Here is a 144,179-nt window from a genome sequence, read left to right as displayed (position 1 = left end):
AAGGCAATTTTTACCCTACTGCAAGCCAAGTCTTTGATCCCCAAACTCACCGCGGTGACTCGGAAGAATTGAAGCATCTCTAGAAATAATTTGAAGACGAGCCATGCATACATTATTTGGAGAAAAAAATGAAATGGGAGATAAAGCAAAGAATTCAAGATGACATTCAGAATTGTTACTTTTCTCTCCATGTTTCAGTGTGTGTTTTTGGTAGGAAGTACAATCAAACACATCCATGAACCAATGCAATCTCATAGATTGCTTTAAGTAGCATGTGACGTGTTTTCATGATTCTGAATCCATTCAAAGCATTCGTTTTGCATAAAAAACACTCTTTGGGCTAAATACCATTAGCCATCATCACAAATTTGGGCAAGTGCGCCACAGGTTGATAACCAATGTCTTAGAACAAGTGTTTGTGGTGTTTGATGCTTTGATGGAAAAACAAGAGATTCTACGTCAGACACTCACTGGAACCACTTGAATCTAGGGCACATATGGCAGCACTACTCAGCGGTTGGTGTAGGTTCATTAGCACTGGTCATTCTCACGACCCTTCCCCACCGAGAACCATTACAGGTGACACAGGACACCCTGATGCCTCAGATAGCCAGATAGCCACAGAACAGCAGACCGCAGTGTGCAAAAGGTGTCAGGTTGCAAAGAAGAGCCAGATGACTTCACACAAAGACCTGTCAGACAGCACCCACTGCTCTACACACACACACACACACACACACACACACACACACACACACACACACACACACACACACACACACACACACACACACACACACACACACACACACACACACACACACACACACAAACAGAGCTGGGGTGTGTGTGCGTGCGTGCGTGCGTGCGTGCGTGCGTGCGTGTGTGTGGACTGCGACCAGATTACGGTTGTGGTTGTGGTGTGGTTAACCACTTAGCATCCCTGTTCTGGGGCTATTATTCTGCAAAAATAGCTGATCTACAAGCTCACAACGCGGGTTGAACGTGCTGCAAGCTTGTCTTTTCAGCAAAGATATTTTAGTGTACAGCAAAAACAGGATGGGCCCAATATGGAGCTCTTGGGAATCCAGTCAATTAAGTTGGGTTTAAGTGGTTGAGGTTAGGGTCAGCCTGCTGTGACAAACAGCAAACAGACTTTAGTATCCCTCCTGTATTTGCCCCATCCTCCTATCTGCTTAGGAGCGGTGAACAGCCACCATACAGCTCAGGGACCGGTGGCAGCAGTGTTACCTTCGCACTTGTGGATCTGCTACTTTTGATACTTTTGTGCTGTAGTCGTGACTCGTGTACAGACTAGCAGGATGTTAAATTACGTCAAAAGTACAGGACAGCGATGATATGGAAGGTGTAAGACTTTGCAGGTGATACTGTAACTAGATTAATATAGCCAGAGTCGGGTTATGAGTTGCTGACAACTATACTGCACATCTCACAGAACAAAGCCATGGAGGCACGACTTGCATTATAAAATATACACTTTCTTTGTTGCATCTCCAATTGCTTTGAATAATTGAATTACTCGATTCAAAGCATGTGTGTGTGTGTGTGTGTGTGTGTGTGTGTGTGTGCGTGCGTGCGTGCGTGCGTGCGTGCGTGCGTGCGTGCGTGCGTGCGTGCGTGCGTGCGTGCGTGCGTGTGTGAGTAAATAAATATGTATGCATGAGTTTACTGGGACTTAGAATTCCTATAGCAACGCCTCCTCCTCCCCTGTTAGCAAGCAAATCAATTGTGTGTTATTATAGGCTTTTAGGAGACTGTCAGCATATCAGTAGAGTCAGACTGCAAATATCTTCCATACTGTTATGTCTGGAAGTTTAGGTGGAATTAAATCAAAAGCATCTATCACATTTCAGGGAGTATACTTAAGTATCATGATGTTTGCACTTACCATAAAATGTGTATCTTTTTAGGTTTATGCATTTCTGGATTGATTGATTGATTGATTGATTGATTGATTCGTTCATTCATTCATTCATTCATTCATTCATTCATTCATTCATTCATTCATTCATTCATTCATGTTTTTATTGACCAAAATACATACATGGCCATATATTTGTACATTGGATAGAACACAAAAGAGCTTGAGAGCTTATTTCTACTGTTGTCCTGAGTGCACATGTGTGTGTAAACTGAGTGGCAGGTGTTGGGGGGGAGTCCTTTTTTAGTGTACATATGAAAGGAATACAGCATACATGGTATTGTATTAACTGCTTATGGATTCCCCATCTAATGAAGGACCAGGTGCATGGGGAGTTCAGCCACATGGCTCTCACAGGAATGTTGCTGTGTCCCAGAGCAGCCCTGGTCTGCATGCATGCTCACCATCGTGCATGCATGCTCACCATGCATGCTCACCATCGCTGCCATAGTGGCAGCGGTGGCCGAACGGATAGCGGCGCGGTCTAGATACCGGAAGGTTCCCAGTTCGAATCAGCCGTCCGACACGTTAAAATTACCACCGCTGAAATGCCCTTGAACAAGGCATCAACCACTACGATGAAATGTGTTCTATGAGCAGGGCCTGGCTGGAAACAAGTTCTTGAGCTTAGCCCAGATACCCTGGGTAAATATAGATTTCATTTCATTTCATTTCATTTCATCCCACAATGACCCAGTGATATCCCTGATTGCAGGGAGGCAGTCTGGGCTGTCTCCTGTTACTGCTCCCTCCGCTCCGGCTTAAAACCTTCCTCCTCTATCCTCTCTAGAGGTTAGCCTACATTATGTTGAACAACAGAAAATGAGTCTGATCTGATCACAATTATGAAGTCGTGTCCTCTGGCAAATTAGATTAGTGTCATGATAACTTTTGACTGAAAGTATAAACACCTTGATCTAACACAAATATGGGAAAGTCACTTGAAGTTATTAGACTACACTACACTGAAAGGCATACTAGAGAGCCTTGATAAAGGCCACTGTATCCCTATTTTGGGCTCATGTGAAAAACAAAATGTTAAACAATGTTAAAAGAAATCCCACCTATCTGTGTGAAGTGAGGGGAGTTCTTATCATCGTACATTATGAATGATAAATCATCATCATCTCTTCAATGTTTGTGTTTACACAAACACTCAAAAAGACATGCACTTCAAGATCGAAAAGTACACTCTCTGTCTTTGACAAAATGACGATGACTTCATTTCAAGTATTGCACTAAAACTAGTACTGCTAAATGTTTTATTTGTTTGTTGCTGTTGTAAAATTCACTCATGGCCATCATTGGCCACGCGGTACTCCTCAGGCTCAGGAAGGAAACCAGGTGACCACATTGATTTAATTCCATCCCGTCCTGCAGCATGTGGGGCTGACCCTTGACCCCTGACTGGCCACGGCCCAAAGGCAACGAGCGTCCACAACATACAAGCTGCCGTGACCTTATGGCACGATCAATACGATTCGAACGATGTGACACAACAGCAATGTGATGCTTTTCTTACTTAAAGCTGCAAAATATTATTTAGACCAATCTGTATTATAGATTACACTTAACACTTAACTTGACACTTAAACCAGGATCTTGCCGCAAAGTGGGTGCCTATGGGCGATAGTTCCAAACATTGCTCCTATGGCTGGAACTATTCCATTGAGATAGAATGAGCACTTCCGCATTCCATTGTTACAATGAGAGTCAACGGGAGTGTCATTACTCTCTTATTAGATTACTCTGGTGCTGTGCAACCGGTTGTGTTGTGTGGCTCCGATTGTTGTTATTGTCCGCGCGACCTCGAATTAATGTTTTATAAAGCTCCGAATCACTGAATGCTCCTTTAAATAAAATTCGGCTAAACGTCTGTGGTGTCCAACCTGAATAAATAATAACAACTTTGGATCCTGCAGTGGAAAGCGGGTTCTTTTTTTCCAATTTCCTGAAAAGGTTTTGGACATGCATCAAGTAGATGCACTGTAGCATCCTGCGGTGTTGAACGTTTGCAAAGTACCTGAGCAGCAGATTGTACAGCATGGAGACTCAGCAGTGGTTGGAGTTCATCCTAAAGGTCCTGACGACAAGACTTTAACAGATAGCAATCACCTCTGTCAGTCACTGGGTAGGATGCCAGTAATGAGAGTGTTTATCTTTAGAGTTTTGGTCTCTTTAAGCTGAGCCGGCTCGTTAAAAGGCAATTATCTGTTAGCGTCGCTGCATAATTTACAACAATTACACATGCATGTGTGTCAGAAATGGTTGACCACAGTGTACACGCTTCCCGCTCTGTGGTGATTCTCCACAAACCGAGTCGCTGTTACTGTAAACTACAAAGACCTTTCTGGTGTGTGGTGTCAAGTCATCTTTATTTATAGCACATTTAAAAACAACAGGACTTGACCCAAAGTGCTTTCCCAACCGAGGATGATCAAACAAACACATGATAACCATAATAAGTCATAATCCACAAAGGAACTAATGTGTAAAATACACTAATCGCAATACAACGATAACTATATATACTTTTCTGTTGTTAATCCTTTAAGACCTGAAGCCGATTCTACAAATGTTTTCTACATCAGTAGTTCTCTTTTTAGTGCCAAGGACCCCCCCCCCCTCCCCAATTGATCAATGATATATACTTGGCCACGGACTCGATCCCCCATCTGAATCAACATTTTCAAGATTTTTCAAAAATGTTAAAAATAGCACACAGCTTGTATATCTGCTATTTTTGAGAACCACTGTTCTTCTAAACTAAACCAATGTTGCTCTAATTTGGGGGTCAAGGACCCCCAAATTGATACTAATTCGCCCGCCGACCCCCATTTGAAGAGATATGCCAGGACCCCCATAAGAGAAGATTGTTACGGCTCTAGCAGTGATTCTCAACTATTTTAATTTCAAGGGCCGCCAGTGTGACATGCATTAGGCTACGGATCCCCATTTAATGGCATTTTTATATCTGGGACCCCGATTTATAAAAATCAATGTTAAGTTAACTCTGTATGTATACACTCTCAGAGTTACAGACCAATAAGGGTCCATTTGGTTCCTAACTATCATTTAGCTGGGGACCCCCTGGAACTCCCTCAAGGACCCCTGGGGGTCCCCGGACCCCACTTTGGGAACCACTGCTCTAATGGGTGAAAATTGAACATTCTCATACCTACCACTGTACAGAATCTTTGGGATCATGTGGCTAATGAGCAACACAGCTCACAACATCGTGTTGATTGTGTGAAATTCACATCCAGCTGAAAAAGCGAGCCTGGGAGACGTTGGCGTTGATATGCATATTCAATCACACACGGTTTGACAGGCATCAAGGCCGACTGGTCGAGGGGAGGCCGACACATTAACATGTCCGCTGGAACACTCACCGTCACCCATGGCAACGGGAAGTCAAACATAAATCAAGCTGTCAAGTCATAATTAAGGCATGCATGCGGCCGTCAACTGGGACCTCACGCACATGGAATAACATATGACCTCAACTCTGCCAACGTCCACCACCCTCGCGACTCCAGCCCCCCTGCGTGCGTATGATTGATAGCTCCCCCCCACTCAGTGTATCCATACAGGGGCCACGGAGTGAAGAATCACGTTTGTCCTCTGACCTGGTGTGGAAAGCAGGGTATGTTTGGTTGAGGTTGGCGGAGACAGGAAGAGATGAAGATGTAAATCAGGGGCAGGCAACCATGACACCACGGCGCGTAAACAGCGCCTCAAACTGTGACTCCGCCGACAAACGGGGGAAGTTGTGATTTTCGCTCGTTCACTGCAATGCAATTTGCGGCATTTTCAAAACAATATTGAGCAGAGTAGTGATTATCAAACGTATTTGCAATGCCATACGTTGAAAGATCTGTTGCCCGTGGACAAGGCACGCTACCTCCGCAAGTTAGATAGCATCGGCATAGATGTTTGTCCGTATGTGATTAATATAAGGATTGGACCAAGTTGCATTGGCAGCCATAGAAAATTCCGGGGTAAATTCTTACCCCGGATGTGACGTTTTTGGGCGTTCCTGTCTAGCGTGGTGTCAGTGTATAGGCACGGGCACAGGCGAGGGTGTTTTTTTTATCTTCATATTTTCACCTACATTTTCATGCCAAACGTAAAGTGCAATCGCCATCGTATACCTTTATTAAATTGTTGTCTAATGGAGTTGAGGTGATGTCAACGGGTCAAATAGGCCTAGGCTTGAATTGCCAGAGGAGACGAGCAGCAAATCTCATTCTAAATTTAGGCTAATTCAACAAGGACATTTATTTTAAATGTATCCCTCCGGGGATGGCCATCAATGTCCACTAGCACTCAACCGGATTACCATAGAAGATCGTTACCCAATCTCTTGCATTCAGAGATAAGACAGCAGCAGTAGCCTCAAGGCAAAAAAGGCAAGTGATCGCCTTTTGATAAGAGAAACCTGGAATGTGGCTGCTGTTCAAAGCTCACAACTAATCAAGCGCAGAATGTGACCTGTGAGCTTCCACACACTGACAGCGACCCAGAAAGTCCCTTAAGACAGAACCCCCTACGAATGAATCTATTTTTAACCCAAAATCTCAATTTAACGACGGCACATCAGCAATGAGACAACAAGGTTTCGGCAGGTACTGTATAATGCCCTCAGCTGAAGGTACTGTATACAGGTACTGTATAATGCCCTCAGCTGAAGCAGGTACTGTATAATGCCCTCAGCTGAAGGTACTGTATACAGGTACTGTATACAGGTACTGTATAATGCCCTCAGCTGAAGGTACAGGTACTGTATAATGCCCTCAGCTGAAGGTACTGTATACAGGTACTGTATACAGGTACTGTATAATGCCCTCAGCTGAAGGTACTGTATACAGGTACTGTATACAGGTACTGTATACAGGTACTGTATAATGCCCTCAGCTGAAGCAGGTACTGTATAATGCCCTCAGCTGAAGGTACAGGTACTGTATACAGGTACTGTATAATGCCCTCAGCTGAAGGTACAGGTACTGTATACAGGTACTGTATAATGCCCTCAGCTGAAGGTACAGGTACTGTATACAGGTACTGTATAATGCCCTCAGCTGAAGCAGGTACTGTATAATGCCCTCAGCTGAAGGTACAGGTACTGTATACAGGTACTGTATAATGCCCTCAGCTGAAGGTACAGGTACTGTATACAGGTACTGTATAATGCCCTCAGCTGAAGGTACAGGTACTGTATAATGCCCTCAGCTGAAGGTACAGGTACTGTATAATGCCCTCAGCTGAAGGTACAGGTACTGTATAATGCCCTCAGCTGAAGCAGGTACTGTATAATGCCCTCAGCTGAAGGTACTGTATACAGGTACTGTATAATGCCCTCAGCTGAAGGTACTGTATACGAATACTGGACAACTCACCCCGGTGCTTGCCCGTTTTTCCTCCCGGAATTTTCCCCAGTGAGGGGGATAACTTTGTAATATGCTATTGGCTGTTTGTATTCTTTTTGGAAAAATATAAAAAGATACTCCTATGGAAAGGCTATATTATTTTACTTATATTGACCCTATAAACAATTTAGTATAATTTAGATTATGTAAGGTTTTTCCCACTCAAATGGTACCTCGTCAGATAATCCCCACATAGCCTACAACAACTTCTACTTCTACTACTTCACTGTTGTAGCCTTTTCATAAATATATTTGTACTTAGGCTGTCTGCTGTCGTGAAAGTTTATAGTTAGAGAAATTCAAAGTCCAGCCGTCTACTGTCCAGCCTCTCCCACCCCTCACTGGGGAAAATTCTGGGAGGAAAACAGAAAAGGGGTGAGTTGTCTTGTTACCCTGTATACAGGTACTGTATAATGCCCTCAGCTGAAGGTACTGTATACAGGTACTGTATAATGCCCTCAGCTGAAGGTACTGTATACAGGTACTGTATACAGGTACTGTATAATGCCCTCAGCTGAAGGTACTGTATACAGGTACTGTATAATGCCCTCAGCTGAAGGTACTGTATACAGGTACTGTATACAGGTACTGTATAATGCCCTCAGCTGAAGGTACCTCAGCTGAAGGTACAGGTACTGTATAATGCCCTCAGCTGAAGGTACTGTACAGTACAGGTACTGTACAGTACAGGTACTATATAATGCCCTCAGCTGAAGCTTGAATCCCTCGTGCCCTGCTGAAACCACCTTGTGACGAGTGATGTGAATCTTAAATAGCGCGCAAAACATCAACCCGCTTTAAAGATTGATGAAGCCGATATCATATGTATAGGTTGTGACACATGCATGTTGACCATGCCGCTACGGGGTGGATTTGAAGTTGAGTAATGAGTATGATATGGTATGTGCGTAGTGTTCTCGTCCATATCATAAATCATAGAACAAAGGTATGCTTGTTAGATGTCTATATGGCCAGTAACATGGGCTGTAATGAGAACCAACTGTGTTATTTATGTAAGCCCCTTTTGCTTCAGTCACACATGCAGACTATAACAGAAACATGGAACTTAAGCTCACCTGACCCTTGTTATTCTAGTGCAGGACAGCTGATTCAACAGCTAGTCAAGAAACACATATCATCCAGGATTTTCGTGGACTGAAGGCAAAGCCATTTATTAATACTTTTGACAAAGAAAACAAAAGAAAAACTAAACAAGCCACAAACGAGTCACAGTTAAATATCGTCTCTGACTGTCAGATGGAAAGGAAACCTCATTATGTCCAAAACTGTTACTTTTCAGGATTCAAATTCAAAAACATCAAAAGTAGAAGATCTACAATGTCAAAACTTGTAGATCTGCTACTTGTGATGCTTTTGTGTGAAGCTGCATGTACTATGATCAAGTAGGGCGGGAAAAATACATCTGACGGATTCTCCGGACAGACACTTCCGGCTATGCAATGTCTGCCTTATATTGTGACCAGGCTTTTCTCTTCGATGAGTAAAGCTGGGACCAAGGCTACCACAATGCCAACTCGCTGCCCCCCACACCTTGAGTTCTGCAGCAGCAGCTCTGTTAGCACCGCAAACACAAAATCTAAAAAGGCAGTCATTAACGGAGAAGAATTATTGTTTATGTACGATTGTACGAGTACGACATAGTCAAAGCTAACAATGACATGTCTATGTGACCCCCTTTATAGTCCTGGCAATTGTTTTCCACTATATCGTACGAGAAGTGATGTAGGGCTTAAGCGGTTAAATCAGCCCAGTGTGTTGCTTTGTAACTCCAAAGTGCACCGGGGTGTGACGAAATGAAGCTCCTCTCCAAAAAACAGGATATTGCTTCATGCAGTTTGAGCTCTTTTCCAGAAAACCCTGGCTTTGGCATCGATTCCCTCAAAGCTACTACAATCAACAAGACAACGTTCTGGCTGCAGCCCAGATGTCCTCTGCTCTTCTTTACCCATGCGGGGAAGAGTGCTGACGTGTTTGCTCAAGGTCACCCTTTCAGATTACTAATTTGTTTGCACCTAGAACGGCTAGAAATGTAGTTTTTACATCATAGAGAGAGAGAGAGTAAATTATCGAATCATCTTGGAGATAACGGTCATTGAATTAATCGTTATGTCTGTGCCAATAAACAGTTACCCTCGCTATAAATGATGATGTGTAGTGAGGAAAAACTGTGAGTGTGAGAAATGTACTGTTTTTCGGAGTCTTGGGAAATTCCACTTGCTGGCAGTGAATACGCTGAATGTATTCCAAGTAACAGTAACTAACTGCTACCAGATGATCAGCTTGTTCCAAGCTACACAGGTCCTGTCTGACTTGAGTCTGTGGTATGTGTGTGTGTGTGTGTGTGTGTGTGTGTGTGTGTGTGTGTGTGTGTGTGTGTGTGTGTGTGTGTGTGTGTGTGTGTGTGCGTGCGTGCGTGCGTGCGTGCGTGCGTGCGTGCGTGCGTGCGTGCGTGCGTGCGTGCGTGCGTGCGAGTGTACTCGTGCGAGTGTACTCGTGCATGTGTGTGTGTCTATGTGTGAGATACTATTGTGTATAATGTACTGTATCCGTATACAGTATACTGTATATACATGCGCCTATGCCTTTATTATGTGCATTTGTGTCTGTTTTCCTACTATGTGTACCAATTTGCCTCTGTATACTGTGTGTGTGTGTGTGTGTGTGTGTGTGTGTGTGTGTGTGTGTGTGTGTGTGTGTGTGTGTGTGTGTGTGTGTGTGCGTGCGTGTGCGTGTGTGTGTGCGACTGTGCGTGTGTGTAGAAGGCCTTATTGTCCTTGTTCTAACCAGTGGAGCAGATGATAACATCAATGCACCAGATGTGGTCATATAGCAAACAAGCTGAATGGGTGAATGGAGGAACTAGCCCAGCACATGGCCTATAGGAGTCATGGCTGTTCATTTCTGAGGGGAATACAATGGCATGCCGGTGGCAAGGTTTTACTGTGGCCTGGATGAGTTAGTTCTTTCTTATTTTTTTAGTGCTTATTTACCCAGGGTAGGTATATGCTGAGCAGTGCACGAGTGCTCTTTTTCAGCAACGGCCCCTGCTTCACATTGTCGAGCACGCACACACACACGCACGCACGCACGCACGCACGTACGCACGCACGCACGCACGCACGCACGTACGCACGCACGCACGCACGCACGCACGCACACAGATTAAAACCTGGGAGCTGACCAGTACAACCACAGTCATGTATACTGTTGTTAATGTTGGCCACTGAGCAGCTCCACTGTAGTATGGGGTTCAGTGATTTCACTTAAAGGGGCATTCCACTCATTTTCAACATTTTACTATGTCATTAATGTACCTTAGAGCTGTTGTGTGGAAATAATAAAAAAGTTCCCCCATTATGTGTTTCCTAGAACTAGAGGTCTGAAAAAAATCATTAACATGGTGAAACACATCTTGATGATGTCATCAAGATGCGTTTCACCATGTTAATGATTTTTTTCATAATTACAGTTCTAGGAAACACAAAATGGGGGGACTTTTTTTTATTATTTCCACACAACAGCTCTAAGGTATATTAATGACATAGTAAAATGTTGAAAATGGGTGGTTTTCCCCTTTAATTCAAATATCACTTATTTTTTTGTTTTGTTGTTATAATCCTCCCTACTATAGAGTGTGCTGACCATATAAGGTCCCCCAGTTAACCCCTGGGGGTAAAAAAAAAACCTAGGTTTCGTTTTTGTCTAGGTGGCCCAGCCTTCATCCAATCACGATAGAGAGGGGCCTTCCACCAATCATGATCGAGCGGGGGTGGGCCTTGTGTGCTGTTGGCCTGTCGTGTATCCCACCGCTGTAGTGCGTGCATGTGCACATCTTGTTACCGGGCGCATCGGGGGGTTTTCCAAATCACCCAAATCACTGAATGCTCCTTTAATTAGAAACAAGGAGCACCTGGCTGATACTGCCTTATAGTTCACCTCGTTACTTAAAGGGGAATTCCACTCATTTTCAACATTTTACTATGTCATTAATATAACTTAAAAAAAAGTCCCCCCATTCTGTGTTTCCTAGAACTGGAGGTCATTAACATTGTGAAGTACATCTTGATGATGTCATCAAGATGGTAAGGTATTCCCCTTTATCATAGCTGCTTTAAAAATATACAATACACTTGACATGACTTCATCAATCAATTTGTATATAGCGTGGTTTGTTTGATTGTCATGTAAGCCAGGGGTTCTCAACCTTTTTGGCCGGGGACCCCCGGAAATGCTTTGGCAATGTCTCGGGACCCCCGCCCCGCCCCCTCCCGACCCCCAATATAAATTGACTGCTACAATAACCTTAACCCATTTTGGGCGGGAACCCCTTTTGGTGTTTTAAGCATTATGTTATAATTTAGCTATTGAAAAATAGCAGCTCTACAAGCTCATCACGCTACGAGCTTGTAGGTCTGCTATTTTTGAAAAAACGTGGGAAAAAAAAAAAAAAAGATTTTTTTTTTTTTTTTTTAATAATTTGGGGACCCCCTAAAATAATTTGGCGACCCCCCGAGGGGTCGCGACCCACGGGTTGAGAACCCCTGATGTAAGCGACTGGAGTCCATAAATTGCATTACAGTATGAAAATCAACTTGCAGAGACTTCAAACTTGCTTACCCAGACAGTTATTAAGTTGTTTGATTCAATATTTATAATATAAAGATTCAGACATCCCCCGGTACTCCTATATGAATTCCATTGAACTTCCAACTCCATTTTAACTATGTTAGACTCATTGAAAACAACTCCAATTTAACAACTCCATTTTAACTATGTTAGACTCATTGAAAACATGCATCCCTGGTTCGGTGACTGAAATGGTCCTTTTAATGTGCCATGTTATTTTTTTTTATTACTTTTTTATTTTTAATGAAAAATGAAAAAGCCTGATTGTGCAGGAAGGTTTGAGTTTCATGCAATGGCTCTTGTCAATCAGTAGGACAGGTGCTAGGGTCTGACCTTTTCGATAGAAGATCAGGGAGACCAACTATAACCATTGCAGTTGTGTTAGTTAGTGTTGTGGCTCTTTTGTTGGTTCCAAACATTTCCACATTGCCAACAAACCCACTGATGCACCCAGAGACTTTGGATGTACGCAGATCAAAGAAACAGAATGTCCACAGGTTCAATGTCATTTTGGTTGCATTTACTTCCATTAAAGTGCAGTGATAGTACATTACAAATAGCTCATTCTGGCATTGTCTCTTCTGTGTTGTCTATCTGGTAAAAAAACATTTGTCCACCAGGTGCATGCCGCTCCCCAATCACCCAGGCCTACTTATACCCTCTGTCAAGCAATTAGGCCTGGGGAGGCGTGCCTCTGTTGTCCATACAATAATTCAATTATAACCCATCAAACCAATGCAGTAGCTACAATAATTGTGATAATAATAATAATAATAATAATAATAAATAGACATACAAAACAGTGAGGATGGCTTCTACACTCCCCCCTAATTGTGCACAGTATGGACACAATTACTAAATACATTTCAAAGAAGCCAAACACAAAAAACATTATTCAAGGTATGTGGTATGTGTGTTGTATTTAAGCTTGACTGAATCTTCTTTTTTGTTGAAACTGCAAAAAAAAGAAAGAAAGGGAAATATGGAGAAAAGAAAGGTCAAAGCTCTCAATGGTCTGGAGAAGTCTTGATGTAGCCCTCAAGCCACCACAGGAAGCAAAGGAGGTCGTAGTCCCTTTCCTTTGACACATCATCCTCCTCTTTCTCCTTCTGCTCTCGCTTCTCCTGGGCAGGCCTTTTGTTCCTTTTCTTTCGGTTCCTATGCCATCTTCCTTTCTTCTTCAGAGGCGGTGCTTTCTTGTCACCTTGTTCATGGTCAGATGTACCTGTAGTTTCCTTTATGGTGCCATTTGTCTTTCCACCACTGGTTTTCTGTGATGGAGAAGGACACCTTTCTCCACTGAGTGGCTTTCTCACCCCTCTACTCAGCCTCCTCACGACAGCTGGTTCAGCCAAACTCCTAATCATGGCACCCTGCTTGCAGCTTTCTTCTCCCTCAGACATCTGTCCATAGACGTCTTCTGCTTCAGATATGACGCTGAAAGATGAGGAGCCGCCCATCTCCACAGCCATCTCATTCTCACCGTCCTCCCAGTCCTCTTCTGCAGGGTCGGTCAGCTGTTCCTGTTGTATCTCTTTCAGCTGCAGAATGTTCTCCAGAGCCTGAGGGGTCTTCGGCTCAGAGACACTCGCCTCCTCTGCCATGTCCCTCTTCCATCCTCTCCTGGGGGTGTCTCTTCTTCCACCACAACATCCTATGTGGCCAAAATGCTTTCTCTGTGCTCCCTCTCCATCTCTCGTGCCATCCACTTTTGCACAATATTTTCAATTTCCTTTCGACTGAGCTCTGGAGGATCTTCCCACGGTTCCCACCAGTCTTCTACGGGTTGTAGCCATAGAGGTTGTAGCGCACCATCGCTCACTGCTCTCGTGACATCTGACATTTCAATTCCCCTTTTTCCACACGTAAAGTGCAGTGCAGAGTAAACTTCAGTTCAGTGTCCAGTTCAGTGCAAAATAGCGAAAGATCAAATAAATAAGGCAGTGCAAAACAGGCGTGTCACTAATAAAAGTCCAGCAGTGACGAAAACAAAAATAATGGACATCAGTGCAGCAAATGGCCAGCAAACAAGTCACCAATAAAAGTTAAGCAGTGGAAAAACTCCAATAGTTATTGCCGTTTTCCTATATACAGCTTTTAAATTTGGTGTCCACTGTCCACTACATACCAGGCTACTAAAAAGTCTTTGTTGCTGTTGCGTCCACTTGTGTTCCCTTGTTGTCCCAGAATGTCCAATATTCCAACATCTAAATCCAATAGGACTGATTTTTACTATGTTGTGGCTCTTTTGTTGGTTCCAAACATTTCCACATTGCCAACAAACCCACTGATGCACCCAGAGACTTTGGATGTACACAGATCAAAGAAACAGAATGTCCACAGGTTCAATGTCATTTTGGTTGCATTTACTTCCATTAAAGTGCAGTGATAGTACATTACAAATAGCTCATTCTGGCATTGTCTCTTCTGTGTTGAAAAAAAATCAAACCAATGCAGTAGCTACAATAATTGTGATAATAATAATAATAATAATAAATAGACATACAAAACAGTGAGGATGGCTTCTACAGTTAGTTTAACATCTACCATGCAGATTGTAATCTGCGTATAATCAGGCATGCCTTATTCACAACAAAATATGGATTGCAGTTAATAGACGTGATTGGTGACGCTGGAATGGCCCTTAACCCTGTAGCGTCCCTATTATGGGGGCAAACATTGGTGAAAAGGTTTGGTTTATAGGGGGAAAGGAGCGGGCCAAGTGTAGAGCCCTGTGGGACCCGGTCAACTAAGTTGAAGTGGTTTTAAGATGGTCGAGGCCAGGGTACGAATAGTACTGTTCTTGGCGTATATAGGTTTGTTTTTGTAGTCTCAACAGCTGTGCAGAGCTTACAGGGTGTTTGGGTCAGGGTGGAGGGTGGAAGGAGGTGGGGTACTGGGGTGGGGTGGTGGAGCGTGTTGGTTTAGAAGGGACGTATGAGAGAGCAAAAGCATCTCCACGCCTGTCCTCTCTCAGCTCTCTGCACACACGGCCTCTCATAAAGAGGAGCTGTGATGGCTGCGGTGCAGATGCTGACGTGCTACATTTGTAATAACCTGGGGAATGTCTTTGATCCCACACTTGTTAACGGAAAGGTACAGACGAAGTGAGACTTTAGTGCTGACGTTTTACCAAAGCCACACAAACACAATGGATTTGCCAACATCCGTGAGAGCCGACAGCTGCAGGCTGCTGGGCCCTAGGTGTCACAGTCCACCTCTGGTGTCTATAAACTTAACGGTAGGGTAAGTGATTTTCTTTGGTTACAATAACTTGTGATAGTACTCGTACTCGTTGCGATAGAGTGTTTGTTCAGTAACAGGAGTCTCCATGTCTCTCCACCTCTTTATTAAACAGAAATTGCATTTTCAGGTCAGGATACCATCCAATTCGCTATTTTCAGCGAAGATATTTATTAATGTGGCGCGAAAACAGAAAGGGCCCTGAATCCGCTCAACAACAAATAAAAATCACACCCGTGTGAACTGAGTGGTGCAACTCCCCTCTCCCCCTGCCCCCCCCCCCCCCCTCTCTCTGTCTCTCATTAGCAGGCAACAGTGCAGCAGCAGCACTATCTCTCTCTCGCTGTTTCTGGCACAACAGCGCCACTTTTGCCCCTACTGCTAGTCACATAGGTATAGTCACATCGGTTAACACAGACATTGCTGTTCCTTGGAGTGGTTGCACCACTAAAAAACAGTCATCACATTAATTAAGTGTGAGTTACGTACTGAAAATAGCTGAAGCTCACAATGTTGTGACCTTGTTGATCTGTTATTTGTCCTGCCTGTAAACATGCCAACTGATGTGAATAGTGTACTGTACACTGTACAGCAACTTTCAAAGTATCAAGGGCAAAGAACGGGTTGCCTAAAAGGTTCCTGTCCCAGGCCAGGAACAGTCCATTCTGTTATGCTTTCCTATTTTTTACCTAAACTTTATATCGTCTCTGTCGGGGGAAACCTCATATATTCGAAACCGTTACTTTTCAGGATTCTAATAAAAAGCCTGTGTGAAGTTGAGGGGTGCTCTTATCATCGCACATCATAATGACGCAAAATAGACACTATTTGCTCAGACACTATGACGTAAAATGTACCATTGATTGTCAATGGGAAGTTAATGTTTGTGTAGGACAAAGTTTGTGAACATACACTAAAAGCTGGATAAACCCTGTAGGAGGGGCTAGCGCCCCTAAAAATAGCATAAACAGGTAAACAGCAGATCCTATACTTTTGTGTATCGCTGTAGTATGATCAAGTGTAGAGTATTATGGAAAAATCACACTCATGTGAAGTGAGGGGCGCTCTTATAATCATTCATCATCATACATCACATTCCGTGCTCAACCAATCAAATTATCACATTCCGTGCTATAGGGCTAGCGCCCCTCAAAAACACAAAAAGTTTAAATATGGAGATCAGAGGTTTCTGCCTGACAGCAACGATATCTAAGATTACAGGGGTTTATCGTCATGACCCTCAGACACAGGTACCTTAAAACCTTAAAAAAAATCACACATTGCATCGCTTCCGAAAGCCCCTACTTTTCCATAATTTGTGCCTGACAAGAGGGATAAAGGCCATAATAGCTCCTGCTGCGTCATGCGGCTGAACCTGCCTATCCGTTGTACTTTCCCTTCTTACAACTATATCTGTGAGAGATTAATGTCAGCAGATACGTCCTGGAACCCAGTGGTAATAACCTGCCTGTCAGCCACGATGACTCAGCACATGTTCACAACACACGGTCGGTCAAGGTTAGACTAGCACCACGCTGGCGTGTGTGTGTGTGTGTGTGTGTGTGTGTGTATGTGTGTGTGTGTGTGTGTGTGTGTGTGTGTGTGTGTGTGTGTGTGTGTGTGTGTGTGTGGGGGGGGGGGGGGGTCAGTACCACTAAAAAGCACACACAGGAATCCGGGCACAGCTGGAGATCATTCCCACTTCAGTATAGGATGACTCATAAACAAAGGCACGTGTGTGTGTGTGTGTGTGTGTGTGTGTGTGTGTGTGTGTGTGTGTGTGTGTGTGTGTGTGTGTGTGTGTGTGTGTGTGTGTGTGTGTGTGTGTGTGTAGAGGGGGTAGAGTCACCTCCCGGTTTGAACCCGGGCTCCCCCAGAGTTAGTGTCGAAGTGTCCTTGAGCAAGACACTGAACTGAACCCCTAATTGCTCGATGGTTTACATGGTTTCCTCTGTGTGAATGGGTGAATGGTGTATACACAATCTCTGTAAAGCTCCTTGGATACAGGCGCTATATAAATGCACCATTTACCATTTTACAATAGTGTGATAGCTGCTACGAGGACAAGCTGAACCATAACCATAACAGACCATAGATATATACTACCTGCTACAGTTTGTACAATGTGTAGAATGGGCCTCAGGTCTTGCTGGGTCAAGCCTCAGCATTGTGCTGTGGTGCATCATCATTCCTGACAGCCACCGAGACAACCTTGGAGGTTACAGTGGGGAGCCAGACATCGTGCTGTTGTTCCAATGCACTTATCTAAAGTTTCTTGACTTTTAGCCAACTGTGCATTGACCGAGCGCGCGCGTGTGTGTGTGTGTGTGTGCGTGCGTGCGTGCGTCATATTGACCAATTAGAAGAGGGGGAGGGGCTAAGTTCACCAATGAATGACCATGACTCTGGACCAAGTCCAATGACACCACCCACGAGTCTGTATGACAATCTGTAGGAAAGTTATAGCAAAAGATAGAAACTATGACACCACCCACAAGCCTGTACGACACACCGTTCAATACTTACATATGAAAGGAAAATTTGACCGTGTAGATCTGCTATTCACCTGTTTGGCGTTGAAGTTTGACGCTTCACCATGGTCATGCCATTTTATGAAAACTCACGATTTTGATAACTTTTCATTGTTAAGGTATTTTGTGTACGCTGAGCGAGTTTTATTTGGAACTGACCATCCTGCTAGGAGGAGACTGTTTGGTTAGGTCATGGCGCCAAGATACTTTTTTGTTAAGTCATAGGGTGTGTACCAATTTGCATACATGTAGGTGAAACCGAGTTGTGGGGCTTCAAGCACAAACTTTTGTAGGGTGGGCGCTATTGAGCCATTAGTCCACACCCTTTTTTGAGATGATTGAAATACGTAATTTTTCGCCACTTGTGATGTGTGTGTAAAGTTTCACAACTTTTCGAGCATGGTTAGGGTCTGAAAAAATCGGGGGAATAATCATCATCATTGCTATTTCAATAGGGCTTAGTTCGCACTACAGTCAGTGCTCGGGCAGTCAGTGCTCGGGCCCTAGTTAACCACTTAATACCTACCGTATACATATTTGGGATATTGCCCAAAGTACTTTTGGTATTTTAAGTATATTTCGATGCCGGTATACTGTGTGCGTGCGTGCGTGCGTGCGTGCGTGCGTTTATAACTCCACCAACTGAGGTGCCCTCTGCCAACAGCCTCTGGCCTGGATCTTATCAGACGTAGAGGTGATCAAGCTTTACTCAAATGGACGAGACCTGGCTGTGCTGCACATTCTCTGCTCTGCTGGGAGGGAAACACGGCTCGTTTAATCAGTCAGGAGGCATTCATTACACCATGTAGAGCTGGAAAATGTCCTGTGTTCACCAAAGCAACCATCAACGCAGCAGCCTTCTCTGTGTGAATGGCATGCCTCTGCATTTGCCTGAGTGTGCGTGCGTGCGTGCGTGCGTGCGTGCGTGCGTGCGTGCGTGCGTGCGTGCGTGCGTGCGTGCGTGCGTGTGTGTATGTGTCTCTGTCTTGTGTATATGGACAGTATCCATAGCAATAATGGCTTTCTCAGGGATTTTAGACCTGATGAGTGACTTTTTACCGGCAAGCTTTGCTCGGTGTGCCGTGGCAGAGCGCAGCTCCGCAGCCAGAGAAGCCAGACTTGACGTGAGTGCTTATTATTAAGGCCGATCACTAGCACGCTGCGCCTGCTCTAATGTGGCGCAGAGAGAGTCCCTCTTCTTTCCACAATAAATCCCTGAGAAGTAACCTAACCACTAGCATGGGCCAGCGGGCCCCAGGCTCAGGCAGACACTCCACAGGCCAGGCGGTGTCCCGGGGGAAATATGCCGGAATGTGGAAGAGACAGGTTTGTAGTTAAGGGGGGAACCTCCAACCACCACCCCCCACCCCCCGCCCTGGCTGTGTTGTTTCTGTTGGCTGGGAGCTCAGCTGAAGTACAACATTGCGTCAAGGGGATTTCTGCTAAACCTTCGGCCCGTTGGAATCTCCAACGGCATACTTGTTTTTCCAAGTCTCCCTTTACAGCTCATTTTTAGGGATTAGTCACTTAACTTTGTGGAGCCGTGCTGTAAAATGCTGGGGCATTAATTTAACTCAGAGAGGGCACAAAATGGAACCAAAACGGACCCCGTAAAACTGTATACACTCATGCAGAACTAGTATAGAGGCAGATAATTTGCTGTAATAAAGTGAGAAACGGCACAAATGGAGCCTCATACCATTTGTCAGGTTATAGGCCTAAAGGTTATTAAGATATATTCACCAGACCTCCCTCGCTCACAGTGTGTACACACACACACACACACACACACACACACACACACACACACACACACACACACACACACACACACACACACACACACACACACACACACACACACACACACACACACACACACACACACACACACACACACACACACACACACACAAGCACATCACCCCCTTCAAAACAAACCTTGCCGTGTGCTGTGTGTGCCTGTGGGGCAGAGCAGAAGGCGTCTTCATGCACATGGGCCCCCCTCATCACCCCGTCCGTCATGGGCCATTTTCCTCAGCCCAACTGTTTACAGCTCAGGCGCAACTATTTTAGCACGCTGCCATTCATCAAACTGGAATTCATCTCCAGAGACTGTCAGGAGTTACTATTTATAGCTGTTCTGCCACGATCCCCAAGATGTTCAGCCGTGCTCCCTAAATTTCACGCCCAGATGAGGGACAGGGTTCTGGAGGTGTTGTTTTCTTTAGCCAGGCACCATATGTTCACAGACTTATTGCACACTTCTAACTTTGTGTTGTCTCTCATGAAATGTTTCTATTTACATTGTGTTACATTTACCTCGTTTTTGTGTTCCCCTCCTTCTAACAGGTGTCGTTCAATGCAAGTCATCAGCAAATTTGAAGTGATTGAAATTAAGAAGAAGAAAAGGTAACAATTATGTTAATAATAATAATAATATCTGGGATTTATATAGCGCTTTTCATGACACTCAAAGACGCTTTACATGTGTTGGGGCCAGGGGGGAACAAGAAAAGGACAACTTTATTAGAAAAAACAATTATAAGAATAAAACCAATAAAACAGTGCATTAAAAACACATCAGCTTGGAAATGCGATGGTGAACAGGTGGGTTTTTAGTGCATATTTGAAGGTGGGAAGTGAGGGGGCATCTCTGATGTGTTCCAGAGGGTAGGGGCGGCCACAGAGAAGGCCCTGTCGCCCCAGGTTTTCCGTTTGATCCTTTTAGGGACCTCAAGGAGGCCGGCGTCGCTGGACCTGAGGGAGCGGGATGGGGCGTGTGGCTTGAGGAGATCAGAGAGGTAGGGGGGAGTAATTTGAAGTCGATTCGTTGTTTGACGGGGAGCCAGTGGAGATCATGAAGGACTGGTGTGATGTGGTCTCTGGATCGGGTGGAGGTGAGTAGGCGGGCGGCTGAGTTTTGAACATATTGGAGTTTATTGAGGGTTTTTGTGGTGGTGCCGTAGAGGATGCTGTTGCAGTAGTCCAGTCGGGATGAGATGAAGGCGTGGATGAGGGTTTCAGCTGCTGAGGGTGTCAGGGAGGGGCGGAGACGGGCAATGTTTCTGAGGTGAAAGAAGGCGGTTTTTGTGATGTGGTTGATGTGGGGGAGGAATGAGAGAGTTGGGTCAAAGATGACACCTAAGTTGCGGATGCGTGGGGAGGGTTTGACAAGGGAGCCGTCGATGTTATCACAATATTACAATATCCAAAATATCCCAGACGATATTCAGACTCATATCACAGTATCGATATAATATTGATATATTGCCCAGCCCTACATTGTGTGAATGTTTGACAAGTCACATAACATCCTGATTGGACAATAAAGCAACACAAGTTATTAATTCACAGCAGATGTTTCACTTGTTGTTCATTTTGTTTCTAGTATTAGAATGTGTCAAAGTTAATTCCACAGTTATCTCATGGCACAAATTTATTTTTGTGTGTACAGATTTAACTCTTGAGGATGGGAGGTCTCACTTGACTTGTCAAATGGTGCACTATAGCCGACTCGGATCCCTCCAAAAAGTGCTGCAATAGCATTCGGTGTAGAAATGAAACTATGGTTAAACTGTGCGGTTATGTAAAATACATTTTAGAGGGAGACAGTGGGAGAGCTGTCCGATGTTATGGTTGTAAAGGCCATGGAAATGGATGTGAAGAATTCCTGTTCCTTCAGAACATCCAGTACAAATATGACCGAGGAACCACACCAAACTACATCAAGTATAGAAACACAGAGCAAATACTGTCCACTGGCATTACTATGTTGTATCTCTGTCTGGTAAACTCGTCTTTAGCCGAGTCCTTCTCTGAAGTATTGTTGTGCAGACAAACAAGGCCTCTGTCAATATGGAAATCATTACAAAACAACAATGAGGTTATTAGGAAGGAATGTGGAGCTCAAGTTGCAAGGAAAAGAAAAACAAAAAGTCATTTTTGTGAGCCTGGCAGCACGACTCGCCGCGGTGGATGAGTGATAACTATCTGCACATCCTGGGGACCAACAGGAGGATGACGCCATTGATTACACACACACACACACACACACACACACACACACACACACACACACACACACACACACACACACACACACACACACACACACACACACACACACACACACACACACACACACACACACACACACACACACACACACACACACACACACACACACACACACACACACACCCCAGCCAACCGAGGTTGATGACCTTACCTGGAGACTCATCTGCAACCAATCTGAACACCTCGCCCGTTTTTTTGAGTGGTGTAAACCACTCCTACAACTGGCTTTTGTGTGCAGAAAAAAATGAGCATGGTTGCTATGTTCAAAATAATTTCTGACGTAATTAAATCACACCCGGGTGAACTGGATGACCGTAGCAACCATGGTCATTTTCTCTGCACAGAAAAAGCCAGTTGTGAAATCACATCCGGGTGTGATTTCATTACGTCAGATCAGCGCTGATCAGGCTACATAATACCTTACCTTATTTCATTACGTCAGACCACAGCTGATCATGCTATATAAAACCTTACACCACTCAGTTCACACGGGTGTGATTTTTCCATAAAAGGTCACTCCCTTAGTTAGAGAGGAAATGGGTTCTGAAGAAATCACAAAGCCCCCCCCCCCCCCACTCCTGCCATTGCTATTTCAGATATGAGGAGGGGATGTCAGGGCCTTGCTGATAACATCAGAGACATTTCTCTGCACATACATATCATATTGGCCCAATACTCTCCAGTGACCATATCATGGCAGGTTTGGGAAATTTGTCCCTGTACTATCTAGCTCACAACAAACACAAACAAAGCAGATATAATACATTACAGTTCAGTGTAATATGTTTCTATAAAAGCACGTCAGACAGTGATAATACATCCTGTCTATTCTATAGAGCACCTTGTCGGAAAACTGCAGTGCTAAGCTGGCTAGCTACATTTCTAGGGAATGCAGCCTGATATTTCTGCTGCTTGTAAAGTCCAGGGTTTTTGGATTTACAGTGCAGAGGTCCTGCTTAAATGGACCCCGAATTATGTCTCCCTCTGCTCCGCCACTGAAGGAAAGTCTAAACAGATGCTTGAACTCTGCCCACTATTCTTTCTTCCTGCTACTCTCTCTCTCTCTCTCTCTCTCTCCCCCTCTCTCTACCTCTCTCTCTCTGCCCCCCCCCCGTCTAGGCTGAGTTTAAAAATGGAACGTGAAAGATTAGGTCTGCCAAATAGCAATAGACATCAGTTACTCAGGGACCTGTATACAGTATACAGTGACCATAAGCCTTGCCTCCTCGAGGAAGTATCCATTTCACTTGACAAGCTGTATTCGCTAGATGTCAGACAGCCATAGCTGGACAGCTATAAGCAGGCTTATTGGAACGACAGCTTGTTGTATCTGTTCCCATAAGAACGAGGCATATATAGTAATTGGTTTTGAACTTGGCCTGACTTTAGAAATGAGAAACCTATGGAGCTTTATTCTTCCTGCTTGTACAATTCCTCTGAGTGAATGCAAACAGATGGAGGGCTAAAGGTGCACATTATGCTGAAATTAAAGCCCTAGATTGGGTTTGATGAGTGAGATACAGTGTACTGTATACATTTTCCCCTCCTCCACCCGCCCACAAAGTCATGCTCTCTCCATGAGTGTTTAACATGCAAACTGCTGCATAATATTCAAGGTACTTATGTACTTGATGCTATAGAGCAAGAGCTGCATGCCGTAATTCATTGCAGTAAAGGAGAATAGCTGGCTAATGAGACAGTTCAATTTATGCAGTTTTATACAGCTTTCCATGTATTAGATTAGTGTTTGTTTTTGGTTTGATCATAATGTGAATCATGGCCTTGTGCCAAATAAAGAACATTTTATTTTATTAGGAATCTGGTAAAGGCAGCCACAGGGTTAACGAGTTTCTTTACATCCAAGAAAGCTGAACGCTTATTAAGCTAGCTAAATACATGACCCACTTTCTCCTCTGAGTTGGACAGGCCATTGGCAAAGTAGGTTAACCACTTAAACTCCATTTCATTGACCGAGGTCCCCCAAGGGCCTATATTTGGTCACCTGCTTCTTGCTTCCCTCTAGTCTACAGCAAATATATTCCTCAAAAATAGCTGATCTAGAAGCTGACAACTCACCTATGCAACATGTAGTAATGTTTTTTCTGAATTGTTGCCAATTATGACATGCCCAAGATAGTGACACCTGGTTCATGTGGCTGATAAAGAGCAAGCTATAGCGTATCAGCTGTGTGGACGGCATTTTTATCCACATTTTTTTCCACACTGGTTGGCACAACATTCAGTATCATTTTTAAAATAAAATTCACATAAAATTCAACTTTTTCTATTTCTTTTGTGTTTTTGGGGCTCCCATATGTGTTTTCTATCCCCACAAATAACCAATTTTGAACAATCAGGCTTTCATATCATATGGGTGCTTTAATGGAAATTGCTCTCAGGAACAGCTTGACTGATTTTGGCCTCATCGTGATGTCATCAATGTCTCCCTACTTTGTATAATTCCACCTCTTCTTCAGTCTTCAGTTCCAAATTTGCATTTCCACTTTGTTTACAATGTCCGCCATTGTTGATTTTCCAAGCTGGCATGGAATGGAAACAAGCCTGGTTTTATCTAGCATCAGTATTATAATGACTCAAATATTAAATAATCTGCATATCAGCACCCCCGCCACCTCAGGACATTGTGGTACTGCAGCTAAAACTGCTTTCAAAGTCCAGAAAGAAAAGACAAGGACTGGTTATATCAGAGTGGTGATTGAGGCTCAAACATTAGAATTAAGTTTGAGGGACATAGACAATATGATATTAAATATTAAAAACAGTTTTAAAATGCATGTTATTTGCGCTTTAAATACACCACTGTTCTATAGGGGCATGAATGAGTTAGTTTAATAATTAAAGACGATATAATCGATAGCAAGCTAAAAGAAACAAGAGTCATGTCTGTCTGTCTGTCTGTCTGTCTGTCTGCCTGCCTGCCTGTCTGTCTGCCTGCCTGCCTGTCTGTCTGCCTGCCTGTCTGTCTGCCTGCCTGCCTGCCTGTCTGTCTGCCTGCCTGCCTGCCTGCCTGCCTGCCTGTCTGTCTGTCTGCCTGTCTGTCTGTCTGTCTTTATGTGTGTGTCCTATGCATATTTCAAGGCCACGACCTCCAAAAATAATATTTTAATTGGGACCCCTCACCGTGACAAGCACTTGTAATTCTGGGAGTTGAGGCATACAATTTAGTTTGACTCGGTTCCACAGATAAATATTGTGAAAATAGTCAATCTACAAGCTCAGAACCCCTTTCAATATGAAAGAAGTTTGCCTCTTTCTTATATTTTTGACAATTTAGTCAGATTACTTCTGATGCAGTAATGGTCTAATTTCTTTGTTTTTTTAGGTATTAAAAACGTCTTACAAGTCCTTAAATTATCACTTCACTCACTGTCATCTGGGAGGGACCCCCTCAAGAATCATGTGGGGACGCCCCTGATGTCTCCACCCACAGGTTGAGAACCACTGACATATTGTTAATGCTTGAGCCCCAGTCAAAAGATTCAGGAGTCAGGACACACCACACGATGTAGACGCACAGCAACAGTGTGACTTCATCACAGAATCATGATTAGATCTGGATGAGAACACAATTGACACGTGCAACTCTAGGCCTGAGGCATGCGTGCATGCAGACATTTCCCCAGAATTGGCTGAATTCAGGAATGCTGCATAATGGACGTTTGGTGACTGCAGTGTTGTCCTATTTAAAATCCTGGCGTTGGATGTCTGAGGTGCAGCTGGCCACCGAGAGTGAAGTTATGCTTCCTGACGGCCAGCATAGTTTATCCTCAGAATACACATCTCCATGGTGCTGTCCTTTGTATTCATGTAAACATGCAGGATGTTGCTGAGTGAAAGCTAGAAAACACTGCAAAACAGTCAGGTGTACTGCCCAACAAAGCCAGCAACACTAACTACAAAAGAAAAACATCACTGATAAACAGGTTTAAAAGTGATTTAACTGGTCAGCCAAATGAGATATTGTCATATAAGTGATATTACACTAATTGATAGGCTATCTGTGCTTGAGGTAATTCTTTACCCCCCAAAATCACAAAAGCTAATTAAAATAAAAAGAAAACACACATTTTATGATATGACTGTGCTGTTGTGTGCTAATGTATGATAATATGTGTATTATCATAAAACCACATTTTTGAAGATTCAAATTATTGGATAGCACAAATTACTTTACAATGTGCGTACTGGACTATCTGACTTTCAGCAAGAATAGACCATCAACAAGGTTAGAGTTTATTTGTCTCATTGCAAAGACAAAATGTACATTGAGAGTTCATCAACATAACACTACAGAGATGTGGAAAAAGGTGATGCTTAATACTTCACCATATTCTGTGGTCGTTTCGGACCTGCACACTCCGGTGACTCTGTTTTGCTGTGTGGGTGGCGTTTTCCTGGCATGGTTTGGGTCCACTTGTCCCCTATAGAGAGAAAGGTCACTGCAAGTCAATACAACGTTATTCTGAGTGATCACTTTGATCCTACGATGAAACACTTTAATAACACTTTCTATGAAACCCTAATACCTGCTATGGCCTTCGCCGTCACTACAACTCAACCCAATTGAACACCTACTATACAGTATGCAGGGAGCTTTTGGATGGGGTCTCACCTCCACCTCGAGCACCAAATGAGGAAATATATTTTGTTAGAAATGTGTTCCATTCCTCCAGTAGAGTGTTCAAGAAACCTGTACAATGTATAATAAGGGGCTGCATCATAGGCAGCTAGCTGTTCTGGTGGCACACCACCTTACTAAGATACTTTTGGGTGCGTTATATCCGAAGTTCTGAACGCACCCTGGTTTTTCCTTTAATTTGGCACCTGTCTGTTCATCTAAGGTAAGCAGCTAATTCTGCTTAACGCATCTTTTTTCCCCCTGTTATCACCCATTGTCTGCTGCGCTACCACCCATCAAGCATTCCATGGCTCTGCAGTCCTCGATCTGCCCTCTCACCTCAGCCCCCTCTATACCCCCCTGGCCTAGGCAAACACTGCCAGCCACCCAGGAGTTTGTTTACACTCAGTGAGTGCCCAGACAGCCAAGGCTGCTGGGAGCCCTGGCCACAGGCAGACCACACGACTGAGTGAATTAACAGAGACGAAAGAGAGAGAGAGAGTGTTTGTTGTGTGTGTGTGTGTGTGTGTGTGTGTGTGTGTGTGTGTGTGTGTGTGTGTGTGTGTGCATGCCAATGCCGCACCAGTGACAAACCCTCAACTGGGATAATTCCGCCGTCTTTCCCACTGTCTGAACACAGCTGGCTAGCCACCAGCACCACTTATTTAGCTGTTGTGGGCACAGTAATTTATTCAAACTGCATTCTTAAACAGACAGATCAGAGTGGAGGAAAGTCGGTGGTCCGTTACTTACCACAAACACAGAGCTGAGGACCACTGTGCGATTTAACCACTTAAACCTTCTACACTTTTAGTAAACCTTTTCTTTCTTTTTTTTTTAAAGATTTGTTTATTGACAATGTACACATTATCACATCACGTTCTCAATCTCTCTCTCTCATGCTAAAAAAAAGCAAAAGCAAAAAGAAAAACAAACTATAGAAAAGGTTAGAGATACTGTGTAACGATGTGCGGGAAGTTTGGACAGAATCTGAGTAATATCAAACAATGTGTTTTTTTTACTGGTGGCGCTATAAAAGGCCGATGTGAAAAATGCAGGTCAAAGGTTTTTCCTTGGCCTCTAGGGAGTGGGCACTGTGCATGCAACGTTTCACACAGATCGTGCAGCTTATGGGTAAAAATGTGAAAATCTGCCTCATGGTGGCGCTATCAGGTCATTTTGGAGAATTTGGGGCAGAGGTTCGTGGTTGGCAACTTGGCATCTAGGGAGTGTGTGTGCAAAGTTTGGCATCGACCGGGTTAATGGTGCCGGAGATTAGCTGGTAACGGACGGACGGAGTGCAAAACATGCAAAACGTCAGCACAATGTGAATTGGGTGTTTGATATTAAACTACTGTGTGCTGACTTGCATCCGTTAGCTCATTTTTCAACCTGACAAATTAGGGGAAAACAGTTCTCTGACATCCTCAGACTTAATTATGGAGCTGCAATGGTGGACAATTTGGACAAAGTACAAAGTATACATAGGTCAAATATTACTCAACTACACTTGCTTAAATGCTCAGGGGTTGTGCTAAAAGGATACCACAAAAATGTCCAAGGGGACTCATTTCCATTGTGGACTTTGTATTCAATATGGCAAAAAATAACACAAAATATGCCGTAAAAAATATGAAACATTATATTATATGTACAACGGAGAAAAAGGAAAATGTTGGCAGAGAATGATACCAACCTTTCTATGGGTGTGCCAGTCACGAGAATGATACCACCTTTATATGGGTGTGCCAGTCACGTACAGTCTATAGTAGTGCCCAGTCAGTCTCTTCCTTCTCTCCCTGACCTTATCCGTGACCTGCAGGAACCCCCCGTAGAGAGGTCCATGTTTCAGTGTACATCCTTGTACAGTAGATGCCATAGGGATTGTCATAGTACATTACAATATTTGTATTTTACATGATACTCGATATACTTGGTTACTGTCAACCTCCACACCACACACACTGCAGGAATCAACACACAACACAAGATCTCCCAAAGGGAGTGGCAACTTCAAGGAAGGAGTGGCTAACACTGTTTGTGACGACAGCATCTTAAAGGAAAGCTACTAGGTAATGCACCGTTCATTTACATATAAATCTGCACATCAAATATTCATGCAGAGATGATAGGAGCATTGGCAAGACAAGAGGAGACAATTGTGCAGCCGCGGCACAGGCAGATTAATGAATGCAGCCCTGCCCTTTACCTCCCTACAGCAAGATGAAATATTCATTAGATATCGTCATTAAACTGTCCTCCTCTAATGTACTGCTGACTTCATTGGAGGGCTCCACACCACATGGGTTCTCAGCGGCGTTGCCATGTCTACTTATAAGAAGCGACTTTGGGCTTGTCATAGTCACTTCATCGCTTGTAAATATTGGTAGTTGTGGTTTGTGGTTTTTTGGGCTTGTTTCTAAAGTGCAGTTGCTCACTGAACCCCCACCCCCCCCCCATGTGACAATATGGTCTGCCAGGGACCCCTGTAGCCCGTACCAGAATTGTGTTGTTAAAATGTTTCAAACAATAATCAAAACATTTCCAGATCTACAAGCATATCTTCAAGCTCACAGGGTATCATGATGATGGAACGCGTTGTGAGCTTGTAGATCGGTGCATATACTTTAGGTTAAAAGTGCTCATGTCTCTTTTCTTTTCTGCCTTTGTGTGTCGCGTCACAGAGAGACAGCAGCATTTAACACAAACACTTGTCCTCCCCCAAATAAAACTCATTGTTTTGGTCTGGGAGTTGAAATGATAGGCTCTCCAATGAAAATCACAGTAATTCAAAGATGTGTGTCTGACTCGCCACAAGAATGTGATGGAATTCATTCCAGTCGTGATGTGGTTTAGGATGACTCAGATACAGTATGTATTCTTAGCCCTTGTGATGGTCATACAGTAGGGAGCATGTGATATGTCCTTACTAAATGGTGTGTTTGTTTGTGTGTGTGTGTGTGTACCTGTATGTGTATGTGTGTGTGTGTGTGGCTCTGGATTAAGAGCGTCCGCTAAATCCTTAAATTGTAAATTGTCAATTGTGTGTAGCAAGTGGCGCAATGGATAACTAATTAAAGGTTGGTATATGGTAAAGGAATTGACTGCGCATAAACCAGAGTACCAGGTTCGGAAGGAGCTCAATGTGTGAGTGAAAACCAGAGAAATAAGGAGGCAGAAACTGGAGTTAAAGGTTAACGGAAATATTATTATTGACTCAAAAAACAGAACTTAACAACTTTGAACATTTATAGAAAACAAAAAATACAAAATGGGGGCCCCTTTAAGGTGGTGACTTTGAGAGTCCATGTTGAGTTCCTATGTTTCTAGGGGGGAATTCAGTCTCTCTCCAGTGTGGAGAACAGGGTTACCACATTTGTGGAGGGAAGGGGGGGCGTCGAGATCCGGGTCGGCTCGCCAGGTTCAGGTACCAGCCGGTACCAGAACCATCCAAGGGGAATTCCTTTTAAGGACACAAAAACCTGACCTGCAAGGCCAGGTGTCTAAATCAGTATTTTGTTCAAAAATCATCGGTGTACAACTTTAAATCAAAAACTATTAATGAATAAAGAGTTCGATGTGATCAGTATCGACTTCTTTAATCATTTTTCTAGTAACAGTTTATATTTCATTACATGCTTTTAGAAAATAAAATTCAAGGTATTTTATAATATCAATATTAATTATTAAACCAAAAGTTCAAACATAAATCATAAATCAAATACTTTCAATATAAACTCAAACAGTTAACCAGTTGATCCAAGTTAACATGACACCAAGCCTATATAACTCACCGAAGAGTAACCAAGGGTTGTCACAGTAGTGAAGAGGAACCTGCTGCTGCCATGCCAAACATTTCTGCCATCTTGAATGAGGTGGAAGTGGGAGTGGAGAGTGTAGGAACTGATGTCACCTTTATACTGTCTTGATTGACAGTTGACATGGGTTGCCATTTTCAGGTTGCCATGTTGGCTGGGTTACACTTTCCCCCCCTAATCTCATGTACGTCCCGTGACATGTAATTGGCTTGGTGTCTACCGGCTTGGATCGATAGGTTACTGTGAAACAGTACAATTAGGAACACCTGGACCTGACAAGGCATACGAAAAGGCAGTAGTTAAACCATGAAACAATGATTGCACTGCTTTTAAGATAGGTTTCCCAGGTTTAGAGTAACCAAATCTGTCAGGCGGTCTCCGGGTTCTAGTTGAACGCCTTACAGGTAGGTCGTCACTATTCTCTGAGTCGGAGGACTCCAAGGTAAGTGGTAAATCGGGGGAATGGGTTATGTCGACAGCCGGTTCAGGACTTTGCTCTGCGTTTCCAGGTAAGTGGGGTTCAGGGCTATCGAGAACATCATTTCCAGGTAAGTGGGTTTCAGGGCTGTCGGGGGTATCATTTCCAGGTACAGATAAGTGTGAGCTTTCAGGGTCATCCATAGCATCAGGTAAGTATGAACCGTCAGGATCATCAGGTAAGTCGGTTTGGTTTGCATCAGAGGATGGGCTCTGTGGGTGTTGGATCCATGAGGGAAGGTTGTGGAATGTTGATTATTGTTGTGAATTTAGGAAGTTCAGAGTCGGGAGATCCATTGTACCAGTGAGATGGGATTATTTCATCCTCATCTGATGGATTGTCTGTATCGGTATGATGGTCTGCCGTTGGGAGTGGTTTTGGTCTGATTGGCTGTTTCGTGTGAATTCCTTCAGGTGCAGGTAAGTAACCGCAAGGAAGAAGTAGATCTCTGTGTAGTGTTCGAGAAGGTTTGTCCTTGTTCTCAGGTCTGACTGTATAAACAGGAAGAGTACCAGCTCTTTTAACAACAATGTACACATCAGATTCCCATTTGTCTGCCAATTTGTGCTTTCCTCTCAAGCGTACATTTCTAACCAAAACGCGATCTCCAACTGACAAATCAGATGCTTTGACATGTTTGTCAAATCTGGTTTTGTTTCTTTGCATGACTTTTTCAGCATTTCCGGTTGCTATTTTATAGCTTTCCTCCAGGTGAGATTTCAAATCTTTGACATATTGAGAATGGGATATTTGTTGGTCGTCCTCAACAGGTAAGCCAAAGGCTAAATCAATGGGAAGTCTCGGTTGGCGTCCGAACATTAGTTCGTATGGTGTGAATCCTGTGACATCATTCTTGGTGCAGTTGTATGCATGTACCAAGGGTTTGACAAAATCTTTCCAGTGGGCTTTGTCCTGTTCCGTCAGAGTTCCAAGCATGTTCAACAGTGTACGATTGAAACGTTCCACTGGGTTTCCTCTGGGGTGATATGATGTTGTCCGTATTTTGTGAATTCCAGTCACCTTGCAGAGTTCCTTTATTGTCCGGGATTCAAAATCTGGTCCTTGATCACTGTGGAGTTTTTCCGGGATCCCATAATGAATTAGGAAGTTATCCCATAGACATTTGGCAACAGTTTTGGCTTTTTGATTGGGTGTGGGAATTGCAACAGCATATTACGAGAAATGGTCCGTTATTACGAGAATGTCCTTGATCCTTCCATCTGGTTCCAGTGATAAGAAATCCATGCAAACGAGTTCCAGTGGTCTGGTTGTTTTTATATTGACAAGAGGTGCTGCTTTTTCCGGCAAAGATTTCCTTTTCACACACCTTTCACAGGTTTTGATCTTTGTGTAGACGTCGGCAGACATCCTTGGCCAATAAAATCTGGTTCGAACCAGGTCAAGTGTCCTTTCCATTCCCATGTGGCCCATTTGATCATGCAGACTGGTGAGAGCTTGGTTTCGCAGTTCTTGTGGTAAGACCAGTTGAAAAGAGCACTGAGAGCCGATTTGCCTCCTCCTTACAAGAATGTTGTTCCGGAGCTCCAACCGATTTAATTCTCTAAGGAGAAGTGGCAGATCTGGAAGCTCGTCCCTCAAGGTAGGTGGTGGTGTGACTCCACTTTCCAGTTGAGTTATCACATGCTGAAGGACTTGGTCTGCTCTTTGTTTTGCAGTGATCTCAGCGTCTGTAAGCTGAGAAATGACTGAGGATCCAAACTGCTGGTCATTCACAAAACTGTCGGGGAGGGCTTTAGTGGACATGGAAAGTGATTGGACAAGAGTCAAGGTATGAGTATTGGCATTGGAACTGTCGATGAGCTGTCTGTCACAGATGGCTTGAACGGTGGGTTGGTCAAGAGGAATGAATTCTGAATCAGGAAGATGATGATCACAGAATTTCCATATTCGTTCCCTTTCCTTTTGAGACTTGAAATCATCCAACAGGTCACCTTGTGGTCTGCGAGAAAGTCCATCTGCATCAGCAGCTTGCTTGCCAGCTCGATACAGAATCTTAAAGGAATAGGTGGATAGTGTAGCAAGCCACCTGTAGCTGGCTGCATCCAGCTTGGCTGTTGTCAAGAGGTAAGTAAGAGGATTATTGTCAGTTATTACAGTGAAATCATTTCCATAAAGATAGTCACTGAGCTTTTCTGTCACTGCCCATTTGAGCGCAAGGAATTCCAGTTTATGTGCTGGGTAACGGGATTCACTTCGAGAGAGTCCTCTGCTGGCGTAAGCAATGACTCTGTTCTGTCCTTCTTGTTCCTGGTATAGCACAGCTCCCAGACCAATGGAGCTGGCATCAGTATGGAGGATATATGGTTTCTGAGGATCAGCAAATGCTAGAACGGTAGTGAGTTTTTGAATGACTGTATCAAAAGCTTCCTGACAAGCTGATGTCCAGCGTCCACCAAATGGCTCTTTGGGGTTTAGATATTGTTCTGGTTTTATTGTTGATTTGAATTTCTTCTGGGATGGCGGGTAACCAGATGTGAGGTCATGGAGGGGTTTGACAATAGCAGAGTAGCCTTTTATGTATCTTCGGTAGTACCCAGCAAATCCTAAAAAGGATCTGAGATCTTTCAAGGTTTTGGGTACTGGCCAAGTAGTGAGAGCTTTAATCTTGTCAGGATCGGTCTCAACACCATTTTGTGAAACCACATGTCCCAAGTAGCGAACAGATCTTTGAAAGAACTTGCATTTTTCAACAGACAGTTTCAGGCCAAATTCTTTCAGCCGATTGAGCACTTTCATAAGCCTTGCTTCATGTTCTTCCAAGGTAGGTGCGAAAATAATCACGTCATCAATGAAGACAAGGACTTCCTTCAAGTTCATTTCTCCCATGCATTTCTCCATGAGTCTTTGAAAAGTGCTCGGTGCATTTGTTACTCCTTGGGGCATGCGATTGAATTCCCAGAATCCTAAGGGACACACAAAGGCGGTTTTGTCTTTATCGGCTTCCTCCATTTCAATTTGGTAATAACCTGATTTCAGGTCAAGAACTGAGAACCACTCAGATCCTGAGAGAGCTGTGAAAGCATCCTCAAGCTTTGGCAAGGCATAAGCATCCTTAATGGTCTGCAAGTTCAATTTTCGATAGTCGATGCAGAGTCGTACACTGCCATTCTTTTTCCTTACCACCACGATGGGTGATGCAAAAGGAGATTCAGATTCTTGGATTACTCCACTTTCAAAGAGTTCCTGCAGGTGTGTACGGACAGCATCAACATCTTGTGGCTGGATGGGTCTTGGTCTTTGCTTGAAGGGCGTTTCATCTGAAAGCTTGATCCGGTGAGTAACTTTATCTGTTCTGCCAAAGTCAAGATCATGTTTTGCAAAAACTTCTGGAATGCCGTTTAGCTTGGCTGTAATGCGATCTTTCCATTCAGGTGATAGGTGAGTCACTGAAGTCATAGTTCAGTGGCTGTGATGAAGAATGATCTTGATCGGATACACTTTGCTCTTTTGCAATGATGGTGTTAACTGTACTCATTTGTGCAATCGCAGTTCTGGCAGGAATGACGACATCATGATCGGATTCATTGCTTACAATGACAGGCAACTGACCAGGCTGAAGTTTGGAACAGTCAACCAGACATGAACAATCAAGCTGCCAGGCAAAGAGAAAGATGGATGCTCAACAAGCACAGCATTTTGGGAAAAACAGTTAATAGAAGTTCCCTCCAAAACCACTGTTCCTCCTGGTGGAATGGTTTGTGGACACCTTCCATGCATTCTGATCACACCGTGATTGAATTGGTTGTGTCTCAGCTCAAGGATCTTCAGGACTGCTCTGTATCCATGTGGGAGTGAATGATTAATTTGCAAGCCATCTTCAAGACATCTCTCATAAAGAACATCAAGCGCGTTGGTGCCGATAAGCATAAGAGATTGCATCGATTTGACATCAGGCACCACCAAAGCAAGTGTGGGTATGTCTATGGATGTTCCAAGGAACTCGGGTGGAAAGGTAACATCTAGTTCAATGTAGCCCATGTAAGGCACACACTGACCATTAGCCCCCTCAACTTCCAGTAGATTGACCAGTGGTTTGAGTTCATGGTCAGAAAGAAAGCTGGAGTAAAAGGAATGGGGAATGGTTGTCACCTGAGAGCCTGTATCCAATAGACAGTTGAATCGTCTCCCTCTAATGAACACTTGTGCGGTGCTTTTGGTTCCAATGAGTCCTTTTGGTAGCTTGCATGTATGGGAAGTGGGTTGTGATTGGTTGCAGTTTATGGGACATCGTTTCACTGCAGCCTCTGGTTGTCCCTCCACAGAGACTGCCTTCAGTTTGATGGATTCTTTTTGTCCCAATTCTGTTGTAGTTGCTTCTTCTTTGCCATCACAAGAGTTGGATTGGCTGCATTACTGCAAGAGGAAGAGATGTGGCCATCCTCACCACACCTAAAACAGTACCAAGGCTTGGGTTTAGTGGAGGAAGATGGCACAGCAGTAGCAGCAACTTTAGACTTGGTCGATGTGGGTTGTGATTTCTTCTGTGAAAGCAAGGCAGATAACTGGCTCTGTAGCTCGTTCATTTGTTTCTTTAGGTCATCAAGTGCACTGAGACCCTGTTCTGTCGCTCCACATGCACAGGCACTGTGTGAACTCAAGTGAACACGTTTGGATGTATTGGTGTGTTTCTTCATCCGATTCTCTTTTGCCAGCTGTCTGTCTTCCTCTGTGCGCAGCAAGAGCAAAAGCTCTGAGAAGGATGGAGGATTGTCTTTCTTCCTATCAAGTAAGTTGGTTATGACTGGGTTTTCCAGGCAGCCACGACAGAATTGTCGGATGAGATGTTTCTCTGCTTCACTAGGTTGGATTCCACCCCTCTTCAGCACAGAGTTCAAGGAGAGCTGTAGTCGCTGTAGATAAGCAGAGTATTTTTCATCTTGAGCTTGATAAGTAGTTAAGAACTGAGCAAACAGCTCTTCTCCATCCTGGACAGTGGCAAAGGCTGCATCAAGGACTTGCAAGTAAGTCGTGGGTCGAGCGTCAACTCCCAGACCTCTAACCACATCAGCTGCAGGCGACAGCAAGCTGTCAAGGATTCGCCTGGTGACGTGCAAGGCAGACAGGCTAGGATCAGCAAGCAACAGTTCAGTTTGTGAGCGCCATGTTTCATAGTCAGTTTCATTGTTGGGTTTGGGACAGTTCCCAGAGAAGGTACGCAGTCTGAGTGGAGACAATGAATGAGAACTGAAGTCTTCCCTCTTCAAAATATGTTCCACCACAACCTTTTGTATTTCAGGGGGGTTTAAATCAGCTCCTGATAGAGACACGGTCCTTGTGACATGTCTAGTCTTTCCATTTGAAGATGGTGGCTCACCACCTTCCTGCTTGAACACTGGTGACTCCCCTTCACCCTCACTGGGTTTTTTCAGTTCTTTACTCATATGACTGAGCATGTCTTTAAGCAAAACCTCAAAACTCCTGCCACTAGAGGTGGCTATTTCTGAGATTTGTTTGAGATAGTTCTCAGTGTGTATACCTCCAACCGTAGCAGCATACTCCTTTGCAAGTGAGTTGATATGATAAACAACTCCTTCATCATCATCAGTGTGCACTATTGGCAACAGCGGCTCTAATGCTGCTATAGCAGAGTCATCTTTAAACTCAACGATCAGGTTTTTGTAATCAGTGCTGAGGGGATCATCAACTGGAATGACTTTTTCAATGGCCCCATATTTCTTTAAACATTCAACCAGTTTTTTGTCTGTCTCTGCTGTGTTCTTGTCACCTTTGACAAGTACAGACTTTGTCACTTTAACCCCTGATTGTTCAATGAAATCCATCATGACATGAAAATATTCAGGGGAAATATTCAGAAAACAACTTCAATGGTTTTCACACGTATTGAGCTCCTGGCTGGCTCGCCACATGTAGCAAGTGGCGCAATGGATAACTAATTAAAGGTTGGTATATGGTAAAGGAATTGACTGCGCATAAACCAGAGTACCAGGTTCGGAAGGAGCTCAATGTGTGAGTGAAAACCAGAGAAATAAGGAGGCAGAAACTGGAGTTAAAGGTTAACGGAAATATTATTATTGACTCAAAAAACAGAACTTAACAACTTTGAACATTTATAGAAAACAAAAAATACAAAATGGGGGCCCCTTTAAAGGTGGTGACTTTGAGAGTCCATGTTGAGTTCCTATGTTTCTAGGGGGGAATTCAGTCTCTCTCCAGTGTGGAGAACAGGGTTACCACATTTGTGGAGGGAAGGGGGGGGCGTCGAGATCCGGGTCGGCTCGCCAGGTTCAGGTACCAGAACCATCCAAGGGGAATTCCTTTTAAGGACACAAAAACCTGACCTGCAAGGCCAGGTGTCTAAATCAGTATTTTGTTCAAAAATCATCGGTGTACAACTTTAAATCAAAAACTATTAATGAATAAAGAGTTCGATGTGATCAGTATCGACTTCTTTAATCATTTTTCTAGTAACAGTTTATATTTCATTACATGCATGCTTTTAGAAAATAAAATTCAAGGTATTTTATAATATCAATATTAATTATTAAACCAAAAGTTCAAACATAAATCATAAATCAAATACTTTCAATATAAACTCAAACAGTTAACCAGTTGATCCAAGTTAACATGACACCAAGCCTATATAACTCACCGAAGAGTAACCAAGGGTTGTCACAGTAGTGAAGAGGAACCTGCTGCTGCCATGCCAAACATTTCTGCCATCTTGAATGAGGTGGGAGTGGGAGTGGAGAGTGTAGGAACTGATGTCACCTTTATACTGTCTTGATTGACAGTTGACATGGGTTGCCATTTTCAGGTTGCCATGTTGGCTGGGTTACATGTGCATGGAAATGGTCAAGCTATTGCAAAAACTCTTGGCCCTCTGAGGTCCTGGTTAATGGACCCTTTATCTAAATTTGCTGATTCATCTATGCACCACCATGCACTGGTGACCAACCTGTCACACCCTGCCGGGTTCTTTAGCCATTTAAATATAATTGGGCTGTTTGTTAATTGCTCCATAACCAGTTTGCATGTGGTGGAAAAAGTACTCAAATGTTTTACTTATGTAAAAGTATCAATACTGCAATTTGGAAATTATACTCCTTGTCCTGTTACAAGTAAAAGTCTGTAATTCAAAATGTACTTGAGTAAAAGTATAACAATATTAGCATCAAAATGTACTTTTTTGAGGGGGCACGGTGGCACAGTTGGTAGTGCTGTCGCCTCACAGCTAGAAGGTCCTGGGTTCGATTCCCGCTCGGGACGCCGTGGGTGCTGGCGGCGTGTTTCCTCCTCCGCGTCATCAGTGCCCATACCCGAGGCGGGGTTGGCGAAAGGGCCTTTCTGTGTGGAGTTTGCATGTTCTCCCTGTGTCCCCTAGGGTAGGTACCCTCACAAAAAAACATGCAGTAATCCTGGTCTCTAAACTGCCTCCCCCTGGCCAGCCGGGGCGCCTGATGGAGGGGAAAGGAACTGGTTGGAATAACGTGTTCCTTCCACGCGCTACGTCCAACCAGGGAAACTCCCCCCTGTCAGGTGTAAAGGAGCAACTTGGACACTCAGGCATGAAGGAAGCATGAGTTCAAGTCCGTTGCTCTCCCCATGTCCCCCATATATGTGGACTAGGTTGGCGGAGGGTGTGTAGAGCCCAGGATCACATTAGATAATTGACACAGGGGTGAATAATGGGTTACAAAATCAGATACAGATACAAAATATATTGATTTTTTATTTTTTTTAACTATTTTGGTGAAGCTCTTTTCGGAGAACTATTACTCTTTGAATCACTCATTGTTTTCTTGATTTGTGATTCATCATGATTGGTTATTGCAGATTCCCGGGTGCAGATGGAGGGTCTCTCTCTCTCTCTCTCTCTCTCTCTCTCTCTCTCCCCCCCCCCTGCAGCATAGCAGAAGGCTACCCACTATGTCACAGCCTGCATGCTGTTCAAGGTTTCTTCCCATCAAAGCAGAGTTTTTCTTGACACTGTCACTAAATGTTTGCTCATGGGGAAAATGGGAAATGTCAGGTCCCTGCTCTATATGTGACTTGAGATTGTGTTTTTCTTGAGTGAGTAAGTGTAATGAAAAGTTCTTGCCTCACGTACTTTGTTTCACAACAACCTTGGACATTTTTATGAGCAGCAGTTGAAAGGCTGTATTATCTTACTGTGGCTTTAGGATATAACCCCCAACATATTATATACTGATGCAAATGATTTATGGAAATGTTTACTTTGGGTACAGGAGGGCAGAACTCAACCTCAATGAATGCTAACATAAATTATAATACTAATTCATGGACAAACTTTCATGGGGCTTATCGGAAAGATTCACATTGTTTATCAACCAGCACATTGGCATTCATTCATTCATTCATTCATTCATTCATTCATTCATTCATTCATTCATTCATCTGATTCTTCTAATCAGTACAATTCTAAATTGTAGATTCATACTACAGATCCGTTAACAACGCATTGCAGTGTGACACATTGTGAGCTTATAGATCGGCTATTTTCACAGCGTGGCACCCACACACGCACGCACGCACGCACGCACGCACGCACGCACACACACACACAACCAAGTATAACTTTTTACTCTGTGTGGTCCTCAGCCTGTGTTTGTTGTTGCTGGTGATTGGCCTCACCCAGAGCGGACAGGAAAGAGGTAACATCAGGTGACACCTCCCCTCTTGCTGTGACACCCAACAAATGTGTCAGTCAATAACAGTGACGCCTCACACACTCTGACAGCGATGTGAGTGACTAGTCTGAATGTATATGTCCAGACCAGGCCACAGGACTGGTTAGACAAGACTCAGTAGAGGAAACTAGGAGACACTAGAAACTACAAAATAAAAAGCTGTAGCAGAGGGCTGCTGTAGCAGCGGGGCAAATTGTGTCCAAGGATACCTGTAACAGCATTTCTCTATAACACCAATCCCAACCACATAGGCTGACACATTAACGAGGAGCAGTGGAGACATTATCCCCCCACAACTCCTGACGTCTACCATCTCAGGGTAACACGAGCTGCGCTCATGTTCGTGATAAAGCATCTTGTCACAAGTCGGCCGGCGCTGGCTTGGACTGACGCTGGCCGGTCTCCCCCCCACACAACCCCACCCGTCCTGTTCCTGCTCTGCGCCCTGCTTTCCGGCAGGCTGGGCGGGCGGGGGGGGCTCATCCATCAAGAGCAGTCTGCTCCGAGCTGCAGGCAAACGAGACCCCCAGGACCCCCCTGGCCTGGCCTGCGTCTCCCAACCCCTCCTCTTCCAGGGACCATGGATGGACCATGCCGGTGCATGAGGTCCTGTCTGGCTTGTTGCAGCGGATATACGGCTGCAGTTGTGGAAGAAGTACCATAGGCCTACTCACATTTTGTTACTGAAGTGAATATCAATACCACAATGTAGAAATACTCCTGTGTTCAATTTTTACTTGAGTAAAATAACAAAAACATTGGCAATCAAAATGTACCAATAGTAAAAGTACTCAATATGCAGGTTGTCCCATTTCACAAGTTTTAAAAATCTATTAAAATCTTTTGAAAATAGCAGATCTACAAGCTCATAACGCGTCGCATTGTGAGCTTGTAGATCGGATATTTTTAAATAGCACAAAGTAGGGCCGTAGTGGTTAATGTATGTTTTGTAATCTAAAACGAATAATTAATATTTCCAAATTATTGTGGTGGCGTAAAACGTACAATATTTGCCTCTGCGATGTAGTGGAGTACAATAGTAAAGTAAAAAATTGTACACTGCCCTTACTACAAAGCCAAAGTACAGTAACTACGTTTTTGTACACACCTCATTTGTGCATCCCATAAGTCAAATTAGCCTTCGTGATTTTGGGGATAAATAATTACCTCAAGAACAGATATGAAATTTCTTCAGTAAATTTCTGTTATTTCTTTGTTTGTAATTTTACTGCACTTTGGCTTTGTAGGGCAGTACAGTACTTGAGTAAATGTAGCCTACTTAGTCAGTTTCCACCACTGCAGGCCAGGTCACCTATAAAGCCAGCGGGTGGAACAGCGAGCAGGCCATCTGTCATTCAGAAAGCAGACAGCCTGAGCCGGGGGAAGGCCCACGGCCTCCATCCTGCTGCAGAGGCAGTGCTGCCAAGGTCACGCCGCCGTGACCTCTGACTTCCTTTCAGCTATGTTCACGGATGACCTGCAATTTCCTCGCGGCAAATTAAGCGTTGCTGATTACAGGCCTGCAAATGCTGCATTAATTTCCCCTCGGAACGTGCACGTGCCTAAAGTGCCTCTGATTGCGGCGAATACCATCTGCAAACAATGTGGGTGTCCAGCTGTACTCACAGCTCCATGTTGTTTGCTTGTGGTCACTGTTTCTTATAGTTGGTGTTTTACATTTCAGTTGTGTAACTTGTGTTCCATACTTCCTTTATTATTGAAGTAATATACCCTCCTTGTTTCTTAGTTTTATTAACTAAAAAAAGAAAAAAACAGAGATGATTTTGAATAGAAAAGTCATGGAAGGGGAGAGCTTCATGGGCAACTATTTCTAGAACCTATTGCTCCTTGTTCCCTCTTGTGGGTTTTATAATTAAAACATTGCATTGTACTGCTCTGCGTCCGCTTGTCTGTCCTGCGTTTGGGTCCTACACCTTCCTGTCTCAAACCATGACACTGCATGACTGCGTTGTAAGCTTGTCGATCGGCTATTTTCAGCTTTCCCCACACGTATGTGCATGCATAAAGTGAGTGGCAAATCGAGTGGAAAAGTGAGTTTAACGTTTTTTAATGTAATCAGATAAGACTTGTCTGTTTGGATGTATGGGCTGTCAACTGTCAAGGCCAGAAAGTATAGCTACTCAGTAGGCGTTCCGGGTTCCGGGTATGATGGTGATGTCACATGTACAGGTACGCATACCCTCTATAACAGAAAACAGATGATCCTGAGGGACTCCTGCTCAACCATATGGGGAAGTGGTTAACCCCTTAATACATGTATTCCCTAGTATACACCAAATCCTTTTCTATGAGCTGTACCTATTTTGGCAGAATGTTGCCTGACAATGACAAGCCCAGAATATAGACTCTAGTGTTCACATGCATGGTTAACTGCTGAATTATCTAAATGCCTACAAAGTCACACCCTCGTGGGTTCAACCATATTTATGTTCTCAGAGTTAAATTAATGATTTTTGAGTGTTTATGCTCCTTTCCATGCCTGTCGTTTAAGCCAAAAAAATATGAATGGCTGATGGCTTGGCATGCTATGAAAGTTTAAGCTATGGCCAACTAGCCAGTTTTCCAGCATGCAGAGAAAGACCCCTGGCATAATCAGTCATCTCTCAGGGGCACCATTTGGTAGCCATTATGCTAGTGGGGAGGAAAAATATGGAGAGGGGAGGAAAGCATTGTGGGGATGGTTGGACTGTGCTGCCAGCTTTTGCAAGAGCAATAAGCTACCAGGTCTAAGAAAACAAGCCCAAATGGAACGACTAACACGTGAGCACTTAAAAGCCGATCTACAAGGGAGCATGTAGATCTTCTATTTTCAAAAAATAAAAATAAAGGGAAAATTGTAATCATTTTGAAACATTTTAACAAGGCAAATCTGTTACGGGGGTCTGGGGTCCCTCCCTGGCACAAAATGTTTTCAGATGGAGACAATCGCATATGAATTTGGCATGAAAAGGTTTGAGAACCATTGGTTTAAGCAACATTAGGAAACAATCCCAAATAAGCAACTACACTTTAGAAACAAGCACAGAAAATGCAACCTAGCAATATTTACAAGCAACTTCACAGAAGAACAAGCCCAACGTCGCTTATAATAAGCAGACATGGCAACCCTGGTTGGACCGATGCAGCAGCATGACAGGAAACAATACAGGAGACGACATCCATATGCTAGACATTAAATTACCCTGCCTCTTATCAGGCCGTCATAACCCAGGAGTGAAATACTGCCACAATTTATTCTGGCTTCTGAGAGTTCACCTTTGAAGCCCTGTTGCTTTTTAACTGGACAAGAATAAGCACTCGGGACGGACAGGTATTTATTCATCAACTTGGGTGCTGTACTTGACCCTCATGGCTGAGTGCAGGCCAGGGGGTTACACGGGCAGACAGATCTGCAGTGCAAGCATCATTAGGCCAACAGCTGTATATGTGCCAGGTGGTCGTCTCTACAGTGTGAAATGGTGTCAGGTGGTGGAGAACTAGAGTGTATGTATAAGGTATAGGCCTATATGGATGTTATGTGTAGAGATACTGGAACAGTATATTATGCTAAGCTCACCATTCCTAAGATATCTGATATCTTGTTTTAAAATCCATAGTACAGGAAATTGTGGAATGTCAACGGGTTTGGATGATGCTTGTATGTTATTTTCGTGTGAATAATTCATGGATGTTTCATGCTTGGGTAAACAGTATATAATGGTATTCTGTCCGTGAGAATGCAGCACATTTGTGAAAAGTCGTGACTCGTCTTGAGTCTTGAGTTTCATAATCTCCAGTCTCTCTGCATGGTGTACCATATGTAACCACCAACGCTGAGCTCTTCGAGGGACTTTGAAATGCCCAATTAGCACAGGAGGCACCGGTAGACAGTGGCGGAAAAAGTACTCACATGTTTTACTTAAGTAAAAGTATGAATACTGCAATATAGAAATATTCTCTGTTACAAAGTAAAAGTCCGGAATTCACTTGAGTTGGCCTATAGTACCAAAGTATTCAAAATGTACTTAAAGTACCAGAAGTAAAAGTCAAAGGTCATTATGCAGAAAGTTTTCAAATGTATAAAAATAGTTTGAACATGCGTCACGTCAGAATGCATTGTGACTGTGAGCTTGTAGATCTGCTATTTTCAAATGACCGAAATATAGGATTGAAGTGGTTAATGTATGTTTTGTAATAATAACCAAAATCTACAAAGTAACTAGTAACTAAAGTTTTCAAATAAATGCATTGGAGTAAAAGTACAATATTTGGATCAAAGATGTAGTGGAGTAGAAGTAACAGTATTGGAAATTGGAAATACTCAAGTAAAGTACAGATACCTAAACATTGTACTTAAGTACAGTACTTAAGTTACTTTCCACCACTGCCAGTAGACAAGGCAGCAGACTGAGCAGAGGAGAGGAATAGGCCTATAGGTTAAGATAACAAGAACTAACGCTGATGATACACAGGCTGTATGTGTACCTACACCCTAACACATAATTCCCTGGCTCACTTCCCCATAATTATCAAGCCACACATAACAATTAACTTTGCAACAAAGAGAAACAAAGTATAGCGGGAGCTGTGGCATCCTGGCCACATCCTCGCATTTTGGGGGGGACGGGGGATGGGGAGGATGGGACAAAACGTGATTGCGTTTGAAAGGGCTGCCTGCCTCTGCCTAAAAACGAGTTGCTGCTGCATCAGCCAGCTATACATGTAGGCCCACGCAGTGAAGTCACTGTTATTCCAGAATCAGTTGAGGAGCCCAGAGAGGCACTCAGGCCTTGGGCTAATGAGACGGAGCAGTCACATGCAATGAGCGTCTATACAGCCAACCAGTGTTGCCATGTCCGCTTATTATAAGCAACTTCTTTTTCTTTGAAGTTGCTTATACATTAACCAAAGTTCCTTGTTTATAAAGTGTAGAACTTATTTGGGCTTTATTATTATTATTATTATTATTATTATTATTATTATTATTATGTGATGTCCCCCCATCTGAAAATATTTTGTGTCAGGGAGTTCCGTACCAGATTTGAGAACAAAAATCTTCCAAATATATTCCATACATGTCACATGATGTATCACGACGCGTATTTTCAAATAGCCGATCATGTGTCCTATAGTCACTTGTTTGAGTTTGTTTTCCTATACCCGTCCGACTGACGCCACACTCCCAGGGCCTACTCCTATTTCACTAGAATGAGAAAAGGGTAATTCTTTGTTTTTAACTAGGCTACAGAGCTGCAAAAACTCACATAACACCAATGAGGCAATGGGTTCCGATGCGTCTCTCCTCAACTATTCTTTATATTGTAATGTGCTGCATGGTCATTTGTCTGCCTTTATTCTTTCTTTGTGAAGTTTAAAAAAAAATACACTTTATACTTGTATACTGAAACTCATGTTTCACTCTGTTTATAACTTGTACACAATATACAGCATACTGTGGTCTGTGCTGTGGATCTATTGAACATCAAATTACACTAATATGACCAGACCACTGTACACACCAGGCCCCCTTTTACTCAAGTACATTTTGAAAGCCGGACTTGTACTTGTAACAGAGTATTTCTACATTGTGGTATGGACACTTTGTCAGTACTGACAGACAGTAGGCTACACTGCTGTGTGAATGCAAACATGCGAATGGATCTATCATAGTTGACTGCAGTGGCCAACTGCACTTGTGTGTGTGCGTGTGCGCGTGCGCACATGTGCTGGATAGTGAGAAAGGGGGTGGTAAAAGCACACGGATGCATTATTCCTCATCTGTGTTATTGCCTCCCCAATGTGTTGAGGAGTAAAGTAGTTATGTCTCTGCAGAGCGCTCACCTCGCAGTAATTGTATCTCGTTTCTATGGAAACTCAAGCCCAGTGTTTCCACACAGAGGGAAACTAATGTGAGATACGACTAGAAGATTCATAGCTGTGTTCATTTCATTCCATTTAACCCGACAGCCAACCCATCATCTGAAGTTGAACGAATCCTTCATAGAAGTTTGTCACTTGTTTCTTTTGCTGGCTTTATTTACCTGGCATAACAACTAATCCCCTATGAAAGCTTTAATTGCTTATAAATGTTTATAACACCAAACATGCTTCAGTGTTAGTCCACAATAGATGATTTCCTACTCCCACTTTTACTTCTGAGCATCAGTAAGGCATTTAGCTTCTAATTAAATCTATTGCGAGTGTTAGTCTTGTGCACAAGGGTTTTTACTTCCCTTTCCAATGGGGGTCCATTTGGTAGCTCTCTCTGTGCATCACCGTGTCTAGGGCAAAACTGCCTCACTCTTTTTGAGTGGTGCAAACCACTCCAACAACCAGCTTTGTCTGTATGTTTGTGTACCTGTATACGTGTCCGTGCACAGGTGAGCATGGTTACTATGGTCACTGACATTACGTCAGACCACAGCTGATCAGGCTATATAAGACCTTGCACCACTCAGTTCACACGGGTATGATTATTATTTTTTTTACTAGTCACTGTCCAACAGTGTCCCTTAAATAGGGAGAGCCTTCCAACCCAGTACCACTACCAATAGTAGCCTGCAATGAAGTTAGCTCATGCCCTGCACCTGTTCAATTTACTGGTCTAATTGGAGTCATCAATGCTGACCTGCTGTCACCGCCACTATAGACTGGCTTCCAGAACACTGCAAATTATGTAAATTAAATAATGAAGAAGAGCATGCATGCACACAAAATCGACATCAATGTTGATCGCAATGTCACCGATCCTGTTTGTGATTTTCATGGACAGGATCTCGAGGCGAAATCGTGGCGGAGAGGGTATACGGCTCGGTGAGCTAAGGGTTGCTTCACTGCTTTTTGCAGATGATGTGGTCCTGATGGCACCATCGGTCCAAGACCCTCAGCTCTCACTGGAGTGTACAGTCTCTGGGATGACGATCAGCATCTCCAAATCTGAGGCCATGGTTCTCAGCAGGAAACCGATGGATTGTGCAGTCCAAGTAGGGAATGAGCCATTACCCCAGGTGAAGGAGTTTAAGTATCTCTGGGTCTTGTTCACGAGTGAGGGGAGGAAAGAGAAGCTAGGAGATCAGATCGGGAATCGGAGAGGCGGTTGAAGATGGATGGATTGATGGATGGATGGATTGATGGATGGATAGAATATCATCAATGTCGAGTAAATTAATGTTCTTTGTTTATTTCAGACCTTTAACCACTTAACTATAATCTTGAATACATTTCCCACCACTGCTGCAATCCATGCAGACACCACTTCACCACCACTTTGCAATTTCTCCAAAATGGCTAGTTGAGAATCTGTTCTTTTCTTTTTTAGGCTTCAGTTCCAATTAGTCAGGAGGGGTGTAGAGGTGCTTGCTCCTCACACCAGACTCCAGAGTGAGGAGGTCTTATTAGAGGTGTTGAGGAGACCGCTCCTCACACCCAGGGTGAAGGAGCAGCATAATACTGATCAGACAGTGATGTGTCATTGCTGCAACAGCCGGAACAATAAAGGGGACAGAGCACAGCCTTTGGGAGAACTGGTGGTGGCAGCCGTTCAACCTGCTCTGACCTGGTTTAGGAAGTTGAGCAGTGTCAGTACAAGCTGAATGTCACTGCTATGCAGGAAAGGGCTTTTTAGGCTAGCAAAGATCCTGCAAAGGAGTGTGTGACAAAGGGATTATGCTACATACGGGTAACAAATTAACAATGGATCGGCTGATGATGATGATGATGATGATGACAGCAATAATTATACCACCACCACCAGAGTTTGTGGGTTCGAATCCGTGGTAGATCGATCCGGCTTTGTCCATGTTCAGGGGAGAGAAGCTGGATGATATTGGTCATTGTAATCTTATGGGCTGGGCTGGCACCAGTCAGCAGGGAGTGTTTGGTGGGAGGAGTAGGGCGAAGGCTCTATGACGTCTATGTCCTCCTGGTGGGGGCTCCTCACTGGCCGTCAGTAGAATACGACAGCAGCGAATGTTGTACACAGAAATGTGTGTGTGTGGAGGAATCAATTGGCATAGTGACTAAATTGGGGAGAAAAAGGGTGTACAAATAATTGGCTACTCTAAATTAAAGAAAATATATATTTACTGTATGCTTTACGGCAATATAGGGCTTAAGACTTAAGTGGTTAAGAACATATCTCCCCCCTATGTTTTGTTTGTCTGTTTGTTTCAATAACAAATCGCACCCTACAAGTTTTCTGTCATTATGTATCAGATCCAGCTGTTTTGGAGAGTGGACATGTTCATCTCATGTATTATTCACGTAGGGGGATTGCATTAATGTTACTGGAAACGATTCAGCGAGAGAGGGGCTGAATAATTAATTCCAGGAAAATTGTTTCACTTTATTTCGGTCGCGTTCGTACAGGATGCCAGCGGCTTTGGTGTCTTGGCGGATGAGTTCACAAGAGCAGCTTGAGTCGTGCCAACAGGGTTTTAACGAGCAATATGCATCACGTCAAATTACAGGAGAATAGAAGGTGGGGATGATGTGTCATTTCGGAGCCAGCAGGCCTAAATGTTTTCTCGCTTGACGCTTTATCTTTCCCGTTGGCTTCACTCACTTGATGTTAGTGTCGGAATCATTCTGTCCATTCTACACCCCTTCACTCTCTTTCCACTACTTCAATGTCACTCTCCCTCCATCTGTCTGTGCTGTGGCATATTATCTCTCTATCCCTCTCCTCCTCGGACAGTTCTGGCATAGGTTTGCCTCAGCAGTAACTGGTAGCATTAAACACCACTACACAAATGTAATTTCTTTGAGAGGCAAAAAAGGTGATACCTCAGCAGTCTCATTGGGAAATGGAAAGCTTCCATTTCATTCCATTAAAAGGCATGGGCACACAGTGTCTGACAGCGGTGTCAACCGCCGGTTCCCATGGCCTTGGCAGAGTGGATGCAGCTGCCACCGTGCACGCGCTGGCAGCCAATTAAAGTGTCTGCCTGGCAGAGACAGGAGGAGAACCTGCCTTTCATTTCCGTGGGACACCTGCAACGGTGACACACCGGGTTTCAATCATTAAGGGACATTTCTTCCCCATTTCACGTTCCAATTATAGTACAAGCCAGCGGCTGCAGGGTGTGACCGCTTCCTCCGCTGTGTCTGACTGCAGGAAGCATGTTTTTACCTACTTTATCACTGCCATGGACGATGGACCAGTTCAGTCCTTGAATATTTTAGTCCAATGGGACCTGAAGCTGAAGTTCAAACCTAAGATTGAAGAACCTTAAATTAAACTTAACTCAAGCATATCAATCATATCTGTGTGTAATCATGAAGCTTTGTGGAGAGATGCTTAATGGTTTCAGGCACCCAGCTAGTGCATGCAACAGTGTTCAATGTACATCCTCAAACATGCTCTTTAAAAGAAAAACTTAATAATGTTATTATGTCAATTCAATTTCAGTCCAACCTAAATGTCTCCCCCCTCCCCCAGGCAATTCATTTAGCAGAGTAAAGGCTATACCACTCCTGATGCGAGGTAAAAATTGAATATCCCCACAGATGCTTATGGTCAAAGTCAAAAGAAGTGCAATATAATTTCATCAGCCATCAACAAGAGGGACAGAGTAAGGGCTCTTTAATTATAATCCTCTGCTTCAATGCATTTATATTTATGTCTCCAATTGATTTACCACCGAGGTTAAGTCAGGGCAAGTCAATAAATATTACGAGTGGGCACAGACAGATATTGCATTGCCGTGATTGGAGTTAAATGGTGCACTTTTAAAGCTTTTCAATTATGAAACGAGTCTGTGAAGGTCATTCTATGAGTTATGATTGTGCATCTCGGTTCAGTAAAAATATGACTGTACAGACTGGTGGTAAGGACATACCGGTATGCTACAAATCAAAGCTTTGGTGCCTTGTTTAGAGGACTCCTTGTTAAATACGCAAATATGTTGATTACAAAGGGGCAAATGAAGGTCAACTTCAGGTACACTGTACACACAGAACTGCAGGTGACTTGCATTCTACCTTATGTGTAGTTAACCGTGGCTTTACACTGCCACCTAGAGGCCTTAATGGAGTTGTACACCCAAATTGACACCTACAAACGTTCACATTCTAAGGCAGAATGCTGATTTACATACCCGTACCCCAGTACTGTTCCTGACATGAATGTATTGTAAGCACATCAACAAAACATTAAACTGTGGTGTCAAGTGGGAGTACACAAAAAGTGGACCACAATGGAAACATTGTCCTTTTAGCATAACCTTTGACTGTACTACCTGTAATGTTAACAATCTTAACAGTATTCAATCAATCATTCAATCAATCAATCCTTCACTAGTTCCACACTTAATTATACATAATGGTTGCACTTTTACGTATAAACATATTTTGTGCTTCTACTTTCACGAACCGGGGCAACACAAATGTGGCTTTAATCTACCTACTTACTGTCAAAAGACGGTTCACGTTTTCATCTGTCACGTACGTAATAAGTGCATTCATTCATTCACGTATGACATTTAAGCCCAAATGTTATAGGATATGATACTATTTCAAAAGTCCTGTTACTTTTTCATTATTGTGTGATGTGCATAACACTTTTTTCACCAGAATATTTTTTTTCACCAGTTATTAATTATATTACATAATTGTTTTTTTTTTAGGTTGCATTATTATTATTAAATGATTGACTTGAGTGTATGCTTGCATTATTGTAATTAGCAGCCACATGAAACCACATGAAAAAGACGTAAACTAGGCCTCCATTTCAGTCTTGTCCTCCGTGAAGAAGGCATGGAGGGTCTTGCCAGCGGAGACGTACTTGATGCACTCCACCTCTCCGCCGTCGTTGCTGGGCTTCTGGAAGTGGATCTCCAGGTGGTCCTGTAGGTCCTCATCATCGCCCAGGTCCTGGATGTCGTCCAGGAGGATGGTACGCTTTGGTATGCCACAGAACGTCTGAGATCAATCACGACAACAGGTGTTTATGGAAAGGAAGGTTGAATGATGCATTGATTTATCTCTGATTTGCTATTGTTCATTCCCATTTTGCCTTGGATCATTTTATAATCTCAAATCTAGTCTTTGCAGCTAATTTCCATGTATTCCTTGAATATGTCTAAGCATATTGAGAAATACAACGATAGACACTGATACAATTGATATGTCAGGGACCCACAGAAGAGAGGATTTATGAAATTAGCCAATCGGCCAAGCTATTAAATATGGATAAAGTGGTTAAAATGATTGTGTTAACTAATTTTGCTGGGGACCCCCTGGAACCTCCCCGTTGAGAACCACTGCTGCATGTAAAGCACCTTGGATAAAGGTGCTATATAAATGCATCATTTACCATTTACCATCTCTAAGGTGAAGGTGGAGGAGGAAAATATTACATCGGAACTATGCTGTGAGATGTCTCAGTCACTTTCATTTTCACTTTACAGTGCCTTGGTGAGAATAAACCTGCTAGTCCACTTTTATTTGACCTCATTTTGTACAGCATATATAGCCTACAGTCAGCATATATGGAATACCTGGAATATGTCTTCTGGAGTCTGTGTATTCATTGTGTCTTGTCTGCTTTTAAATTGATCACAATGAGGTCAAAAGGCATCTCCACTAGCCTAGCTCAGTCCAGCCCTCGCTAGCCACGCCCATTCAAAATAAAAATAAATCGGAATAATGAAGTGAAACGAAATGAAAATTCAGAGTGTCAGGCTATATCTCCACTGTATACAATACATTTTCTATTGCATTCTACTCTACTCTAACACTGGCTCATGATACAAAAGTACAAATGCTCGTAGGCTCATCATCACAGCAGGTTCACTAGTAGACAAATCCACAGAGGAGTGCCCTGTGGATCATAGCTGCGGACTGCGGTGTCACATTAGACACCGCAGGATTGATTGCCTACAGCCTACAGGGCACCACTCTGCGGATTCGGCTATTCTAGAGCAGTGGAGGGCAAGCAAATGGTAGATGAACCACACTTTGTACTATCTTACCTGAAACCTCCGTAGCTGATAGCTATAAACCGGTCCAACCTTCACGTTGACTTCAGAGTCCAGGTTGACGCAATACTTCCCTCGCAGGGCCAGGTTCTCAGCCACTACGGGGGAAACAACACAAGAGCGTTCTCAGTGAAATCTATAGGCCCATTTACACATGAGCATGTCACTCGACGACACTTACATATTCCCAGATGAAAAATATTTTGTCAAAAGACACTTTGTGGTGTGACTAAGTATAAATTAAGCCTAGTATGAATGACCTCTTTTGTTGTTGTTGCTTTTATTATAAATTATATAATCCAGCACAATAAAAAGGTGTGAACAATATCACAATCTGACAGACACTTGAGCATGCCTCCATGCACAACCACTGTCAAAGACAGACTCACACACACAACACTTAAGCCCAATGTATGCTCTGTCACACGACAATGTTGCATGTCAAAAATAGCAGACACGCATGCTCAAGGCGTGTAGCGCATGCCCCATGCCAATGAGCTTGTGGTTCTGCTATTTTCGACGTGTGATGTAGGATGACTCGGGCTTTGTTGTACCTCCAGATTGCAAGAAGGTGACTTGACCAGAGCCACTATGTTTGTCATAGTCAACTCTCTCCACTTCGCCTCCACCTCTGCTGGGTCTGGAGAAGCTCATTTCCAGCCGGTCCTTCATTCGCTCCTCCAGCAGTTCTCCAACGCACCAGGAGGGTGGTGCGTTGGAGAACTTCAGTTGCTTCTTGGAAATGTCAATGTGAACCTGCAAGTGTTGCGCATACGCAATGACACACATTGTTCAAGAATCATAATTTTGAGCTTTCTTTTCATCCAAACCATGAATTCACATTAAACGTGCACCACATGTTATGTGCTCCCTGAATTATAACTTGCCTCAAACTTTACAGAGGGCTCCAGGGTGAGACTTTTTGGTTTCACATCCAGCTTTGTTTTCTCACAAGAAACAGAGCACTTGGCCATCTTCAGAATCTGAGACGTCACTAGGAATTAAAAATATATATATTAAAAAACATGGAAACATGCAAACAAACACAAAGGTCATAACGTGTCTATAGTTCATAAAGTCGTAACAAGCCATAAAATCAGTTTGTGAGATTGGAGTACTTTTGACTGTGAACACCTCCTGGTTCATGGGTAATGAATGCCCTCTTAACAACAGCAATGTAAGAACAGGAATTCTGAGGCTCTCTTTTCTACTGTGTTCACAGCACATTCAAACATGTTTGGGTGGAGTAATTTCAACGAAATCAGAGATAATGTGTACAGATTTGTGTAAAGTTTGGACAAAAAAGTTGTAGGAGTTGTAGCAAAAAGTGAGTTTTGAAGGTAACACAAAATGGTGGAAAATCTAGTTGGAACAAAATGGTTGGGTCATATATGAGGAGTTGCGTCATGATCCATGGAATACAGGGAAATATATACATTTTTGATTGACCTATGATTCAACAGTTACACATTTAATCATGTGTCTGCATGTTGTCTCTTTGAAAACTTGAAACTTTGTAACATGTATAACGATGCAATGTGACATAACTCTGTTTACTTAATGCTGTACCCCCTCCAAATGTATATTCTTTCCCCATTTTCAATTTGAATTGAACTCATTTTCTCACTTCATTTAATAATAACACTGTATCAGATCATCCAACTAATGTATTCAAAGCACATGCACCTTTCTCTTCTTCAAACGTGATGAGAGCCTGCCCCCCCACAAGCACCACAGTGGGTCGCTGTGTGATGGTGAACACGCCGTTGATTTGATCAGCTCCTTCCTCCTGCTCCTCTGCCTCCATCTTCCTGACAAACTTCACCTTAGTCTTTGGGATTTGGGCACAGATCTGTACAGCAATGAAGACACAATGGGGTTCTGAAATCAGCCAAATTTGTTTTCTTTTACTCTGATCATATACTCAAAGCCAGTATAGTACTGGTTCTCAAACCTTTCTGGATCAGGGCCCAATTGAAAACGTCAAAAGTGTTCGTGGCACACGTGACCACGACTTATTTTCACAGGCAAATGGTTGGTGATCCAGCTTGGATCAATAATACTTTAAGTTCCCATTTATCACAATGAAAACTTTTTCTCATTATCAATAAAATGTTAGTGTTTTGCCAATTATATTAGGGGACCAACTGAAGAAAAGGCGGCGGCTTTGTGAGTCGAAACATGTTGGCTTTTTAAACTTTTCTAATAAAGTACCTTGATTTTATATCCACCCTCTCCTCAATTTTGCACCTTTTTGAGTGCTCGGATTTTCTTTTCTTCAGTATTTCAGTCCCACTTATCTTTGAAGCACCAACCTACTTCTAAACTTGTTTTGCACATCCATCGAGCACCTGGTTGATTCTCTCTTTTTAGTTTTATATTGGGGGACCACTTGTAATATCCTCACGGTCCACCAGGGGTCCATACCATTTCAGATTCACACACACACACACACACACACACACACACACACACACACACACACACACACACACACACACACACACACACACACACACACACACACACACACACACACACACACACACACACACACAGCCAACAGTGCTGCAAGCTTGTAGGCCTACATCTGCTATTTGTACAAAATCTTGAAAGTGTGAGAACTACTGATTTAGAAGGCATTTGTAGAATCGGCCTCAGGTTTATTGGGTTAAAAGTACACATGAATTTATGTATATATTTACCTTGAATCTCTGTTGAAGTTTTATGGCCTCGGCCCTTTTAGATTCAAGTTCAGCATGGCATTTCTTCAGTTTGTATATCAGATTCTGGTTACCTCTCTCAAGTTTGAGGATTTCATCCTATGCAAAATTAAACATGAAATGATTTATGCACATGTATTATTGTAAAACAATAGAATATTTACTTGCAATGTGAGTCTACATTTGTGTAGAATTGTATGAAGTTTTTGTTTTGTTTTGTTTCAGATATACAACTACTTTGGTTCTCTTGCAAAACTATCCACTAGATTCACACAAAATAATAAATATTCAGCAAAAATACATACATATTAATATAGCCTTTTATATTTACTGATTTCCCCCTGCTGGATAATAATTAAATGTATAGGCCTACCTAATATTTGCATCAGTATCACCAATCATTGTGATTATAGGCCTACGTATGTGAATTTGAAAAGTAGTGATACCTTTAAGCCATCCATAGATTCAGTGAATTGTGTTTCACTTTTCTTTAGCTTTTCCAAAATAATTTCTTTTTTGGCTTCAGACTTGGTGTCGTCCGTCTCGAGTTTCTCTAGAATCAGTTTGCCTTTGGTATCCTCTGCCTTTTCAACTTTGACCTGGGAAATAAACAAATTTAAAAATGCATAAATTAGGCTAAAATAAATTATAAATTATATTGCAAAGGGCAGACGTGTGGTTATTATCTCGTTCTCTAATTTGATCAAGTATGTGCCATATCAATACAGACCAGTTACGATATCAAGTCCAAAGAATATAAAGGGATAGTGGGATACCTGTCATTAATGCCAAATTCAACTACTCAGATATTATTACAAAGAACAGCAATAACCCCAGGACGCTTTTCTCTGTAATCAATTCTGTCACTAAACCACCAACCACTCAACTCGAATCGTCACCTGAAAAATGTGAAGAACTACTGACATTTTTCATCAATAAAGTACTAAATATACGCCTCCAGATTCCACCCACCACTAATGGCACTTCTATTACCTCAGTTTCACCCAGCATTCCTGCCCCTTTACACCAGTTTGAGCCTATAACCCTCAGTCAGAACTCACCAAAACAATAGCAAAAGAAAACTTCATCCTGCAATTTGGACACAATCCCCACCTCTCTATTAAAGGAGGTAATTGAAACAGTCGGTCCATCCATCCTCAATATAATGAATGCCACAGACGAAAAACAGTCTAAGTCCACACTATTTATCCATAATGTATAAATGACAGATAAGGGGTCAGGACAACGAGGCCTTTTCGTGAAATTTGGACTTAGACTGTTTTTCGTCTGTGGTACTTTATTAATCACTCTATTGTCTCCGGTTCTGTCCCCTCTTCATTTAAACATGCCTTAATTCACCCACTCATAAAGAAACCCAGTCTCGATCCTCTCCTCCTCACTAATTACAGACCTATTTCCAAACTGATGACACATGTTATTTCCTCTCAGCTCCTCACTAACCTGTCCAGCAACAATTTATTAGAAAAATTCCAATCTGGTTTTAAAGCAATCCACAGTACCGAGACAGCCTTGGTAAAAGTCACTAATGACCTGTTGATGCTGGGGATGCTGCAATACTGGTCCTTTTTGACCTGAGTGCGGCGTTCGACTACCCCACCCTGTTGAGCCGGCTGGAGTCATGGGTGGGGCTGGGTGGCACTGCGCTCCAGCTCTTAAAATCATACCTGACAGCAAGAACTGTCTCTGTCGAGATTGGAAATGCCATCTCAACCTCTGCCCGACTGCCCCTCTCATCTACGGTGTCCCCCAAGGCTCAATTCTTGGTCCACTACTCTTTTCCATATACATGCTCCCCTTAGGCCAAATAATCCGTAAGCACAACATCCATTTCCACTGCTACGCAGATGATACTCAAATTGACATGCCACTCAACACCTCCAACCCCAACATAGACGTCCCTTAATGCCTGCCTAGCTGAGCTTCAAAGCTGGATGTCTTCAAACTTCCTACAACTTAACACTAACAAGTCAGAAATTCTCCTATTTGGCCCTCTCACCTCCAGAATCCACCTACAAAACTGTCTCGACTCCTTGTCAGCAAATGTCACACCAGTAGCCAAAAATCTGGGTGTACTACTGGACTCTGACCTCCGTCTTGAGGCCCAGGTTAAATCCGTGGTGCGCACTTGTTTTTTTCATTTACGCAACATCTTAGAATCCGACCAGTCCTTTCCACCCCTAACCTTCATAAAGTTGTCAATGCACTCATTTCATCCCGTTTGGACTATTGTAACGCCCTCTATTTATCACTCAGCAAAGGATCCATACACCGCCTACAGTTAATACAGAACGCAGCCGCAAGACTCATCACTGGAACAAGAAAATCTGAACATATCACCCCGGTACTGGCCTCACTACACTGGCTCCCTGTACATTTTAGAATTGATTTTAAGATTTTAATACTGACTTTTAAAGCTCGGAATGGCCTGGCACCGCAATACCTAGCGGATCTTCTTAAACCCCACCAGCCTGTCCGCCAATTAAGGTCCTCTACCTTAGTCCTACTAGAGGTGCCTAGAACAAACATGGTGACAAAGGGGGATAGGGCCTTTTCAAGCAGGGCTCCCAGGCTCTGGAACAGCCTGCCATCTGACCTGAGGTCAGTGCCGTTTCCAGGAATTACATTTTGGGCAGGCAAGAATTACATTTTGGACAGGCAAGATGTGTTAATTGTCAAGAGATATACCTGCCAGACGAGTAGTATACAAAGGCTGAAAGGCATGCATTTACTTTTTTTCTCATTGTATGGATTTTGGCCAGGCCAGAAATGGATTTGGACAGGCGGACGCCTGCCCTCGCCTTATTGTAGATACGCCTCTGCCTGGCCCTGAGGTCTATTAGCTCCTTGGCTATTTTTAAAACTAAATTAAAGACCCACTTTTATAGGAAAGCCTTTTTAAACCCATAACCAATGTATGCTTTTAATTCCCTTGATAATGTAATTGTATTCTGCCTGCTGTTTGATTGTTATTGATTGTTATGTAACACTGTTGTTTTTATATTGTTAAGCACTTTGTGACACTGTCAAAAAAGGTGCTATATAAATAAAGTTTATTATTATTATTACCTTCCACGACTCCAGCTCTTTCTTGGCTTTAGCTAGTTCGTCTTCTTCAATACCATTGTCCATCTAGAAAGCAAATGTTAATACAATTATTGCTGCATTAGATTTGCACTAAAGTCATTTTAAATAATTAAACATAAATCACAAGTCTTACCGTTCTGTTCAGCATAACGTTGTTGAGATCTGCCTGGCTTCAGGCTTGAGGGTACGTGTTTCTACGAAAACGAAACGTATAGCCTTATATTGATATTATTTATTAAATTACCCCAGATATATTTGTATTAACAACTTGCTATTATAATTAGCAAGTTCCCATAGACAATCCCATAGTCCCGTAAAAAACAAGCCGATGCGTACTAGTACAGGATGTTTATGTATTCTTTTAAACCGGCCGGACCTGTTTATGGATTTAAATGAGTGCAACACACTGTTCGCTCAGTTATGGGACCTGCAGGGATTGACAGGAAGAGAATGTAGCTTTATTCTTGTCCTCTCCCCTACGCGCACGCACGCACACACGCACGCACGCGCGCACACACACACGCACACACACGCACACACACACACACACACACACACACACACACACACACACACACACAATCGCACAAATATATTAAGTGTAAATCTTACCTGTGTTTTCCCAAACAAAATCAGCACGAATAGCATTCAAATAAAGATATAGACAAGTTTTCAGCCAAAATGTAAAATATAAATGTATTTTTTGGGCTTTTTTCCCTCTATCTTTCCCAATATTATGATGCTGAGGTGTTCTGCAACAGCACACTCTCCCTTTGGCCCCCTCTGGCTGAATGCACTGTTTATATCCACTACAGTTTACTAACCTCGCCTCACCAGGCTTTCCACCAAACAGTTTACTAGTCGGGACGTCGCAGGGAATTTAAACCTTTAGCCAATTGCAGCGCGAGGCTGTGACGGTGTGTTCAACCCAGCAGTATTATAATGAAAACGCGATGCGATTTCATTGCAATGTATAATATTATCCCCATATCTTAGTTTCACCATTGTTCATGTGAAATAGTATGTTTATGATTTAATATGTAAGCCTTAGCCTATTGAAATTATGAGGGGGGGGTCCGGGTGGAGCTATTTGAATTATGTGTCAAACACTGGAAACGTGTCTATAACAGCTTTAAAGGAAACTGAAAATCAAAAGTGAAGGCGGGGCCTGGTGTTTTCCAGAGCGGTCTTCGCAGATGAGTTAAGGAGTGAGGATTCCTCGAGGAACTGGTGAGTTTGGTGACTGGTGAGCACACGGTCAGACAGACAGGTCCAGTCCTGAGTCCTGTTTACAGACTGACAGTTGCGGTGTACTGTTAATAAGAACCGTCTGTCTCTCCACGATGTCCAGGCTGCACAACACTCTTCTATTGGAGGGCTTGCCTGACGAACTGGACAACATCAGACACAAACTAGAACTCTACTTCAGAAACAAAAGGCGATCTGGTGGCGAGGTATTAGAAATACATGCCGATCCGAACGACAAACACAGGGCATTTCTGGTCTATGTCGACGAGGCAGGTAAGGGTACTTTACTTTCGTTTTTCACTGAGTGTAGTCTCAAAATAGGCCCAGAATAAAGTTGATAGCCTCGCCCATAGCCTAGCCCCTCTCTGGACCCTCTGTAAAGTTTGTTTACTTTACATAGGGTCCCTTTGCATCTATCCCACGCAAAATGGTATACAGACATACATACCCTCGGAAAAGGCCGTACTGCGGCCTTTTGGTGGTGGTGAGATGTTTCAAAAGAAGAATATATCGGCTATAGGAGACAACGGAAACGTCAGCGAATTTTCATTTGGCGCAGAAGCCGTTACGTATTTTTAATCTTTGTTTGACCAGAATGCCTTAACAATGGCATTCACTGCTTCTCTTTTGACCTGGGTCATCAATGGGAGTCTCAGGCCCAATCCCAATCCACTCCCTTGCTGACTCAATGAGCCCTCACTGACTTAGCTGCACGTTCATGTGAAGTCTGCGAGGGCTTGAGGGATGTCCCATTTGAAATCGGTAAGTCAGTGAGGGCTCAGCCCCGCCCCTTTATGTGCCCTTTGCCAAAGTCAGCATCGATGCTGACTTTGGCAAAGAAATTACCCACAGTTCATAGCGTTACCAGGGGAATGAGGGGGATCCTCCGAACGTCAATCATTTAAGTATGCAAATTAGTTATGTATGGTTAGAATGTCAACTAGAAAAGGATCGCTGCAAGCAGCGATAAGGCCGGACCAAGCAGGAAGGCAATAAGAATAATATGCACAAGAAACATGGAAGACTAAACTTGAGAAAAAGACCATGGAATTGTGACAGGGTCGTTTTTTTATAGTGGGGGGCAGGTACAGGTTCTTGAAGACTCATACACAGAGTTGGCGGTGCCCCGATTTGAACCCATGACCTTGTGTTGCAAAGGCAAGAGCTCTACCTACCGAGCTAACAAGCAAAATCATTCAGTGTTTTTGTAGCAAGTTGCACAAGGATAACTAATGATAAGGTGGGTATAAAGATTTATGAATTGACTGCGTATAAACCAGAAAATATACCAGATTCGGATGAGGAGCTCAATGAGTGAAAACCAATGAAATGAGTCTGAAACAGGGATTAAAGGTTAACTGAAAAAATATTATTAAACTTCAGAGAAAATAAACAGCTTTGAACATTCATGAAAAACAAACAAATGGGGCCCACTTTAAGTTGTTGACTTGAAAAGTCCCAGTTCAGTTCCTATTCAGTTCAGGGAAAGCAGTCTCTTTCTCCAATTTGGAGAACCAGATTACCACATTTGTAGGTGAAGGGGGGTTCAGAGTTCTGGGTCGGCTCGCCAGGTCTGGGTACCATCCGGTACCAGAACCATCCATGCAAGGGAATCCTTTCAGGACACAAAAAACCTGAACTGAAAGGCCAGGTGTCCAAATCAGTCTTTGTTTCAAAATCACTGTTGTACAACATCAAATAATCTATCAATTCATGAGTAAAGAACCTGATTTGATCAGGATCAAGTTCTTTATACATGTTTCTCACTAAACAAATCAGTTTCTAGCATTGTTACGGCCCTTTAAACTTGGCTCAACCAAGGGCTAACATAAAAGGACACAAAGTCAGATCAAAAGTTTACAAAGATATTACACATTTATTTAAAATCCTGCATTGCAAAACAGGGACTGATTGACAAGAATACTTACGACCAGCCCATCTGAAACTTAACTAATAACAGCAACAAAAAGGGAACACAACTGTTCAGTTTGGGTGTATAGCCTGCAACTAAGTAAGAACAGCTGACTAAGGGTGTGGCAGCCAGAAATCTCAGGTGATTGACAGGTGAGGCACTTTAGACCAGCAGAGGTCAGCAAAGCCACAGGCACTACAACAGAACAAAGTAAAGACAAAATTTCACAAAACAGCAATTTTCATTGGCTCATAAAACCTTCATTCTTTCACTTAAAAAAACGTACTATACTTCCCCATGTCCGTATAGGCAGGGCTCGACGCTTAGCATTTTTCCAAGTAGCACGTGTGCGACTAAGTTGAAAAATCTAGTAGCACACAAATTATTTTAGGAGCACGATGAAAAGTTATCAAATAATGTGTTTTTGAGGGGCGCTAGCCCCTCCTATATACAGCTGTAGTCCCCACACGTCTCAATATCTTGACAATGAAAGGAGAAATTAGGTCAAAATTCCGCTAAATATGACGTAAATTAAACATCAAAACATTAAACGCCATTGACATTGAAAGGACAATGTATGTCATCAATATGAGATGATTCATGATGATGTATGATGATAAGAGCGCCCCTCACTTCACACAGGTGTGATTTTTCTTTAATACAGTGATATGAGGTAGGGGGCGGGCAATATGAAAAATCTTTCAGAAATGATCACAATATTGATATTCATCTGGATTTGTTTGTTTTTATATAATCTATATAATCAATTTGTTTTTATGCTGATAGTCTATTAGTTTTTTATGCAAATAGATAGAGGGATAGATGGATAGATAGATGGATAATCAATTCATTTTATGTTGCTCATGTATGGATGGATGGACAGACAGACTTTCTATCCGTTTTTATCCTGCTGTTCTATGAGTGTGAGATTCGGTGCAGGGCGCAGGCTACTCGATGGTACTATTATTATTGTAACATTCTCCTTGGCTTTGACTGCTTCAGTTCAGACCATCGTACATAGGCTATACACCTCGGCGTGGTGGAAGGAGGTAGTGGGGGGATCTTTGCCTTTTTTCCGTCGCTCGTTATGCAGGCTACTGACTAATATGTACCCAGCCAAGTCGGTCATTCGTATTATCATTTGCGCTGCGCACACGATTTTGTAAGCGAGGTGCTGAGCGATGGTTGTTTTGGTAGAATCCGTGCACACGTGCACTCTTTGCGTGCACGGCTGCACGCTGTTTCACCCACGTTTGGTTAAAAGTTATAGAGTGATGTTTGAACATTAAACTTTCCAAATAACTTTAGTATTCAACGTGTCGGGGTCCTAGCAACTCCTTCTGTGCTATCATGCTATCCTGCTGCGTTCGCTGCTGACAGGGAAGAGAAGTACTGAACAGCAACACATGGAGGGGCGGGGCGGTGGGAGCAAAAGGGACAGATCTTCAAATGAACGCCGCATTGAGTCTCGACACGTTGTTAGCTTGTAGATCTGCTCTTTTTGGCGAACGACACCGCTGTACTATATAAATATAAATGTAGGTATAGAACCGCGACTATAGACTGTGCACTTGCTGTAGAGCCTTGTCTTTATCACGATTGAACGGTCAAATTCTGTAGTCGCACGGGTGCTACAAAGTGAATTTGACAACTCGCACGGTGATATTTTAACTCGCAAATGCGAGTACCTAGTCGCACTGTCGAGCCCTGCGTATAGGTCCAAAGTTCACGTGTAGAAGTTTTCGTGCATTTTGATCAAAGATCCTGGGAGGAGATGCATTTTAATTGATTTTCATATAATTCAAAATGGCGGGTGATCTAGAGGTCAGAGGTCAAAAGTAACAGCACGGAACTTGTTCGGCATGAGGAGACGCATATGTGTGTCGAGGTTTCATTGCCGACGGTCAAACGGTTCATGAGCTATGCCTGGTCAAAGTTTGCATTTTCAATATAGCGCCACCCTTTGGCCAATGGTTGTGGGCTTCGCATCCTCACCGTTTGGCATGGCCCTCTACCATATCTCCAAATTTTGCGAAAACCGACTGCACGGTTCAGCCAGAACTGCTATTGTTGGCGGAAGAAAATAAATAGCAATTCCAAAAAAGGACCAAGTCCTTTCAGGACTGCTTGGTCCAACACAATAGTGCTTTCTCACTGTTCTCAAAGGGAGACGGAATGGAAGGATAGGCTATATATTTAATAACAATAATAATAAGGGAAACATGATGAGAAATGACTAATGATGAGCAAAGTAAAAGAATATGGAAATGCAATTTATAATGAATATTATATATGAATATTACAACCCTTATCACACAGGAAAGTGTATTTATGAAACTAATAATAAAACAATCAGCTTAAATACTAAAATAGACATGACAGACATGTATAAATAGGCCAAACATGTAGGCACTGGCTGTGAATAAGGACAGTTTGTATAAAGTGATGCAAAGTGTCATGAATGGCGGACTCATCTTCAAAGTGCTGTCCCATTCCTTTCACAACAATTTGGAGCCCTTGCAGCCTCTCACCCTCAAGCACTTACAGCTGACGTCACTAAAGTCAATGAGGGTTCAGGGCTCAGGGCTTGAGGGAGGCAATGGGCCACTGAATCAATTTCCAGTGTAGGCCACTCCTTCTCAGGCAAATATGGGCCTTTCCTCTTCAGGCCTTGAAGTTGCTGCTCTGCCACACAGCGATCACTTGGCAAGACCAGGTCCTCGTCTCTGAAAAGTGAATGTAATGTCCATTTTTTTGTTTCTGTTATTCTCATCTTCATGAATTGAATGTCCTCTCTAGGCATTTCCAATTCCAATTGCCCCTCTGATGTTTTTTCATTCAAAGCATGGTTGTGTTGTTTAATGAGCTTTTCTTCATATATGTGATTTGTTGTGACAACAGAGCAGCCAGTTTTAACTCTGCTCTTAGTTCCACTCCTGAGTGGTCCATTGATGACCCAGCCAACTCTTGTTCTGACTGCGTATGGTCCTTCATTTTGGCTGTTGATCAGCTCCCATGGTTCCATCACTTTTGCTGCATTAGTTCCGATGAGCATATCCACATCTGCATCCAAGTCATCTGCCGCTTTATGTTCTTCAAGTAGTGCCATTTGTCCACTTCATCCTGTCGTGGAATGTTCGCTCGTGACACTGGCAAAGCTTGATGGGTTAAAACATTTGGCAGTTCAATAAAATCATTCATATCCATGCCAGATACTTCCAAGTGAGACAATACACTGGTACTCACAATTTTCTTTTGCCCAATTCTTAATAGAATACTCGCTGGCTTGCCACTTAGCCCCAGTCTCTTTGCAAGGTTATGAGTACAAAAGGTACCAGAACTCCCCGGATCCAAAAATGCATATGTCTGCACAACTCGAACTTGAACTGCAACAATTGAAAACACAGCATTGTCCTTTTCTCCGGCCCCTATATGGCCACATGTCTGAGACTCACAAGATGTATCACTCACAGGTTCCTGAGCTTCATTATGCTCAATGTGAAGGACTGATGGTTGCCTTTTTCTGACACACACTGCAGTCCAATCGATGCGCACAAAATTTGCCTGTGTGTCCCACTTTCAAGCATCCAAAACAAATCCCATGTTCCTTTATGAACTGTATTTTGTCCTCTTGTGTCTTGGACTCAAATTCTGCACAAGTGTCGAGTGAATGGCTGGTTTGTTGGCAGAATAAACAACATTTGATGCGACTTTGGTTTCCCTCTTTCACTGCAGTGACACTGGTGGCAAAGGTGCCCTGATTCCTCTGCCTTGGTTGACTGACAGTGGGAAGTGTCTTGTTGTAGCTGGTATTTCTTGAATCCTGAATATTTCCAAACAGTGGGTCAGAGATAATTCTAACTTGTTTTTCAACAAACTTCACAAGGCCAATAAACAATGCTCTGCAACCACGTTGCTCCCGTAAATCACATGCAACATTCCTCCATGTCTCCCTCAACTTGTAAGGCAGCTTCATGACAATATTTCGGTTTCATGGCATGTCCAACTCATTCATGTGCATGATTTTCTGTGTTAAATTTGAGCATTCTCTCAAGAAGAGAGAGAAGGATTGCAGTGCTTTGACATATTCTGCTTTAATTATAGGCCAATCATGGATTTTGTCCATATAAGCAGAAGCAATTCTGTATTAGTTGTATTAAATGTTCAGAAAGCAAAGTATGATAACGGCCATACTGGCCCCATTCAATGGTATGATACCAGTCGAATGGGGTGGCACTATTACACTACTATTACAACTTGTCACAAGGTCTCTTGGTTGCCCCCTGGTGTACACAATTTTCAAAGGATCTGATGAAAGAATGGTATTGAAGAGGATCACCATCAAATATGGGTATGTTTCTCACTGGTAGGGAAGATGCTAGATTTTGCTGTACCAGCATTGTGGTGATGTCAGTTTGGCGTTGCATAATGTTTACAATGTCATTTTGAGTGCTGTTGTTACATGCCATGTTCAGGGAGGATGCCCAGCCTGTTTGTTGAGCATCATGGTGGTTGAGTGTATAGTGGTCTGAAGTCCTTCTGCAATATTGCCGTTTGTTTAGGCCTGACAGTCTGTGAGGTTTCCTTTGGCCTTACAGAGACAGCTGGGAAAAGAAGCTCCACCCACGTGGCAGGTTGCCGCTGGGGCAAGCTTTTCCGGGAATCTGTCCGGCGCGGCAACCTGACGCGTGGGTGGAGCTTCCTTTCCATCGACCAGCTGTCTAAAAAGCCGGAAAGACGTCGGGAGTCAGCTTCCTTTGGCCGTGCCTGTCGGCTCAAGTGTGCCCATGCTGCCTCTCTTTCTCAATTCAATTAAATTCAATTCAATTCAATTCAATTCAATTCAATTCAATTCAATTCAATTCAATTCAATTCAATTCAATTCAATTCAATTGAGCTTTATTGGCATGAGAAAACGTACATTTACATTGCTAAAGCAGAAGTGGAACAAGACAATCAAAATCTCTCTCTCTCTCTCCCCCAGTCTCTCTCACACGCGTATCTCAATAATGAGAGCATTGACTTGACGGATGTTGCTGAATCGCTCAGTTGGCAATATTTTATTTGTGGTGTTACTGTTGTTGATTCATCTTTGACTGTCACGCACGGATGAGTTGGTGGATATGACGGACACTACGACGGAAAACCATGTGTTCAACGTATTCAGACTTGAGGTTGACAGTAACTGGAGTCATGCTGTGAACATTGCAACAGTGAAACGTTTTTTTCCCCCCCAGTTACGTGCAGGAATCGGACAATTCATGAAGGATGAAGGGAAATTAAGCTAAATAATTTCACCACTTTGCTGTCTGTAAATGTCGCTACGACATGACACGACATCGTTTTCATATGATCTAGAATTGAAAAGAAATTTCCTCAGTATGTTTGGCACAACATATCCGTGAGCAACAGTTGACACACATCAAATAACAATATGAAACAGCTCAGAAACTGGTCCCTGATGTTGACAAGCTGGTTAAAGCAAAATCTGAGATGCCAAGGGTCTGGAAACAGCATGAAGTAAAGTATTTTTGAGATGTTTGCCTACCTGCCTACCTCGTATTGGTGTTGCCTTACTCATAAAGAGTTCCTGGCTCCGCCCCTGCGGCGGCAACCACACTGGTTATCATGAGACTCACAATAATGGTCATATATTGACATTCGCATATATGGGCTTAATATTGATGACATCAAGGGATCTCCACTGACAAACATTATGGAGATCTAATGGTCTCCATGATGTCACGAGGTCAGATCCATATATAAAAATGGCTAACTTCCTCTTTCTTCCTTAGCCTTCGATAAAGTGATGTCAAAAAGAAAGCACCACGTTGACTTCAGAGAGCCGTACGGACTGGTCGAGCTGCAGGTGAAAGTGCCGGCTGACGACCAACAACAAGGCCCAGTGGGGAAGAAATTAAAACCACCTGTTCATCCTCGTCCTGACAAAGATAAAGTGAACCTGAACAGACCTGCTAATGAGAAGGTTCCTTCAGTTTTACTCTAGCTATCACATGAATTTATTGTTTATTCCCTGCTTTACTTCCCTGATCTTGCATATAAGTTCCAATAATCAAAATTATGATTTATGTTACAGCTTGAGGTCTGCCAAGCAGGTAAGATATTTGTCTTTTACTAAATACATTAATTCCGTGAGAGACGGATAAATACATTTTCTTATCACAGCCCCTTCTTTCCCTTTTTTGTTTTATCAAGCCATGGGTGAGGAAGGGGGTGTAGGTTCATACAGTCTTCTTGTCATCAGTGATCAAAATAAATACTTCTTACAGTTGTATTTTGAGCAGTTTGCAGCATAACCCACTCTTACTAAACATGTACCTGGATCCTCCAACTGTCTAATAAAACTACACATTAGCCCTATGTCAGCATTAGCCCTATGTCAGCATTAACCTGTGAATGTTTTGATTCATAATTTTGAAGCAATTGCCAACAAGAGATGCTACTGGTAATAATAATAATACATATTGTGGCAACATTTTCTTTTACATGTAGTCAGCAAACAGCAGTGTTTAACGTGCAGCCTGCTGCAGGTAAAGTTTTCGGACTATAAAACATTGACCATTCATTACATAGCTCTTACCCTCCACCTATCACCTTCTGCCATCTTTGAACTGAGCAGCATGTTTCACATCATTCTTTTATGATATCACTTGTGACCACCATCACACCCATGCTTCATTATTATTATTGATTTGATAACAAACTAGTGCTGCCTCTACTTTCCCCTCTCACCTACATTTTGTTAACCAAATTAGACTTGGGGACGATTCTAAAGATGCCTTCTATAGCCAGTTTTTGAAATCTAAATTTACACTTTACTGGATTGTATGGAAAAACAAAAAGGACAACATTTTCTTTCAACAAATAAATAAATGAACAAAACAAAAATAGACGACCACCTTCAACTACTGATTTAGACCTGGACAGCCTTATACCTTTCACTCCAGGAAAGCATCCGTGTCTTTTATATATCATTGTTGCCGGGCAGACGCTATCTCCATATTCTAACATTTTGTGTTTTAAGCATTACAGTAGCATATCCACAACCTCAAAATCTGGCGCGAAGCTTGTAGATCTGCTATTTTTGCTGGTTTTGAATTTGAATCCTGAAAAATAAATGTTTTTGACATTGCTTACCACCTTTTTCAGAAAACGTATGTGTTTTTAAAATCGGCCTCAGGTCTAATTGGGTTAACCGATTAAGCCCACAATGTGAGCTTGTAGAACTATTTTCTTAAAAAGAAAGAAAAAAAGGCAATACATTTTGAATATTTTTCTGGTACAATCTGGTACAGGGGTCCCTGGCACAAAATGTTATTAGATGATATTATAATAATACATTATTATGTACTAGCCCTTACCCGTTTTGAGATATTGCCCCCCCCTTGTGGCCGCGGGGGTACTGTGCCCTGGGTGCGTTTTCGCATTTTTAATTCACTAATAAATTCATAATTAATTTAATAATTAATTTGTTAAATTGGAAAAAGTCACTTATAATAAGCAGACATGGCAACAGGTATTCTGTCGCCCACATTTATGATGATGATCCATAGTTTAAATATACATTTTGTGTACCTTTTGGCATTCTTTGCAGTTGCTTACGAGGTGGCAGAGCGGAAGCAGCACTCCTATTCTTCCAAGGAGCTCAAAGCTCAGATATTCTACTGTAGCCTGCAGAGGGATTTGACAGGAGAAATGTCCCTCCAAACAAATATCACGACGAACACGGTCGTCCCTGTCAGCGCAGAACACCTCAGCTTCATCAGTCGCAACGAGTCCCAAAAAATGGCCTTCACATCTGCTCTTGAGAAGGTCCATTCCAGCGTGGTGAAGAAGACCAGCGATGAGCTCCAAATCAAAAGAGACACTGTAGAAAGAGAAATCCACTTGGGCACAAAGGAAAAACTTGACCTGATCTGGGACCTCGCCTCTGGCAAAATGGAAACCGACGTGACGCTGTCCAAAGATGATGAGAGTCTTTCCATTCACCTTAAGGGACAGAAGAACGCTGTGAACGCTGCGGAAGGGATCTTGAACAAAGCCCTGGAGGGTGTCGATTCCATAACCCTGAACATGTCCCCTCACCTGATAAACTTCATTAAGTCACTCGACTTGAAGAAGTTCCAAAGGGATCACTTTGCCCAGAGCAACATAACGGCCGTATTGATCCCCGGCGAGGAGTCCTTTCAAATCATTGGCGATCGTGCTGACATCCGTAAAGCTGAAGACAAATTGCACGAAGTCATACAAAACAAAGACATTGAAATCACTGGTGAACAAGTTAAGATTGTCACGGGTAAGCACTGGAGCCAGTTTTTAGAAGATCTTAAATCCAGTCAGGATGTTCACAATATTAGCATCAAAATGACAGGGAAGAAGATTGAGGTGTGTGGATTCTCTGGTGTGGTGACAGATGTTCTGAGCAAGATAAAGGCCTACCTGGAGGACAAGAAGCCAGTGACAGCAGATGTCCCGTTGAAATCACTGCAGGAGTTGGAGTTTGTCCAGTCTCTCAAGATGTTCTCTGATGACACTGAAATCAAGGCTTTGGGAGCGACTGTATTGCCCTCTAAAAGCCAGGCACCACCTTGCCTGGAAGTCAAAGCTGCAAGTGATAAAATCAAACAAGCCACAGATGCGGTGACTCGTTTAATCGGTACGATACTAACGGAGAAGCTTATGTACTCCAAAGCAGGCGAGGCCAAGATCCTGGAGAAGAATAAGCTGCTGTTGATGGCTCGGGTGAAACCTTTGCAGTGTGAACTCCATCTGTCGCAAGCAGCAGCTACAACTACACAGCCATGCAACTTTGATATAGAAGGGTATATCACATTGACCCTCAATCAGGGTGATATTTCCAAGCATACATTGGATGCCTTGATTTGCCCTCTGAGCAGCCTGGCTTTTGACAACCCCATCGCACAACAGTTCCTCCAATCTGGAGGGCCAGAGATAAAACAGGTGATTGACAAGTTTCAGAGGGAGAAGCAGAGTCTTACAGCAGGAGATGTTGTCCTGTCCAACCCAGGAACCCTCAAATGCAAGAAGCTCATCTATGCAGTGATGCCAGTTTGGGGAAAGGGCATATCAAGTCTTCATGCGACTTACCTGCAAACTGCAGTCCATGAAAGCCTTGTGCAAGCAGAGAGCAACCAGTGTGTCTCCATAGGCATGTCAGCACTCGGATGTGGCACACTTGGATTTCCTGTAAAGGACTACTGCGAAGCAATTATGGGGGGAATCCTCAGCTTCATCACTACGGGCCATGGGGTTTTGACAAGCATCCATTTGATAGATTCTGATGCCAAAGTTGTGGAAGAATTGAAGTCAGCTGTCGAGGGCATGGTACGGTTGTATTCCTTACCTTGTTTGTATTTTTGTTTTTAATTTCCAGGCCTTGCTGGACTTACACATTGAGAGAGGAGATAAAATAGTCAGATAATATCTCAAGTGTTACAGTTGAACTATTAATCCTCTTAAAACTATTAAAACCTCTTGTCTTGTCTGTTATTAAACAGGGATTCGATCAAACAATTATCCCGAAAACTCCATCAGCAATTCTGCCTCCACAAAGTGCTTCGTCTCCATCGCAACCACTTATAAAAGACCCAAACACCAAAGGTAATTTAATTTCTATGACATTATTAATATATTAATACTATGGAAGGCCTGCTGTTGAGTACACTAACAAAGAGGGAACCTGATTGTTGTCTTGTTCAAACTAGTGATAGGTGGAGTCTCTGTGACTCTGAAGAAAGGAGACATCACCCAGGAGGCCGTGGACATCATAGTGAACTCTACCAACCAGGATCTCAATCTGAACACTGGTGATCATATTGTTAATGTCCTCTGTTTGAAATGTGGGCTGAAAGTGTTCTTTCATTTGTTCTTGTGGTCATTTACATCACTGGTTCCCAAACAGTGAGTCAGGACCCATTTGTGGGTCAAGTATAAATACCCCTTAATGTTTTGTTTCCTAAACAAATCTTTGAATTAAAAACAAACTCAGATTTTTCAAAATAATGTAACAAGCAACACGTGAATTCAAAGCTGCAAGTGATAAAATCAAACAAGCCACAGATGTGGTGACTCGTTTAATCGGTACGATACTAACGGAGAAGCTTATGTACTCCAAAGCAGGCGAGGCCAAGATCCTGGAGAAGAATAAGCTGCTGTTGATGGCTCGGGTGAAACCTTTGCAGTGTGAACTCCATCTGTCACAAGCAGCAGCTACAACTACACAGCCATGCAACTTTGATATAGAAGGGTATATCACATTGACCCTCAATCAGGGTGATATTTCCAAGCATACATTGGATGCCTTGATTTGCCCTCTGTACAGCATGGCCTTTGACAACCCCATCGCACAACAGTTCCTCCAATCTGGAGGGCCAGAGATAAAACAGGTGATTGTCAAGTTTCAGAGGGAGAAGCAGACTCTTACAGCAGGAGATGTTGTCCTGTCCAACCCGGGAACCCTCAAATGCAAGAAGCTCATCTATGCAGTGATGCCAGTTTGGGGAAAGGGCATATCAAGTCTTCATGCGACTTACCTGCAAACTGCAGTCCATGAAAGCCTGGTGCAAGCAGAGAGCAACCAGTGTGTCTCCATAGGCATGTCAGCACTCGGATGTGGCACACTTGGATTTCCTGTAAAGGACTACTGCGAAGCAATTATGGTGGGAATCCTCAGCTTCATCACTACGGGCCATGGGGTTCTGAGAAGCATCCATTTGATAGATTCTGATGCCAAAGTTGTGGAAGAATTGAAGTCAGTTGTCGAGGGCATGGTACGGTTGTATTCCTTACCTTGTTTGTATTTTTGTTTTTAATTTCCAGGCCTTGCTGGACTTACACATTGAGAGAGGAGATAAAATAGTCAGATAATATATCAAGTGTTACAGTTGAACTATTAATCCTATTAAAACTATTAAAACCTCTTGTCTTATCTGTTATTAAACAGGGATTCGATCAAACAATTATCTCCAAAACACCATCAGCACACCATCCACAAAGTGCTTTGTCTCCATCGCAACCACTTATAAAAGACCCAAACACCAAAGGTAATTTAATTTCTATGACGTTATTAATATATTAATACTATGGAAGGCCTGCTGTTACACTAACAAAGAGGGAACCTGATTGTTGTCTTGTTCAAACTAGTGATAGGTGGAGTCTCTGTGACTCTGAAGAAAGGAGACATCACCCAGGAGGCCGTGGACATCATAGTGAACGTTACCAACCAGGATCTCAATCTGAACACTGGTGATCATATTGTTAATGACCTGTTGAAATGTGGGCTGAAAGTGTTCTTTCATTTGCTCTTGTGGTCATCTACATCAGGGGTTCTCAACCTTTTTGGCCGGGGACCCCCGAAAATGCTTTGGCAACGTCTCGGGACCCCCGCCCCGCCCCCTCCTGACCCCCAATATAAATTGACTGCTACAATAACCTTAATAATAGAGACAATACACCATAAATAAATACTGAAACCATAATCATTAGGGAAGGTGTATACATGTACTATGTGTACTATATGTAAACTCTTCATTTCCACTTTACAGCCATTCAGTTTTTTCTTCTTTTTTTTTTTAAATAATTTGGGGACCCCCCAAAATAATTTGGCGACCCCTTGAGGGGTCGCGACCCACGGGTTGAGAACCCCTGATCTACATCACTGGTTCCCAAACAGTGAGTCGGGACCCATTTGTGGGTCAAGTATAAATACCCCTTAATGTTTTGTTTCCTAAACAAACTCAGATTTTTCAAAAGAATGTAACAAGCAACACGTGAGATGGTAGATCTGCCATTTTCACTAGTTTGGGTCGCAAACGTTTAATTTCTCTTTTGGGTCTTGAGCTAAAAAGTTTGGGAACCACTGAATTCTACATTCTTTTGTTGCTTCAGTCCATCTCTAAAGTAGAAGTCTGTGTTGATGGATTGTTTCACATTGTGTTGAACAGGTGTGTCCGGAGCCATCCTGAAAGCAGCAGGGAAATCTGTTGTGGACGAATGCAACAAACATGGTAGAGAAACTGTTTCAAAGTTCGGCTTAGTAATATCACTATAATAAAATGACACTTTATTTGACATACTACATACTGTCTCCATCTCTGATGACATTGTGTTTGCTCTCAGGTTCCCAGAAAGCTGATGGTGTGGTGCTAACCAGCAGTGGCAGCCTGAGTTGTAAACACATAGCTCAGATGGTTGGACCCAGCCAGGCCATCGCTATCACCGTCTCCATAGAGAAGGTCCTTCAGCTTTGTGAGAGCAAAATGGCTGCCACCGTTGCTATTCCTACTATCGGCACAGGTAATATATACTGTCATATCAGTTTTTTCCCCCTGAAATGCTGTCTCTGATGGGAAGACATCATCATTCATATAAAACATATACTGTACATGTAAGGTCCAGTCTCTATAAATGTTATCTCTTTGTTCATCATCGGTCTGCTTTCCAGGCACCTCTGGGTTCTCAATATGGCTTTCTTCCACTGGGAACGGTCCATGGCCACCTCATGGTCGACGCCGAGTGCTTTCATGTCAGCCATTACAGTCGTCTGCCAGGTCTTCTTAGGCCAGCCACTGGGTCTTGTCCCCTCCAAGTTAATAGACATTACTTTCTTCATCCAATTGTTCTCTTCCTTCCTTAATACGTGTCCGTACCATCTCAGTGTCCTTCTCCTCACCACATCCACTATGGTCTCCACTCCCATCCTCTGGCTCAGCTCTGCACTGGTCTCTCTCTCCCTCAGTGACACACCGCACATCCATCAATACGTCATGCCACTTCTGATGCAGGCAGAGTACACTTGCCCTTTCATCTTCAGGGATGGGGCCTTGGATGTTAGAAATGGCATGGGTTCCCTGAACTTCTTCCATCCACTTCTCACCCTTGTGGTCAAAGCTAGGTCCACCCCTCCATTAGCGTTGAGCATGTCCACAGTCCCCCTAGGTAGCAGAAACTGTTCACCACCTCATACATCTCCCCGTCCACTACAAGAGCCTTGTATTGCTCGTCTGCATCTGCTTGTGGGACTTCTCCCCTGCACCGCTTGCACTGGAATGTCCCACTTGCCGCTTGCCTTTTACTCCACTGCATCTCCAATGGAACCATTCAATTTGAAGAAATTGTTACTACTTCAAATTGTAGATATTTGTGAACATTATAATCAAACTATGAAACTGGTGTAGATATTTAGGCAATATTATAGTCCCACTCAGTTATACGTAATTGACTTCTGAATACGAATATTCAAGAGGCACAGCATTAATATTTATTCATCATGTATTTTCTCTTTGGTGTTGATTGTTTTATTGCCACAGGAAAAGGTAGCATTAGCCCCAAGGACTGCATCGAGGCTATTCTAAAAGCAGTGGAAAACCACACATCACAGACTGCGTCCTCCAGCCTCAAGAGAATCTCTGTCGTGGCCTTTGAAGACAAGATTTATAACGCAATGAGGGATGTTTTTTGCAAAAACAAACAACCAAAGAAGAGTGTCAGTCAGGTACAGTAGAATCACGTCTTTGTTTTTTACTATTACAACCATTTATTTACAGAAGAATTTGTGACTTTCCTCGTTTCTCTATTTTTTGTATTTTCTGCAATCTGTACATGATGTGATGTCTTTAATTAATAGGCAATAGCTGCATCAACAAATACCAAGTCTGATCTACCTCCAAATCAAGGTTTGAATTATCTTTGATTGTATCGCATTTAAAAAAAAAAGCAGACAAAGACAGCTGAAGTCGTTAATCATTATTTATGTTTTGGTCTATTTTCCTTCCACTGTAGTTAAGATCCACGGTGTCAGGGTTGAAGTGAGAAAAGGCGACATCACTCAGGACACTGTCAGAGGCATTGTGAATACCACCAATGCTGATATCAATTCCAAAGGAGGTTGGTGCGCTAGTACGCTACCTCTTGTGTACAGACACAACGTGTAGCTTGAGCTGCAGATCTAACAGTGAGACACGACTGAAATTAAGACCCCACTTTTTCATTTGTAGGTGTCTCTGGAGCCATTTTCAAAGCAGCTGGATCTGCAATTGAACAAGAATGTCAAAACATCCGTGAGTGTTGATTTTAAATGTACAATTAGAAACCTCAGACAGATTGAATGCTATGAGAAAGGTGCTAGCAGTATGCAATCCTATGCAAAACTCACTACCAAAATGCTGTGCGTACAGTACACATATTTAACAACATTGTTCCACTCATAGTAGGTGAATATCTAGTGAAAATGGCACATCTACAAGCCATTTATAACCAATAACTGACTTAATCTTCTCATGTTGGGTGTTTTGTTTGATACATTTTATTTTATTTCTTATATCAATGAATCAACACAACAACAAGTCTCCTGTGTTACGTTTCTGAAATTATTGTTCATTAAAATCCATGCCAATTTTTATTTTATTTTATTTATTTTATTTTTAAACATAAAACTACGTCTTGGCACAGGGGGTTATAGTGCTTAAAACAGTTTCCTGGCTTGGATTGGGTTAATCATAATGAGGAATACGTTTGAAATAATCGAGATATTCGCAGCCCTAATACTACTGTACTATGTTGTGTATGAATGAAGAGGTTATGATTTACTGTTGCCTGTCTCATTGTGCTGCTTGTATTCTAGTATAATATATGGCATGCTTCTAATGTCGGCATGAAGTGGCTTTGATTCCTCCTATATAAAATACACCGTAGTGGCATCTGATTTGGTTTGTTGCCCTTCTGGTTATGTTTAAAGGGCCACTGAAAGGTGACCAGGTTGGAGTGACGAGTGGCGGAGCCTTGCAGTGTGACTACATCCTGCACATGGTGGGACCACACAACGCAGCGGACGCCACTGCACGCGTCCGCAAGGTGCTGGAATGCTGCGAAGAGAGAGCCATCACCACGTTGTCCCTCCCTGCTGTGGGAACTGGTAGGAATTATTCCTTGGTCCTTGACAGTGTTCCAGGGGGTCCCTCAGCTAAATGATAATTAGGAACCAAATGGACCCTTAATGGCAATTGCGCTTTTATAGTGCATTCGATCGATCGAGCCATAATGCTACTTACGTTAGCCGGTTAGCTAGCTATGTTGTTAGAACAGCACTGGATCGCCCATCTTAGATCGTCGTCGCCATAATAATCCATTCTATCTATTTCTTTCAATCACCTGTATCTCCTATTCCTTGTCCCAGATGGCCTTTTGGTCAAAACAACGTTTCTTTGACGGCACAGAGCCGGCGATGAGGAGCCCTCCAGTGCCCCGGTTTGGATTCATATTGTAAACAAGGCCTGTTCAGTGTCCAGGCTCCGTTCAGCTTCCTAGGTTAATACTACTTCCGGTAGACTGGAAATGTGGCTTTTCAAAATAAGAGCTCGACTGGAAAAAATGCTGGCGTGAATTACATCCTATTTTTTTCAATAAATGCTAGCGCTGTAAGGGTTAAGGTGGTTGCACACCGGCCGCGTTTTTCGGAAAACTGATGGAGAAACGCCCCACACACCGTGCTCGGTGTGTGGGGACCTTTGGGTCCATTTGATTCCATTTGTACACTCAGAGTTAAATTAACTTTGATTTTACAATATACATTGGGGTCCCAGAGATAGAAATGGCATTAAATGGGGGTCCGTAGCCTAATTCAGGTCAAACCTGTGGTACTTGAAATGAAAATGGTTGAAAATCACTGCTAGAGCCGTTCTGGATGGATCCCGTGAACGGGTGTCCACGTGCTAACGAGTGTCAATTTGGGGGTCCTTGACATGAAAAAGTCTGAGAACCACTGATTTAAGCAATAACTCGCTCCTCAGGCCATGGTATATTGTTATTATATACCACAGCCCAGGACACATGGGGGTCTTTGTCTCCCCATATTCCCCATGAGAAGACAACTGGTCTTAAGCCCAAACCGTACCAATGCAACTAGTCACATATAGGGTTTAAGTGGTAAACCCCACACTAAATCAGGGGATTTGAGTAATAACCCCACACCCTGCATTTGAAGGTATGGTAATTAGCCCTTTGTTAATCCCACCCCAAAAAGCGATTGTCCAATGCCATTCCAAATAGTTTAGCAACTGTTGCTATGCAGGTCAAGCTTTCGCCACCTCATAGCTGTCAATGTTATTTTGCGTGGCTGTGTTGTCGAGAAAGTTACACAACTGACCCACCCAGGTGATGGCAATAATACTAATGACCGTGCAACATGAAAACTCCTGTCGGGTGGTCGTTAAAAGTTGATTTCTCCCTCTGTAATTTCCTTGGATTTCTAGTTTATTTAAATAATGTCATGCAAAATTGCCCGGTACATAGCCTACTGCAGGCCTTGTCGACTAGATTTAGAAGACATTTTGATGCTCTTGCTACTGAAATGATCGATTATTTATATGGAGAAATCCCGTCATTTTACATCTCTATGGGGGAGAAGGACAGCTTGCCTCCTCGCTGCTAACATGCCTATTGGACAAGGGCGGGTTGGGGAGGGACTTAGCGAAGGGCTAATTGTCACACACGATCTGTTTACTGATTAAATGTCTTCTGTAAAAAAACTGCCTTGTAGCCAGCAGGTGGCAGTGTAACATCACTTCACTCATAATAGGACACAAGGTTTGTGTGTTTTTTGAAAAAATGCCAAACAACTTCATCATTCGAGTGCCCTCGAGATCTGCGACACAAGCTGCTTCCACTGGTCTCTGTTGAGACCAAACAACTTACATTCACAATATATAGTCATTTTGAATAAGTGAATTACCAAAATAATAACTTAATTTATTTTTAGTTTTCCTGGAGATAATCTGAAATTATCAAGATTGCAAGATTTTAGCTACATAATTTATAACAAACTATAATATGATTCCGTAAAATAAATAGTAATTACATCATAACTTAAACCCAGTGTAATGAAACATTTGTTTCCAGTGTGGCCCTCAAAGCCAGCATGTGACAACATATTAAACATCACACTTAAATAAAATGAAAAATGGAGTTTAAATATAATTCAAATGAGCTTTGATTCTTTGAGCAAAAGGTACACATGGAAATCAAATGGTAAACTAAACATGTAGAAGCACATTGGTTTTGAAGTATGAATCCAATTTCCAGTGGGTAAAGATTTGACAATGTCATCAATTGAACACCAAGCTTTCTCAAAACAAAAGAGACTTTTTTGAATGTCCTTACATTTGGTCCGCAAATCCTCCTTCCCTCTTCCTTGTTAACTGCAGGCACCGGAGGCCTGTCGGGCTTGGATTGTGTAGAGGCCATCCTGCAGGGCGTCATGGACCATCTGTCCTCTACCGCCTCCAGCGTCCTGAAGCTCCTCTTCGTGGTCATCCAACAGGACGACATCCTCCAGGACTTCCTGCACGGCCTCATCCAGTGGAAGTCAAACCAGAGGGTAAGTTCAGTTCACACACCGTCCTGTACGTACAGGAGTGTACCTGAATGTACATAAACAGTCCAAAGGGGCTTACGACAAATGCAGAAACACACACACACACACACACACACACACACACACACACACACACACACACACACACACACACACACACACACACACACACACACACACACACACACACACACACACACACACACACACACACACACACACAGTTGAAGATCACATGAAAAGCACCAAAACCACAACTCTTAAAACCATTCACTTTGTGATATTCCAAACAAAGATGATTCAGGACTTTGAGGAGGTCAAGAAGAAATTCCAGAAGGTGACTCCCAAGAAACCTGGTAAGCATGAAGCCTAAAGGTCAGTTCAGATCAAAGATTGACGATGAGACAATCCCTTTAGAACACTATAGAATAGAGGATATATTGTGGCAGTGTGGTAGGGTTTAACCACTTAAACTCTACTTTGTTAACTGGAGTGAGTCCCCCAGGGGGACTTGGCCATCCTTTTTACTCCAGGCTCTCCACAAAATCTCCTTGCCAATAACAACCGTTGTACAGCTGTAGAGGTGGATGGCAGGTAGACCAAGCAAGAGAAGAAGGGTTATTCTTTACTCTTGTTCCCATCGCGAGGCGTTTCCTTTCATTTGAAGAAAATGTACAGTTATACCTAGTGGTAACTAAAACATACAGAGGAGGATACAAAAATGTACGAGCTTGTACAGTAGATCTGCAATTTTTGATGAATGTTCACCCCAGAACAGGGATGCTAGGGTTCATGTGGTTAAGCAGTTAAGCAAATCTTACATTTTTGAGGGGCGCTAGCCCCTCCTATACAGGTTTAATGTTTGTCTTTAGTTCAATGTTTGTTTTAAAAAAGCCATTGACAATGAAGGGAAAATGTACGTAATCTTGTCCCTAACACAAACATTAAATGCCATTAACAATAAAGAGAATTTAATGTTTGTTTTGACACCGTTTGTTTTACATCACCTAATCAACATGAGTTAGACTTTAATATATTAGCGCCCCTCACTTCACACGGGTGTTTTTTAAATAGCCGATCTATCATTTGTAACCCACATTTGCTTTTTAAACTATTCCCACAGTGACCAAAAAGTTACAGCACCCTCCTCCCACAACATCAACAGCGGCCACGCCGAACCCTTCCACAACACCCGCCCAGCAGAACACACTGAGCCTGTCCAGCGCCTGCAGAGCCGTGTCCTTCCCCACCATGGAGGCAGATGTGATGGGCTGCTCTGCTGCCAGCCTGGCCCAAGTCAAACAGATCATGGACGACATGATATCTGAGGAGTGCCACAGTGAGGAGCTGTCCTCCAGCCAGCTGCCGCTGCTGCTGGAGGCAGAGAAGCAGGCCGTCGTGGATCTCAGCCAGAAGAGCCAGGTTAGTTACATTATTTATTTTTGAGTGCTGCAACCACTCCTATAGACAGCTATGTGTGTCCCTCCGTCTGTCCCTGGCTGGGTCTGTCCGAGCACGAACATAGGTTTTGGTTGGTTTTCACAACCAAGTGTCACTGTTGCACAGCCTAACACACACACACACACACACACACATGGCCTTACAAACAGTTCTAATCGGACACCACTGCGGCGGGTCCTCTTAAATCGGACAACCAGCCCTAAGTATTTAGGGCTTTTATACCATCACTATTTTGTAGCAAAAAGGCCTTGTGCACGCCTACAAAGACAGGTGCGTCGGAGCCGGCAACCAAATGCGAATCATGAGAAGAAAAGGGTCATGTTACCAGATACCTGATGAAGGTCATTTAGACCGAAACGTTGTCATCTGAATAAAACTACTGCTATAAGTGAAGACAGTGTGCAGGACCCTTTTCTTCTCATACCATCTCTATTAAAAAATATGATGTACTCATTTCATAATTTTATTATATATCAATGTTTATTATTACTATATAATGTCAACCACTATATTACATAATTATCATCTCTGTTAGGTGAGCGTGCTCATGTCGCCGGCCCAGGACAAAGCCACCATCTCAGGGAAGAGGGACGACGTTCTAGCCGCCGTCCTGCAGATCGAAAAGTTCCTCCACAGGGCCAAGGAGAGGGAGAGCAGGCGGGAGGAGGAGAAGAGGCTGCGTGAGATAGTGTGTTGGGAGGCGGCGGTGGGTGAGTCCTGGGGAGCGCTGGACCAGAGCCTGAGCTTGGACCTGGAGCGTGCTCTGTGTGACAGGCGGCCCAGCATCACCTACAGTCACTGTGGTCAAACGTACACCGTGGATCTGAAGAGCATGCAGCGCACTGATGCCAGAGGAACCAGCACAAGGATCAAGAGAACCATAAAGGCTGATTCTGATAAAGGTACAACATGGATTTGATTCATAATGCACTTTACATTAGTGTAAATCTCAAAGTGCATGAGGGCAATGAAGCCTAGAGGTAAAACCAGTGTGGCTAAAATAAATGCTTTGTTAAAAAGGTAGTTCTTTACTTTTTTAGTCCTCTCTTAAAATAATGAACCGATTGTGTTGCTCTCAGGTTGGCAAGGAGGGCATTTCCTACATACATTGTATTTATAGGAATGTGTTTATTTATTATTGACAGTTAATTATCATTGTTACTAAGTTTTATTCATGTTTTTTAAACATACAGAAATTATCTATATTTAGTTAATATTTATGTAATGTTGCTTATGTAGTGTCTTTCATACAGTATTTCATACAGTAGGTATCACAATACAGAATGTTCTCATTGTACTAAAATGTCCCTCTGTCTTAGCTGTCATACAGTCTCCACTGACCTGGAGCCAGATGGACAACAAGGACATGGACATAGTTGATGTTGATCCAACCTCAGGAGAGTACAAGAAAGTTGTGACAGAATTCATTAAAACATCCCAAAATCCACATAATGGTGTCACACCAACCATTCAAGTTGTCAAGGTAATACTTTAGTTAGGTTGGTGGTTGGTATGTGTTTGCTGATTTTCACCCTGAATTGTATTGTTATAAAAACTAAAATAATTCACAATGTTCCTTATGACACGAGTATAATTGAACAATATCACTCTGGCGATGTCCACAGATCCAGAGGATCCAGAATGAAGACCAGTGGCAGCGTTACGCAGTCAGGAAACAGTGGCTGGATAAGAGGTACCCCACCAACAAGAATGAGATGAACCTCTACCACGGCACAACCTCAGCCATCTGCCAAAAGATCAACGTCAGCGGCTTCAACAGGAGCTTCTGTGGTAGAAATGGTAGGTATGCGAATGCACATAGTTTTGAGAATTTCTATAATTTCCTCTAAGACTTGATATTACCAGCACACAAGAAGTCTTTCTGACACACACACACACACACACACACACACACACACACACACACACACACACACACACACACACACACACACACACACACACACACACACACACACACACACACGTCATGGGCATATTTTCATGGTATCAATGAGTTTCCTCTTGATTCTGTTTTCTCAGCCACTGCATATGGTAATGGGACCTATTTCGCCAAAGAATCCTGGTATTCTTTACAAGTTGCCTACTCCAACCCTGATGCCAATGGCCTCAAGTACATCTATCATGCTCGAGTCCTGGTTGGGAAACCATGCGAAGGGACCGGGGGCATGCTGGAGCCATCACCTCTCAACCCCCGTAACCTGGCCGAAGGCCTGCATGACTGTGCAGTAGACAACCCACTGAAACCTTTCATCTACGTGGTGTTTTGCGATGCAGGCGCTTATCCTGACTATCTGATCACATTCAAGACATCGTGAGGAACAGTGGGAAGAAACAATCATAAGGCCACATGACACTTTTGCTCTCTTATCAGCCCCTCGTGAAAAGGATTTAAAAAGTGTGTGAGCATCCTGGTGACTTACTCTTTGTCCTGAGCACAAACATGTAACTTTTAATGATAAACAATAGAATAATATATTTGCACTATGCCGGTATGGCTACACTGTGGGAGAAATATGGTGTTTTACAACCAAAGATACTGTGCAATATAGGCTGTATTTACACTGCGAGTCATATACAAAAATATGTGCTGATCAATTATATTGATTGACATTATCAAGATAAGTATACCCTTGTTTTTTCATTTTCTTTTCTAATTGAATTTACAAAATCGTGTAAAATATAGTAGTTGTGACTAGATACATGGGTGATACTGTAGGCAAACAGTTATGAAAATGCATAACTAATTTGAAGTTCATACCTTTGCTGCTGTAATTGTTTTTCCTGTCCAATGAAACAATTTTATGGAAATAAAGTTAAACCAGTTTAAAATATACATGTTTCGTTCCTTTAATTTCGAAAAAATCAAATAAATCTCCATGAATTCAAGGTTTCATGGGGTGTGTAATAATTGATAGATAAATCTACAATTTTTGGGGGTGAACTGTTATAAACCATATGAACCCTAGCGCCCCTATATCTGGCTAGGCATGTATGATAGCTGAACATTTGGCCAAAATATCAGATTTTCCATTGCAATAGCAGAAGACATTTGGAGGGGGAAAAAGATCTTATCTTTTGAGAGTGTAAAATGAAACCAAATGGACCTGTGTAAAATTAAACCAAACGGACCCTTACGGGTACATTTGGTTTAATGTTACACTATCAACAGTTAAATTATTGTTGAACATCTGCATTACTTTATTTAAGTCTACACAATTAGAAAATGTTGATTGTTTGCCTTATGTCTTCACGTTATCTCTCCTATGCTACCAACATGGAATTGTGGAACAAAATGTTATCCAAGACAACAAAATATTCTAGTTTTGGGTCTGAGAGGCTAAATCTCATCAAATGGTGGTCAAACGGACCAACAATAATGGACCTTGATATGAAAAGGCTTGAAAACCCACTGGTGTAAATAACCACAAGTACACAATGAATACTATTATATATGCTTTATTTGGGTAGTATAAATCACATGAGAGTAAAATACCTACAAACGTTCACATTCTAAGGCATTGTAAGCACATCAACAAAACATTAAACTGTGGTGTCAAGTGGGAGTACACAAAAAGTGGACCACAATGGAAACATTGTCCTTTTAGCATAACCTTTGACTGTACTACCTGTAATGTTAACAATCTTAACAGTATTCAATCAATCAATCAATCATTCAATCAATCAATCCTTCACTAGTTCCACACTTAATTATACATAATGGTTGCACTTTTACGTATAAACATATTTTGTGCTTCTACTTTCACGGACCGGGGCAACACAAATGTGGCTTTAATCTACCTACTTACTGTCAAAAGACGGTTCACGTTTTCTTCTGTCACATACGTAATAAGTACATTCATTCATTCACGTATGACATTTGAGCCCAAATGTCATAGGATATGATACTATTTCCAAAGTCCTATGTTACTTTTTCATTATTGTGTGATGTGCATAACACCTTTTTCACCAGAATATTTTTTTTCACCAGTTATTAATTATATTACATAATTGATTTTTTTTTAGGTTGCATTATTATTATTAAATGATTGACTTGAGTGTATGCTTGCATTATTGTAATTAGCAGCCACATGAAACCACATGAAAAACTAGGCCTCCATTTCAGTCTTGTCCTCGGTGAAGAAGGCATGGAGGGTCTTGCCAGCGGAGACGTACTTGATGCACTCCACCTCTCCGCCGTAGTTGCTGGGCTTCTGGAAGTGGATCTCCAGGTGGTCCTGTAGGTCCTCATCATCGCCCAGGTCCTGGATGTCGTCCAGGAGGATGGTACGCTTTGGTATGCCGCAGAACGTCTGAGATCAATCACGACAACAGGTGTTTATGGAAAGGAAGGTTGAATGATGCATTGATTTATCTCTGATTTGCTATTGTTCATTCCCATTTTGCGTTGGATCATTTTATAATCTCAAATCTAGTCTTTGCAGCTAATTGCCATGTATTCCTTGAATATGTCTAAGCATATTGAGAAATACAACGATAGACACTGATACAATTGATATGTCAGGGACCCACAGAAGAGAGGATTTATGAAATTAGCTTGTATCGGCCAAGCTATTAAATATGGATAAAGTGGTTAAAATTATTGTGTTAACTAATTTTGCTGGGGACCCCCTGGAACCTCCCCAAAGACCCCTGGGGGTCCTGACCCTTTGAGAACCACTGCTGCATGGAACAAGTGGTAAAGCATTAGGGTTGAGTTGAGTTTGGATATCTCCTCAAAGGCAACACTGCCATCTACTGAACATGTAGATTATGACACATTTCATTTCAAACAGGTACAGTACAATCAGTATGTTAATAAATACAATATAATTAGCACATGTGCAGTAGTCAGAGGTGGTCTGCCTACTGTAACTTTAACTATTCCTTCATGTACCATATGGCTCTTTGTGTCTGAGCCTTGAATGAGTATCATTCTTCTCCAAAAGGCTTGAATGCATATATGATGTACTATACTGCCACATCTCGGCGGCGGCGGTGGCTCAGGGGTAGAGTGACCGGATGGGAACCGCAAGGTTCCCAGTTCCAACCCAGAGTTAGTGTCGAAGTGTCCTTGAGCAAGACACTGAACTCCTAATTGCTCCCGCCTTGCATGGTTTTCTCCGGCATGTGTGTGTGAATGGGTGAATGTAATGCACAATCTCTGTAAAGCACCTTGGATAAAGGTGCTATATAAATGCATCATTTACCATCTCTAAGGTGAAGGAGGAAAATATTATCGGAACTATGCTGTGAGATGTCTCAGTCACTTTAATTTTCACTTTACAGTGCCTTGGTGAGAATAAACCTGCTAGTCCACTTTTATTTGACCTCATTTTGTACAGCACATATAGCCTACAGTCAGCATATATGGAATACCTGGAATATGTCTTCTGGAGTCTGTGTATTCATTGTGTCTTGTCTGCTTTTAAATTGATCACAATGAGGTCAAAGCCATATCTCCACTAGCCTAGCTCAGTCCAGCCCTCGCTAGCCACGCCCATTACAAAATAAAAATAAATCGGAATAATGAAGTGAAACGAAATGAAAGTGTCAGGCTATATCTCCACTGTATACAATACATTTTCTATTGCATTCTACTCTACTCTTAACACTGGCTCATGATACAAAAGTACAAATGCTCGAAGGCTCATCATCACAGCAGGTTCACTAGTAGACAAATCCACAGAGGAGTGCCCTGTGGATCATAGCTGCGGACTGCGGTGTCACATTAGACACCACAGGATTGATTGCCTACAGCCTACAGGGCACCACTCTGCGGATTCGGCTATTCTAGAGCAGTGGAGGGCAAGCGAATGGTAGATGAACCACACTTTGTACTATCTTACCTGAAACTTCCGTAGCTGATAGCTATAAACCGGTTCAACCTTCACGTTGACTTCAGAGTCCAGGTTGACGCAATACTTCCCTCGCAGGGCAAGGTTCTCAGCCACTACAGGGGAAACAACACAAGAGCTTTCTCAGTTAAATCTATAGGCCCATTTACACTGTGTCACTCGACAACACTTACATATTCCCAGATGAAAAAGCATTTTGTCAAAAGACACTTTGTGGTGTGACTAAGTATAAATTAATCCTAGTATGAATGACCTCTTTTGTTGTTGCTTTTATTATAAAATATATAATCCAGCACAATAAAAAGGTGTGAACAATATCACAATCTGACAGACACTTGAGCATGCCTCCATGCACAACCACTGTCAAAGACAGACTCACACACACAACACTTAAGCCCAATGTATGCTCTGTCACACGACAATGTTGCATGTCAAAAATAGCAGACACGCATGCTCAAGGCGTGTAGCGCATGCCCCATGCCAATGAGCTTGTGGTTCTGCTATTTTCGACGTGCGATGTAGGATGACTCGGGCTTTGTTGTACCTCCAGATTGCAGGAAGGTGACTTGACCAGAGCCACTATGTTTGTCATAGTCAACTCTCTCCACTTCGCCTCCACCTCTGCTGGGTCTGGAGAAGCTCATTTCCAGCCGGTCCTTCATTCGCTCCTCCAGCATGGAGGGCGGTGCGTTGGAGAACTTCAGTTGCTTCTTGGAAACGTCAATGTGAACCTGCAAGTGTTGCGCATACGCAATGACACACATTGTTCAAGAATCATAATTTTGAGCTTTCCTTTCATCCAAACAATGAATTCACATTAAATGTGCACCACATGTTATGTGCTCCCTGAATTATAACTTGCCTCAAACTTTACAGAGGGCTCCAGGGTGAGACTTTTTGGTATCACATCCAGCTTTGTTTTCTCACAAGAAACAGAGCACTTGGCCATCTTCAGAATCTGAGACGTCACTAGGAATTAAAAATATATATATTAAAAAACATGTATTTATTCTAATCACAAGATAGACAACCATCAGAATCTTACATAACTAACATTAAAAACTACAGAACATAGCATGAAAGAAATTGCAAAGAACATGTTTTGATTGCTGGAAACATGCAAACAAACACAAAGGTCATAACGTGTCTATAGTTCATAAAGTCGTAACAAGCCATAAAAAACCTTATCCACTCTGTTAACAACAGCAATGTAAGAACAGGAAACACTAGACTGGAATTCTAGGATCTCTTTTCTACTGTGTTCACAGCACATTCAAACATGTTTGGATGGGGTAATTTCAACGAAATTACACCTTGTAGTTTACTCTTGGCTATGTTATGACCTCATAACTCATTTTCTCACTTAATTTAATAACACTGTATCAGATCATCCAACTAATGTATGCACATCCACCTTTCTCTTCTTCAAACGTGATGAGAGCCTGCCCCCCCACAAGCACCACAGAGGGTCGCTGTGTGATGGTGAACACGCCGTTGATTTGATCAGCTCCTTCCTCCTGCTCCTCTGCCTCCATCTTCCTGACAAACTTCACCTTAGTCTTTGGGATTTGGGCACAGATCTGTACAGCAATGAAGACACAATGGGGTTCTGAAATCAGCCAAATTTGTTTTCTTTTACTCTGATCATATACTCAAAGCCAGTATAGTACTGGTTCTCAACCTTTTCTGGATCAGGGCCCAATTGAAAACCTCAAAAGTGTTCGTGGCACACGTGACCACGACTTATTTTCAGAGGCAAATGGTTGGTGATCCAGCTTGGATCAATAATACTTTCAGTTCCCATTTATCACAATGAAAACTTTTTCTCATTATCAATAAAATGTTGTTTTGCCAATTATATTAGGGGACCAACTGAAGAAAAGGCGGCGGTTTTGTGAGTCGAAACATGTTGGCTTTTTAAACTTTTCTAATAAAGTACCTTGATTTTATATCCACCCTCTCCGCACCTTTTTGAGTGCTCGGATTTTCTTTTCTTCAGTATTTCAGTCCCATTTATCTTTGAAGCACCAACCTACTTTTAAACTTTTTTTGCACATCCATCGAGCACCTGGTTGATTCTCTCTTTTTAGTTTTATATTGGGGGACCACTTGTAATACCCTCACGGTCCACCAGGGCTGCCAACATTGGACTGTGAGAATCCAGGAGATTTATTTTTTTGGTGTGGGGGGGCAGGGTCCCATACCATTTCAGATTCACACACACACACACACACACACACACACCTTCTATTTGTAAAAAATCTTGAAAGTGTGAGAACTACTGATTTAGAAGGCATTTGTAGAATCGGCCTCAGGTTTATTGGGTTAAAAGTACACATGAATTTATGTATATATTTACCTTGAATCTCTGTTGAAGTTTTATGGCCTCAGCCCTTTTAGATTCAAGTTCAGCATGGCATTTCTTCAGTTTGTATATCAGATTCTGGTTACCTCTCTCAAGTTTGAGGATTTCATCCTATGCAAAATTAAACATGAAATGATTTATGTACATGCATTATTGTAAAACAATAGAATATTCACTTGCAATGTGAGTCTACATTTGTGTAGAATTGTATGAAGTTTTTGTTTTGTTTTGTTTCAGATATACAACTACTTTGGTTCTCTTGCAAAACTATCCAATAGATTCACACAAAATAATAAATATTCAGCAAAAATACATAAATATTAATATAGCCTTTTATATTTACTGATTTCCCCCTGCTGGATAATAATTCAATGTATAGGCCTACCTAATATTTGCATCAGTATCACCAATCATTGTGATAGGCCTACGTATGTGAATTTGAAAAGTAGTGATACCTTTAAGCCATCCATAGATTCAGTGAATTGTGTTTCACTTTTCTTTATCTTTTCCAAAAGAATGCTCATTTCTTTTTTGGCTTCAGACTTGGTGTCGTCCGTCTCGAGTTTCTCTAGAATCAGTTTGCATTTGGTATCATCTGCCTTTTCAACTTTGACCTGGGAAATAAACAAATTAAAATATGCATAAATTAGGCTATATTGCAAAGGGCAGACGTGTGGTTATTATCTCGTTCTCTAATTTGATCAAGTATGTGCCATATTAATACGGACCAGTTACGATATCAAGTCCAAAGAATATAAAGGGATAGTGGGATACCTTCCACGACTCCAGCTCTTTCTTGGCTTTAGCTAGTTCGTCTTCTTCAATACCATTGTCCATCTAGAAAGCAAATGGTAATACAATTATTGCTGCATTAGATTTGCACTAAAGTCATTTTAAATAATTAAACATAAATCACTCAAGTCTTACCGTTCCGTTCAGCATAACGTTGTTGAGATCTGCCATGGCTTGACTTCAGGCTTGAGGGTACGTGTTTCTACGAAAACGAAACTTATAGCCTTATAATATATTATTTATTAAATTACCCCAGATATTTATTTTATTTTAACATTAACAACTTGCTATTATAACTTGTAGTGTAAATCTTACCTGTGTTTTCCCAAACAAAATCAGCACGAATAGCATTCAAATAAAGTTAAAGAAAGCTGAAAATCAAAAGTGAAAGTAAAGTGAAGGCGGGCGTGTTTTCCAGAGCGGTCTTCGCAGATGAGTCAAGGAGTGAGGAACTGGTGAGCACACGGTCAGATAGGTCCAGTCCTGAGTCCTGTTTACAGACTGACAGTTGCGGTGTACTGTTAATAAGAACCGTCTGTCTCTCCACGATGTCCAGGCTGCACAACACTCTTCTATTGGAGGGCTTGCCTGACGAACTGGATAACATCAGACACAAACTAGAACTCTACTTCAGCAACAAAAGGCGATCTGGTGGCGAGGTATTAGAAATACATGCCGATCCGAACGACAAACGCAGGGCATTTCTGGTCTTTGTCGACGAGAAAGGTAAGGGTACTTTACTTTCGTTTTTCACTGAGTGTGTCTCAAAACAGACCCAGCATAAAGTTGATAGCCTAGCTACTTCCTTAATGTTAACGAAGTCCACACCCACAAATGAAATGAAATGAAATGAAATCTATATTTACCCAGGGTATCTGGGCTAAGCTCAAGAACTTGTTTCCAGCCAGGCCCTGCTCATAGAACACATTTCATCGTAGTGGTTGATGCCTTGTTCAAGGGCATTTCAGCGGTGGTAATTTTAACGTGTCGGACGGCTGGTTCGAACTGGGAACCTTCCGGTATCTAGACCGCGCCGCTATCCGTTCGGCCACCGCTGCCACAACACCAGAGGGAGTGCAACGAACCATGTTCAACCCAGATTCGGCACAAACAAGGGACTAAATTATTTTCGCTCCTATGCCACCAAAATGTGGAACGCCCTACCAACAGTCATTAAGACATGCGAATCCCTTGACTCCTTCAAAACCGCTCTCAAAGGGCACGGATGGCTGCAATTCGAAACTGGCCCCCGTAAAATCTGAATCCCCCCCACCGCCCCCCCCCCCTTTTCTCCTCACTGTACATGTTTCTTTTCCCTTTTTACCTCCATTATGATGAATTCCTGTACTGTTCTTTGTCTATATAGAAGTGTCTATTTGTACGTCTCTAAATGTTTTGATGAATTGAACATGGTGGACCCTGTTGTAAACAAGTGTAATGCTTAATTGGGTCGTCCACTCACAGTTAACAGCCTTTGTATTGAGTTTGTGCTTGAAATGTACTGTAATTCTGCAAACTGTTAATACAATTTTCAATCAATCAAAAAAGGCTATGGCATGTTTCAAACTTAATATCTCGATTTATATGAATAGGCTAATGATTGATTAATTGATTGAACATGTTAACATTTTGTAGAATGGGTACCTTTCAAAGAAAGTACAATACAAATCTGCTACGATGATAAAACCAGAAAAAGCACTGTTTGTTTACATCAGAGTCCAACATTTTCAATTCATCAGTCATTTAAAGACATACGTACAAAATTGATGATTGGGTGAATCATGAATGCACCCACGTTGAGGATTAGTACCTAATGATATTAGGCTAACTGCAGTGCAAACTAAAGTAACGAAGTACATTTACTTGAGTACTGTACCATTCTCAGATAGCCTATGTTTTACTTTTCTAGAGAATTTCAAAGTGTGTGCATGTGCATGTGTGTGCATGCGCAGCAGTTGTATCTGGTAATTCTGGTTTGTCTGTAATGTAACCTTCTGGCTTCTGATCAGTGTTTGGATCTTCTAATGTATTACGGATCTTGTGCAGATCAAAATAAAACCAGTAAAGCTCCCTGAGGGCGAGAAGCGCACTGAAACAAAAGTCACAGTTGAGAAGCAGGAGTTAAACTATTAATCTGGTGTCAGTAAGGTCAGATGTAGAGTTGCTGGCCAGCTCCATATATGCAGATCTAGTATGTCAAACCTGTATGGCTATCCAGGGTGTTGATGAGGTCAGTGTCGTGATCATAATTATATGGAGATCCAGGTGATGATAGTCAGCTCCACATATGGAGATGTTGTACCAACTTGGTTCATTTGCAAGTCTCAGTCGCGTCGCGGCAACCACACTGGTTATCATGAGACTGTCACAATAATGGTCATATATTGACATTCGCATATATGGGCTTAATATTGATGACATCAAGGGATCTCCACTGACAAACATTATGGAGATCTAATGGTCTCCATGATGTCACGAGGTCAGATCCATATATAAAAATGGCTAACTTCCTCTTTCTTCCTTAGTCTGCGATAAAGTGTCAAAAAGAAAGCACCACGTTGACTTCAAAGAGCCGTACGGACTGGTCGAGCTGCAGGTGAAAGTGCCGGCTGACGACCAACAACAAGGCCCAGTGGGGAAGAAATTAAAACCACCTGTTCATCCTCGTCCTGACAAAGATAAAGTGAACCTGAACAGACCTGCTAATGAGAAGGTTCCTTCAGTTTTACTCTAGCTATCACATGAATTTATTGTTTATTCCCTGCTTTACTTCCCTGATCTTGCATATAAGTTCCATTAATCAAAATTATGATTTATGTTACAGCTTGAGGTCTGCCAAGCAGGTAAGATATTTGTCTTTTACTAAATACATTAATTCCGTGACAGACGGATAAATACATTTTCTAATCACAGCCCCTTCTTTCCCTTTTTTGTTTTATCAAGCCATGGGTGAGGAAGGGGGTGTAGGTTCATACAGTCTTCTTGTCATCAGTGATCAAAATAAATACTTCTTACAGTTGTATTTTGAGCAGTTTGCAGCATAACCCACTCTTACTAAACATGTACCTATGGATCCTCCAACTGTCTAATAAAACTACACATTAGCCCTATGTCAACATTAGCCCTATGTCAGCATTAACCTGTGAATGAAAAATTTGATTCATAATTTTGAAGCAATTGCCAACAAGAGATGCTACTGGTAATAATAATAATACATATTGTGGCAACATTTTCTTTTACATGTCCATATGGAGATGTTGTACCAACTTGGTTCATTTGCAAGTCTCAGTCGCGTCGCGGCAACCACACTGGTTATCATGAGACTGTCACAATAATGGTCATATATTGACATTCGCATATATGGGCTTAATATTGATGACATCAAGGGTTCTCCACTGACAAACATTATGGAGATCTAATGGTCTCCATGATGTCACGAGGTCAGATCCATATATAAAAATGGCTAACTTCCTCTTTCTTCCTTAGCCTGCGATAAAGTGATGTCAAAAAGAAAGCACCACGTTGACTTCAAAGAGCCGTACGGCTTGGTCGAGCTGCAGGTGAAAGTGCCGGCTGACGACCAACAACAAGGCCCAGTGGGGAAGAAATTAAAACCACCTGTTCTTCCTCGTCCTGACAAAGATAAAGTGAACCTGTACAGACCTGCTAATGAGAAGGTTCCTTTAGTTTTACTCTAGCTATCACATGAATTTATTGTTTATTCCCTGCTTTACTTCCCTGATCTTGCATATAAGTTCCATTAATCAAAATTATGATTTATGTTACAGCTTGAGGTCTGCCAAGCAGGTAAGATATGTGTCTTTTACTAAATACATTAATTCCGTGAGAGACGGATAAATACATTTTCTAATCAAAGCCCCTTCTTTCCCTTTTTTGTTTTATCAAGCCATGGGTGAGGAAGGGGGTGTAGGTTCATACAGTCTTCTTGTCATCAGTGATCAAAATAAATACTTCTTACAGTTGTATTTTGAGCAGTTTGCAGCATAACCCACTCTTACTAAACATGTACCTGGATCCTCCAACTGTCTAATAAAACTACACATTAGCCCTATGTCAACATTAGCCCTATGTCAGCATTAACCTGTGAATGAAAAATTTGATTCATCATTTTGAAGCAATTGCCAACAAGAGATGCTACTGGTAATAATAATACATACATATTGTGGCAACATTTTCTTTTACATGTAGTCAGCAAACAGCAGTGTTTAACGTGCAGCCTGCTGCAGGTAAAGTTTTCGGACTATAAAACTTTGACCATTCATTACATAGCTCTTACCCTCCACCTATCACCTTCTGCCATCTTTGAACTGAGCAGCATGTTTCCCATCATTCTTTTATGATATCACTTGTGCCCACCCTCACACCCATGCTTCATTATCATTATTGATTTGATAACAACAACAAACTAGAATGACTATTTGGATGTTACTTGTTTAGCATCCAACAGTACAAACGCTTGGTGTAATTTGATAATTAGATGTGTTTATTAATTTGTCATTGTTTCATTTAATTTGGTCTCACCCGTGCTTAATTGAGCATGAATTTGATTTCATGCTCGTCTGTCCATTATGACCAGGCCAGCCACTCATTCCCAATCTTTTCCACTGTGCATGCAACAATCTTCTGGTCTCATAACACAGAATAAATTGCTGCCTCTACTTTCCCCTCTCAGATATGGACAAGGTCTGTGCCAAGAAGGTACATGACCATGGGATATCTGTGGTCGTCTACGATGAACAGTCTACTGAGAACCTTGATTGCAGACGCTTTGTCCTGAGTGGGTTCGATGACGGCTGCATCTGCACCCATGTTTCCGGGTACGTTGGGAGCTGTAGCCAAGGGGCTGAACATGTCTGGGAGACACTTGATGATGGAGACAAAATTGTGGTCACCTTCAAACAAGACATTGGTATGTAATATTTCCCTAAAAATAGGGTGTCTTATTTATTGCACTGGTCCTCAAATTCAGGCTGCGACCCCGCAAAATAATCATATTTGATCTGGGGATCCCCTACCCGCCTGACAAGCACTTGAAATGTAGGAGTTTAGTTTATTTCGGTTCCACGGATACCTTTTCTGAAAATAGCCGATCTACAAGTTCACACCTTGTAGATCTGAGCTTGTAGATCAGCTATTTTCACAATTTTTGCCTCTTCCTTACATTATTGAGTGGCGCTAGCCCCTCCTATATACAGGGTTAATGTTTGTTTTTAGTTCAATGTTTGTTTTAAAAATGCCATTGACAATGAAGGGAAAATGTACGTCATCTTGTCCCTAACACAAACATTAAATGCCATTAACAATAAATAGCATTTTACATCACCATTACATCACCTAATCATAGCAACATGAGTTAGATTTTAATATATTAGCGCCCCTCACTTCACATGGGTGTTTTTTTTTGACAATTTGGCCAATATTTGAACAATTCTTAATTATAGTAGCTCTTTCCATTTCTACAGATATAAACGAGTTCATGAAGAAGTGTTCCTCAAAGAAGTTCCAGGACAAAGAGATAGGTGCCCATCGTTTGGAGGTGACAGACTCTGTCCTGGTCCAAGGGGACATGAGCACAATGTCAAAGGAGGCCCTCAACCTCTTCTTCTCCAGCAAGAGAAGTAGAGGTGGTGATATCAAGTCCATTTGCTGGGTCAGCGAAAACAAGAGTGCCATTATAACATTCCAGGACTGTGATGGTAAGCTGATAAAAATGCCATTATTGATATTGTATGCTGTTGTGTAAAATTCTGATTTCAGATTTTTGTGTCCGTTGCTCATCCAAATTTGAAGAGTCCTACTCCTATACCACTGACTACTGATGTTTTCACCTACATTTTGTTAACCAAATTACACTTGGGGACGATTCTAAAGACGCCTTCTATAGCCAGTTTTTAAAATCTAAAATGACACGGATGCTTTCCTGGATTGAATGGAAAAACAAAAAGGACATTTTCTTATCAATTTGAGAACCGTACTTACAAATAAATTAACAAAACAAAAATAGACGACCACGTCTACTGATTTAGACCTGGACAGCCTTATACCTTTCACTCCAGGAAAGCATCTGTGTCTTTTATATATCATTGTTGCCGGGCAGACGCTATCTCCATAATCTAACATTTTGTGTTTTTTCATAAATTATCGCCCTACTTGATCATATGTACGTCACACAAAAGCATTATAGTAGCAGATCCACAACCTCAAAATCTGGTGCGAAGCGACATGTTTTGAGCTTGTAGATCTGCTATTTTTGCTGGTTTTGAATTTGAATCCTGAAAAATAAATGTTTTTGACATAGCTTACCACCTTTTTCAGAAAACGTATGTGTTTTTAAAATCGGCCTCGGGTCTAATTGGGTTAACCGATTAAGCCCACAATGTGAGCTTGTAGAACTATTTTCTTAAAAAGAAAGAAAAGAAGGCAATACATTTTGAATATTTTTCTGGTACAATCTGGTACAGGGGTCCCTGGCACAAAATGTTATTAGATGATATTATAATAATACATTATGTATTATAATACATAATATGTGGGCCCTTGATATATAAATAACATTAGGAAACAAGCCCAAATAAGCAATTACACTTTACAAACGAGCCCAAGCAACTTTATAGAAAAACAAGCCCAAAGTCACTTATAATAAGCAGACATGGCAACAGGTATTCTGTCGCCCACATTTATGATGATGATCCATAGTTTAAATATACATTTTGTGTACCTTTTTTCATTCTTTGCAGTTGCTTACGAGGTGGCAGAGCGGAAGCAGCACTCCTTTTCTTCCAAGGAGCTCAAAGCTCAGCTATTCTACTGTAGCCTGCAGAGGGCTTTGACGGGAGAAATGTCCCTCCAAACAAATATCATGACGAACACGGTCGTCCATGTCAGCGCAGAACTCCTCAGCTTCATCAGTCGCAACGAGTCCCAAAAACTGGCCTTCACATCTGCTCTTGAGAAGGTCCATTCCAGCGTCTCCATCAGCATGGACACGGAGTCGCCTCAAATGCAACTCTTCATGACACTGCAGGCGGACACCTTGGGCATGCTGCGACAGGGCCCTGGGTGGGAAATTAATGCTCAGAGTGAGGCTCAGGACCAGTTGAATAGATACGCGGAGGAACGTCTGCCTGCTGAGGTTGAGGTCTGGCAAGAAATCGAAAACAGTTGCTTTGAGCTCACCACGACTAAATCCAGCGTCTCTTTTAAGACGAGCACCTCTGAGGTAGTGGTCGTAGGCACGCGAGACGAGGTGAAGGCGGTGGCGGAGAAGGTTAGAAACATGGTGAAGAAGACCAGCGATGAGCTCCAAATCAAAAGAGACACTGTAGAAAGAGAAATCCACTTGGGCTCAAAGGAAAAACTTGACCTGATCTGGGACCTCGCCTCTGGCAAAATGGAAAGCGACGTGACGCTGTCCAAAGATGATGAGAGTCTTTCCATTCACCTTAAGGGACAGAAGAACGCTGTGAACGCTGCGGAAGGGATCTTGAACAAAGCCCTGGAGGGTGTCGATTCCATAACCCTGAACATGTCCCCTCACCTGATAAACTTCATTAAGTCACTCGACTTGAAGAAGTTCCAAAGGGATCACTTTGCTCAGAGCAACATAACGGCCGTATTGATCCCCGGCGAGGAGTCCTTTCAAATCCTTGGCGATCGTGCTGACATCCGTAAAGCTGAAGACAAATTGCACGAAGTCATACAAAACAAAGACATTGAAATCAGTGGTGAACAAGTTAAGATTGTCAGGGGTAAGCACTGGGACCAGTTTTTTGAAGATCTTAAATCCAGTCAGGACGTTCACAATATTAGCATCAAAATGACAGGGAAGAAGATTGAGGTGTGTGGATTCTCTGGTGTGGTGACAGATGTTCTGAGCAAGATAAAGGCCTACCTGGAGGACAAGAAGCCAGTGACAGCAGATGTCCCGTTGAAATCACTGCAGGAGTTGGAGTTTGTCCAGTCTCTCAAGATGTTCTCTGATGACACTGAAATCAAGGCTTTGGGAGCGACTGTATTGCCCTATAAAAGCCAGGCACCACCTTGCCTGGAAGTCAAAGCTGCAAGTGATAAAATCAAACAAGCCACAGATGCGGTGACTCGTTTAATCGGTACGATACTAACGGAGAAGCTTATGTACTCCAAAGCAGGCGAGGCCAAGATCCTGGAGAAGAATAAGCTGCTGTTGATGGCTCAGGTGAAACTTTTGCAGTGTGAACTCCATCTGTCACAAGCAGCAGCTACAACTACACAGCCATGCAACTTTGATATAGATGGGTATATCACATTGACCCTCAATCAGGGTGATATTTCCAAGCATACATTGGATGCCTTGATTTGCCCTCTGAGCAGCCTGGCCTTTGACAACCCCATCGCACAACAGTTCCTCCAATCTGGAGGGCCAGAGATAAAACAGGTGATTGACAAGTTTCAGAGGGAGAAGCAGAGTCTTACAACAGGAGATGTTGTCCTGTCCAACCCGGGAACCCTCAAATGCAAGAAGCTCATCTATGCAGTAATGCCAGTTTGGGGAAAGGGCATATCAAGTCTTCATGCGACTTACGTGCAAACTGCAGTCCATGAAAGCCTTGTGCAAGCAGAGAGCAACCAGTGTGTCTCCATAGGCATGTCAGTACTCGGATGTGGCACACTTGGATTTCCTGTAAAGGACTACTGCGAAGCAATTATGGTGGGAATCCTCAGCTTCATCACTACGGGCCATGGGGTTCTGACAAGCATCCATTTGATAGATTCTGATGCCAAAGTTGTGGAAGAATTGAAGTCAGCTGTCAAGGGCATGGTACGGTTGTATTCCTTACCTTGTTTGTATTTAGTATAAGTGTTACAGTTGAACTATTAATCCTCTTAAAACTATTAAAACCTCTTGTCTTGTCTGTTATTAAACAGGGATTCCATCAAACAATTATCCCCAAAACACCATCAGCAATTCTGCCTCCACAAAGTGCTTCGTCTCCATCGCAACCACTTATAAAAGACCCAAACACCAAAGGTAATTTAATTTCTTTGACGTTATTAATATATTAATACTATGTATCCTGCTGCTTCTAGATTTAACCTATGCATTTGACACTCTTTGCCAAGACTCTAATTTCTCGACTAGAGCACTGTGTTGGTGTCAGGGATTCTGCCCTAGATTGGTTCTCATGATCCTACATTTCTCAGTAAAATTTTGAGATTTTGAATCCTCCTCCCACCTGTCTTCCGGAGTCCCCCAGGGCTCGATCCCGGGGACAATACTGTTCTCCCTTTATCTTCTCCCCCTGGAACAAATTTTCAAGAAACATGCTATCGCCTATCGTTTCTACGTATATGATTCCCAAATCTATAGACAAATTCAGAAACGGGTCTCATGGTCGTCATACTTTAAATGCTTAATGAGGTATAAAGTACAGCAGCCTTGTGTTCATAAAACAGAAAGATTGGGTATTGTGTAAGACTGACGTTATTTCTTTCAGGATCTTTCACTGCTTCGTCTCAACCATTACTCAATGGCTCTGGTCTCAGCCACCGCGGTGGATATTTTGACATTCCGTTTTTTTTGGAATGTTGCCACTACTGTTGGAGCAGCCATAAACTAAACAGGTTCATCTCGATGTTCTGGGCATCTTTGTAATGTTAGTAGTAAAAAGCAGGTAAAAGAGTGACGTTTGAGGCAGACTAACATCAGTCACTCTACCGTTCACTGTAGTAGAAGAGGTGCGCCTGTTGAGGGTTTAAACCCTGCATCTATGTCGAGTCCGCCTACAGGAAATATGTAAGCTGCGACCATGAGACCGTTTCTGAATTCGTCTATATGCCTCTAAAAAAGGGAAGCAACGACTCCCTGACACCCCTTCTTTAGCTTCTTAACTGTCTCAATGACATTAAGGCCTGGATGGCTCTCAACTTCCTCAGTGTAAATGAAAGAAAAACGTCATAGTGTTTGGGCCTAGTGGCCCTGGTGTTGTACCCACCGACCTTGGTCCCCTGCAGCCTTATGCCAAACCCGTTGTCTCTAACCTTGGGGTCAAATTGGATAATGCACTCAAACTGGACAAACGGGTAAACGCTGTGGTTAGTTCCAGCTTTTATCACCTGAGGCTGCTTGCCAAAAGTCTGTGCTTTCTTTCAACGATTTTGAACGCTTTTAGCTCCACTCGTTTAGACTACTGCAATGCACTGTATGTTGGTTTAAACCAGTCTTCCATGGCACGTCTACAACTGGTCCAAAATTCTGCTGCGCGTCTCCTTACTGGAACCCGTAGGCATGACCATATTACACCTGTTCTGGCTTCCCTTCACTGGCTCCCCGTCCGTTTTAGAGTTGATTTCAAGATTTTATTGTTTGTCTTTAAATCACTGAACGGTCTTGCGCCACAGTATCTCTGTGACCTTATAGAGGTTTACACTCCCTCAAGGTCATTGCGTTCTGCTGGCCAGTTGAATCTCCAGGTCACAAAAAAGGCACGTTTAAAGACCAGAGGTGACCGAGCCTTTTCTGTCATAGCCCCCAAACTGTGGAATGAGCTCCCTTCCCATGTGAAACTGGCCCCCACCATCAAGACTTTTAAATCTCACCTTAAGACCCACCTGTACACCTTGGCTTTTAATTCCGTTTGAGAGTTCTGTGTTTTTCTGTGGCTTTGTTGTAATGTGTCCCTTTTCTACTGTGTGGTTTGTTGGTGTCTTTTGTTTGGCTTTATAGTGTATTTAGCTTTTAACTTTCTGTACAGCACTTTGTAAACCTTGAGTTGTGAAATGTCCTATATAAATAAAGTGGATTGGATTGGAAGGCCTGCTGTTGAGTACACTAACAAAGAGGGAACCTGATTGTTGTCTTGTTCAAACTAGTGATAGGTGGAGTCTCTGTGACTCTGAAGAAAGGAGACATCACCAAGGAGGCCGTGGACATCATAGTGAACTCTACCAACCAGGATCTCAATCTGAACACTGGTGATCATATTGTTAATGACCTCTGTTGAAATGTGGGCTGAAAGTGTTCTTTCATTTGCTCTTGTGGTCATCTACATCACTGGTTCCCAAACAGTGAGTCAGGACCCATTTGTGGGTCAAGTATAAATACCCCTTAAAGGAGCATTCAGTGATTTGGGTGATTTGGAAAACCACCCAGTCCACCCCGGTAACAAAATGTGCACATGCACACGCTCTACAGTGGGGGGAAGTGCACCAGGCCAACAGCATGTGCACCAAGGCCCACCCCCACTCGATCATGATTGGAGAAAGGCCCCTCTCATCCTGATTGGATGAAGGCTTTGCCACCCGCCACCAAAACTGAAACTAGGGTTTTTTGACCCCAGGGGCTCACTGGGGACAGGGATGAACTCCTTATATGGTCAGCACATGTAGGGAGGATTATCCAAAAAATAAGTGATATTTAAATGAAGTGAAATCACTGAATATACCTTTAATGTTTTGTTTCCTAAACAAATCTTTGTGAATTAAAAACAAACCAATCTTTCAAAATAATGTAACAAGCACCACGTGAAATGGTAGATCTGCCATTTTCACTAGTTTGGGTCGCAAATGTTTAATTTCTCTTTTGGGTCTTGAGCTAAAAAGTTTGGGAACCACTGAATTCTACGTTCTTTGTTGCTTCAGTCCATCTATAAAGTAGAAGTCTGTGTTGATGGATTGTTTCACATTGTGTTGAACAGGTGTGTCCGGAGCCATCCTGAAAGCAGCAGGGAAATCTGTTGTGGACGAATGCAACAAACATGGTAGAGAAACTGTTTCAAATTTCGGCTTAGTAATATTACTATAATAAAATGACACTTTATTTTACATACTACATACTGTTTACGCAAAAAGAAAAGACGTGAACATTCAAAGTACAGAAATATAGCGATCGCAATCTCCATCTCTGATGACATTGTGTTTTCTCTCAGGTGCTCAGAAAGCTGATGGTGTGGTGCTAACCAGCAGTGGCAGCCTGAGTTGTAAACACATAGCTCAGATGGTTGGACCCAGCCAGGCCATCGCTATCACCGTCTCCATAGAGAAGGTCCTTCAGCTTTGTGAGAGCAAAATGGCTGCCACCGTTGCTATTCCTACTATCGGCACAGGTAATATATACTGTCATATCAGTTTTTTCCCCCTGAAATGCTGTCTCTGATGGGAAGACATCATTCATATAAAACATATACTGTACATGTAAGGTTCTGTCTCTATAAATGGGGCGACTGTGGCTCAAGAGGTAGAGCAGGTCGTCCAATGATCCATGGGTCGGCGGTTCGAATCCCGGCTCCTCCTGTCTACATGTCGAAGTGTCCTTGGGCAAGACACTGAACCCCAAATTGCTCCCGATGTGCTGGTTGGTACCTTGCATGGCTTCCGCCGCAATCGGTTTATGAATGTGTGTGTGAATGGGTGAATGTAATGCACAATCTATGTAAAGCGCCTTGGATAAAGGCGCTATATAAATGCACCATTTACCATTTTTGTTCATCATCATCATCATCGGTTTAAAGTCTTCTTTCCAGGCACCTCTGGGTTGGACTGGATTCTCAATATGGCTTTCTTCCACTGGGAACGGTCCATGGCCACCTCATGGTCGATGTGCTTTCATGTCATGTCATGTCAGCCTTCCTTACTACGTGTCCGTACCATCGCAGTGTCCTTCTCCTCACCACATCCACTATGGCCTCCACTCCCATCCTCTGTCTCAGCTCTGCACTGGTCTCTCTCCCTCAGTGACACACTGCACATCCATCAATACGTCATGCCACTTCTGATGCAGGCAGAGTACACTTGCCCTTTCATCTTCAGGGATGGGGCCTTGGATGTTAGAAATGGCATGGGTTCCCTGGACTTCTTCCATCCACTTCTCACCCTTGTGGTCACAGCTAGTTCCACCCCTCCATTAGCGTTGAGCATGTCCCCCTAGGTAGCAGAAACTGTTCACCACCTCATACATCTCCCCGTCCACTACAAGAGCCTTGTATTGCTCGTCTGCATCTGCTTGTGGGACTTCTCCCCTGCACCGCTTGCACTGGAATGTCCCACTTGCCGCTTGCCTTTTACTCCACTGCATCTCCAATGGAACCATTCAATTTGAAGAAATTGTTACTACTTCAAATTGTAGATATTTGTGAACATTATAATCAAACTATGAAACTGTGGTTTAGATATTTAGGCAATATTATAGTCCCACTCAGTTATACGTAATTGACTGCTGAATACGAATATTCAGGAGGCACAGCATTATTATTTATTCATCATGTATTTTCTCTTTGGTGTTGATTGTTGTATTGCCACAGGAAAAGGTAGCATTAGCCCCAAGGACTGCATCAAGGGTATTCTAAAAGCAGTGGAAAACCACACATCACAGACTGCGTCCTCCAGCCTCAAGACAATCTCTGTCGTGGCCTTTGAAGACGATATTTATAACGCAATGAGGGATGTTTTTTGCAAAAACAAACAACCAAAGAAGAGTGTCAGTCAGGTACAGTATAATCACATCTACAGTATAAATGTATTTGTTTTTTACTATTACAACCATTTATTTACAAAATAATTTGTGACTTTCCTCGTTTCTCTATTTTATGCAATCTGTACATGATGTGATGTCTTTAATTAATAGGCAATAGCTGCATCAACAAATGCCAAGTCTGATCTACCTCCAAATCAAGGTTTGAATTATCTTTGATTGTATTGCATTTTCACAAAAAAAAAGCAAACAAAGACAGCTGAAGTCGTTAGTCATTATTTATGTATTGGTCTATTTTCCTTCCACTGTAGTTAAGATCCACGGTGTCAGGGTTGAAGTGAGAAAAGGCGACATCACTCAGGACACTGTCAAAGGCATTGTGAATACCACCAATGCTGATATCAATTCCAAAGGAGGTTGGTGCGCTAGTACGCTACCTCTTGTGTACAGACACATGTAGCTTGAGCTGCAGATCTAACAGTGAGACACGACATTTGAAATTAAGACCCCACTTTTTCATTTTTAGGTGTCTCTGGAGCCATTTTCAAAGCAGCTGGATCTGCAATTGAACAAGAATGTCAAAAAATCCGTGAGTGTTGATTTTAAATGTACAATTAGAAACCTCAGACAGATTGAATGCTATGAGAAAGGTGCTAGCAGTATGCAATCCTATGCAAAACTCTGTGCGTACAGTACACATATTTAACAACATTGTTCCACTCATAGTAGGCGAATATCTAGTGAAAATGGCACATCTACAAGCCATTTATAACCAATAACTGACTTAATCTTCTCATGTTGGGTGTTTTGTTTGATACATTTTATTTTATTTCTTATATCGATTAATCAACACAACAATTCTCCTGTGTTATACGTTTCTGAAATTATTGTTCATTAATCATAATTGAGGAATACGTTTGAAATAATCGAGATATTCGCAGCCCTAATACTACTGTACTATGTTGTGTATGAATGAGGTTATGATTTACTGTTGCCTGTCTCATTGTGCTGCTTGTATTCTAGTATAATATATGGCATGCTTCTAATGTCGGCATGAAGTGGCTTTGATTCCTCCTATGTAAAATACACCGTAGTGGCATCTGATTTGGTTTGTTGCCCTTCTGGTTATGTTTAAAGGGCCACTGAAAGGTGACCAGGTTGGAGTGACGAGTGGCGGAGCCTTGCAGTGTGACTACATCCTGCACATGGTGGGACCACACAACGCAGCGGACGCCACTGCACGCGTCCGCAAGGTGCTGGAATGCTGCGAAGAGAGAGCCATCACCACGTTGTCCCTCCCTGCTGTGGGAACTGGTAGGAAGTATTATTTAAGCCAGTTGTCCCCAAAGTGGGGTCCGGAAACCCCTAGGGGTCCTTGACAGTGTTCCATTGGGTCCCCCAGCTAAATGATCATTAGGAACCAAATGGACCCTTAGGGTCCATTATGATTCCATTTGTACACTCGGAGTCAAATTAACTTTGACTCTGAGTGTACAAACTTAGTGTGGCATTAACTAAACATGTAGAAGCACATTGGTTTTGAAGTATGAATCCAATTTTCAGTGGGTAAAGACTTTGACAATGTCATCAATTGAACACCAAGCTTTCTCAAAACAAAAGAGACTTTTTTGAATGTCCTTACATTTGGTCCGCCTCCTTCCCTCTTCCTTGTTAACTGCAGGCGCCGGAGGCCTGTCGGGCTTGGATTGTGTAGAGGCCATCCTGCAGGGCGTCATGGACCATCTGTCCTCTACCGCCTCCAGCGTCCTGAAGCTCCTCTTCGTGGTCATCCAACAGGACAACATCCTCCAGGACTTCCTGCACGGCCTCATCCAGTGGAAGTCAAACCAGAGGGTAAGTTCAGTTCACACACCGTCCTGTATGTACAGGAGTGTACCTGAATGTACATAAACAGTCCAAAGGGGCTTACCTCTGGTGTTCCCCAAGGATAAATCCTAGGCCCATTATTATTTTCTATTTACATGCTCCCACTTGGCCATATTATAAGAAAACATAAAATAAACTTTCACTGTTATGCAGATGATTCTCAGCTCTACATCCCCCTCAAACCTGGCAGCACAGATACATCCCTAATCCTAGCTTGTTTATCAGACATCAAGTGCTGGATGTCCCAGAACTCCCTCCAGCTAAATGATTCTAAATCTGAAATCCTCCTCTTTGGCCCCCCAAATTACATCCCCGTTTTCCAGTCACAGCTTGGCAACCTGTCCAATAACATCAAAAGTGTAGCCCGTAATCTAGGCGTGATGTTCGACTCAATCAGCAAGTCACTAAGGTTGTACAATCCTGTTTCTTCCAACTCCGTAATATAGCAAAAATCAAATCATTCATCTCATTCCCTGACCTTGAGAAGGTAATCCACGCTTTCATCACAACACGCTTAGATTATTGCAACTCACTATATTCCGGACTCAATAAAAAAACTATCTCCCGTTCTTCAAATGGTCCAGAACTCAGCAGCCAGATTACTGACCAACTCCAGAAGGCGTGACCACATTACCCCTGTCCTCGCCTCCCTCCACTGGCTGCCTGTTCATTTTAGGATTGATTTTAAAATTTTAATTACCACTTTTAAGGCACTAAATGGCTTGGCCCCCATCTATATAAAAGACATGCTGGAGCCCCATAGGCCAACACGTAGCCTTAGATCGGCAAGCAAGGCTCTCCTGGAAGTTCCGGCTACCCAGCTTGTCACCATGGGTGACCGGGCTTTCTCGGCCCGTGCACCTACGCTGTGGAATGCCCTACCAGAGGCCCTAAGACACATCACCCTATTGAGTTCTTTTAAATCACAGCTAAAAACCCACTTGTTCACGATGGCTTTTACTTGAATTATTGATCGTTTTATTTTGTGTTCACCTGTTTACCTGTGTTAATATTGTTTATTGTTATTTTATTACCTTGCTATTACTACTGCATTTTATCCTGTATTGGAAAGCACTTTGTAACATTGTTTTAAAAAGTGCTTTATAAATAAAGTTTATTATTATTACAACAAATGCAGAAAATATGATATTTTTATTTTTTTATTATTTACTAAATAATAACTAGTATTATTGTTATGATAGCACTACTACTTATAATAATAATAGTTTAAGTCACCTGAAATCAAGGAGGAACACATTGAAAAAAATGAGAAATTTGTGCTAGGGATATGAAGTAGGCATAGTGTCTTGACGAGACTTAATTGTGACTAAATTTGACTGAGGGACTGCCATTGGATTTTTTTGAATTTTCGTTTTTTGACCCACCAGTTGTGGAGATATGGCTTATAGAGTTATGTCTTGCAGAAAACAGCGAGTTGAGAAAACAGGCTTGAAAGGTTCACTTCTGTGGTCTCTAACATTACACCTAGCTACATGTTTAAGCATTTATTTCATATTTACATGTCGATTTCAGCTCTGAAACTTATTTCAGACATGCTCTAGTATGTGAAGAGTCTGCCTGTGCTATAAACTCATTTTGGAGAAAGAAAATTTAAAAAAAGTTTTTCTCCTCTGAAAAGCTGTAATTTGCGCGATGGCAGTCTCTCAGTCAAATCTGGTCACAATTGATGATCATGATGGTGATTATCATTTTCAAATCTCTTTTCACTTAACCACCTGAACCATACCACCCCTATTATCTGGGGCGGATCTCCAAGCTCACACCGTGTTGCAACATGACCTTGAGCTTGTAAGTCGTCTGTTTTCAGCCAAGAGATAGATGGACAAAAAAGCAAGTAGCAGGGGAAAAAAGCAAGCACAGAGTCAACCCAGTATTAGTTTACCAAGTAACAGGGTGTAAGTGGTTTAGAAACTGACTTTTCCACATGACCCACGACAGACGATGGTTGATGAGGATGATGATGGTGGTGACACCAGCAGCCAGGGGACTACGTCAGAAGACGAGGAAGATGATACCAGCAGCCAGTCTGCTACTTCAGAAGAAGAGGAAGTTGACCTCAACGTACAAGGCAGCATGGAAGCCATGGTGGGGCCAGTGAAGGTCAAGGTGTTTAGTGATGACATCACTCGGGAGAAGACGGACGCTATCGTCAGCAGCACCAACACCTCCCTCGATCTCAGTTCAGGTGCAGTATTTGATTATTTGGTTCATTTGATTTAAGTTTTGGTTTGAAAAGAAAACAGTTCAAAATCACATAATCACTATCTGACGGAGGTGGAAAATCTTGACAACTGCATAATGTTGTTGTAGTGGGATTTCCACTGCAATCTTCTAATGTTCTGCAACATTAGAAGTAAAGTAACTAGTGCAAAGTAACTAGTAACTGACGTTTTCAAATAAATGTAGTGGAGTGAAAGTACAATATTTGCATCTAGTGTCTAAAGAAGTAAAGGTATTAAACTGAAAGTACTCCACTAAAGTGTAAAAAAAAAAGTAGTTCAAGTTACATCGCTAATAGGAGACTACATGCACATCAACAATGATGAACCCTCATTGAGGGTTCTGTATGCCAGAGATCAGTTGGGAAATGTTTGAAGATGCAAGACTTTGTAACATTCCATGTTTCTGTGTAGGTGTGTCAGGAGCAATTCTGAAAGCTGCTGGGCAGAGCGTGGTTGATGAATGCAACACTCTAGGTAAGATGTGCGTTTTGTATGCTCTCTGAAATATATCTGTTTTTAGTCCTGGTTACGGCAAGGCTCTAAGAAAGTCATTGTCATTCCATCTGTCCACCATCTTTGCCCAAACAACGTATGTCAACATATCTTAAATATCTTATAATCCAAGAGACAGATTGCAGATCATGGTGAAACCATGGCCTTCCCTCTAGCGCCTCCTTCAGTCATTATATAATATAGACTCAACACCCCTCCCATGATAGGGGTCATATTGTCATAATCAATTCTTCATATGGACATTTTGAAATACAATTATTTCACCTGCAGGCTCCAAATGCACTGCAAATCATCTTAGAAGGATGATTCATTAATGCATGAGTATTTCTGCTCTGATCCCAAAAGGAACCCAACCCAGCAGTGGTGTTGTCATCACCAAACCTGGCAAACTCCTCACCAAGCACATCATTCACATGGTGGGACAAACCACGAAGACAGAAATCACCAGCTCCATGCGTAAAGTCTTACAGATGTGTGAAGACCATAAGCTTCATTCTGTCTCCTTCCCAGCACTCGGTACAGGTAGGCTATAAATGTACATCCTATATGATTTCTTCTTAAAGCTGCAATCTGTGCCCCGGGCGGTTCGCTCAACCGTCTGGGCACCTAGGCTGCTGAACCAGCCTGACGGCCCGCAAATCTTCTACTCCTGAGATAAGATGGAAAGCCGGTTTGGGCAGGAGAGATATTGTGCTCTATTTTCGTCCATGCTAAGCCCCTTCTCCCTAAACTACTTTGCCTTGTTTTACTATTTTGAAAATGATTTTAATGGTCTACATCGACAGCTTGTTGATTGGCTATTTTAACTATTCAAAAATAATTTTCCAAATAGTTAAAAAAGGCAAAGTAGTTTATGGTTAATGAAAGAGTGTCTCGGAAATAGTTAGGTTAGTGACTGACAGAGGTGAGCAGGCAAGGCCACCGGCCAGGCTGACCATAGGGAATGAAAGGAGGCAGAGGATTCTCTTTGGCCACGGTGTGGCAATTTACTAATGATGTGTGTGGTACACACGATGTGTGTGTGCTGTACATAAAGAAACACATAATAGAATTGTATCAGCAATAATAATAATAATCTCCAATAAACAAATCATAGATGGCAGTTCAATCCAATAATAATAAACCATTGTCAGATCATAGAATAATGAATATCTAAATAAGGCATCAATCAATAATAATGTAGGCCCATAAGGATGTATCACACACACACACACACACACACACACACACACACACACACACACACACACACACACACACACACACACACACACACACACACACACACACACACACACACACACACACACACACACACACACACACACACACACACACACACACACACACACACACACACACACACACACACACACACACACACACACACACACACACACACACACACACACACACACACACACACACACACACACACACACACACACACACACACACACACACACACACACACACACACACACACACACACACACACACACACACACACACACACACACACACACACACACACACACACACACACACACACACACACACACACACACACACACACACACACACATTTTTGAAGAAAGCTGGTAGTTCTGGAGGTTGAGACAAGAGGAAGAGGCCGCACAGTGTGGTGATCTGAGCATGCATCAGGGAATGAGTGCAGCTAGTTCTACTTATATAGCCTCCCACACCTGTGCGTGGCCAATGAACAAGCTGCCACTCACTCAGGCTTGATTGGGTGTCAGTGACTCTCCATGAGCCTTTTGACAGTTAAGGGGTTTAGCATGGACGAAAAATAGACCCATTGTGCTTTGAGCTTCAGGCAATAACTCTTGTCAACCAGTAGTGGTCCTACCCGACCACATCTAAATTCTGTAGAGCACTACATTTTCTTCTGTGCACACCATCGTTTTGTAGTAGAGTGTGAGAAAAGAGAAGATCGACAGGTTAAATAGGAGAATAGCCACTGTAGGAGCCAAATGGGTGAAAATGACAAATTAATTAATGCGACCATGGGGTGGCGCTGTTATCGATATAAGCGCCAGGTTCACTGACATGGGTAGGAATTTTGACCCAGAACAGAAGGGCATTGGTTTTTGACTGCATGTTAACACTGTTTGTTCGATTCGCTGGGCTGTGAAATGTTTGGTGTTTGTTTGGAAACCCATGGATATCTGTTATGCACGCAGCACGGTGAAGTAATACATACAGTATATCTTTTTAATTAACGCATCTTTTGGAACATTGACACACAGCGAACAGTACGGTATTAGCCCAAACTAACATCAGCGCGTCAGCCAGGTCCAACCACTGGCTCAACCCCTCAGTATCCTATACACTATCCTTTTAATAGTGTATATGCACTTATGCAGATCAGTGTATTGTGAAAGCAGATATATACATCATATGTAGCATCATATGCAGGTGTGTACAGGTTATATTTAATCATGAGCATCGTATTGATTGAATACTCTTTTGGCATGTTAAACAGTGCTACCATACATATTGTGTGCAAGGATGGATAAAAGGTATTTCTGAGTAAAAGAAAAGAAAAAACAGTGCTTTTTTTCTTCTTTTTTACAGGAGCTGGGAATCTTGGGGCCTTGCAGGTTGCAAATGCAATGATGGCAGCAGTTGAAGATCACATGAAAAGCACCAAAACCACAACACTTAAAACCATTCACTTTGTGATATTCCAAACAAAGATGATTCAGGACTTTGAGGAGGTCATGAAGAAATTCAAGAAGGTGACTCCCAAGAAACCTGGTAAGCATGAAGCCTAAAGGTCAGTTCAGATCAAAGATTGACGATGAGACAATCTCTTTAGAACACTATAGAATAGAGGATAATTGTGGCAGTGGGGTAGGGTTTAACCACTTAAACTCTACTTTGTTAACTGGAGTGAGTCCCGCAGGGGGACTTGGCCATCCTTTTTACTCCAGGCTCTCCACAAAATCTCCTCGCCAATAACAACCGTTGTACAGCTGTAGAGGTGGATGGCAGGTAGACCAAGCAAGAGAAGAAGGGTTATTCTTTACTCTTGTTCCTATCGTGAGGCGTTTCCTTTCATTTGAAGAAAATGTACAGTTATACCTAGTGGTGTAATAGGAACTACAACTAAAGCATACAGAGGAGGACACAAAAACGTCACAACGAGCTTGTAGATCTGCGATATTTGACGAATGTTCACCCCAGAACAGGGATGCTAGGGTTCATGTGGTTAAGCAGTTAAGCAAATCTTACATTTCCTATTTTTGAGGGGCGCTAGCCCCTCCTATATACAGGTTTAATGTTTGTCTTTAGTTCAATGTTTGTTTTTAAAACGCCAGTTGACAATGAAGAGAAATTAATGTTTGTTTTTAGTTCAATGTTTGTTTTAAAAATGCCATTGACAATGAAGGGAAAATGTACGTAATCTTGTCCCTAACACCAACATTAAATGCCATTAACAATAAAGAGAATTTAATGTTTGTTTTGACACCGTTTGTTTTACATCACCATTACATCACCTAATCAACATGAGTTAGACTTTAATATATTAGCGCCCCTCACTTCACATGGGTGTGATTTTTAAATAGCCGATCTTAAAAAGGTTATCTTTGAAAAACAAAGAAGGGTCCCGCACGCTGTCAGAACATTTGCCAAAAATGTTGCTCTTTATTCAACGTTTCGGTCTATTCGACCTTCATCAGGACAGACAATGCCGATCTATCATTTGTAACGCACATTTGCTTTTTAAACTATTCCCACAGTGACCAAAAAGTTACACCACCCTCCTCCCACAACATCAACAGCGGCCACGCCGAACCCTTCCACAACACCCGCCCAGCAGAACACACTGAGCCTGTCCAGCGCCTGCAGAGCCGTGTCCTTCCCCACCATGGAGGCAGATGTGTTGGGCTGCTCTGCTGCCAGCCTGGCCCAAGTCAAACAGATCATGGACGACATGATATCTGAGGAGTGCCACAGTGAGGAGCTGTCCTCCAGCCAGCTGCCGCTGCTGCTGGAGGCAGAGAAGCAGGCCGTCGTGGATCTCAGCCAGAAGAGCCAGGTTAGTTACATTATTTATTTTCGAGTGCTGCAACCACTCCTATAGACAGCTATGTGTGTCCCTGCATCTGTCCCTGGCTGGGTCTTTCCGAGCACGAACATAGCTTTTGGTTGGTTTTCACAACCAAGGGTCACTGTTGCACAGCCTAACACACATGCGCGCATGCACGCACGCACGCACACGCACACACACACACACACACACACACACACACACACACACACACACACACACACACACACACACACACACACACACACATATTAACTGTATATATGATAATTTGGGGTGTGACAGTACAGTAGAGGGACCCCCTGGGGACCCCCACATGGTAACTCTTGTCATTTCTCAATCATTTCGGACGTGGGGTGGCTCGCCGGAACCGGCCCGGCCCCCTGGGCGCGTTCCTGGCGGTCTGGATGTTCCGGGGACCCCACACAGTTCTCGACCGTTTCGGATGCGGGGCGGCTCGCCAGACCTCACAGCCTTCAGCACGAGACGGAATATTTGGCCTTACAACCAGTTCTAATCGGACACCACTGCGGCGGGTCCTCTTTACTCGGACAACCAGCCCTAAGTAGTAGTATTTTATACCATCAATATTTTGTAGCGAAAAGGCCTTGTGCACGCCTACAAAGACAGGTGCGTCGGAGCCGGCAACCAAATGCGAATCATGAGAAGAAAAGTCAATACCTGACGACCTTTATCAGGTATTACCAGATACCTGATGAAGGTCGTTTAGACAGAAACTGAATAAAGCTACTGCTATAAGTGAAGACAGTGTGCGGGACCCTTTTCTTCTCGTATACCATCTCTATTAAAAAATATAATGTACTCATTTCATAATTTTATATCAATGTTTATTATTACTATATAATGTCAACCACTATATTACATAATTATCATCTCTGTTAGGTGAGCGTGCTCATGTCACCGGCCCAGGACAAAGCCACCATCTCAGGGAAGAGGGACGACGTTCTAGCCGCCGTCCTGCAGATCAAAGAGTTCCTCCACAGGGCCAAGGAGAGGGAGAGCAGGCGGGAGGAGGAGAAGAGGCTGCGTGAGATAGTGTGTTGGGAGGCGGCGGTGGGTGAGTCCTGGGGAGCGCTGGACCAGAGCCTGAGCTTGGACCTGGAGCGTGCTCTGTGTGACAAGCGGCCCAGCATCACCTACAGTCACTGTGGTCAAACATACACCGTGGATCTGAAGAGCATGCAGCGCACTGATGCCAGAGGAACCAGCACAAGGATCAAGAGAACCATAAAGGCTGATTCTGATAAAGGTACAACATGGATTTGATTCATAATGCACTTTACATTAGTGTAAATCTCAATGTGCATGAGGGCAATGAAGCCTAGAGTTAAAACCAGTGTGGCTAAAATAAATGCTTTGTTAAAAAGGTAATTCTTTACTTTTTTTAGTCCTCTCTTAAAAAATTAACCGATTGTGGTGCTCTCAGGTTGGCAAGGAGGGCATTTCCTACATACATTGTATTTATAGGAATGTGTTTATTTATTATTGACAGTTAATTATCATTGTTACTAAGTTTTATTTATGTTTTTTAAACATACAGAAATTATCTATATTTAGTTAATATTTATGTAATGTTGCTTTTAATTGTAGCGTCTTTCATACAGTATTTCATAGGTATCTGATACAGAATGTTCTCATTGTACTAAAATGTCCCTCTGTCTTAGCTGTCATACAGTCTCCACCGACCTGGACCCAGATGGACAACAAGGAAATGGACATAGTTGACGTTGATCCAACCTCAGGAGAGTACAAGAAAGTTGTGACAGAATTCATTAAAACATCCCAAAATGCATCTAATGATATCACGCCAACCATTCAAGTTGTCAAGGTAATTAAGGGACCAAGAAGTCACGAAGTGACTTTGGTCACTTATTGTTTTTGTGTTTTTTTCTTCTTCTTCTTCTCCTTCTTCTTCTTCTTCCGCCAAAAATAGCTGTTCTGGCTGAACCGTGCAGTCTGTTTTCGCGAAACGTGGTAATCTGGTAGAGGGCCATGCCAAACGGTGACTATGCGAAGCCCATGACGATTGGCCAAATGGTGGCGCTATAGCGCTCAATTGAAAATGCTAACTTTGAACGTGCATAGCTCATGAACCGTTTGACCGTTGGCAATGACACTTAGATACACATATGTGTCTCCTCATGCCGAACAACTTTCGTGTTCTGACTTTTGACCTCTGACCTTTAGATCACCCGCCATTTTGAATTATATGAAATACAGTTAAAATGTATCTCCTCCCAGGATCTTTGCTCAAAATGCACAAAAACGTCTACACGTGAATTCATCAGGTCATGAAGATCAAATGGATCGAAACGTTGTCAGAATTCTCAATAAAGAATGTCTTTCTTGTACCTGTGGTGTGCGGGCTCCATCCAATATCTACTGAAGTTGCTTTAGCCCAGCACCCAGCCTGTCGATGTGCGTATTCTACGTCCGCTCCATACCTGATTTTCTGCCTGGATTTTTGAGCAATTTGCATGAAACGTCCTACACACAATCTATGGACCATTACTGAAATCCCGGTTGAAGAGAAGTTTGTACGTGAAAACATGAACTTCGAACACACTGTAGAAATGGATAATGACGTGCCCAAAATGAGGACACACATACTTTTTCTGTTTACAATGTAGTCACTGATTGTCTCCGTGTAGTTCAGTCAGTAGAGCTCTTGACCTTAGACCACAAGGTTTTGGGTTCAAATCCGGGTACCGACAACTCAGCCCATGATTCTTATTTGTGCATATTGTTCTTATTGCGTATTGTCTTCTTTCTTGGTCCCGCCTTATCACTGCTTGCAGCTATATTACTTTAGTTACGTTTGTGGTTGGTATGTGTTTGCTGATTTTCACCCTGAATTGTATTGTTATAAAAACTAAAATTATTCACAATGGTCTTTATGGCACGAGTATAATTGAACAATATCACTCTGGCGATGTCCACAGATCCAGAGGATCCAGAATGAAGACCAGTGGCAGCGTTACGCAGTCAGGAAACAGCGGCTGGATAAGAGGTACCCCACCAACAAGAATGAGATGAACCTCTACCACGGCACAACCTCAGCCATCTGCCAAAAGATCAACGTCAGCGGCTTCAACAGGAGCTTCTGTGGTAGAAATGGTAGGTAGGGGTGTACTTTAGTGCAAATGCACATTAATATGAACTCTAGAAAAACTGAAAAGTTGGCACTGTAGTTTTGAGAATTTCTATAATTTCCTCTAAGACTTGATATTACCAGCTCACAAGAAGTCTTTCTGACACACACACACACACACACACACACACACACACACACACAACCACAGGCACACACACACACACACACACACACACACAACCACAGGCACACACACACACACACACACAACCATACACAAACATCATGGGCATATTGTCATGGTATCAATGAGTTTCCTCTTGATTCTGTTTTCTCAGCCACTTTATATGGTAATGGGACCTATTTCGCCAAAGAATCCTGGTATTCTTTACAAGATGCCTACTCCAACCCTGATGCCAATGGCCTCAAGTACATCTATCATGCTCGAGTCCTGGTTGGGAAACCATGCAAAGGGACCTCGGGCATGCTGGAGCCATCACCTCTCAACCCCAGTAACCTGGCCGAAGGCCTGCATGATTGTGCAGTGGACAACCCACTGAAACCTTTCATCTACGTGGTGTTTTGCGATGCAGGCGTTTATCCTGACTATCTGATCACATTCAAGACATCGTGAGGAACAGTGGGAAGAAACAATCATAGTACAATTTGACGATTTGCGCTGAAAAAATATGGCCACATGACACTTTTGCTCTCTTATCAACCCCTCGTGAAAAGGATTTAAACAGTGTGTGAGCATCCTGGTGACTTACTCTTTGTCCTGAGCACAAACATGTAACTTTTTTTTTAAATGTCTTTTTTTGTGGCTTTTGCCTTTTATTTTATATTTTTATGGAGGGACAGACAGTAGGCTGACAGGAAATGGGGAGAGAGATGGGGGAAGACATGCAGTAAAGGCCGTTGGGATCGGGAGTCGAACCCGCGGCACACTGCCAGACTGGATTACCAGCCAAGGTGCCTGGACCGCTGAGCCATGGCCCAGGCCACAAACATGTAACTTTTAATGATAAACAATAGAATACTATATTTTAGGGATGTCCCGATACACTTTTTTTGCTTCCGATCCGATCCCGGTACCTCAATTTCTGTGTTAGCCGATACCGAATACCGATACCAGTGTCGTGATCTCATGTTGTGTTTATAGCAGACTCCTCACTCAAATGTGCACTTGCAGTTTGGGCAACTCCAAAGCAAATTCCACATGTCCCAAGATTTTATTTACCTCTGTGTCGGATCGGTGGTTAGACTGTAATAGTTGCTACCGATATGACCCGATATGACAAATAAGGGCCGATTCGATACTTTTCCCGATACCGATACAGTATCGGGACATCTCTACTATATTTGCACTACGCCGGTATGGCTACACTGTGGGAGAAATATGGTGTTTTACAACCAAAGATACTGTGCAATATAGGCATATTGTATTTGCACTGCGAGTCATCAATTATATTGATTGACATTATCAAGATAAGTATACCCTTGTTTTTTCATTTTCTTTTCTAATTGAATTTACAAAATCGTGTAAAATATAGTAGTTGTGACTAGATACATGGGTGATACTGTAGGCAAACAGTTATGAAAATGCATAACTCCTTTTGAAGTTCATACCTTTGCTGCTGTAATTGTTTTTCCTGTCCAATGAAACAATTTTATGGAAATAAAGTTAAACCAGTTTAAAATATACATGTTTCGTTCCTTTAATTTCCATGGACCACTTTTTAAGTAACTCCAACATAATGCTCATACCGAATGGTAACCGGAGAACTCGCTGCGGTTTAGTGCATTTTAGTTTTACTTCACCTTTATTTAAATTGCATTGAATTGAGAGAGAAAGAGGATAGTTGTTTACTGTTTAGAGTTTACACTATAGATGAAGTAGGAATGCTAAAGTTTATACACCAAAGTACCAAAACAATGTAATTCATTAGTAAACAATATCCTGAAATATCATTGGTATTCACATACTCACCTTTTTTTTTATTATCTTTACTCACTATTTTTATCCCACGACTTTGTAACCCATTTTTCACCCCTGTGTCAATTATCTAATGTGATCCTGGGCTCTACACACCCTCCGCCAACCTAGTCCCCATATATGGGGGAAATGGGGAGAGCAACGGACTTGAACTCATGCTTCCTTCATGCCTGAGTGTCCAAGTTGCTCCTTTACACCTGGCAGGGGGGAGTTTCCCTGGTTGGACGTAGCGCGTGGAATGAACACGTTATTCCAACCAGTTCCTTTCCCCTCCATCAGGTGCCCCGGCTGGCCAGGGGGAGGCAGTTTAGAGACCAGGATTATGCATGTTTTTTGTGAGGGTACCTACCCTAGGGGACACGGGGAGAACATGCAAACTCCACACAGAGAGGCCCTTTCGCCAACCCCGCCTCGGGTATGGGCACTGATGACGCGGAGGAGGAAACACGCCGCCAGCACCCACAGCGTCCCGAGCGGGACCTTCTAGCTGTGAGGCGACAGCACTACCAACTGTGCCACCGTGCCTGTGCATTATCTAGCTGACCATTGATCACTTTGGAAATGAACTGATCTGTGGATTTGACATGCTATACTGATATAAGACAGCATGTTAGCATAACGATGACATTGAAACTGGTTTCTCCACTTTTTGCTGCGGTGAGTTGGTAAACCGGCGAGTTCTCCGGTATTCATACCGAATGCATGTGACTCGCCCCTTTACCAAGTCGCCCCCGCTAAATGTTTTAATGTAGTTAATAGTTAATTTAGTATTTCCCTCCCTATCTGAAATTATCTTGTATACAGATTTATTTGATTGTATAGTAGTCGACACAGAGACGGTGACTGCTTAATTAAGTTAATTTAGGAACTTCTAGCAGTTAATTTTGTTTTATTAAACACATTTCTTCCATGTAGCCCATGTTTTGTAATGGCATCATCATGCTATTATGCCCGTGGATATACAGAGTGAACTTAACAATGATAAATTAATATGATAATACCTTTTTTATAATCACCAACATGAATTATGTTTGTTATTTACAGCTAGGTAGAGTAGTGGGGCGAGATGGAAAAGGGGCGACCGTACCTGTTACCGACGCATGCATGCTCTAATGTGACCTTGTACACAGGAAACCTACTACCTAGTGTTCATTCCATACTTCACTAGTTAGGCTTGAAGTGCATGTTCTGCGCATTGAATAAGATTTATCAACATATCTATATTGTAATGACAAGTGTGGGAGAAGGATATCAAATAGAACTAGAAAAAGTGCCCCCGGGGCACAGGTCTCCACCAGGCCAGGTCAGGTTGTGGCCTCCTGGTGGCGCTATAATAGGCAAAATCCACCCCCTTCAAGCGCAAAAGTGTTTTGAAGTGTATGAAGACTTTCACATTTTGAGGTGTTTCCATTCAGGATTTTATTCGCAAGAGCGTTATTGCGCAAAACCAGGCTTTATGGAAACATCCTTACTGACACACACTTTTACTGTCGCGGAAGCCTCCCCAGACGATCTATCGATCTATCTATCTATCTATCTATCTATCTATCTATCTATCTATCTAAAAAAGACAAAAGCCAGGCAACACACTGTTGATGCTGGGTGCATACTTAGTTTAGACTAGTCATTTGTTAGACATGGGTTAAGTTTAGGTTTAGGTGTGCTGCCCTGTGGGAGATTAGGTTTAGGGTGAGGGTTTGAGATAGATTGTAGTACTGCACCCCGTTGATGCAGCACATACACATACTGTATTCAAAACATGCATGAATAAACATAATAAACTGATCAATCATAATGAAAATAATACAAAACAACGGACCACAATAGAAACAAGCCCGGTGGGCTTATCGGAGGGTTATCGTTTTGGCATAACCTTTGACTGTATACTACCCGATACATACGTACACACACGCACGCGTGTGCACGTGTTCAGATTATTCTGAAGGATAAAGTTTCCTCCATTTGAATTCCTTCAGCGGTGAGTTACCACGGCAACCATTTAGGATCATTTCTCTCCATCTCTCTCCATTGGTCTCATTTATATACTTCCATTCTATGATGCTGCTGCTGCACACCGTCTGTCTCCCTGCTTGCCTGCCTGCCTGCCTGCCTGCCTGCCTGCCTGCCTGCCTGCCTGCCTGCCTGCCTGCCTGCCTGCCTGCCTGCCTGTCTGTCTGTCTGTCTGTCTGTCTGTCTGTCGCATTGACAACACACTGCATTCCTGACCAGTAACCAGGGAGACCATTTGAGGATATTCTACTGCAAGAGAGAGGAGAGAGAGAGATAGAGAGAGAGGAGAGACAAGGAGAGGGGGGGCGGTCAGAGAGAGAGAGAGAGTGTAGTAGAGCAGCATGTTTGTGTGATGTCTTCTCATCACATCAGCAGGGCAAGAGGACATTTGACTGCTTCTGTCTTCAACTGCAGGTTTTTGGAATCAATCTGACAGATTCCTTTGTTCACACCATCCCATCTGCAAGTATCAAACTTGCAGCTTTAGTTTTTGTTTTTGTTTTCCTCCCCAACACAACAAACCCTTATTTGGACTCTTCAAAACAGCAAAGTATCTGAAAATGGAAGCACTTCTGATGTCCTCGTCGACGGTCGTCCTCTGTCCCTGTACGTGAGGTGAGCGCTCAGCGGGGACGCCAAGCAGCTTGAGAGAGGTCTGTGCTGCTGTGTTTGGATCCCAAGCAGCTTGAGAGAGGTCTGTGCTGCTGTGTTTGCATCCCAAGCAGCTTGAGAGAGGTCTGTGCTGCTGTGTTTGGAGCCCAAGCAGCTAGAGAGAGGTCTGTGCTGCTGTGTTTGGAGCCCAAGCAGCTTGAGAGAGGTCTGTGCTGCTGTATTTGGAGCCCAAGCAGCTTGAGAGAGGTCTGTGCTGCTGTGTTTGGAGCCAAGCAGCTAGAGAGAGGTCTGTGCTGCTGTGTTTGGATCCCAAGCAGCTAGAGAGAGGTCTGTGCTGCTGTGTTTGGATCCCAAGCAGCTTGAGAGAGGTCTGTGCTGCTGTGTTTGGAGCCCAAGCAGCTAGAGACAGGTCTGTGCTGCTGTGTTTGGAGCCAAGCAGCTAGAGACAGGTCTGTGCTGCTGTGTTTGGAGCCCAAGCAGCTAGAGACAGGTCTGTGCTGCTGTGTTTGGAGCCAAGCAGCTAGAGACAGGTCTGTGCTGCTGTGTTTGGAGCCCAAGCAGAGACAGGTCTGTCTGTGCTGCTGTGTTTGGACAAGCCAGGTACACTGTGCATCTTGCTTCTTCCTCTAAAACCAACCGAGCAGGACTTTATACTTCAACACGTTTGACTCCACAGCAAAGCATTGTGGGTATATATACTGTGAGCGCAGCGGCGTGCCACACGCCACATGGGCCTCAGCTGAACGGAACCCTCTTCAATCAGATGTCTGCTCAAATCAACAGCATGGAGGAGGTAAAGCTTCAATTATGACTCGAAACCTAAAAGAAAATAGAGCAGATGTATGTAGATTTCCTAGTATATATAATCTTATTCTTATCTGTGTCGTAATCTGATTTTTGCAAGTTTGTGTTCACTTAACCTAAAACATAAATGTATTTTTCATTCACATGTTCCAATGTGCAATGCCTTAAAAACAATCATGCAATTGTGTCAATTTGTGTGTAATAATAAATAATCTAAATGAAAACACTTGATGCTGGTGATCCAGGCCAGCATGGAGGCGGATGCACTGGGCTTCCAACAACACCACCAAAACCAAGACAGAGTCTGGGTCCGACTCAGGGGAATGTGAGTGTACACACACACACACACACACACACACACACACACACACACACACACACACACACACACACACACACACACACACACACACACACACACACACACACACACACATTTTAGTTAGGTAAAGTTAGCGAAAGTTCTGGCAAATCTGGAAAAAAATGCTTACCATTGACTAGCTTTTTTCACAGATGTGTTCATAAAGGTAATACATAATCAATTTGTTCCAATCCAACTCCCTTGGAAAACTTGGAAAAGAAAATCATTATGCTTTAAGTAGCATGTAACTGGTCAAATTAGCAGGAGGAGCGAGGTGAATTAGGGGATTTTTAATGATTCTGAATCCATTGCAAGCATTCATTTTTATATGAAAAACACTCCTTAGCCGTCATTACAAATGTGATGAGGTCATCACATTTGGGCACATTTGGGTGCTCAATTAGTCACAATGCTCCAAATATCGCTGCGTTTTCAACCCCCGAAAATGCCGTTCTCATTTAAAGGGACCCCAGAAAACGATGCTTTATTTTGCCGTTTTATTTGGACACTGTTCTCATGTAAAAGGGGGCCTAAGTCTACTACACCCTCCATAGACTGATATGGAGCGCACGCACACACCAGGTGGTCCCCAGCTAAATGATGGAGAGGTGGTAACCAAATGGACCCTTTTAGATTTCTAACTCTTGAGAGTGTAAAATGAAACCAAATGATCATGTGCATTACCTAATTTACAAGAAGACTACGCAATTCAAAAAATTTAGAAGAATTGTTATTTTGATCAACTCAGATAATTCCAGGCATCTTTTTTTCTGTTATTCAGGATATATTGAAGATACAAAATCAGCTGAGTTTGGTTTTTTTGCAATTAGTTTGAGGTCAAATTACGTTATTACTGGACTACTTGTGGATCTGCTACTTTTGATGCTTCTGTGTGCCGTTGGTTGTGGTGTGATCAAGTAGTAGGACAGGGTTCATTTACAAGATAACACAAACAATTTGGAGATGAGAGTTTCTACCCGACAGCGACAATAAGTGAGATCTTGATGAACGAGTCTGTCAGATGAAAGACTGTGTGTGTGTGTGTGTGTGTGTGTGTGTGTGTGTGTGTGTGTGTGTGTGTGTGTGTGTGTGTGTGTGTGTGTGTGTGTGTGTGCGTGCACAGGAACGTGGCTGCATGCGTCTAATCTATTACAATTCTATTTCACTCTGTCCGTCTTTACGTACTGTATAGGGCTAAACCACAGCTGTCCACCAGAGAGAGTGTGTGTGTGTGTGTGTGTGTGTGTGTGTGTGTGTGTGTGTGTGTGTGTGTGTGTGTGTGTGTGTAAGTGGCTCCTCAAAGTTTCTCCGGCACTGGCAGCAGTTGCCATAGTAACATCAGCAACGAGAGAGAGAGAGAGAGAGAGAGAGAGAAGGGATGGGGACAGATAGACACAGAGAGAGAGAGACTACTGGTCATTGTGATGTCAGTACACACAGATACTAAACAGAACTACCATTGACTACTATTGAATCATTTGAAAAACAAATGTCGGATGTATAACTTTTTAGTTTTGACACATTCCTCTATTCCCAATTTACATATTGTATTTGCGTCTTTTGATCTGGTGTCTGTACTCTTACAGGCAGAAGTACAAATGTACATCACAGAGGTAAGACACACACACACACACACACACACACACACACACACACACACACACACACACACACACACACACACACACACACACACACACACACACACACACACACACACACACACACACACACACACACACACACACACACACACACACACACACACACACACACACACACACACAGCAGGGAATTGCCTTTATCCAAGGCGCTTTACATAGATTGTGCATTACATTCACCCATTCACACACACATTCATACACCGATGGCGGCGGAAACCATGCAAGGTACCAACCAGCACATCAGGGGTTCAGTGTCTTGCTCAAGGACACTTCGACACCTCTGGGGGAGCCCGGGTTCGAACTGGCGACCTTGCGGTTACCATCCGGAAACTCTACCCCTGAGCCACCGCCGCCCCGTCTACGAGAGCAGAGTGGTGATCTCTTTCGTAGTAGAGATTCTGAACTCAAATATCATCGATAATGGGGTTTGTATTTAACTCTGACAGCCCCCTGACAATTATTTTCCTCGTCATCATCATGCATGTCACTTCGTTTTAACACATTGCTGATCATTAAAGTTCACCAGGGAAGATAGTGAAATATCGTACCTACCGCCCGATGAAGCGGAGATCCATCCTTCCTCGTGGCTACAACACAGTGATGCACATGAGCCAACGGTGTCCCTTTTGACGCAACATTTGGATTGCTCGATTTGCCGTGGCTGTGTGTGGGTGCGGCCTGCAGCACACAGGTGGCATCATTCCAACCTGATAGAGCAGTGGTTCCCAAACCTTTTCATGTCAAGGACCCCCAAATTGACACTAATTAGCCCGCGGACCCCATTTGAAGAGATATGCCAGGGACCCCCATAAGAGACGATTTTTAAGGCTCTAGCAGTGATTCTCAACCCGTATTAATTTCAAGGACCCCCAGTTTGACATGCATTAGTCTATGGACCCCACATTTAATGCCATTTTAAACAATTTATATTGTAAAACCAATGTTAATTTAACTCTGAGAGTGTACAAAGGTCGCAGTTAACTATGGAATCGTGCATTTCCTGTGTTGGTCTGGACTGCCCATGTCTCGTGACATCATGTATTCACGTTGTTTGTTGTGCACACAGTTTGAGATGTCTGCTGCATCAGATGGAGCAGGGAGCACAGATCGACCAATCAGAGCTGAGGACAATCATGAGACAGGCTGTCAGTGTCCTGGACGAAGTTTACACTGAAGAAACCAAGTGGGTATTTATTTTGATCATACATCCATCGACCATCCATCCAGAGTTCATTGTGACCGAAGGTCGCAGATAACTATGAAATCTTGTGTTTTTGTCACATATAACCCACAATTCTTCATGAAGTCGCAATTCCCATCACACACCCCAGGCAATCCCCCAGGTCATCGTGACATCACGTGACATCAGCCCCCTGGTCACCCCAGGCCCGAGTGGAATAGTAAGAGAGTGACGACACGCTTTGATCTCGCCGCAAAGCGGGTGCCTATGGGCTATAGTTCCAAACATTGGAACTATGCCATTGAGATAGAATGAGCACTTCCGCATTCCATTGTTACAATGGGAGTCAACGCTAGTGTCGCCACTGTCTTACTATTCCACTCGGCCCCAGGCAAGGCCCCAGGTGCCCAGGTCATCTTGACATCTGTCACAACACCTAACTTGCAATCCCCGTCACTCACCAATCCCCATATAGGCCTACGGGAATGTCACCATATGGTCACGCATTGTGATATCACGTCTAGTCACGGTCTCCAAGACACGCTATATATGGCCATGAACCCTGGCCATGGCCAGGAACCCTTGTCCATACCTGTTTTCATTATGCATTTATTGGTCAAAGAAGTTCAACCCATGCCAAAGCATCCCGCACTCGCCCGGCAGTCTGACCATGCGGATGCGATCTGCCCCAGCAGTACGACCTCCACACTCTCACGGAGGAGACTGCCGAAGAGCGGTGTCGTCGTCTGGCCAGACGACAGCGCCGCTGGAAAAAAAAGTTCCATACATGGGCATTCCCAGCTGATACAATCCCTGTTATGCCCATATATGGAGGTCCTTGACTGTGATCAATATTAAGCCCATATATGGGAATGCCAATATATGATCATATTGTGACAGTCTCACGCAAAGGTCACAGTTAACTATGGAATCATGCATTTCCCGTCAGTCAGTCAGTGTATCACTCAAAATCCCCATACATGGGGAGAGCCCCATATATGGTGCCCAGGTCTCGTGACATTGCATGCGACCTTGCCACCCGGGCGTCTTACTGGTTTAGTTGACTAGGATGTTGATATTTAGTTGACTAAGACTGGTCTAAGACTAAACAATTTTAGTTGACAAAATAGGACTAAAACTAAATGGTGGGGCAAAAGACTAAGACTAAAACAGAATTTGCTGTCAAAATGAACACTGACCATATCCATCCATCCATCCATCCATCCATGCATCCATCCATCTTGTTTGTTTGTTGATTGGTTGTCGGTTTCTGTCCCGCCCCCACCAGGCGTCTATTGGACACAGAGGATGAACTCAGCGACCTGGAGGTGGAGTCGGTTCCGGGCGAAGTGCGCGATTGGCTGGCCTCGACCTTCACCAGGAAGATGGGCGTGGTCACGCGTCAGCCAGAGGAGAAGCCCAGGTTCCGCAGTATCGTCCACGCAGTGCAGGCTGGGATATTTGTGGAGAGGTATGGAACCACGCCCCCAGAACGGCTGGCCAATGTTGAAGCCGCCGTCTGTACTGGTCAAAGCTGGTACTGCATGCACGAGCAAAAGAGCGTGCCGGGGGCACGGTAGCACAGCTGGCAGTGCTCTCTCCTCACAGCTAGAAGGTCCTGGGTTCAGTGCTCTCTCCTCACAGCTAGAAGGTCCTGGCAGTGCTCTCTCCTCACAGCTAGAAGGTCCTGGGTTCGATTCCCGCTGGGGGCGCTGTGGGCGCTGGGGGCGTGTTCTCTCCTCCACGTCATTGGCGAAAGGGCATTTCTGTGTTGAGTTTGCATGTTCTCCCGTGTCCCCTAGGGTAGGTACTCCCACATGTTCTCCCCATGTCTCATAGGGTAGGTACCCTCACAAAAAACATGCAGTAATCATGGTCTCTAAAACTGCCTCCCCCTGGCCAGCCGGGGCGCCTGATTTAGGGGAAAGGGACTGGTTGGAATAACGTGTTCCTTACAAATCATATCGACGCTTGAGGGGTACACACATATAGCCAACCAAACATATCGACGCTCGAGGGGTACTAGAGAAACCCGGAAAGCATCTAGTATGTCATTTTAACCACTTTATAAACCATTATTTTAATACTTTGTCTATTCAAAATAGACCCTGCATGATGGGGTGCTTTTAGGTGTGTGTGTGTGTGTGTGTGTGTGTGTGTGTGTGTGTGTGTGTGTGTGTGTGTGTGTGTGTGTGTGTGTGTGTGTGTGTGTGTGTGTGTGTGTGTGTGTGTGTGTGTGTGTGTGTGTGTGTGTGTGTGTGTGTGTGTGTGTGTGTGGGTACGTAGAATGTACAGAAGGACGTGTGTGTTGTTAATAGAATGGCCTCAGTTTTTCTGCTGGAGGTAATGATACATGAAATCAACAGACAGTCTCCCTGAAAACGAGAGAGAGAGAGAGACAGACATATATGTTCTTTAGGTACAAATCTATTTGATATTTCTCTGTCCGCTAATGTACTGTGTGTGTGTGCGCGTGCCTGCGTTTGTGCGTGCCTGTGTGTGTGTGTGATTGCGTGCGTGTTGTGTGTAGAATGTACAGAAGGACATCCAACATGGGTGGCCTGGCGTACCCCCCCGCTGCTCTCACAGCACTGAAGGTAGGTTTCTGAGTGTACCTCAACCATAAATATATAGACGAATTCAGAAACGGGTCTCATGGTCGCAGCTTACGTATTTCCTGTAGGCGGACTCGATATAGCTGCGGGGTTTAAACCCTCACCAGGCTCACCTCTTTTACTACAGTGAACGGTAGAGTGACTGATGTTAGTCTGCCTCAAGTCAAACGTTACTCTTTTACCTGCTTTTTACTAACACTCACATTCCAAAGATGCCCAGAACATCGAGATGAACCTGTTTAGTTTATGGTTTCTCCAACAGTAGTGGCAACATTCCAAAAAAACGGAATGTCAAAATATCCACCGCAGGGTCTGAGACCAGAGCCATTGAGTAATGGTTGAGACGAAGCAGTGAAAGGTCCTGAAAGACATAACGTCAGTCTTACACAATACCCAATCTTTCTGATTTATGAACACATGGCTGCTGTGCTTTATACCTCATACTAAGCATTTAAAGTATGAGGAGCAGCCATAAACTAAACAGGTTCATCTCGATGTTCTGGGCATCTTTTTAATGTTAGTGTTAGTAAAGAGCAGGTAAAAGAGTAACGTTTGAGGCAGACTAACATCAGTCACTCTACCGTTCACTGTAGTAGAAGAGGTGCGCCTGGTGAGGGTTTAAACCCCGCAGCTATGTCGAGTCCGCCTACAGGAAATACGTAAGCTGCGACCATGAGACCCGTTTCTGAATTCGTCTATAAGAAAGGCTAGATTGCTCACCCGCACTGCTGGCCAATGGAGAGCGACATCGCTACGTGGCGGCCATCTTACTGGGGTGCAGAATAACATTGTGTCTATGGGGCATGTCGTTTTTAAATAACCATAACTTGCTAAATTTTCAAATGGTTTGGTTTGTTATAAACGTCAGAGACGTCTGCATAATTTTATGCTTTTATATAAAAAATAACATTAAGCAGATATTAAGCATCCTGAATCATAGCCTACAAACCCTCCCGAGCGCTCAGATCAGCCGACGCAGGGAAGCTGAAAGTAGCCTCCCTAAAAACCCTGGGACAACGCTCCACACGTCCCAAACTCTTCTCCCTTCTGGCTCCAAAACTATGGAATGCACCTCCCATTGCAATCAGAACTGCAGATTCGCTCCCAATCTTCTGCCGCAGTCTGAAAACACACCTCTTCAGACTCCATCTTAGCCCGCATAGCACTTGCCGTAGTACTTGACCTAGCCTCGACCTCCTACAGGCGTATGAAAAGGCTCAACTTATGTATCTTAGATAGCATTTTTATGTACACTTAGAGAGCAGTTTATGTAGACTTATAGAATTTTATGTAAACATAGCACTGTATAGTGTATGCATTGTTTAATTATATAGACTTTCCACTGTTACACTCTTAGCTTACGTATGATTCGTGATAACTACTTTGTATGTATTTGATGTATTGCTATGCTTTTTATTCTTTGTTCTTGCTTAATGTAAATCACTCTGGATTAAGAGCGTCTGCTAAATGCCTAAATTGTAAAATTGTATAGCCACATTGATAACGTTTGTAATAAGCCAACCCGTTTGTAAATACGTCATGATTTGAGTATTTATAAGTTATATATATAAGTTATGAGTATTTTTGTTTGAGCTGCCATAGAACATACTGTACTGTAGCACTGCAGCAAGATGGCCGCCGGGTGAACTACATCGGAGACTCCGCCTTGAGCCATCTAGCCTTTATATATAGTATAAGACAGACCTCCGCTCTCAGAGTTAAAGGTTTCTGAGTGTACCTCCATTCTCAGAGTTAATGGGGTCCTTAAATAAAACGCCTGAGAACCATATAGTGGACTCATAATATGCTGTAGTGTCGTAGTAAATAAGTGTCATATTATTCTGAAGAAAACCTGGAGACTCGAAATTATGATCAAAATAAGAAAATTATAATAAAGAAACGCGCGTACCCGGATACATTGATGACCCCTGACCCCTGTATTGACTTATTGATGACCCCTGACCCCTGTATTGACTTATTGATGAACCCTGGGTGAAGCATTGTGACACATTGATGTGTGGAATTGGTTGTTTGTCTGCGTCCTCATGATGTGTGATTGGTTGCTTGTCTGCGTCCTCATGATGTGTGATTGGTTGCTTGTCTGCGTCCTCAGGAGGTGGACCAGTGGTCCTTTGACGTGTTCAGCTTCCATGAAGCCAGCGGAGAACACGCCCTCAAGTTTGTGCTGCACGACCTCCTGACCCGATATGACCTCATCAACCGCTTCAGGGTGGGTGGATGTATTTGGTGCAATTAAAGATGGAGTTTCCCCCCTAAAACATTATACTAGGAGGAAGACTTTTTTCAAAAGACTGTAGGCTACAGAAAGTGTTAAAATTATGTTTTTATGTGGCCACACCCACCACCCACCAGTTCATTAAGTATACCTTGTTTGTTTGTGTGTGTGTGGGCGTGCGTGCGTGTGTAGATCCCGGTCCAGGCTCTGGTTCTGTGGGTGGAACAGCTGGAGTGTGGCTACAGCAAACACGGGAACCCCTACCACAACCTGATCCATGCTGCGGACGTCACGCAGACCGTGCACTGTTTAATGCTGAGCACGGGCCTTATGGTAGGTGTCAGGAAGCACGGGCCTTATGGTAGGTGTCAGGAAGCACAGGCCTTATGGTAGGTGTCAGGAAGCACGGGCCTTATGGTAGGTGTCAGGAAGCACGGGCCTTATGGTAGGTGTCAGGAAGCACGGGCCTTATGGTAGGTGTCAGGAAGCACAGGCCTTATGGTAGGTGTCAGGAAGCACAGGCCTTATGGTAGGTGTCAGGAAGCACGGACCTTATGGTAGGTTTCAGGAAGGGAACCATAAGCATGGTTGAGAGAAAGACCACACAATATGATCATTTGAAATAGCTGACCACTAACCTCCCTCATTAACCCAAAAAAGCCGTAAAAAAGTATATTGTACAGAGAAGGTGGGGTCCTGAGAGGATTCCCACCCTGGAGAATAGACTTTCAACAACACAAAACAGGCCTTTTTGCAGCGTAGTAGTTTTGTTTATTTTTACTAAAGTCGGGAGCCCACGCACGGCAGTGGCATTTTCTGTCAATGTGCAGCAGAGGAGCGCAAAAGTCAGAACATGAAATTGTTCGGCATGAGGAGACCCATACTGTATGTATGTAACCGATCTACAAGCTCACACATCGGCTGTTTCTTTACAATGTACAATACAGCCATTTAGCAGACACGCTTAATCCAGAGCGACGTACAGTAAGAACAACACAAATAATAATACAACAAATACATAAAAGCAAAGAATCATAAGTAAGATAAGAACCTAAAATCCGCCTAAAAGACTATATAAGTTATGTTAGCCGATCTACAAGCTCACACATCGGCTGTTTCTTTGTAATGGATGCATATTATAGGCTTTAAGTGCCGTTGTCACCATCACCATTTTACTTGACGATTCGTTACATATTGCGATTAACAAATTATACTTATTGCACGAGGGAGCTTGTAGATCAACTACACCAGTGTTTGTTACCCGCTCTCTGACTACATGCCATCTTTAGAGAGTCCTGTATGAGTTCTCTGGTGACGTTTGAGATTACTGCTCGTGCTGAACCGTTTCTCACACTGGTCACAGTTGTATGGCTTCTCTCCTGTATGAATTCTCTGGCGTTTTTTTTTAGGTCACTGTTATCGTTGAAGCTTATCCCACACTGGTCACAGTGGTTGAAGCTTATGCCACACTGGTCACAGTGGTAGAGCTTCTCTCCTGTGTGAATTTGCTGGTGCTTTTTATAGGTTACTGTTCTGGCTGAACCATTTCCCACACAGATCACATTGGTAGGGCTTCTCTCCTGTATGAATTCTCTGGTGTTGTTTTTAGGTTACTGTTCTTGCTGAAGCTTATCCCACATTGGTCACAGTTGTAGGACTTCTCTCCTGTATGAATTCTCTAGTGATATTTCAGACTACTGCTCTGACTGAACGGTTTCCCACAATGGTCACATGGGCGTAGGGCTTCTCTCCTGTATGCATTTTCTGGTGAAGTTCAAGATGACTGCTCCGGTTGAACCGTTTCCCACATTTGTCACCTGTGTAGGGCTTCTCTCCTGTATGGTGATATTCCTGTCTCTGGTGATAATTGAGATGACTGCTCTGACTGAAGCTTATCACACATTGTTCACAGTCATAGGGCTTCTGTCCTGTGTGAGTTATCTGGTGACGTTTGAGGTGACTGCTCATGCTGAACCGTTTGCCACACTGGTCACAGTGGTAGGGCGTCGAGCCTGTATGAATGATCTGGTGTTGTTTGAGATGACTATTTCTGCTGTAGATATGTTTGAGTTTGGCAGGAAAGACATCTGGGATGGAGAATGAGGAGAGAGGAAAAACATAAATAAAACGTTTTAAAATAACATGCAAGCTGTGTTGTATTATTATTACCAACTGATAATGTTCTACATTCTGGACGGCAGCATCAACTGACAGGCAGAGATTGGCTGTCGTAACATTCCTGGCCTGCCTGATGAGTGATGACTGCAGCTGTCTCTCTCTCCCTCACTCTCGCATGCAGACACACACGCGCACACGCACACGCACACGCACACACACACACACACACACACACACACACACACACACACACACACACACACACACCTCCATATTTGGTCACGCCTCGTACAACCCTGTACACTCAAGACACGCTCCATATATGGCCAGTACAGAATTCATTCCATATGTTGTTCTGATCCCCCATGCCAAAGTGCTAGCGCTCGCCCAGCAGTCTGCCGTCACCCAGGCGGAGGCGGGCGTCTTACCGGTGTTAATACTCTAAGTAAAAGTAAAAGTGTGTGTGTGTGTGTGTGTGTGTGTGTGTGTGTGTGTGTGTGTGTGTGTGTGTGTGTGTGTGTGTGTGTGTGTGTGTGTGTGTGTGTGTGTGTGTGTGTGTGTGTGTGTGTGTTCAGCATTGGTTCAGTGAGCTGGAGATCCTGGCCATGGTGTTAGCAGCAGCCATCCATGACTTTGAACACACTGGAACCACCAATAACTTCCACATTCAGACCAGGTGACGCGCACGCACACACACACACACACACACTTTAACAATGTATTTATGTTTTGGAAATTGCATACAAGGACATAAATAGTTCAGGTGCAGAAAAGTAACATCAACAAAATCAAGGCATATGTTCTCACTCCTCAGTCACGATACAACGAGCATGTCATGTCACCCAGCATTCCATGGGCACAAGTAGTGTAGGCATCCTAAATTCGAAACCCCCTCCACAACCAGTCTATGTATGGGTATCTCCCAGGGTGGACCACCAGAGGAAACAATTTCCCAGTCCAATCGTGTCTAGTCCCCTCGGCCCAAAGTCCACCAATTGTTTTTCCGACAGCGGACGGACACTGCTAGAAGGCCAGGTCCAACACCTCTCTTCCCGGTAGCTGCTCATGGGAAGGGTCACCAGGCAGCACCGGCTGTCGGTATACTCCATTGGTGAGCACTGCAGTGCCTTGTTGTATGCAAGCTTGCGATGGTGTTGAAGCACACAGTTGGGTTGCAAATGCATCTTAAATCTGCACCCACTATATTAACGGTGGTAGTTACAACGGAGCAGTTTAACGTCATGCTCAGGACACAATTTATGTATGTCCACATACAAGGAATGCATATACAGGGACACAAATATCACTTTGTGGATATTAGTCTCGTCCCTCTCAGAATTAGATTTATTTTCTCGCAATGTCCCGCCCCATATTTGCATACTGGGGCGAACACACTAACAGCATTACAACACCAAAACACTAAATGACTCAATGCTACTATTGTGTGATTGGTTGGTTCTCCTGTCCGTCAGGTCAGAGGTGGCCATTCTCTACAACGATAGGTCAGTTCTGGAGAACCACCATGTTAGCGCGGCCTACAGGCTGATGGCGGAAGAGGACATGAATATTCTGATCAACCTCAACAAGGATGACTGGAGGTAACACACAAGCACGCACGCACGCACGCACGCACACATCCCTGTTACGTTAATATGGCCACGATACGATAACTAGGCCTATACTTAATAATTTTCCTCCATATGGATGGATGCTAACGTACGTGTGTGTGTGTGTGTGTGTGTGTGTGTGTGTGTGTGTGTGTGTGTGTGTGTGTGTGTGTGTGTGTGTGTGTGTGTGTCTGTGTGACTGTGTGACTGTGTGACTGTGTGCTGTTCTCAGGGAGCTGAGGGCTCTGGTCATAGAGATGGTGATGTCCACAGACATGTCCTGTCACTTCCAGCAGATCAAGTCCATGAAGAGCACTCTGGCACAGAGCGGGTCAGTGTGGTAAACCCTAACACTCTCAGCAAACAAAATGGTAGGAGCGCACACCAAGAGTAGGGAGGTGCTGACCACGGGAGACAAACTTTATAACGGTCGCACAACTCGTAGTACCAACGTTTCGACAAGCTAGTTGCCTTCTTCAGGGTATAACGAAACCCTAACACTCTGGCACAGAGCCATGGGTCAGTGTTAACCCCTAACACTCTGGCATAGAGCCATGGGTCAGTATTAACCCCTAACACTCTGGCACAGAGCCATGGGTCAGTATTAACCTCTAACACTCTGGCACAGAGCCATGGGTCAGTGTTAACCCCTAACACTCTGGCACAGAGCCATGGGTCAGTATTAACCCTAACCCTCTGGCACAGAGCCATGGGTCAGTGTGGTAAACCCTAACACTCTTCACAGAGCCATGGGTCAGTGTGGTAAACCCTAACACTCTTCACAGAGCCATGGGTCAGTGTTAACCCCTAACACTCTGGCACAGAGCCATGGGTCAGTGTGGTAAACCCTAACACTCTGGCACAGAGCCATGGGTCAGTGTGGTAAACCCTAACACTCTTCACAGAGCCATGGGTCAGTGTGGTAAACCCTAACACTCTTCACAGAGCCATGGGTCAGTGTGGTAAACCCTAACACTCTGGCACAGAGCCATGGGTCAGTGTTAACCCCTAACACTCTGGCATAGAGCCATGGGTCAGTATTAACCCGTAACACTCTGGCACAGAGCCATGGGTCAGTATTAACCTCTAACACTCTGGCACAGAGCCATGGGTCAGTGTTAACCCCTAACACTCTGGCACAGAGCCATGGGTCAGTATTAACCTCTAACACTCTGGCACAGAGCCATGGGTCAGTGTTAACCCCTAACACTCTGGCACAGAGCCATGGGTCAGTATTAACCTCTAACACTCTGGCACAGAGCCATGGGTCAGTGTTAACCCCTAACACTCTGGCACAGAGCCATGGGTCAGTATTAACCCTAACCCTCTGGCACAGAGCCATGGGTCAGTGTGGTAAACCCTAACACTCTTCACAGAGCCATGGGTCAGTGTGGTAAACCCTAACACTCTTCACAGAGCCATGGGTCAGTGTTAACCCCTAACACTCTGGCACAGAGCCATGGGTCAGTGTGGTAAACCCTAACACTCTGGCACAGAGCCATGGGTCAGTGTGGTAAACCCTAACACTCTTCACAGAGCCATGGGTCAGTGTTAACCCCTAACACTCTGGCACAGAGCCATGGGTCAGTGTGGTAAACCCTAACACTCTGGCACAGAGCCATGGGTCAGTGTGGTAAACCCTAACACTCTTCACAGAGCCATGGGTCAGTGTGGTAAACCCTAACACTCTTCACAGAGCCATGGGTCAGTGTGGTAAACCCTAACACTCTGGCACAGAGCCATGGGTCAGTGTTAACCCCTAACACTCTGGCATAGAGCCATGGGTCAGTATTAACCCCTAACACTCTGGCACAGAGCCATGGGTCAGTATTAACCCCTAACACTCTGGCACAGAGCCATGGGTCAGTATTAACCTCTAACACTCTGGCACAGAGCCATGGGTCAGTGTTAACCCCTAACACTCTGGCACATAGCCATGGGTCAGTATTAACCTCTAACACTCTGGCACAGAGCCATGGGTCAGTGTGGTAAACCCTAACCCTCTGGCACAGAGCCATGGGTCAGTGTGGTAAACCCTAACACTCTTCACAGAGCCATGGGTCAGTGTGGTAAACCCTAACACTCTTCACAGAGCCATGGGTCAGTGTTAACCCCTAACACTCTGGCACAGAGCCACATGGGTCAGTGTGGTAAACCCTAACACTCTTCACAGAGCCATGGGTCAGTGTGGTAAACCCTAACACTCTTCACAGAGCCATGGGTCAGTGTGGTAAACCCTAACACTCTTCACAGAGCCATGGGTCAGTATTAACCTCTAACACTCTGGCACAGAGCCATGCATCAGTGTGGTAAACCCTAACACTCTTCACAGAGCCATGGGTCAGTGTGGTAAACCCTAACACTCTTCACAGAGCCATGGGTCAGTGTGGTAAACCCTAACACTCTTCACAGAGCCATGGGTCAGTGTGGTAAACCCTAACACTCTGGCACAGAGCCATGGGTCAGTGTGGTAAACCCTAACACTCTTCACAGAGCCATGGGTCAGTGTGGTAAACCCTAACACTCTTCACAGAGCCATGGGTCAGTGTGGTAAACCCTAACACTCTTCACAGAGCCATGGGTCAGTGTGGTAAACCCTAACACTCTGGCACAGAGCCATGGGTCAGTGTGGTAAACCCTAACACTCTGGCACAGAGCCATGGGTCAGTGTGGTAAACCCTAACACTCTTCACAGAGCCATGGGTCAGTGTGGTAAACCCTAACACTCTGGCACAGAGCCATGGGTCAGTAAAGTATTAACCTCTAACACTCTGGCACAGAGCCATGGGTCAGTGTGGTAAACCCTAACACTCTGGCACAGAGCCATGGGTCAGTGTTAACCCCTAACACTCTTCACAGAGCCATGGGTCAGTGTGGTAAACCCTAACACTCTTCACAGAGCCATGGGTCAGTGTTAACCCCTAACACTCTTCACAGAGCCATGGGTCAGTGTTAACCCCTAACACTCTTCACAGAGCCATGGGTCAGTGTTAACCCCTAACACTCTTCACAGAGCCATGGGTCAGTGTTAACCCCTAACACTCTTCACAGAGCCATGGGTCAGTGTGGTAAACCCTAACACTCTGGCACAGAGCCATGGGTCAGTGTGGTAAACCCTAACACTCTGGCACAGAGCCATGGGTCAGTGTTAACCTCTAACACTCTTCACAGAGCCATGGGTCAGTAAAGTATTAACCTCTAACACTCTGGCACAGAGCCATGGGTCAGTGTTAAAACCCCTAACACTCTTCACAGAGCCATGGGTCAGTGTTAACCCCTAACACTCTTCACAGAGCCATGGGTCAGTGTGGTAAACCCCTAACCGTTAACTTACACTCTACCGGTGTTACGTAGCCAAATGTGCCAGCTATAGGGAGCCCAAAGGCAAAGACACTGAGACAACAGGAGTAGTCAAAAAGGACATTTATTCAAACTAAACTTTCCGTTTGTTGGGATAGCGTGAGGGGAATCCTGGAAGTGGTGAGAGGGTTTGGGAAATCCGGGGGGAGGGTGGAAGGAGCGGTGCAGCTGCATGGGAGACACTGGGTTTGAGGAGGGAGCCTGGAACAAAACAGAGGAACAAAGTCAGTACATTTATAGCACTTCTACAATATGAAAAACTCTCTAAAGCAGTGGTTTTCAACCCTTTTCATGTCAAGGCCCATCATTTATTCTGCATTTGAGCCACGGATCACGGATTTGATGACATTTAACATCGCAGATCCAAAACGAAAGAATATTTTGTTGTCGTCAGAAAAGATTTTGTCCACAATTCCATTCTGTATTGATGTTTAATAGGAGAGACAACAGCCGAACGTTAATCAAAAATGAAATTTTTTAACAATAATCTAACTCTTGAGAGCGTAAAATGAAACCAGGGTCCATTTGGTTTCATTTTACGCTCAAGAGTTAAAGATCTGTAAGGGTCCATTTGGTTACCAACTTTCCATCATTTAGCTGGGAACCACCTTAAGGACCACTGGTGGTCCCCGGACCACTGGTTGAAAACCACTGCTCTAAAGCATGCTAGAGACTGTTTCTAAACTTCCGGTTACACTAACCACAGTAGTCAACGTCCAAGCGTCGGGCGCCGGCTCTCAGCAGCTTATATTGGCAGCCTCTGTTGATGGTGATTGAGGAGCAGCTGGACTGATTGGAATCAGCCACACCTGTGCTGGCTGATGGCTGAGGGAGATGCCCGGCCCTTGCCCTATGATGTCGTGCAGGGGAGGGACTAGGAACGTGAGGAGCTTGTGGCACAACACGAACACGGGAACAGAGTGGCATTCCTACGCACCGCCACTCCGCCATACTTGGTTAGGGACAGGGTGAATGGCAGTGTGTCGGAATAGTGGGATTCGGAATGCCGGTGTGTAACAATGTTTTACCAAACTGGGTAGCCTACGGGGCCAGGCAGTCAACTTTAATACCAATAAGACCAGACATCACAAATGTCTTCTGAATCCAAAAACTGTTTTCTGAAGATTTATTTTTTAATAATAATAATAGCCGCCAACCCACCACCAAAAGTATTTTGTTCCGCGGACTCCGCAGACCCCACAACGCTGGGTTGAAGATGCAGAGGTCAAGACAGCGACGTATCACGGCCACAAAGCACATGCAGGCGCGAACGGCGCTTCCACGTACTCCGCATACTCCATCCGGTCTATGAGTTTGCCCACCTGAACTGGCGCACAGCGTTGGGCTCTCCAAATATGTGGTCGTGGAATTCTCCCAAATGTAATAATAGATGTTCTGTTTTTGAATAGCCAATCAAATGTGCTATAGCTAAAATGAAATCTAAAATAAATGACGTCTGTCTGTCTTTACCAGGGTTGATAAAGCCAAGGTGCTGTCGTTGCTGCTGCATGCGGCGGACATCAGCCACCCTGCCAAGTCCTGGACACTCCACTACCGCTGGACCCACAGCCTGATGGAGGAGTTCTTTAGACAGGTGCCACTGATTGATTGATTGATTGAGACTGAATGGAGAATTCACGATATAAGTGGACGAGCAAAAAATTACGTCATATGTGTCTGAGCAAATAGACGTGTTATGTCAGGATGATGTAAGATGATGATAAGAGCGCCCCTCGTGTTTAGTGATAGAGAAAAATCCCATGTGCCCACAATGGACTTTTTTCCCCCTTTTTTCCACTGGACCATTCTCACAAGTTTGCAGCTCTTTTGTTTTTTAGGAATATTTAAAAAATAATATGGACATTTTTCACAGATTTTTCCCCCCTATGATAGGGCCCCCCATGATATCTATTTTTCGGTTTGTGTCTCGTCAGAGGTATAATAAAACATATTATACATATATATATTATATTTGTTGTGTGCTGGCACTTCCTTCTTTCAACGTTGTATTTTTGAGCCTTGCACCTAAAAGAATATACTCTTCTAATTTGGAGTGTTGCGGGTTGTCTGCCTCTGCAGTCTTTGTTCCTCTTTTCTCTTTTCTCGTGAAAAGTCATGATGATATGATGATTGATGAGAAATATTTTTTATGATTCCATAAACAATATTTCTCATCAAAAGAAAAATCAATCAATCAGTTGTGTGACTGAGTGAAGCGTTTTATAAACCGATGATTGTGTTGTTTTCCAGGGCGATAAGGAGGTGGAGCTTGGACTTCCGTTCTCTCCACTCTGCGACCGCAAAGCCACCATGATTGCCCAATCACAGATAGGTAAGGTACTTCCATCGGCCAGTCGCACATCAGCCTCGTTCCCAGCCTTACTCATCTGTGAAGAGAAAAGCCTGGTCACGAGTCGACCTGAGGCAGAGAGAAAAGCCTTGTTACGACCTAAGGCAGAGAGAAAAGCCTGGTCACAACCTAAGGCAGAAAGTGCCTAGCCGGAAGGTTTCAGATTGCATACATGTATACATACATACATTACCTTTTACCCACCCGACATTGAAACATATCTTAATTAGAACTGCACTCTGTCGAGTGCCTACTTGCTTGTTGCACACATGTATACTAGTGAGCAGAGCGCGCAAGTACTGTCGACCGCTACAAACTGTCAAATCTCAGCTTCTCTGTGAAAGAACGTTTGAAATATTGAATTATTAGGTTTAGCTATTTGCTACGTACCTAGTTTTTGGAGGTAAAAAAGTAGTATTGTGAAGTACATGTATATGTAATTTGTAAGTTGATTAATGGTATACTGTGGTTACTTTGCGTATGCCCCGTTTGATGCGTATGTATCGTAGCAGCATATGACGTCAGGGTATAACTGGTACAACTAGCTCTCAATGATGACGTAATAAAGTTGTCGATGGTGACGTAATGACGATATGTTTTAGTGTCGGGAGGATTAAAGGTAATGCCCCTATGTATACATGTATGTAATCTGACACCACTGCCATATCAAGCACAAGTAGTCGTTACTTCATACGCTGGCACACACGCATACACATCAAACGGCGACATACGCATCGAAGCACTGGACGAAAACTATTACTTGCGCGCTCTGCTTACGCAAGTAATAATTACATCACCATCAACAGCCAATTATAAGTTATAGAATATACCTACCATGTCTACCATACATACATACTACTTTCGGTCCAGCCGACCACAGTATACTACTTTGAGGTTACATACATGTATCCGACTATCCGTATACATACGTTACCTGTTACCCAACCAATTTTGAAACATATCTTAATTACGTCAGCCATGTCGATGGTGACGTAATTAAGATATGTTTCAATGTCGGGTGGGTAAAAAGTCGGTAGTACTTGCACGCTCTGCTTGCGTACTAGTAGGCCATTTATGGCCTACTTGTGTGCAACGCGCAAGTTGGCACTCGACAGAGTGCAGTTCTAGTTTTTCACTGCGATGCCATCGATGACGATAGGTGCGTGCTCTCTCTTTCTTCAGCCTCCTGTAGTGTACAGTAAACAGACTCTTCAAATTTGTCAATGCGGTCTATCACTGTCGTGTCGCAAATTTCGCAATGTTGATTTTGACAGCATTTTTTTATTTTGTTTTAGTCATAGAATTTAGTAATTTAGTCATAGAATTTGAATACATTTCCATTTAGTTTTTGTCATATTTTAGTCATCTGAAATATTTTAATTTGAGTCTAGTTTTAGCCGAGTAAATCTACGGTTGATTTTGTCGACAAAAAAATATTTTGCCAGGGGTTGATGAAGGCGATCTACAAGCTGCGATGTGTGGTGAGCTTGTAGATCTGCTATTTAATTTTTTTTATTTAGTTTTCGTCAGTAAAAAAAGGGTATAGTCGACGAACATTTTTCGTCAGTTTTAGTCGCGTCGTCAGCATACTTGATGCTGACATTGGAGCTGCGAGCGGCTATAGCTGTGCACTGTGCGTGTGTGCAGGGAGTAAGAGGAGAGGGCTCAGAGGCTCCTGTGTTGAGGGGTCAGGAAGTCAGATGAGTTGTCCGTTTTCACCGTACTGGTTTTTGACTACCACTTAATCATAACAGAAAGATCACAGGACCTGAACGTAAAGGAGGGCGGAAGTATTCCACAAATGTAATCGAGGATCCTTTAGGATTTTAACAATTCCGGTTACCTTCAATGACTCCTACAGGTGGTTCCAAATGGACCCTTTAGCTGAATTCCAAATACCCCAAAATCTCGGCCACTCACTCACTCACTCCAGCATGGCGGTGTTACGGCGAAATTGGTGATCTGCCGAAATATGTGACAATCGTATATAGACATCACATTAACGTCAGTGTACTGTCCGAACGTAAATCATTGCGGTTTGTTTATTAGCAGGGTTCAACCTAGCTGTATTTTAGGCCACATATTTTAAAGACATCCATAAGTTATGTGAAGTCCACAAGATGGTCAGCAATTTCACCAAATCACCATAATAACGACATGCTGGAGTGACAGAGTGTGAGTAGGGATGTCCCGATCGCGTGTTTTTGCTCCCGGTCTAATTCGATTTTGAGCATCTCCGATACCGATTTTTCCAGATCTGATATTTATATTTTATATAACATGTTTATGCCATATCACAATAGTACAATATCCCAAATCACGGAATATATCCAGTCTAATATCATGATGGATATAAATAGTTTTTTGGCTCCCAATCCAATTCCGATCATTTGAAAATGACGTGATCGGCCCCGATTTCCGATCACCCGATCCGATCGGGGCAACCCTAAGTGTGAGTGAGACAGTGGCCGTGTCTTTAGAGGTCTGTAACTCTGCGAGTGTACAATTGTAAGGGTCCATTTGGTTCCATTTGTACACTCTCAGAGTTATGGTGGTCCTTGGAATAGTTTTAGAACCATCAGCATTATTGCAATTGTATACTATAGCTGACGTGAAGTCCACAACATGCCAGCTCTGACAGTGTGATGGAAAAAAAAGAATCTGGTTCCTCGATGTTGGACCTGCTTCCTCGGAGTTATAAACTATTTATTGAAACAATGCTACATAATTCTGTCTGTCTGTCTGCAGGGTTCATAGACTTCATAGTGGAGCCAACCTTCAGTGTTTTGGTGGACACGACAGAGAAGGTGATTTTACCTCTGGTAGAGGAGGAGAGGAGAGCACGGGAGACTGGCCAGAGGATAGCCAGGTAAATACCACTGTAGTTACACCACTGTACAGGGGAGCACTGGAGACTAGACAGAGGATAGCCAGGTAAATACCGCTGTAGTTACACCACTGTACCACCAGGGGAGCACTGGAGACTAGACAGAGGATAGCCAGGTAAATACCGCTGTAGTTACACCACTGTACCACCAGGGGAGCACTGGAGACTAGACAGGGGATAGCCAGGTAAATACCGCTGTAGTTACACCACTGTACCACCAGGGGAGCACTGGAGACTAGACAGAGGATAGCCAGGTAAATTGGTAACATACTACTGTAGTTACACCACTGTTGACCTGATCTTCGCTCCAGACGGCCTTTGGCTCGTGCACTCGTGTTGATCCATTGGTCCAGTCTGACAGGAAGTACTTAGTAGTATTTGTACCACCTCTGTCCATTGGTCCAGTCTGACAGGAAGTACTTAAATAATTTATTAATCCAGAGCGATTTACAGTACGCAAGAATAAGAACTTATAGTATAGTATTTGTAGGCCTACCGCTTCTCTCCATTGATCCAGTCTGACAGGAAGTACTTAGTAGTATTTGTACCGCCTCTCTCCATTGGTCCAGTCTAACAGGAAGTGGTTCGGTCACCGTGGAGTCGGTGCAGAGACACAGTGGTCGCCATGGGAACGGCGAGGATGGACAGACGAACTTCGCTCTGTCGTCGGTGGACCTGGAAGCTCTGCGGCTGCAGTTCACCTCCGTTATCAACAGCAACAAAGACACCTGGAGGGAACTGGCTGAACAAGGTGTGCACACACACACACACACACGCACACGCACACGCACACGCACACGCACACGCACACACACACACACACTTGTTGATTTTGTTAAATTTAGCTAAAAAAGATGATAAAAACACGGAAAATTGTGCGCGCTATGTGAGGCCCCAAAATATACCGACGGTCGGACCCAGGGGCCCTCGTGGGGGTTAATCCGAAGCACACACACACACACACACACACAATTCAATCCAAGCCAATGGGCTTTATTGGCATGAGAAAACATACGATTAAATTGCCAAAGCAAGTGGCACAATACAATACAAACAATAATACACATTGTGTGACAACAAAACTGTGTGTGTGTGTGTGTGTGTGTGTGTGTGTGTGTGTGTGTGTGTGTGCGCGCGTCCACACATGAAGAAACGGCCAATAAGGAGAGAGGACCGTCCCCAAACAGAGCAGAGGAGGCGGACTCCAAAGACCAATCAAATGCCTCTCCCATCCTCAGCAGCACTGACGGACAGGGAGCCAGCCAATCACGGAGTGCCTCCCCCGATGAACCTGCCCCTCCTGATCAGCCGACTTTGAACGGTGGGAAAATTATATCTTGAATAACTTGACGACCAGCAGTCGTTCCCTATGGAGACACGAGGGATACTCTTTGTGTCTCCATAGGGAACCACTGCTGGTCATCAAATAGCTTATGAATGCAATTTCTTTTAATAAAATACATGGATATCCATGAATAATCGATAGAGGGAAAAAAATATATGTTTGGGGTGAACTATCCCTTTCATTTACAAAACAAAATGTACAACAGCAAGGTTCCCAGTTTGATCCCTGTGGGCTCCCCCAGAGTTAGTATCGAAGTGTCCTTGAGCAAGACGCTGAACCCCTAATTGATCCAGATGTGCAGGTTGGTGCCTTGCATGGTTTCCTCCACCATCGGTGTATGCATGTGTGTATGAATGGGTGAATGTAATGCACAAAGCGGCAAGCTCCTAAAGGCGCCAAAGAAATGCACCATTTATGAGTAAAATCTTATCATGTTTAGTTGACTAAAACTAGACTAGTCCTTGAAATGAAAGAATCACTGGTTTAAATAATATGTTGAATTGTTGCATATGTCACCTGCTGTCATGGTTACTATCATTGCAGGAGAGGAAGAAGAAGAGGATGTGATCGAGAACACCACAACATTGCAGTGACGCCGCCATGCATGACAACGACAACACGCAGTGGACTGTAACTCTATCAATACATCACCTACTGCCAGTGGACTGTAACTCTATCAATACATCACCTACTGCCAGTGGACTTTAACTCTATCAATACATCACCTACTGCCAGTGGACTGTAACTAATACATCACCTGCTGCCAGTGGACTGTAACTCTATCAATACATCACCTATACTGCCAGTGGACTGTAACTCTATCAATACAACACCTACTGCCAGTGGACTGTAACTCTATCAATACAACACCTACTGCCAGTGGACTGTAACTATATCTATCAATACATCACCTACTGCCAGTGGACTGTAACTCTATCAATACATCACCTACTGCCAGTGGACAGTAACGTTCCACTTCCTTCTCCTCTTAAGCTCAAACCACACCAATGGGTCGAGAGACGCAACAAAGCGGTTTTAGCGTTCGTTCCTTGCCGTGTGATATGTCCTGTTGCACGTCGGCGCATGGTGACGCATGTCGACGCCAAGTCGACCCAAGTGAATCAATTGGTTCAATTCAATGGTTGCTTGCAACTACTGTACATGCGTTTACTCGCAACCGTTTGGTTGCAAGGAGTTCCATGGCGACCCATTGCTGTGGTTTGAGTCTTACACAGTGGATCTCAACCTGGGGGCCCGGGGCAGGACCTCCTATCCTTGGGGGGGCACTAAAGATGCCCTCGTCTGTAGTCAAAAATGTTTACAGGATAATTCCGGAGTAGTGCTTTAATCTGTCATTATATCCAATAATGAGTGGTAGAGGTGAAACATTACATAACATCCAGAGTGCACGCAGCTCTGACCGTGCACGCCGAGTGTACGGTTCTGTCTTTCATAATGACCAAAGTTGTTGCACAGTGTTTCGTAACAAGGCGAGCGAACCTAAGACCCAGAAGGCATGCTCTGAGCTGAAAATCCACTGGTTGTTGGATATAATAATATCATTCAGATCTAGCTAAGAAAGCGCTGGTCCGGAATTCTCCTTTAACCACTTAAACCCATATGGTTTTCTGTTGTCTGTTATTGTGGGGAAAGCTTTTCACCCATGTTCAACCTATGTCTTCATATAATTGCTCCTACTATTGCGTATGGTAAAAGGGTATACCATATTTCTTCTACGCTGTGTCTCATGTACTGTAGGAGGGCTGTGGACACTACATACCAGAAACCCGTATACCAGTGGCATCACATCATTACGCGGGGTTTTTGAGGGGCGTTAACCTGGCTTTTGAAAGTGGACTTTGGGGTTATTACAATGTTTGTTTAGAGAACTTATGGCATAAATTGTTTGTCAGCCAAGTCTATAGACTTAAATGTTTGTTTAGGGCACTAAATGACGATGTGAGACATCATATGGCCGATATAAATACAGTCAGCGCCCCTCTCCAGTCTCAGCATTTTTCAGGCTATTAGACGTCTAAAATACGTCTAAATGACCGTCTAAAAATGGGTTATAATAGCCGACTATTTATTGCTCAGTGGGTCACTTCACACGAGTGTGATTTTTATTAACACGATCGAGAACTATGGCATTGCAGTACATCGTGCTCACTTTCCAGGAATAGAAAGCCTGACGTTTCTATTAGCTTGGATTCCCCATCGATGATGTCACTGGTAAGTGGGTTTCTGAACTGTCCACAGACGCAGTTGACAAAAATATATACAGTATATACATTATAATGAGTATTAATGAGGACCAATTACACAAAGATAGGTTGAAAATGGCTGAAGTCGTCCTTTAAGTATTCAATACAAATACACTGTGGCCCTCATTCATCAAACGTGTGAAGTATCTACTTTTGTACGCTAGATATTTACCACTTCCTCCACTGGTGATGTCACGGTAAATGCAGTGCGGGAGCTGTGAGGGGTTCGAACCTGGAACCTTCGGGTTCCAAGACGGCTGCTCTACCTCCTGAGCCACTGCCGCCCGATGCCATCACTCTGGGCAGTTTCATTCTGCTACCTGTAAGGACACTTTCTCAAGTAACGTTAGCCTCATAGCATAATTGCCAAAGTCATATTTTTAAGGTGTTCAGAAAATAAGTAGTAAAAAAAAAATCACTATCTGCCTACATCATCTAGTTGACTTGGGCAATATGAGGGGAAAAAAATAATTATTCCTACGTATCACGTTTACCTGCCTTTATTTACTTACTGCCAATGCTTGGAATATCATCAACAATCTTTTAAATTGAAGTGATTTTGGAATGTAACAAGCATTCTGATGAGGACATAGAATGTTAGGGGAGTAGAAATGTCAATTTGGCCAAAACATGACTTAAGCTATGCTTATGCTATGAGGATAACGATCATTTCCATAAAATTCTAAGACAAAAAAATATTGTTGTTTAGATATTATGGACCAGTATTTAAGTATCTAAAGTTGTTCCGCTATCTGTTGTCCAACCTGAGGTAAAGATCTGTACTCCACGCTACTTTACTAGGATCTTAAATCATTAAACAATGATTCAGAATCGTAAAATCGGTGGTTTTCATTTCAAAAGTTGGGTTCCGGGCCGGGGACAGAGCCCCAGCAATCCTTGAGAGGGGACGCCAGAGTAGAGGGCCCCCAGGCAAAATGTGTTTAATCACTCCAACAACGGCTATTTGAAAATTGCAAGAAAATGAAACACTAGGAATATTTCTGAACACAAATGTGGTCGTATGGGGTTCCCTGGAACAACATGTTGGGGGTCTGTGACCAAATATGTATCGTCTGTCCAGTGGAAACCTCATATGCAC

At 43.2% G+C, this 144,179-nt stretch overlaps 5 protein-coding genes across 8 annotated transcripts; 3 read left to right on the top strand and 2 right to left on the bottom strand.

Annotated features, from left to right (window-relative positions):
* Positions 1 to 47,607: 47,607 nt before the first annotated feature.
* LOC306935762 (N-myc-interactor-like) lies at positions 47,608 to 59,288 on the bottom strand. 2 transcript variants are annotated; one of them, XM_079518952.1, is made up of 10 exons: positions 59,000 to 59,288; positions 57,437 to 57,497; positions 57,286 to 57,348; positions 54,645 to 54,797; positions 54,181 to 54,297; positions 53,162 to 53,327; positions 52,363 to 52,469; positions 52,030 to 52,231; positions 51,470 to 51,573; positions 47,608 to 50,417 (listed from the first exon to the last, which is right to left on the bottom strand). In XM_079518952.1, the coding sequence occupies exons 2-10, from the start codon at positions 57,449 to 57,451 to the stop codon at positions 50,214 to 50,216; spliced, it is 1,131 nt and encodes a 376-aa protein (XP_079375078.1). In that variant the 5' UTR covers positions 57,452 to 57,497; positions 59,000 to 59,288; the 3' UTR covers positions 47,608 to 50,213. The 2 variants fall into 2 exon arrangements, with proteins under 2 accessions (XP_079375078.1, XP_079375079.1); XM_079518953.1 differs by lacking the exon at positions 59,000 to 59,288 and adding an exon at positions 57,916 to 58,047.
* Positions 58,493 to 82,172, top strand: LOC306935760 (protein mono-ADP-ribosyltransferase PARP14-like). Of its 2 annotated transcripts, XM_079518948.1 has the most exons (23): positions 58,493 to 58,824; positions 66,259 to 66,449; positions 66,561 to 66,579; positions 68,079 to 69,829; positions 70,003 to 70,105; positions 70,210 to 70,311; positions 70,625 to 71,274; positions 71,448 to 71,547; positions 71,648 to 71,749; positions 72,448 to 72,510; positions 72,623 to 72,799; positions 73,813 to 73,997; positions 74,130 to 74,178; positions 74,285 to 74,389; positions 74,500 to 74,562; positions 75,240 to 75,416; positions 77,704 to 77,876; positions 78,169 to 78,229; positions 78,997 to 79,295; positions 79,870 to 80,236; positions 80,654 to 80,817; positions 80,960 to 81,134; positions 81,378 to 82,172. In XM_079518948.1, the coding sequence occupies exons 1-23, from the start codon at positions 58,647 to 58,649 to the stop codon at positions 81,671 to 81,673; spliced, it is 5,550 nt and encodes a 1,849-aa protein (XP_079375074.1). In that variant the 5' UTR covers positions 58,493 to 58,646; the 3' UTR covers positions 81,674 to 82,172. The 2 variants fall into 2 exon arrangements, with proteins under 2 accessions (XP_079375074.1, XP_079375075.1); XM_079518949.1 differs by lacking the exons at positions 70,625 to 71,274; positions 71,448 to 71,547; positions 71,648 to 71,749 and having other exon boundaries at positions 58,495 to 58,824.
* A 667-nt stretch (positions 82,173 to 82,839) lies between these two features.
* LOC306935761 (N-myc-interactor-like) lies at positions 82,840 to 88,919 on the bottom strand. Of its 2 annotated transcripts, none has more exons than XM_079518951.1 (10): positions 88,686 to 88,919; positions 88,506 to 88,586; positions 88,353 to 88,415; positions 88,034 to 88,192; positions 87,573 to 87,689; positions 86,628 to 86,793; positions 86,076 to 86,182; positions 85,758 to 85,944; positions 85,205 to 85,308; positions 82,840 to 83,668 (listed from the first exon to the last, which is right to left on the bottom strand). In XM_079518951.1, the coding sequence occupies exons 2-10, from the start codon at positions 88,539 to 88,541 to the stop codon at positions 83,465 to 83,467; spliced, it is 1,143 nt and encodes a 380-aa protein (XP_079375077.1). In that variant the 5' UTR covers positions 88,542 to 88,586; positions 88,686 to 88,919; the 3' UTR covers positions 82,840 to 83,464. The 2 variants fall into 2 exon arrangements, with proteins under 2 accessions (XP_079375077.1, XP_079375076.1); XM_079518950.1 differs by having other exon boundaries at positions 88,506 to 88,572; positions 88,686 to 88,824.
* On the top strand, positions 88,772 to 115,364 carry LOC306935759 (protein mono-ADP-ribosyltransferase PARP14-like). Its single transcript, XM_079518947.1, has 28 exons — positions 88,772 to 88,825; positions 88,927 to 89,096; positions 90,896 to 91,083; positions 91,195 to 91,213; positions 91,857 to 92,047; positions 92,159 to 92,177; positions 93,064 to 93,300; positions 93,854 to 94,087; positions 95,129 to 97,188; positions 97,296 to 97,398; positions 99,240 to 99,341; positions 100,064 to 100,126; positions 100,295 to 100,471; positions 101,666 to 101,850; positions 101,989 to 102,037; positions 102,147 to 102,251; positions 102,362 to 102,424; positions 102,973 to 103,149; positions 103,517 to 103,689; positions 105,682 to 105,928; positions 106,377 to 106,439; positions 106,824 to 107,000; positions 109,077 to 109,259; positions 110,246 to 110,544; positions 111,460 to 111,826; positions 112,242 to 112,405; positions 113,520 to 113,694; positions 114,010 to 115,364. Exons 1-28 carry the CDS (start codon positions 88,803 to 88,805, stop codon positions 114,303 to 114,305), a joined length of 6,309 nt encoding a protein of 2,102 aa, XP_079375073.1. The 5' UTR covers positions 88,772 to 88,802; the 3' UTR covers positions 114,306 to 115,364.
* A 3,959-nt stretch (positions 115,365 to 119,323) lies between these two features.
* Positions 119,324 to 141,409, top strand: pde1a (phosphodiesterase 1A, calmodulin-dependent; the record flags this gene model as incomplete). Its single annotated transcript, XM_079517747.1, has 15 exons — positions 119,324 to 119,418; positions 122,185 to 122,301; positions 123,587 to 123,769; positions 124,829 to 124,895; positions 127,027 to 127,143; positions 127,342 to 127,482; positions 129,843 to 129,943; positions 130,740 to 130,865; positions 131,107 to 131,211; positions 135,708 to 135,828; positions 136,485 to 136,566; positions 139,333 to 139,453; positions 140,041 to 140,222; positions 140,622 to 140,792; positions 141,360 to 141,409. The coding sequence occupies 15 exons, from the start codon at positions 119,324 to 119,326 to the stop codon at positions 141,407 to 141,409; spliced, it is 1,779 nt and encodes a 592-aa protein (XP_079373873.1).
* Positions 141,410 to 144,179: the final 2,770 nt, after the last annotated feature.

Source organism: Electrona antarctica, assembly GCF_951216825.1.
Source record: "Electrona antarctica genome assembly, chromosome: 13".
NCBI classification, from domain to species: Eukaryota; Metazoa; Chordata; class Actinopteri; order Myctophiformes; family Myctophidae; genus Electrona; species Electrona antarctica.
This window is presented reverse-complemented; position numbering and strand designations above follow the sequence as displayed.

What these genes read in the sequence shown, in the direction of transcription:
- LOC306935761 (XM_079518951.1), bottom strand. Translation starts at nt 88,541, where the DNA reads ATGGCAGATCTCAACAACGTTATGCTGAACGGAACG. An exon ending in ACGTTATGCTGAACGGAACG is followed by an intron (nt 88,416 to 88,505) that starts GTAAGACTTGAG and finishes TTTGCTTTCTAG; the next exon opens with ATGGACAATGGTATTGAAGA. An exon ending in AGCCCTCTGTAAAGTTTGAG is followed by an intron (nt 85,945 to 86,075) that starts GCAAGTTATAAT and finishes CAACACTTGCAG; the next exon opens with GTTCACATTGACGTTTCCAA.
- LOC306935762 (XM_079518952.1), bottom strand. An exon ending in AACTTCAACAGAGATTCAAG is followed by an intron (nt 53,328 to 54,180) that starts GTAAATATATAC and finishes ATTGCTGTACAG; the next exon opens with ATCTGTGCCCAAATCCCAAA. An exon ending in CACGTTTGAAGAAGAGAAAG is followed by an intron (nt 52,470 to 53,161) that starts GTGCATGTGCTT and finishes TTTAATTCCTAG; the next exon opens with TGACGTCTCAGATTCTGAAG.
- LOC306935759 (XM_079518947.1), top strand. Translation starts at nt 88,803, where the DNA reads ATGAGTCAAGGAGTGAGGAACTG. An exon ending in AGTGGAAGTCAAACCAGAGG is followed by an intron (nt 103,690 to 105,681) that starts GTAAGTTCAGTT and finishes GACCCACGACAG; the next exon opens with ACGATGGTTGATGAGGATGA. An exon ending in GGTGACTCCCAAGAAACCTG is followed by an intron (nt 109,260 to 110,245) that starts GTAAGCATGAAG and finishes CTATTCCCACAG; the next exon opens with TGACCAAAAAGTTACACCAC.
- LOC306935760 (XM_079518948.1), top strand. Translation starts at nt 58,647, where the DNA reads ATGTCCAGGCTGCACAACACTCTTCTATTGGAGGGCTTGCCTGACGAA. An exon ending in GGTGACTCCCAAGAAACCTG is followed by an intron (nt 78,230 to 78,996) that starts GTAAGCATGAAG and finishes CTATTCCCACAG; the next exon opens with TGACCAAAAAGTTACAGCAC. An exon ending in AAAGGCTGATTCTGATAAAG is followed by an intron (nt 80,237 to 80,653) that starts GTACAACATGGA and finishes CCTCTGTCTTAG; the next exon opens with CTGTCATACAGTCTCCACTG.